Source organism: Nicotiana tomentosiformis, chromosome 1 (assembly GCF_000390325.3).
Source record: "Nicotiana tomentosiformis chromosome 1, ASM39032v3, whole genome shotgun sequence".
In the NCBI taxonomy this organism is placed as follows: Eukaryota; Viridiplantae; Streptophyta; class Magnoliopsida; order Solanales; family Solanaceae; genus Nicotiana; species Nicotiana tomentosiformis.
This window is the reverse complement of record NC_090812.1, coordinates 90,690,804-90,834,982: the sequence shown is the minus strand read 5'-3', so window position 1 is coordinate 90,834,982 and position 144,179 is coordinate 90,690,804. Positions and strand designations below refer to the sequence as shown.

Below are 144,179 nucleotides of genomic sequence, written 5' to 3'. Positions count from 1 at the left end.
GACCATTCTTTTATTGAGAATGCAATACCGCCAGATCATGAATTTGTTTGTGTTATGCAAATAAGGATTCCCTAAGTCCTCGGAGCTTTAACAAAGGAATTCGGGAGTCCATGATATGTCTAAGAAATTCTATGTTGGCAAAAGAAGAAGCTAACGGTGTTCAATTGATTCTACGGACATCCCAGGTTTTAGTAAATAAAACAAATTAAAGTACCTTCCCTTGGCGGGTATAAGAACTGTATGCATTAAAACAATGCAATATCAACAACTATACCTTTTCCAAACTAATTGGGACGGTTGTGTGAATCCTCTATATCAATTCCACTCTTTAAGCATTAAAACAGTTCCTTGTTTTTTCATCAAAATGAGAGTAGTAACTCCAAAATATTTCATTTATTTTCTGGCAGTGTAATTTATCCTATTATTACTTTGCCTACTCTAATTTTAAAATGTTGTTCAATAATATCTTAGATAAACAAGTCTAATCTCAATGGCACAAATGAGATGTGTGAGTTAGGAAGATTTGGTCACTCATACAAATAGAAATCCAACACTTATTCAAGATAACAACAAACTTTTCCCTTATATCGAGAAAGCTAGAAGTAGACATAGCACTTTAAGATGTTCTTACACAAAAATATAAATATTGCTGAAACTGGATCTTATGGATTTTAAGGATTTAAAAGCAAAGTTAAAACTGATTATATTATTTAGTATATTATAAAACTTATTTGCAATTAAACTAGACAAATTAATATTAGAATGACTAAAGTTAACACAAAAATTACTCGACTGTTGCTAATCCTAGACTGAAGAAACACAATGAGTTTACCGGTATTTCTCTAAATGAATTGTATGGGGGATATATCGAGGAGGGGGGAAAACATTATGAGGATAATGGGGACATTTCATACTAGCAAGATGATAGTAAGCAGTGTTTGCAGTATAAAGTAGCCCGAAGCGCAACTAAGAAACAAGAGAACAAAATGGTGGTTTAGTTGAAACTAGATCACCTGTCCAATACTTGCTGCTGCCATCGGCTCATAATCGAAACTCTTCAACTTCGATGACCAATCTTGACCTAATTCACTGCCCAACACTTGATTAAGCTGACTCCTCGGCATAACATCTGCACCTTGACGGACAACGTCCAAAGCAGCTAAGATCTACAAGCATATGAGATAATTCATACCAAAAGCAAACAAAGTTGATAAAAATTAATGGGTGGAAATCCACAACCTCGTCAAAAGTGGATAGGTCCCTTGCATAGGGTAAGTAAAACAGAAAAAGAAAGACAAAGGGTCTTTCTCACACTTTACACTAAATTGTAACTCTAACAGCATTAAACTTTATATTCTCTTTTACTTTTGAGAGGATAATGTTAAAATTCTCCCTCCCAACCATGACCACTACCCTCCCCCCCCCCCCCCACAAACCCAAAAAGAAAAGGAAAGATAAAGAGGACATTTTGAAAGAAAATTAAACTCACATCAAACTGACTCAAATTGTACCACTTTGGTAACCACTGGCATCTTATTTTTTCTCAACAGTTCACAAAATAATGATTATGAGTTAACATAGTAGGATAGGTAAATGTAATTTTAATAAACTACAGGGGAAGGCTCTCTGATAATTATAATAAAAACAAAGTAGCTTTACTGTTTCCTATTGTGTGTCTGTTTGCAGACCAGGAGACACCAAAAATCTTTTTGACCTAAATGGCATTACGTGCAAGACATATTCTGGAAGGCTTGCCATTTGATGAAGTATCACCTAATAGTCCATACTCTCCTATACACAAGATCAAATCAAATCAAATTGTTAGCTAAATTTTACTTTTTGGTGTAAAGAAGTTCATGAAAATGATACTGAATCCATTTTAGATCTCATAGGTGCCCTACTGGAATAGGCTAGGGCCATTTTTTGGGCATCTATCTTTGCTTATGATATCCGGTATCCCTTTGTACATTCTTCTCTGCACTATCGTATTGCTATGTTATAATATAGTAGCTTCTCTCAAAGAAGGTTAGTCCATACTCTCCTTTAGCCAATAACTGCAATTCCTAAACACCAGTTGTCTATTAAAATGAAATTGGCACAACTAGCCTATAAACACATGGCCCATTCAAAAGAACTGTAGACAAGTTACAAGGCAAGCAAACAAATGGTATGTTCAAAGCTAAATCCTTCTACCAGGTCTTTCTGAAAAGGACACGTTAAGCTTTAACATAAAATGATTTGGATTATGAGCGTACCAATGGAAATTCTTTCTTTCTTTAAGGACATGAAATCTAATTTACTATATGAAAAGCTTGTGCAAAAGACGATGAGTCCATAAAAGTTGGTGCTATATGTGCAATTGAAGCCTCAGGGGGTTCCCTAATGAGGAGGATAGACTGAAATGGAAGGAACAAAGTGGATGCCTATACACTGTCAAGTGTCAAGTCATAATACAGTTTTTTTTTGTGATAAGGAGATTTATCAAATCATATTACAGAGGCTACGAGAAAAAAGCAACAGATCAGGTCATGGCCATGGAAACAAATATAGAAATCCAAAACTCCATGTAAAGTATCTTGTTTTACACGGTTAATTGCTAAAGAGGCAGCCTTGACCCAGGATAATTTGAAAAAAAAGAGGATTCATACTTTGCAGTAGGTGTTACCTGGGTGGAACAAAGGCAGAAACCATAAGTCATCTTTTATTTTTCACTGTCCAGTTACTGATCAGATTTGGCAGCTTTTTGGAACTTTTTTGGTATTAAATGGACCGTGCCTGGTAATACGGCTGTTTTTTCTTAAGTTGGAGCAGTGTTGGTACAAACAGGACCAGGAAAAAGAGTTGGAACGCAATACCAGCCTGCATCTGGTGGACTGTTTGGAAAGAGAGGAATAAGAGGTGTTATGAGGTAGCTACAATTCCACTCCGAAGATCAAAGCTAAATTATATTTTTGTTTTACTTTTGGTGTAGATTGGAACTTGTAAATGAAGGTGAATATGTTTTAAAGCTTTTAGAATCCTTACATGTTAGGAAGGGCCGATTTTTGCTTTATACTTTTGCTATGTTGTGTAGATTTCCAGTATAATTTTTGTGCTGCTTTTAGTAAACTTTACCATTTCCAGAGGAAAAGAAAAAAAGAAGCTGGAATTTCATATACGGGCGAAGGAAGAGCAGAGCAAGCATAATCATTTGTGCTGCAGCACTTTGGACAATCAGGTGTCACCATAGGAGACCAATACTTGAGCTCTTCAGGGCAAAGAGAATAAATTCATTCAATATTCAGAATATCTAGCTTTTTTTTCTTTGTATATATTTGGAGGAGATTAAGATGTTCAACTCTATAGATAATTGGACTAGTCTCTTGGAAATTAACAGTCTTGTACATATTGTATATAGAACTGGTGACCTTTTGTCAATAAAAATTTACTTATCAAAAAGAACTACTCCCTCCAAATAAACATGTTCATATAATTTTCACATCTTCCAAGAATTTAAATTAAAATATATTTAACAATTACCTAATTGATTATGTGCATGCCAATCCTAGTTAATCAACCAAGTCAAAAATATATTTGACATCCTAAGTGTACATACAAATATCACGAATTATCTAATGCACAACATTGTAAGTTAACCGGATTATTAACTAAATGCAATTCACCCTAAGTGTTCGGCAAATAGATAAAGTGATAAACATCAAAGCAAGCAAGCAAATGAATATTTTGATGTGATGTTTACACTATCAGATCAACTCTTTAACTATTACTTTAGTAATTTCTTCTAAAATACAAGTATAATATACAAATCAGATTAAAACTTCAAAATCCATCTGCATTTAAAACTATGACATGCCAAAATGCGATGGAGGGAGTACAAGGGAAAATAACTCCAAGGCGTATTTTGGAACTCAAAATATTTACCGGAGCTGGAATCACAGATTCATCTTGGATGCTTAACATCTGCCCCAATTTTAAAGCTGCTCCACGCATTCTACATAATGCAAGAGCCAGACGTTCTGCATTTTTCTCAGATAGATAGGGGGATAGAGCAGATTGTTTCCCTTGCAAGTTTGGTGTACCAAAAACAAGCCTCTTGGCAGATTCTTGAAGTGTACCCCAAGCAAGACCAGCTCCAAGGCCCGCAAACCTTCAAAATTAAAGTTAAAGTTCAAGTGAAGAGTCCAAGTCATGTGAACAGAGAAAGTGATGTTCATGATATGAGCAACTTCTGGTGCATCTTGGTTCTTTACATGCAAAAGGTTAATTAAAACAGATAATTGCTAGCAAAAACAAAAAAGCCTGAAATACCCAGCTTAGTTGAAAATTTTGATATACAAGAGAGAGTGGTCATTCAACCTAGCTCTGCGGATGCATATTTTTCCAGTCCATTAAGAATTAGGGATTGAGGCATAGTTGTTAATTCTTCCTTTAAGAAACAAACCTTCAATAACTTAATATGATAACAATGCATGAGACTCACATAACGCACCAACAAGAGTACAACCTCTTAGGTCCTCAAATCTATACCAGGTCATTAGCATAAGTCTCCAATGAAGCAAATATCTCTAAAAGCCTTAACTTTGGAATGGGACCTCAAGTTTCCAGCTCAAGAAAGGAAAGAGGAAACCAGTGGAGTAATATATTGAATAAATAAGAGACAGATCTTTTTAAGCGTATGATCTATATTTTTCCAAAAATCTAGCATTAGAAAGACCTGGAAAGCCTAAAAATATTAATGCAGTAGCAGCAAGCAAAATCTTCAGACTCCATGATTTAGTTCACAAGAAATAAAAAGGGCTACACCTATGATGAAACATTCTTGCATGTACTCTGACAAGTTACACATGCAATTGTCTGAAAATCCTGGCCAATATAGTATACCTTAATTCTAGCTAATAAATTAGTCTGGAATCGACAACAAACAACAACATAAACCTCCAAGTACACCAACACAATGGAAACTAGTAACAAGCATCATGTAAATGTATTAAGAAATCTACTAAATATTGTGTTAAGAAATCTTCTAAATATTTTTTTTTTGATAAGGTAAATTGTATTAATCAAAAGGGAGAGAACTCCCGTATACACGAAGTATACCAAAAAACGTAGAGAATTTACATTAGATTAAGAAATCTTCTAAATATGTATGAAAACTATATTCAACACCCAATTACTGGCACTTGAGGTCTCTGTCCTATAATTCAGAACCCATTAAGTTCAAATCCTGAATCCGCCCCTACTCATGGAACTTCAAATTCCACTAAACAGAACATAATAAACGGCAAGAGATTGTACAAAATATAATTACCCAAGCGCTCTAGAGAAAGAAGTGGACGGCACTTTCCTCTCCCGGGGCTTCCTCTGCCTCTTAATGACCGGCTGTGGAGTAGTAGGGCTCACTGCCTCGGCAGCATTACTTTCAGAAGAGAATGATAAATCTTTCTGAGGATCAACCTCGCAGGATGTCCCAGCAGCAGCTTGAGGCGGAGACTCTACATATTCACAAAATTCAGCTGCAGAAACTTCGGTCGGCGCTAAATCGCGTTCAATTTGGGGCACAATCTCGGACTCGGAAGTGAACGTACTAGAACTAGAGGCGCTAGGTTTCTCATCAGGTTGAGGAGGTCGAGGGCGAGAATCATCAGTAAAGTAAACGACACTTTGTTTATTCGAATTAGCAGAATTTGAATTGATCTCCTTGTCGATTTGCCGAACTTTGCCCTTGGTGAGACCTGTTAAGTCGGTGGCGGAGAGAAGGGTCTTCTTAAGTAACGATTGCAAGTTGTTACCGCCGTCACTTCGCAGTTGCCGGTTAACAGCCTCTTTGGCAACCAAAGACAAACCATCTGCTACCTTCGCTATGTCTTTCAGGTATGCCATATATGAACGTAAATGTGTTCAATTCGGTTAACGCTTTGCGAAATGCAGCAAAAATCAAAGGGATAAAGGGATCGGAAAAGTATTATGTGCAGTATGTACATGGGCGATAGGAGAAAGGAAAAGAGAATAGAATTTCAGTCGTGCGGCCATATAACGGTTAACGATTGTGCAGGGAATGCCACAAATCAGGCCATACCTAAGCCGCCGCCAGCGCAAACTGAAAATAAAAAGGTCGTTTGGACACAAAACGCAAAAGTGTAGTGATTTTAGCATACATTATTTTCTTGTTTGGACATATTTTCTTTTGTTCCATCCTTGAAGTAGCTCAATTTTAAGATTAAATAAAAAATATTAAGCTTAAATTATCTAAAAAACAATAATTAGTAGCTCAATTTTGTTTGCATCCAACTAAAATAATTAGTATCATATCCGCAAAATAAGGTATTTATTGATGAAACACCTCCTAAATGTTAGCATCAATGGTATCTGAGGTCATGATTTTTAAGATACCACAATTTGTGGTAATTAACATCAACGACAACAAACTCAGTATAATTACACAAGTGAGTAAGATAGTGAGTATGCAGATCTCATCCCTACTTTATGAAGATAGAGAAGTTATTTCTGATATATCCTCGACTCAAAGAAAGCATAAAAAAGAAGTACGGTAGTGGAGAAGCGATGAAAAAGAAGCTAGTGAATTTCAAAAATTGTCATATAACTATAATATTTTTTACCAAAGTCATATAACTATGTTTTTTCGCACAAAAATCATAAAATTTTTACTAACTCACACAAAAATCATAGTAACAGAAAATACAACTTTTCAGTAGTATTTTCTTATTTCATAATTTTCTTATTTTTTTAGTTTCAATGTAATAAATAATAATCCAATTAAAATATGACCCAACCCGACCTGACCCCCTCTCTCCTGACCCAAAAGCCATATATCTAAATTAAAATAATACTAAAAGTAAATCCTTCAAAACACGATATTATTATCTTTTATTTTTCTTTTCAAGATATATATTCATTCAAAATTGATACCATTTTTGTTTTAAGTGCTCTCTAAATATACCTTTATTTTTGGGGGTCAGAATCTCATGCATTCCAAATGTGAAGGGAGAATTCACTTTTAGTATTATTTTAATTTATGTAAATGGGTACCGGGTCAGCTTGGGTTGGATCATTCCTATCTTAAGGGGAAAATACAAAATTAACTCGTTGACTGATTCGCTAGCCAAAAATATATAGAATATATATATTATATGTGTATTATACATATAATATACTATCTGCTAAGTATTAGTTTTTTTAGAGCGTCTAAAAATATATATTTTTCCTATTTTAATTGATTTATTATACAATAAACTGAAAAAAAAATGAAAAAAAAACTGGAATAAGAAATACTATCTGAAAATTGTGTTTTTCGGTCACTATGATTTTTGTGTGAGTTAGTGAAAGTTTAATGATTTTGTGTGAGAAAACAAAATTATATGATTTTCGTGAAAAGCATTTATAGTTATATAACTATTTATGAAATTTATCCAAAAAAATTGTAGTAACCAAATGGTATATATTGTGGTAATTAGCATCAATTGTATATATTGTGTTAATTAGTCGGCGATATTATATGTAGAAATGGCACGGTTTGGCCAGGAAAGCTTCGGTGGCAAAGGTGAGCATCCACGAGGACTGGTGCAAATAAAGATATGGGATTGCTATCATACTTTACGAGCTCCATCAGTCAACTATACCGAAATTTCTTTTAACCTCATTTTGGGAAGATCTCTTGGATAGCGGAAGGGGAAATAATACACAGCAGACTGAATAGTTGCATCTGCACTTTATGAAAATAAACTTTGTTCTTTGCGTCTTTTGGACATGTTTCATGGCAATGCATGGAGTCAAAGACTGTTGGGTTTAAGCTTGTAATAGCTTAAAATAGAGTGAGTGGGAAATTGAGAGAAAAATAAAATATTTAAATTTTTCTCTTTGACAAAGGAACATTGTACTATATTGGAAGAGAAAAAGAGTTTTGATGGGTATATATACAATTGCTCGAGGCAAGCCCTCGCGCCGTCATCGTTGCTCGACTTTAGATTTAGTCAAATGATTTGATTGATTAATTTTTTAGACCAAATTTATTTGTCTAAGATTAATCTAATATTATTTTAATCCAAAATTTGTAACGGTAAATTAATTTTCCTCCGTATTTGATTTTTCAGTTTTATTTTGCGTAAATAGCTATTTACGTAATAGCCGTTTTACGTGAACAGTCATGTTGAAGAGTTGCACTTCTTCGTTTAAACCCAGCTTGTTGGCTATAAATAGCAGGTCATTCCCTCAGATTTTCCTTACGAAAATTCTGAATTCTCCTTCTTTCTTCTGCATTGTTTTAACTAAAAGAAAGCTACCGATCATTTGTGTTTGCTGAAACACTGGCCTTTGAAGTACCGTTATACCAATGTGTAATTTGTTCTATTTTGAGAGGAAATAATCCATAACCTCTGGTACTAGGAGGGGATTAAGTTCCTTAAGAAAATACTATGAATTCGGTGGACTCGGATTAATATATGCTTCTTCTACATTTCTGTTTTTATGTTATTCCGAAATTACTTTGCAAATACAGATTAATAACAAAGACATTGCATATGCATCCTAAAGTTCGGAATTCCATAGTTCAAACTTAAGGATGCGATGTCCAAAAATTCAAACTCCACAGTTTTAACTTAAGGACACTGCAAGCTGAAGTTCGAATTTCACAGTTCTAACTTAAGGACGCTGCAACCTGAAATTCAAATCCCAAACTTCTAACTTAACTAGTCTTAGGGTACGCGCGTTGCGCGTGTACCCAATCTCAATAAGTATAAGTATAAAAAAAAATTTAAATTGAGTTATAAAATAAAGAGTAAAATCCTAAAAATAAAAAGTATTTACCTTATATAGCTAATTCAATAAAGAAAAACTGCAAAAAAGGAAGTCCTCGGTCATTAGTCATTGTACTCAACTTAAGAAAAATTATAGTACTCAACACCAAATCAATTTCATAAGGATTCATGTTTCTTTTTCAGTTACCAAAACTTGTACTCACTACAAATAATGCTTATTTAAATTCTACGAACTTTATTGATCAATTAAATTAATATTAGGCGTATTGTACGTACTTAATTTGCTTGTACTCACATGATTTATATAACTAATTCTCAAAATTACAACGAATAAGAAAATAATTTATATAACAATTGAATAACTAAGAGTCAAAATTTTTAATTATGTCAAAAATTTAACCATTAATTTAATTATTGTCAAAATTTCAAATATTAGAAAAATAATTAAATAATAATAATAATCAAGAGTACCTCCTAAGGATGTCATTAGATCTTGTAGAATAAAACTTGTTCGACAACCATCATTATGATTTTTGTGATTCCTTTTTTGTATCAAACAGTCTACTCATATTTAAGCTTTTAGTTATCTCATAAAAATGCTAAATTATACTGTTTGAACACTAACATTAATTGTGAAATATTAAGATATTATGCACGAAAAATAGAAATCTTAATAGCACAATGCTTCAACATAACCCCGATTTAGGTCAACTAATTTTCCACATAAAAAGTAATATTAAGATGTCTCTTTTATTTTTTTATTTATATTGATAATCTTGAATGAATATTCATACTTATTAAACAAAAATGTTATGATAAACATAACATAACATAACATAACATTTTCCGAGTTTTTACTTTGTTAAAGATCAATGAACCTAATTTTGGAATGATAACTGCGAGGTTTTCCTATTAAAGAAAAACTAATTATTTTTTGACTCTTTAACTAAAGAAAACCCTAATTCGAAAAGGACAAAATATAAAGAATCCTAAATATAGATGAAGTTGAAAGTGAAAGAAAAGAAACTTTCTTTGTACTAATTGAAAGCGATTTGAAATTCTAGAATTGAAAATCAATATTATAAATATTAGAGGAATAATAAAATAATGACTATTCTTAAATAATAGGGAGTTAATTAAATCACTATTACTAAATATTAAAAAAATAATAAAATAACTATTTTGTCTAATATGAATTTTAATTTAAAAAGGTAAAAAAGACGAACGATATTTCGCTATATTTTTAATATATTATTATATTATATATTATATATATTAGGAGCCTGCGTTCTGAAGTACAAACTTCAATGTTCAAACTTAAGTATTAAGGCTGATATGTTAGAGAATCAGGACCATCTTTGATATTGAACAGATTTTTCTTCAAAAAAGTGAACTTGCAAATATAGGCAGCACATGCAGACCCAGAATGAAAATTGTATTAGAGCTTGCACTTTTAATTAAGAGAAAGGAAGGCATAAAGACCAAAATATAAATTGCTAAGAGCACTATTATAAGGTACTGGATGTCCAGTTATTCCCTTTAAATCCGAAGTGAAAAACTTGCGACAAGGTAGAACAGATTTACGGAGCTTTAGGACATCGTCCTAAAATTCAATTATTGTATTTCGAATTTCAGGATATAATGTCCTAAAGTTCAATTGTAGCAATTCGAATTTTAGGATACAATGTAATGCAGTTTAGTTGCAGCTGTGTCCAGAAGTTCACTTGTAGCGATTTGCAACTTCATACAATGTCCTTAATTATTATACTTTAAATTTCAGGACACTATATCCTTACTTGTAGTGAATCAAACTTCACGTTGCGTCCTAAAGTCTTCTTTTGTAGTAAAAACCTTTGTTGTGTTCCTTCTTGGACGACGGATGCAGGCTTGAATTGTGCTAAACGGGTGTTGAACGTAGTTGACCCACCGTTTTTGCAAAATCAGTTTATTTTAAGTCGACGGTGGAAGCAAATTCTTGCACAGTAAATTCAAGGGAAAATACATAAGATGCCCCTTAACTTGTCCCCACAAGTTTTCAACTTAACGTTTACTAGAGTTCATTTTCCACCTTATACTTATTCAAAATGAATTTAATACCTCCCTGAGACATATACAATCAGTTACACAGTGGAAGGTGTTGCACGTTCTCCCTATGTCTTTGCCACATATTACCACACCAGATTCAATTTGATTTTAACTTCTTCTTTTTTTATAAATTTTACTCCTTTTCCTTATTTTTTTATTTATAAATTTGCATCTCTTTCCTTATATGATACGGAGGTGTGAGCGGTTGGTTGTGGAGGGCACGAGAAGAGGTAGATGGCGGCCTAAGAAGTATTGGGGAGAGGTGATCATGCAGGATATGACGAGGCTTCATATTTCCGAGGACATGACACTTAATAGGAAGATGTGGAGGTCGAGTATTAGGGTTATAGGTTAGGAGGTAGTTGAGTCGTGCCTTACTTCGTACCATTATGGGACTAGCCATGTAGGATTTTTGTCTAAGATAGCTAGTAGCAATGTTGTGTCTTACTATTTCGCTTTTCAGTGCATGTCCTATTTACTAGCTATCGCTTTTGTTTTGCATCTTTCTTCTAGATTTCATGGTGTTCCTATTTTTCTTATGATTATTGTGGTGATACTAATATTGTCTTCATTTGCTTTGCATCTTTCTTCTGGATTTCACGATGTTCCTATTATTCCTATGATTGCTGTTGTGATACTAATATTGTCTCATTTTTGTCCTTTTATCTTTTTATTTTTTTTTAGCCGAGGGTCTTCGAAAACAGCCTCTCTACTCCTTCGGGGTAGGGGTAAGATCTGCGTACACACTACCCTCCCCACACCCCATTACTGGGATTTTACTGGGTTGTTGTTGTTGTTGCATCTCTTTCCTTATATTTATTTGTTCTGAAAATCTCTTCACCCCAATTAAATTTTTTTAATTTAGATAAATAATTTTCAGGTTAATTAAGATTTTTGGCATTGTAATACCAAGAGGAAAGGGTTGAGAAGAGAGATATGAACGTGATTGGAGTTTGACCGGAGAAAATGGAAGCTCGCCAGCGTCGAAGGAATTTTCCGGCCAACATCGGATTTTATAGTTTAATTGAGTTTTTCCATGTTAAATCCTTTTCATGGATTTTCATTAAACAAATGTGAAAATACAGCCGATGATTATTGCATTCTTTGATTAATTTTCCATCTTAATTTTATGTAAGGAAGAGGAAGGGGAATCGACATCAATGGAGGTTTGCTGATAAAAAATAAAAGGAGGAGGAGAGACAAGAAGGGAAAGAAAAGGAAAAGGAAAAAGAAAAAGAAAGAAAAAAGTAAAGAAAAGAGGGTCAAGACTAATTATGTGTATTAGATACATAATGTCCAATAAATATTTGATATATGTACAATTTAATGAGTTTTAAACTTTTTTTAGCTTTTCACTCGCATTTAAGAAGATTCTTTTTTTTTCTTTGCCACGTCATCTTTCAGGATGATATTAAATTCATTTCGGACATGTATAAGGTGAAAAAGGAACACCCGTAAAGGTTGAGTTAAAAACTTACAAGTTTGGTGCATTTTTCCCTAAATTCAATCATAAGAATTATATCTTACTTTTAATTAAACTTGCTATATATGTTCAGTCTTGGTACGAAAATTAACACGTTTTGGCTTATGGAAGCGGCAAACATTGAGGTAGATTGGTGTTGACCCACTGTGCTTATAAATCGCTTTGTTGATTGGAAACGTTCTGCAAATGCCGAGGAGGAGGAAGCGGATGTGTTGCTATTTTACTGGAGGGCTATTATTGTCCAAATTTTATTAACTTATTAAAAAGTGGCTTAACTTTAAATACTCTTTAAACAATGGCTTAACTTTAAATAGCAGCGATTAAAGTGGCTCTCTCTGCCCTTCTCCCGTATTATATTTCGGCAACAATATAATATGAACCAAATTGACATTCATATGCACATCTCGTGAAACCTAGTTGGCACACCTGGAGCAAATTGCGCACACAACAAAATGTCGCCTCTTTAGCATCCGTAGTCACAGTACACAGTGGGGTGGCAAATGGGTGGGTCGGGTCGGATATTGGCGGGTCAAAAACAGATGATACAAAAATGGATAAATTATTCGACCCGACCCATATTTAATACGGATAAAAAACGGGTTAACCGGAGGATAATATAGATACTCATATCATCCATGACTTCTTGATATGATCACTTTTGGGAGAATTAGTCTACCAAACTTGAGTAACCCCTAATTTGAGACTTTACAAATGCAAAAATTAAACTCATTGGTTATTCATTTTCTAAATAGATAATATGGTTCTTATCCATATTTGACCCATTTTAAAGAGTTGATTATCAACCCATTTTTTAACGAATAATATGGGTGGATAACTGTTTTCTTTTAACCATTTTGCCATTATTAGTACATAGTATATGGAGTAACATTGCTTAACGTTCAACAGATTTTTTTGAAGACAAATGTTAAGCTAACAAATGATAAAACTCAACCGCTTGAAATTGAAATAGATGAAACACAAAAAATAGATTTTTTTTCGTTCCTATACAATATTTGAAACTTATTTACCAAAATTGTTCTAGATTTGTATATTACCTGCCCTAACTGAAGTTTGCTTACAATTTATATACAATCTATTATTGGTGCCTTAAATTAGGGGATTCATTTATACCATTTTTCTTTTTTTCTCTTCTATTCTCTTTCCCTATTCTCTGCCACCTACTCAGTTACATCTCCTTATCATTGGCAGCCCCGAACTACTCTTGCCCGTAATTAGCTGTAGAAAAACTAAAATGGACATTTAGATGCAAAGGAAAACTCCACGTAGAAACTTCAGAAACAATAACTCTACTCTCTATCTCTACTGGGAATAATATTGTGTGACACAACAATCCAGCCTTCCTTACTACTTGTCTTCATACCTTTGCCCAGTTCATCCCCATTCAACCTGGTCTCATAAGAATTCAAAATCCCAACAGTTTCCTCGTTGCAACTGAAATTTGCAGCGTAATTCATGCCCAACTTATTTTTCCTTTGGCCCAATTTTATTAGGAGAAGTAGACCTAGGTTTCCTATCTTCCCAGTAGACCTAGGAATTTCAATAACATCACCTTGATCTGTACTCCGAGCTGTAGTATCATGAGTACTACAGGAGGGCTTCGATCAGATCAATAATTGTAACGACCCGACTTGTCATTTTAAGAATTAACGCCACATTCTGTGACTTAAGGTCTCGATCAGTTTCGGTCGAGTTTGATTTTCGGAAGACTCGAAAATAAATTGAAAGAACAATATTTATTTAGAAGCTTAAATGGAAAGAGTTGACCGGAGAGTTGACTTTTGAGCAAACAACCCCGAAATGGAATTTTGATGATGTCAATAGTTTCGTATGGTGATTTCGGACTTAGGCGTATGTCCGGATTTGGATTTGGAAGTCCGTAGGACAATTCGACGTATTTTGGCGAAAGTTGAAAAATAGACGATTTTCGGAAAGTTCGATCGAAGGTTGAATTTTTGATAACGAGGTCGGAATCTGATTCTGGAATTGGAATAGGTCTGTTATGTCATTTATGACTTGTGTGCAAAATTTGAGGTCAATCAGACTTGATTCGATAGGTTTCGGCATCGAATGTAGAAGTTGGAAATTTCATAATAGACTAAAGTTTCAAGTGAGTTCGCACAAGACCTAAATTCAAATGAGCATAACTCTCATGATACGAAGTGTTATATGATGTATTGCCTATCAAATGAAATATCTTGAATCTAGTTTCTAACGCTTCAAACCGTTCGTCATTTGGACATTCCTACAAGTGTTATATACTAAGAGATGTTAGTGTTGATACTCCTACCGTAGAGTCAGTTCCTGTAGTAAGAGATTTTCCTGATGTATTTCCAGCAGATCTTCCGGGTATGCCATCAAATAGAGATATTGACTTTGGCATTAATTTATTACCGGGTACTTAGCCCATTTCTATTCCACCATATCGCATGGCCCCAACAGAGTTGAAAGAATTAAAAGAACAGTTACAGGAATTATTTGATAAAGGCTTCATTCGGCCCAGTGTATTGCCTTGGGGTGCTCATGTCTTATTTGTGAAGAAGAAGGATGGTTCTATGCGGATGTGTAATGATTACCGCCAGCTGAACAAGGTTACAGTGAAGAACATGTATTCTTTGCCATGTATTGATGACGTATTTGATCAACTTCAGGGTGCCAGAGTGTTTTCTAAGATCGACTTGCGTGAAGGCTATCATTAGTTGAAGATTCGGGAGCCAGATATCCCGAAGATTGCTTTTAGGACTCGGTATGGTCACTATGAGTTCCTTGTAATGTCATTTGGGCTAACCAATGCCCCAGCAACATTTATGCACTTAATGAATAGTGTATTTTAGCCCTATCTTGATTCTTTCGTCATTGTATTTATTGACGACATGCTGGTGTATTCCCGGAGTCGGGAAGATCATGAACAACACCTGAGGACCGTGCTTCAGACTTTGAGAGAAAAGAAGTTATATGCAAAATTTTCAAAGTGTAAATTCTGGCTTGATTTAGTGGGATTTTTGGGTCATATATTTTCATACGAGGGAATCAAGGTAGATCCGAAGAAGATTGAAGCAATGCAGAGTTGGTCCAGACCGTCCTCAACTACAGAGATCCAGAATTTTCTTGGTTTGGCGGGGTATTACCATCGCTTTGTAGAGGGATTCTCATCTATTGCAACACCTATGACCAGGCTGACCCAGAAGGGTGCTCTATTCAGGTGGACAGAGGAATGTGAGGAGAGCTTTCAGAAGCTCAAGACAGCTTTGACTATGACCCAAGTATTGGTATTACCTACAGGTTCAAGGTCTTATACTGTGTATTGTGACGCATTGCGTATTGGTCTCGGGGCAGTGTTGATGCACGACGGTAGGATGATTGCCTATGAGTCCAGACAGTTAAAGGTACATGAGAAGAAGAGTTAGCAGCTATTGTTCATGCCTTGAAGATTTGGCGGCATTATTTGTACGGTGTCCATTGTGAGGTCTACACCTATCACCGGAGTCTACAACATCTGTTTAAACAGAAGGATCTTAATTTGCGACAGAGGAGATGGTTGAAGTTGCTTAAGGATTATGATATCACCATTCTCTATCATCCTGGGAAGGACAATGTAGTAGTCGATGCCTTGAGTCGTAAGGCAGAGAGTTTGGACAGCTTAGCATATTTACCGGTAGCAGAGAAGCCTTTAGCCTTGGATGTTCAGGCCTTGGCCAACCAGTTTTTTAGACTGGATGTTTCCGAGACGAGTCGAGTTTTGGCTTGCGTGGTTTCTCAGTCTTCTCATTATGATCGTATCAGGGAGCGTCAGTGTGATGACCCCCATTTGCTTGTCCTTAAGGATACAATTTAACACGGCGATGCCAAGGAAGTCACTATTGGAGATGACGGTGTATTACGGATGCAAGGCAGGCTATGTGTACCCAATATAGATGGCTTGCATGAGTTGATTCTCCAGGAGGCTCACAGTTCGCGGTACTCTATTCATCCGGGTGCTACAAAAATATATCAGGACTTGAGACATCACTATTGGTAGAGGCGGATGAAGAAAGACATAGTAGAGTATGTAGCTCGGTGTCTAAATTGTCAACAAGTGAAATATGAGCATCAACGACCAGGTGGATTGCTTCAGAAGTTAGAGATTCCAGAATAGAAATGGGAGAGGATCACTATGGATTTCGTTGTTAGGCTCCCACGGACTCAGAGGAAGTTTGATGCAGCTTGGGTGATTGTGGATAGATTGACCAAGTCAGCTCATTTCATTCATGTGGTTACTACTTACTCTTTGGAGCAGCTGGCTCAGGTTTATATTTGCGAGATTGTCAGACTCCATGGCGTACCGATATCTATCATCTCTGACCGGGGTACACAGTTTATATCATGGTTTTGGAGGGCTATACAACAAGAGTTGGGTACTCGGGTAGAGTTGAGTACAATATTTCACCCTCAGATAGACGGGCAGTCCGAATGCACTATTCAGATACTAGGTGATAGATTTTGGGGGTGCTTGGGATCAGTTCTTACCACTTGCGGAGTTTGCTTACAACAACAGTTACCAGTCGAGCATTCATTCTCCGTATGAGGCCTTGTATGGTAGGCGATGCCAGTCTCCAGTAGGTTGGTTCGAACCCGGCGAGGCTAGACTATTGAGTACAGACTTGGTTCAGGATGCCTTGGAAAAGGTTAAGTTGATTCAGGATCGACTTCATACAGCCCAGTCTAGACAGAAGAGTTATGCAGATCGGAAGGTTCATGATGTTGCATTTATGGTTGGTGAGCGGGTATTGCTCCGTGTTTTGCCTATGAAGGGTGTGATGAGGTTTGGGAAAAAGGGCAAGTTGAGCCCTAGGTATATTGGGCCTTTTGAGATTCTTGAGAGAGTTGGAGAGGTGGCTTACAGACTTGTACTACCACCTAGTCTCTTTGCAGTTCATCCGATATTCCATGTTTCTATGCTTCAGAAATATCACGGCGATCCGTCTCATGTGTTAGACTTCAGTTCGGTTCAGTTGGACAAGGATCTATCTTATGTTGAGGAACCAGTGGCTATTTTAGATAGGCAAGTTCGAAAGTTGAGGTCAAAGAACATTGCTTCCGTGAAGGTTCAGTGGAGGGGTCATCCGGTCGAAGAGACAACTTGGGAGACCGAGCATGATATGCGCAAAAGTTATCCACACTTATTCACCAGCTCAGGTACTTTTTCTAACTCCGTTCGAGGACGAACATTTGTTTTAGAGGTGGAGAATGTGATAACCCAAAATGTCATCTTTAAATTTAATAATTAATTCTGTGTTCTAAGACCTCGAAAAGCACTATTTATCATTCCTCGACTTGCTTGCGCAGTCTGTAAAATTTTTCGAAAAGTTTTTATGTGAAAAATGGATTAAAATGTGAATTAGAGCTTTAAAACTCAACTGAGTTGACTTTGGTCAACATTTTGAGCAAACGGACTCGGATTAGTGTTTTGATAGTTTCGGTAGATCCGTATCGTGATTTGGAACTTGGGCGTATGCTCGGAATCAAATTCCGAGGTCCCTAGCCCGAGATATGGAATTTTAATGAAAAATTAAAAGTTTAAGTTCAAATAGTGACCAGATGTTGAGTTATGTGCAAACGACCCCGGAATAGAATTTTAATGATTCCAACAGCTCCGTATGGTGATTTTGGACTTAGGTGATCGGAATTTTATTTGGAAGTCCGTAGTGAAATTAGGCTTGAAATGGCTAAAATAGGAATTTAAAGTTTGGAAGTTTGACCGGGGAGTTGACTTTTTGATATCGGGGTCGGAATCCAGTTCCGAAAATTTTCATAGCTCTGTTATGTCATTTATGACTTGTGTGCAAAATTTGAGGTCAATTGGACTTGATTTGATAGGTTTCGACATCGAATGTAGAAGTTGAAAATTCTAAGTTTCATTAAGCTTGAATTGGTGCATGATTCGTGATTTTAGCATTGTTTGATGTGATTTGAGGTTTCAAATAAGTTCGTATGATGTTTCAGGACTTGTTGGTGTATTTGGTTGAGGTCCCGAGGGCCTCAGGTGAGTTTCGGATGATTAACGGATCAAAAATGAGACTTAAACAGTTGCTGCAAAAGCTACTGCAAATTTTCTTCTGCTGAGCAATCAAGCCCAGAAGTCGAGCCCAAAAATCGAAGGCCAGAAGTCGAGCCCAAAAATCAAGCCCAGAAATCAAGCCGATGATCAAAGGCAAGGCTCGAGAGCCATAATCGAAGGCAGGCTCGAGAGCCATGATAGAAGGCAAGTAATCGAAGGCCACTGATTGAAGGCTCAGGATCGATGCCATGACCGAAGGCCCAGGATCGAGCTTGTGATCGAAACCGCGATCGAGGCCCAGTTCCGAAGGCTTCCTGCGCAGATTTATAAAAGAGGGGATTTCGTCCCATTCGCCATTTTTAACAAACTGGAGCTTGAGGAGAGGCGATTTTTGATAGATTTTCAAGGAAAGACATTGGGGTAAGTGATTCTAACTCGGATTTGGTCAATATACACGAATATATCATTATTTTAACCATTTAATTAGTGATTTGAGATTGAAATTTGGAAAAATTTAGAAATCTCATAGAAACGAATTTATGAGATTTCGGTCGATCTTGGGTCTTGATCCTGGCCCTCGAGCTGGACCTTCGATCGTGGCTTCGATACACAAGATCGAGCTTGAGCCTCGTCAACCCTAGGCTCGATACCTGGGCTCGATATCTGGGCTTGATATCTAGCTCGATCACAGCCCAGAATGTCCAACAGAAGAGGAAAAATTGTAGCAGATTTTTAAGTCCAACTTTTGATCCGTTAACCATCCGAAACTCACCCGAGGCCCTCGAGACCTACCCAAATATACAAACAAGTCCTAAAACATCATACTAACTTATTTGAAATCTAAAATCACATCAAACGACGCTAAAATCACGAATCATGCTCCAATTCAAGCTTAATGAAACTTAGAATTTCCAACTTCTACATTCGATGTCGAAACCTATCAAATTAACTCCGATTGACCTCAAATTTTGCACACAAGTAATAAATGTCATAATGGAGCTATGAAAATTTTCAGAACTGTATTCCGACTCCGATATCAAAAAGTCAACTCCCTGGTCAAACTTCCAAACTTAAATTTCAATTTTAGCCATTTCAAGCCTAATTTAACTACGGACTTCCAAATAAAATTCCGAACACGCTCCTAAGTCTAAAATCACCATACGGAGCTGTTGGAATCGTCAAAATTCTATTCCGGGGTCATTTTCTCAAAATGTTGACCGAAGTCAAACTTGGCCTTTTAAGGCCAACTTAAGGAACCGAGTATTCCGATTTCAACCTAAACACTTCCAAATCCCGAACCAACCATCCCCGCAAGTCATAAATCATAAAAAGCACATATAAAAAGTTTTATTTTAGGGAACGGGGTTCTAAAAGTTAAAATGACCGGTTAGGTCATTACACAAGAAGTCCCTTTTTTGGGAAGGTGTCTTTGGTCATTATTGACACTATTTTAACTATGCCATACTTGTTATGAGTCATACTATGTTTACCAAAAACTTGACTGATTTACATTCACTTATCAATTAGATCCATATCACCTCTCTATATCTTGTCATGATAATTTAAGATGCAACATCTTCATTTACAATATTCTTTTTTTTGTACCTTTGCTAAACTCGTTAATGGTGATTACCATAGTAAACAGTTGCTCCAACATCTTGACCAACAATCTAGAATTGAAATCTAGGGTCTAACATAGGTTCCCTTATTCTTATCCTTTAGTAAAATACTTTATTAGTCAGGACACAATCCTGGCAATACTAGCTGACATCATCACCTTATTTTCTTCCATGATTTCTTTGTATTCGACTGATAATTCTTATTAACCAAAGTCATACGTGTTGACTGTATCAGTCCCAATCTATTCTCAATGTATCTTTCCATTTTGAACACATCTTACACTTTCTGGTTATTAGCCCAAAGATCTTGTATTATAACTTGAACCTTGAGCTTTATTCTCGTCACTTCTATATCTTCCATAACAGGTAATCAATACGATCGAGAATCCGTACTCTCACTTCAGGCACAAATGCACGATATAGAGTATGAAGAAAGTGAAACTCCCTAGATGTCATTGTAGCCTCCCTGATATAAGTGTGGCCGGCAACACACCGATAAGAGAGACTCTACTTGACACGGCTACATAGACTTCCTAGGACTCGACTTAGAACCTAGTGCTCTGATATCATGGGACGGCTAGTGCACGCATAGGGTACGGTATAGAATCAACTAGTGCGCTTTAGATAAAACTTAAAAATAGTAATCGGTTAGAAGGAGATGATAGTCTGTGCCTGCTGAATAATACGAGTAACACCCCACCTCAAGGGAGTTACGAAGTATTATTTATGTTGCATGGGGTGATCCTTTAGGCTAAAACACTTAGGACCCCCATCTTGTCTTTAAACCAATTATTTGTGTTTTCTCAAGGACTTTCTAATAATGATTTTTTTAAACTTCTTGTTTTTCTCTCTGATTATTTGACTAATTCATATAATTCAAGTTCGGTCGGGACCCACAATTGTGGAACTCGAAGAGTGCCCGAAACCTTCTCTTCGAGGTAATTTGAGCCCTTACCCAATCTTTGGTGATGCAAACTGGTTAAACCAGAATTATTTACAAATAGGTGACCTAACGCACCTCAAACTCGTTAGGTGGCGACTCTCTCTTTTAACACCCTTCCTTTAAAAGAGTTGTAATGTGTCTAAACCCGATTTCGTGAGAAAGAAGGGGCGCGACAGCATGGCAACTCTACTGGGGATATTTTCAGGCTCTTACCATGGCGAACTTGGTTTATATGAATTAGTCTTCTTTGATGAATGTGTTTCCATGTTCTTTATCGTTATATGAATATCCCGCTTCCATTTTCCCTTTTTATGGCTACATGCACACTCTTTCCCCTATCTCCCTCTATTTTGAATTTGTATTAATATGCAATTCTTTGCTTAATTTGGTTACAATGTGTGTTTTCCTTTATTTTCTAGTCATGTTCACTTGCTCCGAATTTTTTTTAAATTTTCTACATCATGTCTCTCCCTACCCCTACCCCTTGCTTGTTTTATTGCAATTCTTTCAAATTGCGCGAACTAACTTTTTCCTTGTTTTCCTTTCTTTTTATGTATTTATGCTCCATTTAATACTGCGTTTATTGTCTTCATCATGCAAAATACTTGCAACGTATTGTTTTATCTTTACATAAAGTATGCTCCACATCATATTCCACTCGTGCGTAATTAATACCATAGCGGTGCTTGATGAGTGTCCGCACTCTTCCTAAATCACCTTTTAAAATTTGGAAAGGCTTATTTACGGTAAAACTAGTCGATCAGCGGTGCAATCAACGGTTCTGTGCCTTCCCCTCTCAAGTTGTCCATTTGAGGGTACCGGTCTAGACTCTTCTAGAAACCCCCACTCTAATATTAACTATGCATGCATCATGTCTAAACCTAGTATGGGTTAGAATGCTGTCCGCGTAATAACTCTCTAAGGCAAGCCTTGTCCAAAGTCTGCCGGGATTTCCTTAAATCCCAATGGGTACAATCATGATATGTGCATTATTTGGAGAAAACATGCCGATATGCTAATCATTAATGTGTAAATAGTCAAATCCGGAGGGGGAAATGGCTAACTTTATTTGTTTTGCAGAAATGAGGCACGAAGTCCCCAGGTTCGGCATGGTTCGAAGTATTCCACCTTTGTTGCTAGATTGGTGGGAAAATCTCTCGCTAAGTGACAAAAACCATGTGAAAAGAGTTCTCGAAAATTTACCTTCTTTGTTAGATATTCACCTGAATAATGTGTTAATTGAGGCTGCCACCATGTTCTGGGATGAGAAGAGGGCCGTCTTCCGTTTTGGTGATATAGAAATGACTCCCCTTCTAGAGAAAATAGGAGGCTTCGCTGGGCTCCCATGGGATAACCCTGGTTTGTTGGTACCGGAAAACCGTACTTCTCGAGGTTTCCTAAAAATGATGGGTTTCAGGAAAAATGATGAGTTAGTCTGTCTGAAGAAATGTTACATACCATTCGACTTCCTTTACGAGTGTTATGGTCATGGCGAGTCATATCGTCTTTACTATGATGAATTTGCCATCACTTCTTTGGGTTGGACTCACCGTCGGGTTTCTGTATTCATTGTCTGTTTTCTAGGGATGCTGATATTCCCGATACAAGGAGAAAGGATCCACACTCGCCTAGCTATGGTCACTAAGACCCTAATGGAAGGAATTGAGGGGCAAGCTTACACTATTGTCCCGATGATCGTGGATGAGATGTACCGAGCCTTAGACCGTTGCAAAAGGGGATATAGGAATTTCGAGGGTTGCAATCTGTTGCTGCAAATATGGTTGTTGGAACACCTTCAGAGAGGACAATACCGTCAAGAATTTCCGCGACGACTATGGAATGACCACATAGCTTATCACCGTCCGAAGAGAATGACTTTTATCCCAGACAGGTTTGTACAATCGGGAAATGCTGTGAGCTGGGTACCTTTCTTTAACAATTTGACTGATGACAAGGTACATTGGATATTCGAGTGGTTCCCTAGCAGTGAATTTATCATCAGGTCGAGAGATGGTCCTCATCTAGTGCGAATCGGATTAAGGGGAATCTATCCTTATACTCCTATCAGAGCCATGAGGCAAGCTGGGAGAAAACAGGTTATACCACGAGTTTCCAAAATGGTTCATTACAAAGAAGGTTTCCAAGGGAATGCCATTCCATTCAAGTTCGAGGTACAACACATGTGGCATCAAAAGATTATTGTGGAGAACTCCAGAAAACTGTGGATATCGGCCGATTCCTTAATGCCCTCATAGGACCGATCCTCTAACATGCTGGCCTCTCGAATCTTGGCATCCGAAATCTGAGGGGATCCGCTAATATCAAATATCCCGAATTCATCCCTTGAAATATCTTCTACTGCCTGAGAAGTCCCGCCCTCGATCATATTAGCTCGAGAAGGGATAATCTCGGCTTCTTCTTGTTCTGGGATTATGGCCAAGTTTCCCTGATTTGCTTCCGCCAAATCGGAAAACTGTTGAATCATAATATTAGCCTGTACATAGGCTAAATTCTCCTCTCCTTCTTCGGGCTCATCCCTTAATTGGCGGACCACTTCTGAAGGCACAACACCAGAGCCCCCCTTCAGCTTTCGAGATCTCTTAGCTAGTTTCTTCTTTTCCAAGCTCGGGGAGCTCGGTACGTCTTTTCTCTTCCTTTATTTTACCTGCTTCAGGGCAGGAACTTCTTCATCACCAGATAGGGGCCTCATTACTACATCTTTCCCAAGTCCTACAAAGGGGAAAAGTGTAGCAAGTAAATAAAGAGAAAAAAGCAGACAAATCGATAAAGAGATTTACCATGACTACGGGCCTCCCATCGACCCTTTGATAATTCGATCCAAGCACGCTCGGAGTACGATCTCTGCAATACCAGATCTTCGACCCATTGTTTAAGATCCGAGATCAGTTCCGGCATCCGAGCTACGGCTGTGATAAGAAAAGAAAAATGGATCAATAAAATGAAAGGCAATCACAAAATCAAAACAGGCAAAGAGAAACGTTTACTCACGACTCATATTCCATTTCTCGAGAAATGGCAAGTCATCGACAGGGATCAGGTCTGAGGTTTTGATTCGAACAAAACGGCCCATCTAACCCCGATCCCGAGTCTCATCTATGCTCGAGAACGGTGCTTTGGTTGTTTGGCGAGCAAGCTTGATCAACCCTCTTCGATAAAGTCGGGGACTATAAAGGCGCATAAGATGATCGAGGGTGAAGATACGCCCCTCGATCTTGCTCGAGAAAAATCAAAGAAGTATCACTATCCTCCAAAAGGAAGGGTGGATCTGGCCGAGGGTCACGTCATACCTCTTACAGAAGGCAACGATGACGGGGTCTAGAGAGCCCAACGTGAAAGGATAAGTGTAAACACTTAAGAACCCTTCGACGTAGTTAGTAATTTATTCATCAGACGATGGGATTACTACGAGTTTATTATGCCAGTTGCATTCTTGTATGACTTTCTCGAGAACTTTCTCGGTAATCGAACACTGGTACCTCAACATCGGCTCATACCGACCCGGTATCGGAGAAGGTTTTTCAATTTTAAAATCACCTACAGTCGAACACCCTACCGGAATGAATTCCTCAGGGTGGGGCTCCTCCACATCCTCGCCGCTGGCAGGTCGAGATGAAGAAGCGATCTCTTTTTGCGGAACAGTTTTAGATGTTTTTTCCATCTAACATTCTGTGAACGAAGAACGGGAGTATTTGGTGTTTTGAGAAGGAATTTGCAGTAAAAATCACAAATTTGCAGACGGAAAACTCAGAAGATGCGAAAAGGAACTTAGGATATTTGGAGATCTGAAAGTAAAAAATAGTGAAAAGAGGGATTATTTATAGATTAAGCAGCGACAGTTCAATATCAACAGTGGCCGACCACCGTTTGATATGCATTTAATGCCTTGATAAACTAAACCGATGGGACAGCTATCACGTACGCCATGGTCTAGCTCGATGCAAACATCAGCGTATATCTGATCGAGCCATTGGGAAATCATATCGTTTCTCGCCACATCCTTCCCGAGAAACGAGAGGACTATCTGTATACGGTCAAAACCTTTTTCAACCTTCGTACGAACCGGTCGAAATAGTAATGCATTGGATCGAAGAGAGTCTTCATAATATCAGGTTGAGATCCGAAGTTAGGTCATCAAGCTTCGAGCCCTAGGGAGCGACCAATGTCGAGCTCGATCTCGAATCCAAATCGAACTATGATGCGAAGTGAAGTTATCGAGCTTATGAGGCAGAGACCGACCAACACTGACCCTGAATCAATACAAGATTCCGAATCAGAATCGAACTCGAGTCAAGATCGAGAGCTCGAGTCAATATCGAGCTCGTAGACAAGAGCCGTTGCAATCCCACTAGAGGAGAGAATCTTGGCAGAAATTATGAAAAAACTGATTTATCATGGGTCTACCACTATGTATTTTTAATTATATCTAAAGTAGGATCCATCCACTATAAATGGCATGATTATTATTTCTGTAAGGGAGTTTTTTTGCTTATATTGTAATTCAAGCACCATATTCTCCTATATTCAAGAGTTATTCTTTTAAACTTCATAAATTGATTTATCTTGCTTAGTCCTAAAAATCATCTTCTTTCCAACCTTGTTTATTTTGCATTCTTTGCAATCCATATTTGATATTTCTATTTATCCTGCGGTTTGTATTAAGCTATACCACGTAACCTTAGAACTACGTGCAAATTCAACTCTATCCGTTTTTCGGGTAAATAGTTACTTAATCTAACTACAACTATTAGTGCTTAATCATAGTTAACTGGACAATGCTAGCTATTCCGATGGTAGTTAAGTGGAAAAGCATTGCCCAGTTAAAGAACAAAGAAACACCATCGGAATAGCTAGCTGGACTATTAAATATACCTAATAGTCCAGCTAGCTATTCCGATGGTATTTCTTTGTTCTTTAACTGGACAATGCTTTTAAAATTCTAGATTAGTAAACGATAAAAGTTATTTGCATAGACACTTAAATTGATTATCTCTTTTTTATTTCTTCCCGCCGAGCTTAAACAATTAGCTAAAGTTTTAAACAAATATACTCCTGACCTTACATTGGCCGGCCAACCGGTGTTTTATGTGTAATAATGGTTAGTCAATATTAATAAAAGCTCTATTTCTAAGGATTAAAAACTTTCAAGTTTATAGTTTTCGCAATCTTGTATTTATTCCTATAATTATTGTAGAAGAAGACAAGATTTTGCCCGGGTATTTCACAAAGAAACAAGATTAGAACTAAGATTAAGTTAGGGGGAGGATGAGGACTATGAAACTCTAGAGTCACTTCGGTACATAATACAAGATGCAGCAAGAATGCAAAGAGGATGATTGCGGGAAAATAAATCAAAGAAAATGACGACAACCATAGAAGTATGTATCGTTAGTTATGGAGTAGTATATAATTCGACTAGTCTCTTTTTAAATTTTTTTATTTATTAAAAAGTAAAATTCCTAGAAGACCTGAGTTTATCTCCTATAGTTAATTTAACTATATTTGGTGTAAAAACCCAGTGCGGATAAGTTTTCTTCCACTTCCAGGGGTGGTACAAGGAGAGGTTAATAAAGTATTTGGTTTAGCCCCAAAAATTATTAATAATGGAATACATAATAATATTTTGACTTAAACAATATTGGAGTTTACAGAAAAAATGTATAAATATAAATTCTTTAGAAAAAATCAAAGAAAGAAAGATTGCCTGCTTGTTAATAATAAAAATATTTAAAAACGTTAAACTAAACTACTTAAATCTCCATCTTATCAAATAGAAGTTTTTACAACAAGATTCAAGGTAATGTATTGCAAACACGTGGCAAACATTTTATTAACTTGAATGTAAAGTTAAAAGCTTTATGCCTTGTAAGAATGCTACACTATAAAAATGTACGGAAGAAAGAGGGGAAAAAAAAGACAAAATAATTTTTTTTGCATGTGTGTGTATAAAATCTTGATCTCTTATTAAAATTTAGCTTTAGGCCATTAGTTTTGCCATTTTTTTAATTTTGTCAAATCAGCAGTCGGATCTTTCACCTCTGCGTTGAGGTTCTTGACTTCCTTAGTCAAATAAGTGACACCACCGGTGTGTTTCACTAAAGTTTTAAGTACGGTTGTCATTTTGAGATACACGCCTTACCAATTTCAACACACCAAAGTTTTAAGTACGGTTGTCATTTTGAGATACATGCCTTACCAATTTCTTACTCTTTTGTTCATCCATAATATAATCAATTAGAAGCTTAGACATACATATACATAAATATAGCATCAAGGAAAAATATAAACTTAATAAAAGCAGAAAGGATGTCAATAGGCTGATAAGTAGGTTGATCCCACCGTGTGCGATAAAACTTGTGAAGTAAAGTAAACCATTTCAGATTAGTGGTCGTAGCCTTTCGTCGCCGCATCCTTTTGCTCTTCCTTTCTGTCACCGGCCCCTGGAAGCTTAGACTGGTCTTTCTGATTTTATAGTGAATAAGAGCATATTTGGATCAAATTTGTAACGGTAGGGACATATTGTACCCCAACTATTAACGAATGACGTACTTAAGATATTTTCTAAAGTTCAATATAGCATATTCAATTTGAACCTTTTTTCTTTTATTATACTATTGGTATTTTGTTAACACTTAACAAGCCACCAATAATGACTTAAGCTATATGCCCCACAATGTTACCAATTGTGATTTAAGTTATATGCCCGACGATGCAAGTATATTTTGGCCTTTTATAGAAGATTGCTTCCCTTTTTTAACGACTACAAATTAATACTTATATACAAATTACCTGCATTTGCCTTTCAAATGACATGATCATGTAAATTTATTCTACACAGGCAGTGCATAGAACTTATATTCTACTTAAATTTATCAAGAGATTTACCTATAAATTATAATTATTTTATAATCGACATGATTGTTTAAATATATTATTAATGCTTAGAATATAAACTCATATAAATATATTCTACTCATATGCTCTATTGTCCTTGAAGACAATAGGATCTCCTCAAAATGTACATGACCTACAATTTGATGAATAGACACACTTGAATGCATTGAATTAGATCTTAAGCCATATGAAAGTCATGTATATTCTCAACTGGAGAATCAAAATGTTTATAAAGGGCAAGATACAAAAAGGAAAAAAGCTAGATGATCATATGATCTGCAAAGGACTAGTGCATGTCATGTTCCTTCACAATGCATGCCGTATGTTATCAAAAGCACACATCTAACTCAGCAGCCAAACTGTTAACAGCAAAAAGATATATTATTAGTTTTCTCTGTCTTCTCAAAATAGAAAGAGATATGAGGGAAAATTAATGTGCTAGCTTGCTGGGGACACTGATACGTGAAATAATTAAGGACATACAACAACGTAAAGCATACTTATATATTAAGTTTACAGTTAATATATTGCAAGACTAAAACAGCAGATAGATCTAGCTAGACGCTCGTTGGATTGATTTTGTGCTCTTACAATGATAACCCGATCGGTGTGTTCATATAGTACTTTAGAATGATCTTATTAGCCAACAATTGCAGATAAACATCGACTCTCGTTCAAATTAACTTCCACCATTATCGTTGGCAGAAACACCTCATCAGAGATGGCCAAGGCTAAAATTAGCCGACTGGACTGTAGTGAAATCAGGAATTCTAAAATAGAGAGATTTGAAAAATGCAGGAACGCAATACTTGAGTTTCAAGCTTGTTTACCCTCAAAATCGGATAACAATTGAATTTGTTAGTGGTTATAAGGACACGTGGATTAATTTGATACAAAGAGATAAATTAGATTGCAATTGAAATAAATAACGACAGATTAACCGTAAACCTCGTAAATTGGATGATTTCGGCTTAGGAAAGCAGGCCACCCTTGAATTGAATGCACTTTATTTGACACCAAAATATCAAATAGTAAGAATGTAGAGAATGTATTGCTTATAAGTATATGTTACAATCTGTCTAATGAATTGTCAAGTCCCCTTTATATATTATGGGAGATCTACCTTTTAAGGTATTATTTTATTGTTCTATAGAAGATAAAAGTCCTTGATCTATTGACCGTTAGTCCCCTTTTTGAGCCGTTCCGTGATTTCTGCCATAATAATTGGTCATGGCGAGAATTACGGACCCTTGTCGGATGAGTTGATAAAGCTTTTTCCGAGAACGCTAGAAACGGGACCGGTTATGCCTTTGGTTAACTCGAGGGCAAATCTGATAATCTGGATGGCTAGTTTTGATGATGCTTTGGGTCCGATCTCGAATATTATATTCCGCCCTTGTCTGACCATGATGTATGTCATATCGAACCTCGGACTTCGATTTCTACCTAATTACAGATGTACCGATCTTGGTCCTCTGTTCCGCAAGCTCGATCGAACACCGAGCTCGGCTTTATCCGTACACAAAGCTTATGACCTAAGATTTTCAATCACATTTGCATTGCACTAAAACTTCCCTATGTCAAGGGAGTTCACCTTTACTCTATTTGCACTGTATAATTTTGGACTAAGGATCTTCAATACATCCCCCCATGATTTCATGGTCAATATTGTCCAACTGCAGTAGCAGATGCAGCTATCAAGCCACGGGACTATGTGAGCCTAGTATTTTTTATGTGGCATAAATATATATATGAAACTCTATCCACTAAAATTTTAACATATATTATATTTGCATCAGTTTAGTAGTAAGAACCTTAAAGGTCAATCCATCAAGATTAAATCCTAGATCCGTCTCTATGTCCAAATCTAGAAAAACCCATATCATCTAGATCCCGTCTCCATGCAAGCTAACAAGATGTCATAGACGCGCAACAAGAGAACAAATCCGAGTTGCATGCATGCACAAACATAAGAATTTTCAAAAATGATCAGTGGTTTTGTAACGACCCAACCAATTGTTTTGAGCATTTACACTTCGTTCGGTTGTTTAGGGGCATGGGTAGCTCCGTATGATGTAATATGACTTATGTGAATTGTCGGTTTTGGTTTTCAGGTTATTCGAAATTGATTTGAAAGAATGGTTCTCAGATAGAAGCTTTAAATTTGAAAGAGTCAATCAAGTTCGACTTTATGTGAATTTGAACTCGGAACGGAGTTTTGATTGTTCCATTAGCTCCGTTGGGTGATTTCGGACTTAGGAGCATGTCCAGATTGTGATTCGGAGGTCCGTAGTTGAATTTGGCTCGAAATGGCAAGTTTGACCGGGAGTGAACTTTTTGATATCGGGGTCGGATTCTGATGCTGGAAGTTAGAGCAGGTCCGTAATGTCGAATGTGACTTGTGTGCAAAATTTGAGGTCAATCGGACGTGATTTGATATGTTTCGGCATCGGTTGTGGAAGTTTGATGTTTCAAGGTTCATTGTTTTCGAGTTGAGGTGTGATTCATCGTGTTGATGTTGTTATGTGTGTTTTGAGGCCTCGAGTAGGTCCGTATTGTGTTATGGAACTTGTTGGCATGTTCGGACGGGGTCCCGAGTTGCTCGGATGAATTTTGGACGAGGTTCAAATCATTTTCACTTCATGTTGCTATTGCTGATTCTGGTGTGACCGCACATGCGGCTGCTTTGCGTAGGTACGATGGCCACAAAACCAACAAAGGCTTCGTAGAGGCGAGGTGAGTGCTAGGTGAGGAAGACCGCAGAAGCGAAAATTTGGGCGCATATGCGGAAGCGCAGGTGCGAAGTGATGAAGCGCGGGAGCGAGGTATTCCACAGGTGCGGATGGTGGCTCGCACCTGCGATGGCGCAGAAGTGGATATTTTGTCCGTAGGTGCGAGGGTCGAGTTCTCAGCTGATTCCTCAGAAGCGGAGGTTATGTCGCAGAAGCGGCTAATGTGTCGCAGGTGCGAAAGTGCTGGGCAGAATGATAAATACAAGGGTTCGCGATTTTGGCTTCATTTTAACATTTCCAAGCTCGGATTGAGGCGATTTTTCAAGCAAATATCACCATATGAATTTACCTTCATTTTTGGTTATATTTCATGAATCTACCTTCATTTTTGGTAATTGTATTGTGAATTTTAAGGAGGAAATTGAAGGTTCTGGCCTAAAGTTTCATAATATGAATTTTTGAGTTTTGAACATCGAATTAGAGTCGGATCTGAGTGAAACCAGTATGGTTGGACTCGTAATTGAATTTTATAAATTTTGTCAGATTCCGAGGTGCGGGCCCGGGTTGGGCTTTTGGCCGATTTTGGGCTTTTGATTCAAGATTTGATCTTTTTTGATCGGGATTGGTTCCTTTAGCATTTATTTGATGTATTTGAATTGCTTTTAGGTAGTTTTGAGCCGTTCGGAGGTCGGAACGCGCGGGATGAAATTTTGGAGCATGCTTGCCATGCTCGATATTAGAATTGGCTTGTTCGAGGTAAGTAACTCTTCTAATCTTGGAGCTGAGGATATGAAACGCCGAAATACGTGTTATGTGATTAGTGTTGATGTGACACACATGCTAGGTAACGGGCGTATGGGCGTGCACCATGTGAATTGAGACTTTGTTGTTCCCACGATATTGTATAGTGGTCCTACTTTGTTAATATCCGTGTTCTCACCATGTGATAAAGTAGTTAAGCTGTCAATCATACTAGATATCATATTTAGGCATTATGCCGATACTGTTTGGACCCATAGTGGTCATTTCTTACTGTTATCTCACTAATTTCATTGATATTTCATACTCAGTCATATCCATGCATTCGTACCATATCTCAGTCTCAGTTATTATTTATTGATACATCATATCCTTATTGTCGGGCTAGATTCATGACATTGTGAGCCCGTGAGTGAGACTGGAGAGATTGATGACTGAGTGAGGCCGAAGGCTTGAGTGAGAATGATATTTTGGGATCGGGTTACGCGCCACAGCATGTTATATTGATATTTTGGGATCGGGCTGCGCACCGCAACATGTTATATTGATATTTTTGGATCGGGCTGCGCGCAACATCATGTTATATTGATATTTTGGGATCGGACTGCACGCCGCAACATGTTATATTGATATTTTGGGATAGGGCTGCACGCCGCAGTATGTTATGGGATCGGGCTGCACGCCGCAGAGATATACGGGTTGCACGCCGCAACAGGCCTTATGGTCATATATGAATCGGGCTGCACGCCGCAACAGGTATTGTACAACGCTGAGTGATTGAGTGTGCTGAGCACTGAGCATAGTGAGAGAGAATGCGAGACAATGAGATTGAGTACTCTGAGAGTGTGAGTACATAAGCTGATCATTAAGATGCATTGCATTTGACATGCGCACTTGAGATACATGCATAAAGATGCATTTTCTTCTGCTACCCGGTGTTGGCGACATTTATGGTTTTACCTGTATCTTGACATGTAGGCATAGAGACGTACTTTTCTCATGCTATCTGAAAATGAAACATCTTACTTATTATTGAAAGAAATTTTGGGAAAAATCACAGTTTTCAAACTTAATCGTATTTTGGCATTTTCGATAAAAGATTTGGGTTTTCACTGAGATACTTGAAAAGAAATGCCTATTTTTATGGAACTGTGAACGAACTAAGCATTTTATTTCCGAGATACCTCTTTTATTACTTGTACTATGCTGTTATGAACTGTTGTGGGATATTGGTGTTGGACCCGACCTTCGTGTTAGCTCGTCACTACTTTCAACCTAAGGTAAGGTTTGTTACTTATTGAGTACATGGGGTCGGTTGTACTCATACTATACTTCTGTACCTTGCGTGCGGATGTTGGTTGCTGATGTTGCTGTATTCGATGGTAGCTGGATTAAAGATGTACCTGCGTCCCGATTGTACATGCCCTTTATTCGTGGTAACTTTAGGTCTATGAAACTCTGTTTATGTACTTTTCAAACAGACGATGTATTTATTTCATTTCATCTTTGTAAATTCTATTCTTAAAAGCTCATGATTTGTACTACTAGTTCTTAAGAAACGTATCAGATTCAGATATTTCCTTACTTAGTTTCTTTATTAATTGTTATTGGAATTGGTTAGTGGTTAATTGGCTTACCTAGCGAGTTGGGTTAGGTGCCATCACAACTAGTGGATTTGGGGTTGTGACAAGGTGGTATCAGAGCTCTAGGTTCATAGGTTCTACAAGTCATGATCAAGTGTTTAGTAGAGTCTTGCGGATCGGTATGATGACGTCCATACCTATCTTCGAGAGGCTACAGGACATTTAGGATATACTTCCCATGTTTCATTCCTTATCGTGCGGCATTGATTCAGCTTGAAGCGTAACTCTTTGAATTCCTTCCACGCATTCGTATGCTCATATGAGTGCTCGGTATCGGATGTGCGCCGGCGGCTTGTGGTTTCACGGTTGAGGTGCGAGATGTGATTTTGGCATGCTGATGATGGGCCAGTTTGGAGGATTTGAGGCCGGGTTTTGTCGGTAGCTTAAGCACAGAGATTTTGATTTTGTGAGCACGTGCTTTTGGGACTTATATGTCCAGTAATGTCCCTACGAGTGGAATTTGTGGCTCGATGAGCGGTAGAATGGCTTTTGTGATGAGTATGATGTGACTGCGAGATGTGTTCTGATTTTACGAATGTGACGAGAAGAGTTTACTTGAGATGTAGCAAGGACTATGGGGTTTTTGATTTCTTTCTTGATTTGGCGTATAGTCTTGAGTTATGGGTGCATTGAGGGATCTCTCATGTTGTTTAGTCGTGGGGTGAAGTAGATTCTCATATCTTGTTGATGAGTTCAGAATCAAGAAGATTAAGTGATTACGAAGTAGTCGTTACTGTGGAAGGGTATGGGGAGTTATCAGTTTGAGGCAAAGCAGTGGGTTATCTCTTGCAATGTGTCCTAAGGTTGTGTGACCCCTATGATGTTTTATAGAGGGTTCTCTTGTACCAGTGAATGATATATGTTGCAATTTGAGTTTGGATCGCGTGTGGAAGTTGGCTTAACTATCACGAGGATGAATGCGAGATTTGCAGACGATTTGAGGTATTATATGGTTTGTGTTACATAAGCTTACGAAGGATTGAGTTGAATTTCAGTGCAGGATTTTGGCAGCAATAGAGTATGGGTATCGTGATGTTATCGACTGTTTGGTTCTATGGATTTGAGCCAAGTGGGGGACTCTGCTATCGACAAGTGGATTGTACGGTTATGTGTTATATTGGTTTCAGTTCGGGGTACACAGGTGAATAAGTTATGACTTCCAGAGGTCGAGATCGAGGATGACTCGGGTAGAGGAATTTTTGGATACAGGTTGTATTACACTCTATGGGTATATGGGAATCACAAAATAATTGAGTGGTTATTCGCGAAGGATGTAGTATACATGGAATAGGAATTTGCTCGGTTGATTAGGAGTGTGGGTTACTCCCTGGAGGGGGAGGGGGGGTGGTGTGCTAATGAGGCACATGTCGTTCGGTCCATTTGGTTGGTTTAATTAAGATTTGAGTAGAGTGGATGACTCTCGAGAATAGTTATAATGGATTCAAGATTTATATGTAGTTGTTTACCCGAAAAATGGATAGAGTTGAATTTATACGTAGTTCTAAGGGTACGTGGTATAACTTGGCACAAATCAGAAAAGTAAGTAGAAATATATCGAGTATTGACTTGTAAAGATTGAAATACGAACCAATATTGAATTAGAAAGTGATTTTATGAACTAGCAAGATGGATCAATGTATAAAGCTCACAAGAGGATAATCTCTACTGTATTTCTCTGTTAATAGTAATATCTGAATATAAGAGTGTATGTATGCCTTGATGTTGGATTTTTACAGAAATAATAGCCATACCTCTTATAGTGGAGGGATCCTACTTTGGATATAATTAAAAATACATAGTGAGGAACCTATGATAAAATAGCTTTTCCCAAATTTCCGCCGAGATTCTCTCTCTTGAGTGCGTCTGTAACGACTCTTATCCCTTGGCTCGATCTTGATCGGACTTGGTATTGGCTGGTTTCCAGATTTAGAGCTCGATAATGCCGCTTCACATCATAGTTCGATTTGGAATCGAGCTCAGTATTGACTTCGAGCTCGGTACTTAATTGGTCCCCGAAACTTGAGCTTGGTAACCTGGCTTCGGATCTCATACCCGATATTATGAAGATGACCTTCGATCCATTATGTTCCAATCTTGACTAATCATACGAAGGTCAAAACCGGTTTTGACCGTATACGGATAGTCCCCTCGTTTCTCGGTAAGAATGTGGCGAGAAACGACATAATTTTCAAGCGGTATGACTTGATATACACTAACGTTTGCATCGAGCCCGACCATGACATACGTGATAGTTGTCCCGTCGGTCCAGTTACCAAGGCATTAAATGTGTGTCAGAAGATGGTCGGCCACTGCTTATATTGAACCATCATTACCAATTCTATAAATAGCTCATGTCTTCACCATTTTTTACTTTCAGATCCCCAATCACCAAATCTACTAAGTTCTTATTGTAACTTCTGAGTTCTCTATCTGTAAATTTGTTATTTTCACTGCAAAATCCCTTTTTAGAACTTCAAATCTTGTTATCTTCCTCTATCTTCAATCTTCAAATCCCAATGGCGAAAATGTCAAAAACTGTTCCTCAAAAAGAACAAGCTTCTTCTTCACGGCCCGCCAACGACAAAAACACCGGTGGAGCCACGACCTGAGGAGTGTGTTCCTGGAGGGTGTGTCCTTACCTATGATTTTAAGTTCGACAAAGCTTCGCTGGTTCCCAGTCGATGCGAGCCAGTATTGAGGTATATGTGCTCGATAACCGAGAGCCATCTTAAACAGTTGAGGAAAGATTGCAATTGGGAGGACAAAGAAGTGATAATCCTGACTCCCGAAGAAGATATTACTACTCATGTGAAAGGGTTTTTAAATGTGTATACTTACCTTTTCACATTGGACCGGCTCGACCCTGTTGTCATCTATTTTTGCCGCTAATACCGAACAACCCAAGGTCAAATCTATCCTTCTTTTTGGCGGATCGTTATTTTGATCCACTTCTTCGTGAACAAAATCGAGGGGATGCCTTTCACCCTCTACCACCTCATCAGATTGTACAGCCCTCGCCTCTATCGAGGTGGGTTAATAAAACTCCAGCACCGGGCTAACAAAGTGCTATTTTCGAGCATAGACGAGGACAAGGACCGAGGCTGGATGGGCAGGTTCGTTTGTGTGAAGAACTTCGATCTAATCTCGGCTGAGAAGATGCCGTTTCCCGAGGAATTGAACATGAAGCGTAAGTATCATTCTACTGTTAGCTCCTATTATTTCTTTCCCCTTAGTTTCTTTCTCACTGATATCTTTTTCCGGGATGTAGCGGTTGTTTGGATGCCCGGTGCTATTCCTAACTTTAAGAGCTGGGTACAGGACCTGGATTCGACCTCCACCTATGCCGAGCGCTCATAGCGCAACTTATCAAAGGGCCGATGGGAGGCTAAAACTCATGGTAAGCCTCTTTCCCATGACTTCGACGATTCGAACAAAATGCCTTTTTTATACTTAAACCAATTTTCTTGTGTATAGGCCTGGGTAAAGATGCGGTCATAAGGCCCCCGTCTGGCGAGGAAGAGACTTTGACCCCGGTTCCGAAACTGGTAAAGGATAACAAGAGAAAAAGGGCCTCTACTTCCGAGGATCCAAAACTTAAGATAAGGATGGCTTGTAAGCCGAGGAAGAATACCATCCTTTTGACCGAAGAATCAGTTCGGCATCTAAGGGATAAAGACGAAGAAGAAGAAAATGATGGGCCCATTCTGGTGGCCCGAGTGAAGAAGAACGTCGAGGCTCCCAAGGCTACTGAATCGATGAAGGCCGCAATATTCTATTTTGTGATGAGGGAGTCTCGGGAAGAGAATTGGTCGAAGTCCCAGAGTAGAGTCATCGAGGATCAAGACTACCTCCCACCATAATGAGCCAATGCTAGATATGGCTGCAAGGGCTGGTCTCGAGGCCCCCTCGATATGGAGAGAACTCCCCAAGTGATTCACTTGGGGTAATAGAAATTGGAGGCTCCCCACTGCTCTCCTTGTTTTTCAAGGAAATGATTCAAGAGGCTCGGGCCTTGAAGACCCTTTCTGTCGAAGGAAGCCACGGAAGGGAAGATCCCTTTTGTGATTATTTTACTAGGGTCGAAGATGCTGCCGGCTTGAGCGATTCAGAAGTCTCGAGGAAGGACTTGGGTGAGGCATCGGGCCTTTTTAGGGAAGTGCAATGAGCTCTGAATCGGGTAAGCCTTAACTCTCTTGGTTGGTATTATCTGTGTTTGTTTTCCTCTTCTAACTTGTTTTCTATCTGTGTAGGCCTCAGCGCTTTATCGGGAAGCATGTTCTTAGTCCCGAGCTTAGCTGAGTCGGTACGAGGCCGACCTCCGAAGGCTCACGGGGGAGAGAAATGCCCTCAGACTTCTTTGTGAGCAAAGAGAAGAGGAGACCAAGGACCTCCGAGCCGAGTTGACTAAGGCTCACCAATATCAGACCGATCTGACCGAGCAGGTAATGAAAATCTTAAAAACTCATGGGTTCGATTCGGGATCGGAGGATAATATTTTGATCTTGCAGCTATAGCAGAAGCTCGAGATAATCGGGCAGCTCTGTGAGGAGGTCGATATAATAAAGGCAGAGACCTTAGGGTAGAAAGAAGGTATGGACCGCTTTGCTGCAAAGAAAGAGGCTGCTCGAGCCCAACTATCATCGGCCGAAAGTCAACTTCAAGGCATGAAGGAGAGGAGCTCAGTTCAAGCAAGAAAAATAGAGGAACTCAAGGCTCGGTTGGCTTCCGAACTTTCCAAGGCCAAATCTGAAGCTGAAAAAGCAAAGGCCGAGGTGGATGCATTCGTGGACATCTATCAGGCCGATGCCGAAGCCTCTCAAGTACAAGAGAGAGAGGTAGCCGAGACCGCTCAAACTCGAGCATATTGGGTTGCTGAACTCGCCAAATACCAATCTCGTAAGGAAACCCTCGAGGAAATCCATGCTCGAGGTTTCAATCTTACTGAAGGGATAAAAAAGGCTAAAGAGCTTGAAGCCGATGCTGGAGCCCTGGCTTCCGATGATGATGATGATGACGAGAGTAAGAGCGGGTCTAAAAGCGGGGAGGAGCTCGATGGAGAAGAGACTACTCCCGGAGATAATCAGGAAACTTAGTGTTTTTTCCATTTTGATTTTCTGTGTAGGGTCCTAATCGGATGTTGTAAATACTCTTATATATATAAAAAGATCTTTTCCTTTCCTGACTTGTCTCTGTTTTATTCTCTTCCTTGCTAAGATTTTGTTTCATTAATGCCTTATGAAAGTTTTCATAAGTTCGAGGCTGTAGGCAATTTGATCGAAATCGGACCTTGTGGTCTTTATAACTGAGTGGGTATTTGCTCGAACTTGAATTAAAAATAGCCTTTAGGCTTAATAGTCGAGTGTGTTTTCTCAAACTCGAAGCAAGAGTAGCCCTTAGGTTTTAATAATCAAGTGAGTGATTTCTCGAACTCGAAGTAATGTAGCCCGTAGGCTTAGTAGTCGAGTGCTTGCTCGAACTCGAAGTAATGTAGCCCGTAGGCTTAGTAGTCGAGTGAGTGTTTTGCTCGACCTCAAAGTAAGAGTAACCCTTAGGCTTTAATAATCGAGTGAGTGATTGTTCGAACTTGAAGTAATGTAGCCCGTAGGCTTAGTAGTCGAGTGAGTGATTGCTCGAACTCGAATTAATGTAGCCCGTAGGCATAGTAGTCGAGTGAGTGCTTGCTCGATCTCAAAGTAATGTATCCTGTAGGCTTAGTAGTCGAGTGAGAGTTTTTCTCGAACTCAAAGTAATATATCCCGTAGGCTTACTAGTCGAGTGAGTGATTGCTCGAACTCGAAGTAATGTAGCTCGTAGGCTTATTAGTCGAGTGAGTGATTGCTCGAACTCGAAGTAATGTAGCTCGTAGGCTTAGTAGTCGAGTGAGTGCTTGCTCGAACTCGAAGTAATGTAGCCCGTAGGCTTAGTAGTCGAGTGAGTGATTGCTCGAACTCGAAGTAATGTAGCCCATAGGCTTAGTAGTCGAGTGAGTGATTGCTCGAACTCGAAGTAATGTAGCCCGTAGGCTTAGTAGTCGAGTGAGTCTCGAGTGTAGACCGAGTTCTACCATGAATGTTATTTTCAGGGTCGGAACGTTGGTTCGCCTCGATGGCCACATATGAATTAACGTCTATTGGTTCTTCGACCCGGGCTCCAACGGGATCGACAAGTGGCCTTCCACTCCCGGGGGTTAAGTTGTTGTTCTCATCTTGAAGTCCATCTTTGTTGTCGATAGGTAGGGACATTAATTGATAATTCGTTATTTTCAACCTGAAATCAAAGATACTTCCAAGAGCAAGTGTAAAATGGTGTGTTTTGTAGAGATTCGTACCAAATAACCACTGTTATCCTTAGCCCCACGGTGGGCGCCAAACTGTTTACCCGAAAAACGGATAGAGTTGAATTTATACGTAGTTCTAAGGGTACGTGGTATAATTTGGCACAAATCATAAAAGTAAGTAGAAATATATCGAATATGGACTTGTAAAGAATGAAATACGAATAAATATTGAATTAGAAAGTGATTTTATGAACTAGCAAGATGGATCAATGTATAAAGCTCACAAAAGGATAATCTCTACTGCATTTCTCTGTTAATAGTAATATTTGAATATAAGAGTGTATGTATGCCTTGATGTTGGATCTTTACAGTAATAATAGCCATCCCTCTTATAGTGGAGGGATCCTACTTTGGATATAATTAAAAATACATAGTGAGGAACCTATGATAGAATAGTATTTCCCAAATTCTTGCCGAGATTCTCTCTCCTGAGTGCGTCTGTAATGACTCTTGTCCCTTGGCTTGATCTTGATCGGACTTGGTATTGGTTGGTTTCCAGATTTAGAGCTAGATAATGCCGCTTCGCATCATAGTTCGATTTGGAATCGAGCTCGATATTGACTTCGAGCTCGGTACTTAATTGGTCCCCGAAAATTGATCTTGGTAATCTGGCTTCGGATCTCATACCCGATATTATGAAGATGACCTTCGATCCATTATATTCCAATATTGACTAATCATACGAAGGTCGAAACTGGTTTTGACCGTATATAGTAGCGATTTGGAATTTTCAAGATTTGTATATGGCTAGAAACTGAGAGTTACATTGGATGGTGTCGAGACTTGTGGCATTTTATACCGTTGTGGATTATGCATTTCAGCATCAAGAAGGTGAAAAAAATAGTTTTAGGTTCACATAAGGTCTCCTTAGAGTGGGTGTCGTGGTTGTGGTGCTTTGGGTTGCTTAAGAGGGAAGTTAGCAGCTTATGGGCCTTATAGCGTTGTGGTTTTATACTAGGGTATCTTGTGTGGTGAATTTTGGTTAAGGATCGTGGTGTTCCAGCAAGGAGAAGTATCAATTTGAAGGCAATTTGGAAGGGACTTGGAGAAATAGGATAGCGTGGTAGTAGGTTGGATCAACACAGTAATGGATATAATCGGTTCTTTAGGTACCTATGATATGGCTGGTCTCCACAGGTGTTTCGTGGCAATGCTCTTGGGTTCTGGCGACCTGCGTGGCTAAGTTGAGTTAGAGAGATTCAGTTCTGATAGCTTGATTATGTGCAAATGGGTTTCAAAGAGTTCTCAATGGTTTTTACCACAGTTCGAGGAGTATATTTCCTACCGGTGTGAGGGATATGTTGCGTATTGAGATTTTCTCCGGGATGATATCAAATGGAAGGTTTCTGACTGATCGAGTATGTATTCTGCTTGGGACTCAGAGTTGATTATGAGATTCTTATACTCTTCACAGGATGGCATGGTAGATGCGGTGTTGTGTGGCATTGAGATTTGCATGTGCAAGGTCACATGCCAGCTTGGAAGGGAAGGGCATAGATTCGTAGGCAGCATGGACAGTTTCAGATGACTAGGTAACTGGCACTACTAATCAGTGTGGCTTGATGAGAATATACATTTCAGAAGGGGCAATGTGTTTTGATTTATGGATACTTCATTAGTATTGCGGCACTATCCCGGTTGATCGACTGCTGATATTCAAATTTTTCTTTGTGGCACGAAAGAATTATAGAAGTATTCCTCGTGGGATGATCGTGTATGGGAGATATGTAAGACATTTGGGCGGTGGAGTTGGGATCAAATATGGTAATTCGTGTGTTCTATGGATTTGGAGATTGGGAGTTCTCAGGAGCAGATTATTTTATGGTTGTGGACTATGAAGTTGTGGCTGAAGCTAGCCAGATGATAGTATGTGTTATGATTCAGTCATTGTGGACTTTCGAAAGTTATTTATCTATCTGTGGGTGGCTAGAGCTGATTTGGGAGTCTATTGGTAGGCCCAATTAGGATGTGTATTCTACACCGAGCCGGATTGGTTGGCTCCATACTGCTATTGTTGAGGGATATGCCATTCACTTGTTGTTGAGCTTATTCGTGTTCTGAGATGATCCGTGAGTTACTCTTCTATGCTACGAGGAGTTGTGATTCGTTGGTTATATGCACATATGGTGCGGTTCTATTGGGGCCTTATAGCGGAATTTAAGCTAGAAGAGTATTGGGTATTGCTTGGTTGATGGAGTATTGGTTATGTTCTTTCGGGTTTTGTATGACATTGTGTCATTTGCTTCTCCGTGGTTATGGTAATGCACTTTGAGTACCTGATGTCGAATTGCGCATTGTTATTGATTTTTAGTAGGGTGGCTTGAGGTATTTCATATGGACCAGTATTTGGATAGGGTCGCACATTGCAGCGGATTTATGTTGAGATATGATCCCTCGTGTTAGATTCGTGTGTTTTGGTTCTACGGTGTGTGATATGTTCTTAGCATTGTGTTGTGGTGGTACTTGTGGAGCTTGTGGGACAGTTCTCCCGTCTGAATCAGTTTTTCATAATTTGAGTATATTTGGAAGGTTGCTTATTGGTGCACGGATTACACGGGTTATGACGTCATATTGTATTGATGTGGCATGTCACTAGAGTGGTCGTGTTGGATGAGATGGGATCATTGGACCTAGGATGGATACTATCGGGATTGATTACAATATGTTTGGAAGGATAATATCGAAAGTCGGCTGAGAATTTTCTATAGTTCTTGTCGAATGAGAGGGAATTCCATGACTGGTTGATCTGATGAATGGTTATGAGTTCTGCATGTTTCTTTCATCATCGGCAGTGTACGAAGGTTTTAGAATGAGGTTTTGTTTGATATGAGGTTTATTACCGGCATTGGGTTGATTTGAGCAGCTACTGTGATTAGAAATCATTGCTTCGAGCATTTAAGCTATGTGGTATTTGAATTTGAGTATTTGAGTTATGGTTACGGCTTTTGGCGCTTGTTCAGACTTATACAGTATGTAGATGCGAAATTCTGATCTTATAAGAAATTTCGGATGTTGGAAATTTGATTCGAAGGCTTGTGGGCTAGGTTGAATTGAGAAATTTCAGTTATGTTGTGTTATCGGACCTGTATGGGATAGGGTGATGTGAGATCACCCCCGGGTATGTGCATGGTCATGTTATACGGCGATTTGTTGGCTTTGAGAACAACTCTATACACGTTCGAGGAGGTATGTTTAAGTGGGGGAGAATGTAATGATCTGACCGGTCGTACACGTCGATCGGTTGTTTGAGGGCATGCGTAGCTCCGTATGATGTAATATGACTTATGTGAATCATCGGTTTTGGTTTTCAGGTTATTTGGAATTGATTTGAAAGAATGATTCTCAGCTAAAAGCTTTAAATTTAAAAGAGTCGACCAAGTTTGACTTTTTGTGAATTTGAACCCGGAACGGAGTTTTGATTGTTCCATTAGCTCCGTTGGGTGATTTCGGACTTAGGAGCGCGTCCAGATTGCGATTCGGAGGTCTGTAGTTGAATTTGGCTCGAAATGGCGAAAGTTAAAAATTTGGAAAGTTTGACTGGGAGTGGACTTTTTGATATCAGGGTCAAATTTCGATTCCGGAAGTTGGAGTAGGTCCATAATGTCGAATGTGACTTATGTGCAAAATTTGAGGTTAATCGAACATGATTTGAAAGGTTTAGGCATCGGTTGTGGAAGTTTGAAGTTTCAAGGCTCATTGATTTCGAGTTGAGTTGTGATTCATCGTGTTGATGTTGTTATGTGTGTTTGAGGCCTCGAGTAGGTCCGTATTGTGTTATGGAACTTTTTGGCATGTTCGGACGGGGTCCCGAGTGGCTCGGATGAGTTTTGGACGAGGTTCGGATCATTTTCACTTCATGTTGCTATTGCTGGTTCTGGTGTGACCGCACCTGCGGCTGCTTTGCGCAGGTGCGATGGTCACATAAGTGACAAAGGCGTCGCAGAGGCGAGGTGAGTGCTGGGGGAGGAAGACTGCAGAAGCGGAGATTTGGGCGCATATGCGGAAGCGCATGTGCGAAGTGATGAAGCGCGGGAGCGAGGTATTCCGCAGGTGCGGATGGTGGCTCGCACCTGCGATGGCCCAGAAGCGGATATTTTGTCCGCAGGTGCGAGGGTCGAGTTCTCAGCTGATTCCGCAGAAGCGCAGGTTATGTCGCAGAAGCGGCTAATGTGTCGCAGGTGTGAAAGTGCTGGGCAGAATGATAAATACAAGGGTTCGCGATTTTGGCTTCATTTTAACTTTTCCAAGCTCGGATTGAGGAAATATTTCAAGAAAATGTCACCATATGAATTGGGGTAAGTGTTCTCTACTCGGTTTTGGTTATATTTCATGAATCTACCTTCGTTTTTGATAATTGGATTGTGAATTAAAGGAGGAAATTTGAGGGTTTTGGCCTAAAGTTTTATAATATGAATTTTTGAGTTTTGAACATCGAATTGGAGTCGGATCTGAGTAAAACTAGTATAGTTGGACTCGTAATTGAATGTGTTATTGAATTTTGTAAATTTTGTCGTGTTCCGAGGTGCGGGCCCAGGTTGGGTTTTTGGCCGATTTTGGGCTTTTGATTTAAGATTTGATCTTTTTCGATCGGGATTGGTTCTTTTAGCATTTAGTTGATGTATTTGAATTGCTTTTGGCTAGTTTTGAGCCGTTCGGAGGTCAAAACACGCAGGATGGCATGTTGGAGCATCGCTTGACTTGCTCGGTGCTAGAATTGGCTTGTTCGAGGTAAGTAACTCTTCTAATCTTGGAGTTGAGGGTATGAAACCCCGAAATACATTTTATGTGATTAGTGTTGAGGTGACGCACATGCTAGGTGACGAGCGTATGGGCGTGCACTATATAAATTGAGACTCTGTTGTTCCCACGACACTATATAGTGGTCCTACTTTGTTGATATAAATTGAGACTTTGTTGTTCCCATGACTCGTATTTTGGCATTTTCGGTAAAAGATTTGGGTTTTCACTGAGATACTTGAAAAAAAATGCCTATTTTTCTGAAATTGTGAACGAACTAAGCATTATATTTCTGAGATACCTCTTTTATTAAATGTACTATGTTGTTATGAAATATTGTGAAATATTGGTGTTGGACCCGACCTTCGTGTTAGCTCGACACTACTTTCAACCTAAGGTTAGGTTTGTTACTTATTGAGTACATGGGGTCAGCTGTACTCATACTACACTTCTGCACCTTGCGTGCACATGTTGGTTACTGATGTTGCTGTGTTCGATGGGAGCTGGATTGAAGATTTACCTGCGTCCCGGTTGTAGCTGCCCCTTGTTCGTGGGTCTATGAAACTCTGTTTATGTACTTTTCAAACAAAGGATGCATTTATTTCATTTCAGCTTTGTAAATTCTATTCTTAGAAGCTCATGATTTGTACTACCAGTTCTTGGGAAACGTATCAGATTCAGATATTTCTTTACTTAATTGCTTTATTAATTATTATTAGAATTGGTTAGTGGTTAATTAGCTTACCTAGCGGGTTGGATTAGGTGCCATCACGACTAGTGGATTTGGGGTCGTGACAGGTTTGCATATATATACCAAACAGTCATGACGCCGGTGGTGGCAGATGAGTTCTTGATGCCAGGGTTAATACATCTCCAGAATACTAGTAGTGAAAATGGAAAGAAATAAGGATATGAACCAAATGCTAGCAAGGTTACTATAGTATGGCCATTAATTTGGCTTCTTCGCAAGTGGGCCAAATTTTCATGACATTTGCCATGACATAATATCTACTATAACAAAATTTGTGGATCATGACATTTGCCATGACATAATATCCATTATTAGGCCAAGGATTTCTTACTATAAATAGAGGAGTTTCTCCCCATTTGTAAACATACCAATTCAAGAGCTTTTCACTCTTGTCTTTCTTTCTCCTCATTTATTTCATTATAGAGTATTTTGTAAGAGAGTGAATGTTGGGAAACACTTGTGTGAACCCTTTTTTTGGAGTGATCTTGTGAGGTTATTCTCTTGGGGTATTTGGGACTAATTAGAGTATTTACTCTAATTTTGTACTTTCTTTTGTATTCTTGTTAGTATAGTAAAATTGCTGCTCTCCGCTTGTGAATGTAGGTCACCTTGACCGAACCACGTTAAATTTGTGTCTTCTTTATCTTCTTTAATTGCCGTTATTATCAACTTACATTGTCTTTGTTATTGTCATTATAAAATTATTTTGCTAAATTACGCACTACCTGGTTTACCGATCCTAACAAATTGGTATCAGAGACAGATCTAACCGGGTTAGTTTAAATAGCCAAAATGACTCTAACAAAGTCTTATGTTGAGAAATTTGACCGAAGCACAAACTTCAGAATGTGGCAATTAAAGATGTAAGCTATCCTAATTCAGAATGGCTTAGATTTGGCACTGCAAGGAAAGGAGAAGATGCCAGATAAAATGACGGACGAGGAGTTTGCCGTCATAGACAAAAAGGCAAAAGCAGGTATTATTTTAAATCTTTCAAATGAGGTTTTGCATGAAGTTGCATCAGAAAGCTCAGCCAAAGGCATATGGAAAAAGCTTAAAACCCTATATATGAAAAGAATAGTAGAAAACAGGCTTTACCTAAAGAAAAAACTCTACACTTTTCGTATGGTTGAAGGTACCTCTATACTTGCACATCTTGATACTTTTGATTCTCTTCTTACGGATTTAAGTAACATAGATGCTGAAATCAAATATGAGGATCAAGTTGTGTTATTGCTTGTTTCCTTACCCCTGTCGTTTATACATATAAGAGATAGTATGCTTTGTGGAAAGGATAATATCTCTTATAAAGATATCAAATCTATTTTGAAATTAAAAGAACAAATAGATTGAGATATTACTGGGGAAACTAGTGGGAACCAAGGGGAAGGCTTATTCATAAGAGGTAGATCCAATAAGAAAGATTCAAGCAGTGAAAAAACTAAATCAAGGTCAAAATTCAGATACAGAAATGTCATGTGCAAATATTGTCATAAGAAAGGTCACATTAGTTCTGAATGCTTTAAATTAAAAAACAAAGAAAAGCATACATAAAAAAAAATGAGCACAAAAATACTGACACTACCAAAGCAAGTGTAGCTGCTGATGAGACTGAGGGAACTATTTTTTTAGCAACTAATAATAGTTTCAAATCTAACAATGAGTGGATTTTAGATTCGGGTTGTTCTTATCATATGTGTCCCAATCGGAATTTATTTACCACATATGAATCTATTGAAGGTGGAGTTGTCTTGATGGGCAACAATGCTGCCTGCAAAGTTATTGGAAAAGGTACAGTCCGAATCAAAATACACGATGGTGTGGTGAGAACTCTCACAGATGTTAGACATGTTCCTGACTTGAAGAAAAATCTCATCTCTCTGGGCACTCTAGAATCTCTTGGGTGCAAGTACACAGGTGAAGGTGGAGTTCTGAAAATTTCTCATGGTGCTCTTTTGATCATGAAAGCACGCAGATTTGGTATGTTGTATACTCTTTTGGGATCTATTGCTACATGTGCTTCTGCAGTTTCAATATCAGATAACTCAGATTCTGACATCACCAAATTGTGGCATATGCGATTGGGGCATATGAGTGAAAAAGGTCTTTCCATCCTCAGCAAAAGAGGTCTCTTATGTGGCCAAAGTACCGAAAATATAGAGTTCTGTGAACATTGTGTGTTCGAGAAGCAGAAAAAAGTCAGCTTCAAATCTCCAGCGATTCATAGAACAAAAGGTACTTTGGATTACATTCATTCAGATCTTTGGGGTCCTTCACGTACCCCATCAAAAGGTGGTGCCAGGTATATGTTAACTTTCATTGATGATTATTCAAGGAAAGTTTGGGTTTATTTCCTGAAAAATAAAAGTGATGTTTTCTTAAATTTCAAACAATGGAAAATTTTGATTGAGAAGCAAATAGGAAAACAGGTTAAGCGGCTTAAAACAGATAATGACTTGGAATTTTGTAATGATGAATTCAACAAATTTTGCAAGAATGAAGGAATTGCCCGACATCGTACTGTGAGAATGACACCTCAGCAAAATGGTGTGGCAAAAAGGATGAATAGAACTCTTTTGGAAAAGGGCTCGTTGCATGATTTCAAATGCTGGGTTGACAAATGCCTTTTGGGCAGAAGCTATCTCTACAGCTTGTTATATTGTCAACCGAGCTCCTTCTGCACCTTTGAACTTTAAGACTCCAGAGAAAATGTGGTCAGGTACTCCTGCTAATTATTCTGATTTAAAGATATTTGGTTGCCCTGCATACATACATGTAAATGATGGAAAATTAGAGCCAAGGGATAAAAAGTGCATTTTCCTTGGGTATGCATCTGGGGTGAAAGGATATCGACTATGGTATTCTGATGCCACGACAGCAAAATTTATAATTACCAGAGATATAACCTTTGATGAATCCTCTATGTTACATTCTAGAAAAGAGTCTTCTAGTTCTTGTAATACAGATAAAGAAAAGAGTACACAGAAGCATGTGGAGGTTGAGATTGGCATTCTTTCTGAGCCAAGCTCATCAACTTTGGAGCAAAATACAGTTGAAACTCCTGAAGTTGAGCCAGAAGCTGAAATTCCTGAAGTTGAGACTCCTGAAGTTGAATCAGAAGAAGAGGAGTATTTTATAGCCAAACATAGACCAAGAAGAGAAGGTAAATAACCATTAAAGTTTGGAGATTATGTTGTATTTGCTTTTTCAGTTGCACAGGAAACTGAAGAAATTGGGGAACCATCTAAATATTCAGAAGCAGTTTCTGGTGCTGACTCAGCCAAATAGTTGATTGCAATGAATGAAAAAATTGAGTCTCTCCACAAGAATGATACTTGGTCTCTTGTGAAGCCGCCATCAGGAAAAAGAATTGTTGGTTGCAAATGGGTCTTCAAGAAAAAGGATGGCATTCCAGGGGTTGAATATGCGAGGTATAAGGCACGATTAGTTGCAAAGGGCTATAGTCAGGTACAAGGAGTTGATTTTAATGATATTTTCTCACCTGTTGTTAAACATAGCTCTATTCATGTCTTGCTTGCCTTCGTTGCCATGTATGATTTGGAATTACAACAACTTGATGTTAAGATATCTTTCTTGCATGGCAAACTTGAGGAACAAATATACATGCATCAACCCGAAGGATTTGAAATTTAAGGAAAAGAAGATCATGTTGAAGAAATCCTTGTACGGATTAAAGCAGTCTCCAAGACAATGGTATAAAAGATTTGATTCTTTTATGTTGGGTCATGGTTATTCGAGGAGCATATATGATAGTTGTTTTTACTTCCGGAAGTTAAATGATGGTTCATTTGTGTACCTATTATTATATGTTGATGACATGCTCATTGCTGCTAAGGATTTAACAGAAATTCATAATTTAAAAAGTCAGCTGAAAAGTGAATTTGAGATGAAAGATTTGGGAGCAGCTAAGAAAATTCTTGGCATGGAGATCAAAAGAGATCGAAAAGCCAACATGTTATTTCTGACCCAGAAGAAGTACTTGGAGAAAGTCTTGGAGAGGTTTGGCATGACAGATGATAAACCAGTTAGTACCCCTCCTGCTGCTCATTTTAAGTTATCAGCTGCTCAGTCCCCGCAGACAGAGGAAGAAGAGAGGTACATGGTACATGTTCTTTATTCCAGTGCTGTCGGCAGTATTATGTATACAATGGTTTGTACACGTCCAGACATTTCACAAGCAGTGAGCGTGGTAAGCCGGTATATGGCTTGCCCTAGTAAAGCATATTGGCATATTGTGAAATGGATTCTCAGATACTTGCGAGGTACTTCAAACACATGTTTGGAGTTTGGGTGAAATACTAACACTTTGGTTGGTTTTGTAGACTCAGATTATGCAGGTGATCTTGACAAAAGAAGATCACTGGCAGGCTATGTATTTTGCATCGATGGTTGCGCTATTAGTTGGAAAGCTACATTACAACATGTAGTAGTTTTATCTACTACCGAAGCAGAATATATGGCAGTGACCGAGGCGATCAAAGAAGCTTTATGGTTAAAGGGTCTATTTGCGGAACTCAGTTCACACCAAGGTGGTATTACCATTTTCTGTGATAGCCAAAGTTCCATTCACTTGATTAAAGATAAAATGTATCATGAGAGGACGAAACACATTGATATAAAGTATCATTTCATCTGAGAAACCATTGCTGAAGGAAAAGTCTCTGTTAAGAAGATCAACACTAGAGACAATCCTGCTGACAAATTCACAAAACCTCTTCCAGTGTCCAAGTTCAAGCTTTGCCTCAACTTGATTGGCATTTATGAAGAATGATTTTGCCCATTGGGGTTTTTTGCGGAGAAGGTTGAGCAAATTTACTATATATAAGCCGAAATTAGGCCTAGGTAGAGATTTGTAATATGGCCATTAATTTGGCTTCTTCTCAAGTGGGACAAATTTTCATGATATTTGCCATGACATAATATCCACTATAACAAACTTTGTGGATCATGACATTTGCCATGACATAATATCCACTATTAGGCCAAGATTTTTTTACTATAAATAGAAGAGTTTCTCCCCATTTGTAAACACACCAATTCAAGAGCTTTTCACTCTTGTCTTTCTTTCTCCTCTTTTATTTCATTATAGAGTATTTTGTAAGAGAGTGAGTGTTGGGAAACACTTGTGTGAACCCTTTCTCTGGAGTGATCTTGTGAGGTTATTCTCTTGGGGTATTTGGGACTAATTAGAGTATTTACTCTAATTTTGTACTTTCTTTTGTACTCTTGTTGGTATAGTCAAATTGCTGCTCCTCGCTTGTGGACGTAGGTCACCTTGACCGAACCACGTTAAATTTATATCTTCTTTAATTGCCGTTATTATCAACTTGTATTGTCTTTGTTATTGTCATTATAATATTATTTTGCTAAATTACGCACTACCCGATTTACCGATTCTAACAAATTAGTATCTGCAAGGCAAGAATGAAAGAGATTCCATAAACCCTGTTAAATGGCATCTTGGCAAGCGTATGCTAAATGTGATATGATGAAATGCTATTCAGTTAATTATGTTCTTATTCGGATTGTGATATGACGCTATTCAGTTAATTATGTTCTTATTCAAATTCGTTTCCATGTTTAGAAACTAATACACTGTTTAAGGCCAACTGACAGTTTACAGGTCAAACACTATGTAATAAGTCATCTCAAGTTCAGTTATTACAGTTCCCCTGGCAATGAAATTAACCATCTACAATTCTCTACCCAATATCTATCCTCGAACTTCTTTTTAATGGTGGTTTTTAAGGCCCGTTAGTGCACACCTCGGCTAATCAACTGAGTATGAGCTCATATTGAGTGTCCTAGCTAGGATTCGAACTTGGGATCTCCAATTTTTGTACTCATATACCTCAACCACTCAGCCATCCTTTGGAAACCTACCAATCCTAGACTTTATGGTAAAATCCAGAACACAGCATGCCTCACTTCTATCCACATCTCCTCTTCTCTACCTGTCTGAACTTAAGGTCCATTTTAAAAAGTTGAGGAGAAATTTCCAAGCTTAGCTATACTTGTGTTTGCAAGGGAAAGTCCAACACAATCCAGACTTAAAGATGACAATTTAATCCATATGTGATGGTTCAACTTTTTGACATGCGTGATTGGACAAAGGCAAACCTGATTCCAGTAGGCAGAAGAACACAGACTATTCATTCTTAAAGACAGCAAAAGAATATAAGGACAAAGTTCTCATTGTTGAAAAACCATTACTTGGTGTGTTCCGAGTACTCTACCAGTACTACTGACATAATCAAACACAAAGGCATAGTGTTTCATATGTTGAAATATCTAGTTGTACAGCTTGTAATTATGGCAGTACCCTTCTAGAAGAAATATTAGTTAGGGAAGTTAGTTATCTGTTAATACTGTAGGAGTGATGTCGGTTAGTGGTTAGATTAGAGTGTGTTTATATATAGACAATTGTACTACTCATTTCTTAGATTTAGAAAGAATGAAATTGTGAAATCTCTCTCTCTCTTCATTTGCTACTCTTTCTCTCTTAGCTGTCATTCTCTTCTTCTTCACCTTCGAGCTTCTAAGTCATCAATGGCTGCCGAAATCCTTATTTTAACATGGTATCAGATCTTCACAACGATCGTTGGCAACAATCTCATAGAAAGTTCAGATCTGTTATCCTTTTTCTCAATTTCGTTAATTTCCCCAATCTCATCTTACTTTTCTCTGTAATCAAAATTCGTACTAAATCTCAGCTAATACCTAGAAATGGTAGTAGATACATCTCAGAGTACAACAAGAACTTCACATGCAAGCTCGCAACAGCTTGATTGTAATGATCCTCTCTATGTGCACCCGTCTGATACACCAGGTGTTGCGCTTGTACCGCAATTGTTGATTGGAACAGAAAATTATTCGGAGTGGAGTAGATCGATGAAGATGTCACTTCTGGTAAAGAAAATAATTCGTTTCATCGACAGATTGTGTGTTTAGAAAACCTATGCAGCTGATAACTTTCGACTGCATCAATGGGAAAGGTGCAACGCCATTGTTTAATCATAGATAATGAGCTCTATAGCACAGGAATTGAGGAAAGAAATTGTTTATTCCTCTAATGCATAAAAAGTGTGGGAAGCCTTCAAGGAGCATCTTAACAAGGTAAATGCAACAAAAGTCTATCGTATGAACAAAAAAACTAGTTGCCTAACACAGGAAATTTCTAGTGTATTGATATATATATTACTCGGAGTTGAATGATTTGTGGGCTGAATTCGAGTCAATCAACCATTTCCTGGTTGTGACTTTGTGAGGTCTAGGCTGTTTTTGTTGACTTCCTGCGCCAACAGAAGCTGATGAAGTTTCTAATGGGATTAAATGACACATACGCACCTCAAAGGAGTCAAATTTCAATGATGAATCCAACTCCCACACTTGATCAAGCCTATTCTATGATTATACAGGAAGAGAGCCAAAGGATGACTGGGACTTCAATGTCACAAAGTGGAATTCAGGGGAGTGGACCTATGGAAGGTGCCAACAGTGCTCTAGTTGCAGCTAATGCATCTTACATGAGGCCTATGAGAAATACTAATTTGTATTGTGACCCCTCCAATTCTAAGTTTGACAACAGAAGAAGATTTGAGAACCATTCACATGCAACCCACAATGTGAATATGAATGACAAAAGGGAGATGCATCTTGACAACCTGAGCAATACAATAGCTCCAACAGTTGCAGTATTTACTTCAGAGCAATACCAACAGATTCTCAAATTATTTAGCAAAGAGAATGAACCAACTTAAATGGCAAACATGCCAGGTATATCTAACACCACTCAAGGTGTCTGGATTGTAGACTCTGGAGCCTCTAATCACATGGCCTCATCTTTGAACTTCTTGTTAAATCCCATGGTTGTGCCAGATAATAAACCTAATCGTGTTCAGTTGCTTAATGGAAACAACACTAAAATCACTCACACTGGATCTTGTTCTATACTCCCTACACAAACTCTGCACAATGTGCTTTATGTGCCTGGTTTTAAGTATATTCTTCTCTCTATTTCTAAATACACAAGGAAATTGCAATGCTCAGTTAATTTCTATCCTGATTTTTGCCTGTTTCAAGACCTCTTCAGTGGCATGGTGAAGGGGATTGGTAGACTCAGGGATGGCTTGTGTATACTCAATCCATTCACACATGTGTATCTTGTACTCGGGTGGATCTTTTTTTCTCTTCCAAGTGTATGTCTTCTTCAGTTCAATGTCTTCCTGATGATTTATGGCACCAGAGACTTGGCCATGCTCCCATTTCTGATCTACAAAAAATTTCTGCAATAAAGAGTCATATGTCTAAGTCGCCAAATAATGTCTGTCCTGTCTGTCCATTAGCCAAAGGTATTGTTTACCAAAGTAGTTGTATTCACACCCTACAGCAAAATGGGATGGTGAAAAGAAAACGCAGACACATTCTTGAAATAGGAAGAATATTAAGGTTTCAAACTCATATACCATTAAAGTTCTAAGGTGATTGCATTTTTACAGATACATACATCATTAATCAACTACCCAGTCTAACCTTAAAGGGAAAATCACCTTATGAAATATTTCATGGTCAGCCTCCCAAACTTGACCATATGAGAACTCTTGGTTGCCTTTGTTATGCCACAAAGCCTAACTTTAGTGATAAGTTTACCCCTAAATCTACTCTTACAATTGTTATAGGGTATTCATCTACACAAAAAAGCTATAGATTGTATGACATTGATTCTAGCAAGTTCTTTGTCAGCAGGGATGTTGTTTTTAAAGAACATGTCTTTCCCTTCAAGTATCCTAAACGTCAATTCCTTATAGCTCCATACTTGACTTCCTCACCATCCACATATTTTCTATCCACTGTGTCATCTAGCCCCTCAACTCAACCTACTTCCTCACCTACTAGTCCTTCTGAAATCTCTCATGAATCCTCCTCTTCTAACTACTCTGCTGATCCATCTGTGAACATTCCTCAAAATCCTACTGATCCTGCTATTTCTTCAACATCTGTTCGTGTCAACATCAATCATTCTAGTCCATCTCCACTTAGAAGATCAGGAAAGACTACCAAACCTTATGTTTGGTTGACAGATTATGTCCATTTACCTCTGCCTTCAACTTCCAATTGCACCAACTATCTTATTCCGTATTTTGTATCCTATGCTCATCTACCTCCACATTTTTAGTCTATTCTTGCATCCTTCTCTACTGGTTCTGACCTTCTACCTTTTCTCAAGCCACCAAAGATGATACATGGGTCCAAGTAATGAAACTTGAGATTAAAGCTCTAGAGGACAATCATATTTGGGAAGTGATAGATTTACCTACTGGTAAAGTTCCCATTAGATGTAAATGAATATATAAGATTAAATACAATGCAGATGGCTTTGTGGAAAGATTTAAAGCCTGACTATAGTTGGCAAAAGGTACACTCAGCAGGAAGGACTAGACTTCAATGATACTTTTTCTCCTGTGGCCAAGTACTCTACTGTCAGGGTTGTTGTGGCTACTGCTGCACTAAAATATTGTCCCATCATCCAAATAGATATGCACAATGCCTTCCTCAATGGAGATCTTGATGAAGAGGTCTACATGACCTTACCTCAAGGATTTGGTATCCAGGGGGATTCCAAAGTATGTAGACTACTCAAATCCCTCTATGAGTTGAAACAAGCATCTAGACAGTGAAATCTCAAACTCGCACAAGCTCTTTTAACAACCGGTTTTCAACAAAGCAAACATGACTATTTCTTATTCACCAGACTTGTCAAGATAGTATTTTGTCGAGATCACCTGTATAAAATACTATTGTATACAATAGTATTTTAGCTTCAGTAGAGTTATAAAATGACTCGGATGGGGCATACAAACAAAATAAAAATTTTCTAGTATAGATTATTTTAGTATAGAATAATTATGAATGTGCATTATGTAACAGAAAAGGCAAAACTTTGTAGTATAAGATAATCATTTTAAACTAATATGAAACTTAATATATTTTTTTTAGCGAAACTCATTTGGATTATGGGTCAAATCACATTAAAGGATAAATGGATCTAAAATGGGTATGACCCATATTAGCTTATGTGGCATTTGTTTTGGATTTTTATCATAAAATTTAATGCCATGTCATATTTATAGTAGGGGTTTGAGGCAAAATGGCTTTTAAGTGACAATGATAAAGTTTAGTTTTTTAAGTGATAAAAAATAGTTAAATGACTTTAGTAAAATTAAAAGATAGTTCAATGACCATCAGCAAATTGAGTGGTTAAATGTGACGTCGAAGTCGATACAGGAGACTAAAATATAGGGAATAAAGGAAATATAGAAAAAGAAAAGTTACTAAATAAGCTCGTGTGTGTTATGTTTCAAAACCAATTGTTTTGTGAAGAAAAAAAAAAGACGACAATAATTTTTCTTTGTATTAAAAGTCTAAAGTTCGTCAAAAAATGTTATTCCAGGTTATTATCGTCTCCATTCAAAAGGTGGAAAGTTGTATATTTTATAGTTAAAATGTTGGGGGAGTTAAACTCGAAAGTTATTCATGTGCAACGGCCAACGATTTTACTTTTCTCTTAGTCTAAAGATTATGATCCTTTATACGTTAATTTGTAATTTGATTGTTTCACATCGTATTGAAATACTCACTAAAAAGAGCTGCAAATAATGTTTGTAAGAAACTCAAACTCGTTGTAGATTAGAGTAACTGTTTATACAGTTCTATATATCACACTGGATATATAATGGCTTATTTAATTTCACGCAAATATATCTTTCTAGAAATTCATACATGGAGTACGTTATGCTTGTACAACAGTTAATTCTGCGGCATTGGATTGGATAACTTGAACCTGATCTGGATATTCTCCATCTTCTTCCCATATATGAGGAATGGCTTCTTTTATGTTGTGTATGCTCCTCAATGCGTGATCTGCTCCTGGCACTAAAGTTGAGGTTCCCACCTGCACCAAAATAATTGTAATCATGCTAAGAAATAGATGGAATATTTTTAATTTAATTTTTTGTTATTACATCTGAAAGTAGGGGATTCTATATCTAACGGGGTTTGAACTCTCCACCTTAATTGTGGAAGGCAGGAAGCTCACCTGAGCTATCCCGCTAACATATATAAGTTCAATTGGCCCGTGATTGTTTTTTCTTTTGAAATTAGTTATTTCTGAATTCTCTTATTCCATTTTCGAATGAAAAAAATAGCATACAATTCTATATTTAAAAATAATTAACTTTAAACTACTCATTATATTCTTAATGGCATATTGCTAGCTTTTATACCTACAACAAGCTTAGTTGTAAAATAATACGTCATTTTGCGCCTTACTTAATATTCAATGGAAAAACACAATGATCAACGGAAATAAAAAGGAAGTGGGAGCTTACAATAACGGTATGCAGTCCAGCTTGTTTGCCACTTGCTATGTTCCGAGCGCTGTCATCGAAAAAAATCTAAAAGGAGGAAAGAAGAAATTTAAGTTTACGTTCAATCGCAATCATACATCTGTGACGAAATCAGAAATTTCGCTAGTTAAGGATGTACCGTATATATTGACCTATATACACAATATAGTTAAGTTATAACTAGAGAGATGAGTAGATTACAGTTTTCATTGGATCAACATTTGCAATCCTAATAGCAGCCTCCATTGCTTCCAGCGAAGGCTTACATAAAATACGAGGTTTAACAACTTCACCCTGGCTTTTTTCTGGTGTTGTCATTGGAACTTCATCCTCATAATTATGATCAGTATCTTCTTGAGGAGGATTCAGAGTTTCGAAGCATATAATACCTTCAAAACAATCTGCCAACCCCATCTTACTGAGGACTCGAATAGCATGCGCTTTATCCCCGTTTGTGAAAATCTGTATCCACCAAATCAATTCACAAATTACAATCACCTTTATAAATATAGATCCTAGTATAGCTAGTAGTACACAAACTCAAGAATTTCATCAAAAATATTCAAGATTTAATATAATGTATAAATAAAAAGGTAGTAATATGTGTGACCTATAAACATAGTATTTCCTTCGTTTCGATTTGTTTGTCCTAGTTTGACTTGATACAAAATTTAATAAAGAGAGCAAGATTTTTGAAACTTGTGATATTAAATATGTCATACCATTTGTGTGACTATAAAAAAATTGAAACTTGTGATCTTAAACGAGTCATAACATTTATGTGACTATAAATGCTTCTCGTTAAGGAAAAATATATAAATGTGTCAATCTTGTTGAAATGGAGCAATAAGAGAAAACAGTGCCTATCTTTTTAGAACGGAGGAGTATACAACAACAACAACCCAGTATAATCTCACTAGTGGGGTCTGGGGAGGTTAGTGTGTACACAGACATTACCCCTACCCTGGGGTAGAGAGGCTGTTTCCGATAGAAACTCGGCTTCTTCCCTCCAAGAACTCCCCACCTTACTCTTGGGGTGACTCGAACTCACAACCTCTTGGTTGGAAGTGGAGGGTGCTTACCACTAGAGCAACCCACTCTTGTTGAACGGAGGAGTATACAAGAGTATACAGTTTCTGGCAAATGGTGTTCAAGCTCCGTCGTTAATAGGTAGTAGGTAAATTAAAGCATCAAAACTGTTGGTTGATCAGGGGATAGAATTATTGCGAAGGATTAATTACTTACTATTTTGCGCTGTGGCATGGAAAGGAGGAGGTTCCTCAGAAGTGGATCAGGTTTTAGCACTTCATCGTACGGCAATCTTCCATGCACAAAACCATGAAATTTATCGTTGTCAAATTCGTATCCTAGCTCCTGTAAATACCATGTGGTATGTTTGGAAGTTAGTACATATTTGATTATAACTAGGTGAAAAGAATCATAAGTTAGATGGTTAATAATTCAAAATACTTAAAAGTGTTTAAAAAATTGCAGTCATCGGAAAAATTTAATCATTTTACTTCCTAAATATTAATAGTTTCATATAAAATAGGACAGAGAGAGTAATATATACATAGTATATAACTAACCTTTAAGCCTGCCATTGTTGTCCCGTACTCCCTATATAGTTCCAAGCACATCTTTGGCACTTCGGTTTCTTCAATATCCAGGAAATGCAACATAAACTCTAGAATGAAATGTTAATGTATTAGCCAACAATTACTACATATACTGGTTTTATTGACTTATTTGCACATGACAAAGTAAACTATACCTTCTATATTTTTGCGACAAGCTAAGTTGAGACCTGAGCTCAGCGGATACAAAGTGTCATCCATATCTGGGGAAAATATATACATTTTAAAGAAGAAAAATATCTTTAGCGATAATGTATTTTGTATAATAAATGAATAAATGAAATCTACAGGTGTTTGACAGTCTACTAATTAGTCGAGTTACAGTAGTCATGGCATACCAAACAGCAGGCATTCGTACTTAAGACTGTTGGACCTTGTAATGGATTCCATTTTCAATAGTAGCTAGCTCGCTGTTACCTGCAAAAATATTTTCAAATGTCAGTGTGCTCACATATTGGATTAACTGAAATCGTAGAAGTCTCTTAATTAAGAAACAAACTTACACTTTGGTTGAAACCTTTTCCTAGTTGGAATAGGCTTTCACAGGTAATTTGATAAAGAAACATTAGTTAAAAGAAACACAGAGAATAATAACATATTACTCCTATTTGGCAATGCATTATTGTGAATCCAGAAAGTGATGGTACGTAGGTAAAAAACAAGAGTTTGAGGAAGCAGTTTCTATCACTAAGGAATGTCAAAGAAAACCTTCACTAGAATCATTACCGGAAAATATACTTGCTGAGCTAAAAAAGAACAAAGGATAATAGTTTAGTTTTTTTTTTTTGGTTTCTCGGTATTCTTTTTTGGGTCTCGATTAATTCGGATTCTTGTTGCTTAAGGTCCATTAAAGGGAAAAGTGCTCCCTACCAACTCAAAATCTCTAATTAAACATGGAGGGATCCTATCGATCTCACCATAACGCTGGGTGACTGAAATTTTAGTTTCCACTATAAGTATACATCTAGTCCACTTAAAATAACTAATTAAATACTCCTAAGAAATCGTAGAACCTACTATGTGCGCATAAATTTTTAAATAATTTTTTATAGGTTCACCTTTTTAAAAAATTTTATAAACCAAGTGAATATTTTCTATAGATTCTTCAAGCAAAATTAAGGAAAAAAAGAGAAACAAAATATGTTCGATAATACAACTATACAAAGTGGAGAGATCAAAATATATTACCCTACACTCTTGCCATAAGTATAATACACTAGTAGCAAATCAGGTAAAAGCAAACTCCATTACTAAATTAAAGTCCATGTAAACGAACAGTAAACATCTCATGTTAATTGTTGCTATGCTGGAAATTAAGTTAAGGGACTAAGAATCAGAGACGACCAAAGGCATATTAACCAGCAGGCTTAAATAACTCTCAACGCACACATAGGAGTACCGGATAAAACATTTGGAGTTCCAGCGAAGATAGGACAGCGGCCTTAATTTATATCATATTCTTTCCTTTTTAGTCTGGAACAGTGACGTGACGAAGTCATGCTGCCTTAATTTATATGTTATCCTTTTCTTTTTAGTCTGTTCAAGGAGAGTCAAGATTATATATATATATATAGTATAGTTATGTTTTCCAACGAAGAGTGTTCAACTAACTACCCTTTGTCCAGTTGTAGCTTCACCCTTACGGTTTGCATGACCTATTGCAACGGCTTACATCGTCTTCTGAAACATATTATAGCCTATTGCAACGGTTTCAAGAAATGTCACCTTTCTATATCTTAAAATATGTCAACTTTAAACTTTATGCTAGCTTTTATAGTCATAAATGTCTTAAAAGTTACAAAAGTAGTAGTATATTTTTTCAAAAGTCCGTACTCAATCAAATGAAAGGGAGGAGTGTTTGCCACAGAAAAAGCTAGCTAAAACTCAAGCAGTACTGTGCTTTAATTTAATTACCTGGCAGATGAAAATCTTGAAGGAAAGAACCAAGCTCGACAGCTTCCAGCACCTACAGGATACAAATAACGTGTGATTCAAGAATATGAATTGAAGCTAATTTATAGAACCTCTACTTTGTGAAGATGGCCCTGGGTACCTAACCTTTGTATGTAGGAATAGGAATTGGAATATTAGGTAAACGCCCACTGTTGTGCCACTCGAACTTCTTTTGAGCCCTTTTTTCCCCACTCCAACAAAGAGACCACTAAGGGGGCACTAATTGCCAATTTGTCATACGTAAATAAAGAAGAGAGCAATATTGAAAGAATCGTATACATGAATGAGTTTTAATTTATATAGAATATTTGAAAGGGACTCGGAGAGCATTTGTGCTCTGCCATGATCCTGTTTTATACCGAATTTCTTGCACTGTTGCTTCGTTATTCGTCTTCTCCTTGTGTATGGTATTATGCTTGTAAAATTAGTATCGGCAGCTAATTTTATTCTCTTTACTCTAAGCTAATAGCTAAGCTAAAAAAGTTGGTTTTGTTTGGAAATTAAGAGTTGGGATGTTCTTTTTTTTTTAAATCATCCGGTATTAACCTACTAGTTTGACTATCCCGCTTAAAGAAGTAAATCGCCCCCTATCAATATGTTCTTCATTCTGAAACCTCAAATTAAGAATATATATATATATATATATATATATATATATATCACAATCATATCACCACCCCTGAGCAGGTAAGAGGGCATTTCTCCGTCGGTCCTAACGCTGTACTTTAGCATTAAATTAGTATATACTTTTGACCATACGCGTGCTGAAGAATAATTGTAATTGATGGATATATCATTTTGCAGATCACAAGTACATATTCCTTATTCTCGGCGAGGGTGAATATATAATGGCAGTCCTGAGCACATGGAATAAATTAAATGCTCATATTCCCTTCCAAACGTATATTGCGTTATTAAAGTCAGCAAATAGTAGGGCACTATGCTATGGTAAATAATTAGAGACGCCCGTTATTTAAACCAAACCAAGAAATTAAACCATAGCAATTAAAAAATATGTGAAAATATATCACTTAACCATGTTTATATGATAAATGTATATTGGGTCGACGTAAACACTGGCTACAAGAAATTTAGAAATTATCTTGCCAATGTGTGGAGTGTGGACTATTCCATTGAGAAATTGCACCTTTCACATTTTCGGCAATTACGATGCCCATCCCTTCCAGATTGAGATTCACAAGGAGAATGTTCGTAATGCAACTAATGAATGAGCAAACCTTGGAATTAAAGAAATAACCCCCCCCCCCCCCCAACACACACACACACCCCAAACAACATTTCTACCACATGTATTTTTTTTTCTCATTATACATAGGGGTAGGGGTAGGGAAAATAGGGGAGGATTACAAGGTAGGAAAATCGAACTCCCAGGGGAAAGCTAATGTAGCCCAATTGAGCTATTAATATTCCCCTACAACATGTATTGAATCATAATACATCTGCTCATCTAATACTTGCAAAGTTTGAGTCTCAATGCAACATGTTCTTTCAATAGTTTCAATAATATGGGAGAGAAAACACTTCCCACGGGATGTGGAGCAAAAAGAAAATGATACGTGATATGGTACTAGCATTTGAGAGATTACTTTCAGCGAAAAATCTAAGGTGAATAATGGAAATCAAGGCAAGATAACAGTTTTTCACATACCAAAAAGAGATCAGAATTTTAAGGTAGCAAGAACACCACTGTACAGCAGAAATTGCTCGCTCACTAGATACATTAGAATGCAATCAGTAGGATGGAAATTCCTAAGAATTTATGACAATAACTAGGAGACCAGGCAAAATGACAAGAGGGGAAGGGAGAAATGTAAACAGGCCAGACTGAGAAATTTTCCTGGCAACAAAGTCTTTATTTTTAGATCTTATACTCATATTGACCCAATTAATTGAACTACTATGAACCTATAGCAGTTAATCCACATAATCAAAATGAGTGCAACCAAAACAGACGTTGCTTTGGTAAAAATTGTATTATGTGGATGGTAATATATACATTTCTTCAACAATAAATGGTAGTAATTAGTTAACAGTTAATAAGATGATGATGAAGTAAGATATACTTTTTGTGCCTCTTCCCTAACAGACTGCAGGTTGGTTTTTATCTCCTTACAGAGTCTGCCTTCAATAACTCGCACAGGCAACCAAAGCTTAGGTTCGACATCAACAATGTAGAAGAGAGTTGTATGAAATGGTTGGCCCACAGAAGAATCATGCTTGTTAACACTACCTGTGTTGCACTGCATGTTTCCACAATACAAAGAAATGTAAGGGTTCTCAAGAAAACTGGAAAAACAATTGTAAGATGCAATGAAAACTCATGACTACATTTCAAAAGGAGAATCAGCTCATAGTTGTAGAATTATTGCAAATGAACTTTAACTCATAGATTCAAAGAGTTGATTTTTCAAGCTTTACTTTTTCTGATCTTTGTAGAGGTTAGTAAAATTATCAGTATGACTTTTATCACTAATTTATCATGCATACCTTGAAGACATTCTAGAAAAAAACATATGGGATCTTCGAGTGTTGTTTCAATTTCTATAACCTCGCGTTGCACGTTTTCCACTGAGTTCCTAATAACAACTGAATGGCAGAGGAAGGAATAGAAAAAGGGAAGGAAGAATCCACCACCTGTTCGATAGACCATTTCCCTTCAAAAAGATAGAAGTCACCCTCCATCATCTTAAACTCAATATCACGCCTCTGACCAATGGGGAGATCTTCAAGATCTTTCTCATAACAATCAACAATACCTTTAGCATTAAATTTGAGTCCAAATGCTAAGTCTTGCTCCCCAATCTGTTCAATATTATACAATGTCATTAATATCATACTAATGACATATTACTGATATGTCATGGAAATTCACAAACCAGAGAAAATATAGGCATGTTGTCTTTTGACTGTAAATTAATAGATCCAAAATATCAGATAGACCATTGTTAAAATGTGCACAACTCATAATTAAACCTCAGTGAGTGGCAAAGTCAATAAATTCCCATAAGGAGCAGCATGTTGCTATTTGTCAAAAGAAGAAACATTTGGTTCACATTCAATTGAATGTAAAGAGCTTTCTTTCTCTCTGTTTGAGTAATGAGTTTCATATATGTGTGTGTGCGCATGTGTGTGTGACCGATTGGAATCGAGCAGTGTGATTCATAACTTAGCCCGATGATAGTGATGAGATGTTAAGTTGTTTCGGAGTTTTTCATGTCTTGATCTTGCCAAGAAAAGAGCACCTTTGTACAATTTGACTTTTGACATATCGGTGGTAAAAAGTCAAGTTGCTTAGATTTTCATCAGGCAGTAAGGATTGCAAAGCAACATACACAATTGTCTAAAGGATTTAAGCTATATACACCAACATTGTAATGAATTTTTTATATCATTAGCGTAATTTAACTGTAGTAGGTTACTTAACATTTATTCTAGCCTCTAGGAGGTTACTTTTTAAGCGACCTGATTGAGTAAATTATTTTGTACCATTAGTACGGAGAACTTAAACTCTTGTCTAAAACAGACTTAATGTATGGCGATTTGCAAGCTCAATAGTAATGGTAGCAGCAGCAGCTGTTGTTATTTTTCTTATAAGTCAATAGTTTGAATAATTCTAGAAACTAGTACATCTCTAATTGGAGTAGTTTCTATATCAATAAATAAAAGGTTAGCAAGAATTAAAAGGCAAAGACCTGAAGAAGCCGGGCGAAATTAGGTTCCTTTTGAAGCAACTGGCTGACGGCAAGACCGGGAATGAAATCAGCTAACCTTTCATAATCAGTGAGGACTTCCCACACGTTTTGCAAGCTGGCGTTCACGGCTATCTTAGATCGAATTCTCCGACGACGTTTCCCCAATTTTTCAATCTCAATCTCAACGCCGTCATCGTCGTCGCCTTGGTCTCCCTTATCATTGACATTATCATTCCGAGTATCGCCATCGTCAAATGTAGCGTTTGACGTGAAAGTAGCAAGACGGAATCTTCGAGACTTTTGGTTAGGGTTTCGGTTAAACCTGAGGCTGAGGGCGGCGGCGGGTAAGGCAGTGTTGTTGTGGAGGTGCCACGTAGCACCAGCTGCTATGGCTTCTTCACGGTACAAAATTGAAGATAGGGGCAGTGAAGAAGAGGTATGACTATGCCACCACAACTGGACTTGCATTTTGTTTGTATTGGCCGGTTGTCATCATTCTGTTCTATCAATCTTTTCCTATTTCATCTTCATTTTGTGAATACTCTATTTTGCTTTGCAAAATGAAGCATGAATTTATCTTCAACCAAAAAAGAAAAGGCCAACGTGTCTCAAAATGGTGCCCTTTAACCAAAATATTCATCAACTGCCACAATTTACTAAAATAAGTTTAGGGCAAAATACATAAAAGACCTCGTTAAACTTGTCCAAAAAATAGGTTTGAACACTTTTTAACTAAATGGATATTCTTTTACCCCTAAACACATTGTAAGTGAATTTTGTTTCACTCTCCATGACCCCAGACCCAGCGCGTGGAAACATTTGATTTGTGAGCGCGTTTTACACTAAAATTAATGGATAAAATTAATTTAAAAAAGAAAAGAAAAATCATTATAAAATAAAGAGACCCAAAGGTAAAAGAGACTCTTTACTTAATAAGGATACCCAACGGTAAAATCTCCAATTATCCGATCCAATTCTTCTTCTCTTCTTCAATAACCCTAAATCTCCTCTCCTTCAATTACTTATAAATTCTGGCCAAGACCTACAATTTCGAATCCTTTTATCTGAATCAAAGCCTTATTCTTCTCTATAATCTTTTGGTTCATCTAATTTTAGGGCTTATTGAGTGTTTCGAATTTCTTCTTATTTGAGGGGTTCATCTTATTTTAGGGCTTAGTCGACAATGCGGTCAACTACCTTGGCTAGGCTTTGCATGGAAGATGATGATCAAGATTGAATGAAGAAGTGCGCTGCAACCATGGTTATGTGTTCCCGATAATGACTGCTTGGACCTCTCGAAACCCCGGTAGAAGATATTGGGTGTGTCCATACTATGGGGTAAGTTTAATTTTTGTAAATTAGTTGAAGATTTCACTGATTGACCTTTACTTAATTCTTTGCGTTTCATCATTGTAGGGTCCAAGATCTTGTGATTTTTGGCGTTGGAGAGATGCAGAAATTGATTCAAGATCGAAATTTGTTATTCCTAAACTGGTGGAGAAAATTGGTGAACTTGAAAGTGCATTGGAAGTGTATGAAAGTGTTGAGAAGCCTAGAAAAAAAAACAAGTGGAAAGGAAGATAGAGATGCAATTAGAGAAGTTGGAGAGAGAGAGAAGATAAAAGGAAGGGAGAAGAAGTGGAGGATCAGTTTGGTTAAGTCCAAGATTAGGGAGAAAGTACTTTGATTTTTTATATTGTGTGGATGTGTTATAGCTATAAGTTATTGGTTTCATCTAGTATATATGAAAAATCATTCAATGAAGTTGCCTTAGGTTAGTTGTAGCAGTAGTATCTTTAGTATTGCTTAACAAAATTCCAGCATATTTTGTAAAAATTTGGTGTAACTTTTGTTGTAATATAATGCACCTTGTTGATATAGTTTGTGTTGTGAAAATTGGCAATATCTCTATTACAAATGTAGGCTTTATATTGACTTAGAAATCTGCAGTCACTGCTGCATATTAGCAGCATAATTATACAGAAAAATAGATCAACAACTTTGCAGTCATTGTTGTATATTAGCAGCATATTTATGCAGAAAACATATTAACAACTTTGCAACAGACTTAAATAGAAAAACTGAAAAACTGACTTAACAAAATTGTAATCATTACTGCATATCATTTCCAGTAAACAAACCTACAAATCTGCAGTAACTATTGCATATTGCAGAAAAACAGACTTAAACAGAAGAACACAGAAACTGACTTAACAAAATTGCAGTCATTGCTGCTTATCATTTTCAGTAATAGACCTACAAATCAACAGTCATTGCTGCACATAATACCATAGACTTAAAAACTTGCAGTCATTGATGAATATAGTTATATACCAAAATAGAAATTCATTTGTCTTTACATATACCAACTGCCAAAAGGCAAACAAAAACACTAAAGTTCTAATATCTACTGGCAGTTGATTGTGGTGCTGATGAACTTGTTTGGCTCAAACGAACTCTTTCAGATGCCTTTGACCTTGTCTCTATTCTTTTCTTAGCTTGAATATGTTGAAGATTTCTTGAGGTGATAACTTCTTTACCTTTTTATTTCACCCATGTTCTTGGTTTGTGTCCAATATTTCCAGTCACTACTGCAGAGTTCCTAGGCACAACTGACATTCCAGGCTATATTCACAGAAACAAACTTAGTTAGTTTACATCTAAGTTTCATCAAAATGAGTTCATAGTCACAGTTGACATTATATGCTTACATTATAGATGGAAGCTCCACTTTCTGTTTGTAGAATTCCCATACCAATCATTCTTGGCCTTTTATAGGGTGTCTCTCTTCCTATACCAGTAGCAATATCCTATAAAAAGTGTAAATTATTAAGAGGTTAAACATAAAATAGACCTACAAATATGCAGTCTATAGAAGTAACTTCAGAATAATTACATATTTTGTTGAACCTCTTGGTCTTCCTGTTCCTGTTCCTGTTCCTGTTTTGGTATACTTTGAACTGAAGGTATTGATGAAGAACCAACACTTGATGACTTTGCACCACCAGTTGATCTTGCAGTACCTTGTGTAGCCTTGTGACAACCTTTCTTGTTATGGCATTTAGCATGATAGTTGTTGCAGGTCATCTGGGTACCTCTTTTGGAAAGCTTTCCTATTTTGTTTTCAGTTGGTTCCTTCCTTCTCACTTTCTTAAGCCTGCCAGGCATTACTCTTACTTCTGGTGGTATAACTGAAGGGTTTTGTAATTGTGGCCACATCTTCATATTTTGTACAGGCTGAAGGAAGTAACTGTAGGTTTTCATATAAGTCTCCCTATGGTACCAATGTGCAATGTAGTTAACTGGCTCCAATTTTTTGAAATGGATAGCAGCTACAGCATGAGCACATGGTATACCCTTCAGCATCCAAGCTCTACAAGTGCAGGTTAGCATGTTCAGATTCACTATATGCTTACTGGTGTGTCCTTCCTTCACTTCATAACCATATTGACCATTCCAGTGCACCACACATTTTATTGATTTTGCTGTGTTCTCCTGTAACACCTTCAGTGCCATTGGAGAAATATCACTGATCCAAGTATCACAGAAATCCCTCATTTGTGCTATTCTTATCATCATCTTCACCCTAATCTATTTAAGAATTGTGACGATTGTCTTGTGCCTTGGTCCCAATATCCAAGAATTAAAAATTTCAGCCATATTGTTGTCAACACTGTCACGATTGCTGAAATACTTGAAATATACCTTGCACCACCTCTCTTTGTTATAGTATTGCAGGTCTTCAACTATTTTATCTCCTAGTTTCTCCATGTGATCAAGATTGTTTTTTAACTCTTGTTCATAAGTTGACCTAGCACATCTCCAAAAACAGTTCCTTCTCTCAATGCCTCTCCATTTTTTTTGACCAGTTTGCTAGGATGTGCATGGCACACATCCTATGTTCTGCCTGTGGGAGGATCTCACTGATTGTTTTGTCAAGTCCCTACAACATATAAAAGATAAATAGTTAAAATATAAATAGTTAAAAGAATAAATAGAATTAACAGATTTGAACAACACATTTAACATAATATAAGTTACCTTCTGCATGTCTGTAATAACAGTCAACTCTGTCCCATCTCCAAGCTCAAGATCATTCTTTAAAAGGTTCACAAACCATCTCCAATTAAATGTGTTTTCAACTTCAACTACTGCCCAAGCCAATGGCAACATGTAATTATTCTCATCCTTACAAATAGCCACAAGTAATTGCCCTTTACATACACCTTTCAAAAAATAACCATCAAACCCAATATACCTCCTACAACTATCAAGGAAGGCCTTCTTCAATGCATCAAATCAGATATAAAATGCTACAAATATTTTCCTTCCATCTTCATGTGTTTCTTTACTAAGTCTCACAATACATGTGCTGCCTGGATTAGTCCTTAGCAGCCCATCTCTATAGTCCAGAATTCTACCAAACTCCTTAACATGGTCTCCCATAATCTGTGTTAATGCAATATTCTTGGTTTTCCTTGCAACAGTCCTTCCAATATACACTTCTAACTCCTTTTGAACTAACTCCTGGAACTTAAAGATTCTAATATTTGGTTCGGAAATTACTTTGTCCTTGTATCTTTCTGCCAAGTACTTTGAGTTGCACAGTTTGTTCTTGATAGTCCCATTGCACTTGTGAAGTGGATTATAGTTCTTCACTATAAAATCGTTTGTCCTAGAATCATAACTAGCAAACAAGAGCCATGGACAGCCAGCACAACACTTTACCCTCACCCTTGTTGGTGCATTAACATACTAATCTAATTCTACATGTTCATCAACTGCATACTTAGTAAGTGCTTCTCTAAACTGTCTAACACTCTCAAAAGAAAGTCTAGTTTCCCAAACAATTAACTTACAATTAGGATCAAAGATAACCCTATTTTGTTGTTTTCTTCTTGCTCTTACTGGCTGTTGGACTTCATCTTCACCTTCATCATAAGTAGTTTTATCAGGATCTGTTTCAAAACTACCAGCTTTATCTGAGGAATAGTATGGCTCATATCCAGCAATCTTACCCTCTAAAGATATAGCTGCATACTCATCATATCCTACATCTGGACCTTTTTACCTTACTTGGCATGTATGGTTTGAACCTATTTCTCTTTTCTCTTCCTTCTATGCACATTTTTCTGCTCTTCTATTAAATTCCTATACTCCTCATCAATATCACTACCATATTCTTCTTCCCCTTCCTCAAACAGCTCTTCAATTTCTGAATATGTACTATGGTCACTGCTTTTTACATCGGTTTCAACTAATGGAGTATCATCAAGATTAGAAGGACCACCCTCATCCCCACCAGGCACATTATCAGTAGCAGGGATACTATTTTGTGGTTCTTCAAACCCTACACCTTCGCTGCCCCCAACACTTTGATCTATCCCTTTATCAAAAGACACACTAGATTCCCCACACACATGGCTTACATATTCAATAGCTGGAGGGACCACTAATGCTTCATCAACAGAGTGGGACACATACACTTCAAATATATCCCTATTTTTTAATAGAGGCACAATACCCATAATATCCCTATCAGTTAAAATTTTTACCAAAGTGCTAGAATTAGGTGGTCTCACATAAATGTCACATGTTTCACAATTATACATATTTTCTTTCACATAGTTTACAAACTTAAAATACGAAAATCTATCAATATCAAAGTACTCTGTCATAATACCACCTTCGTAGTTGATAGGATATTGTTGTAACTGACCTCCATGGAACATCCTCAGTATAACGAGCTCAAAAGCCATTTCTTCGAACTGAAATCAGTAAATAAGAAAAATGTCCGTAAATATTTTTTTACACTTCAAATTCGACAAGAGATTGAAGAAAACAAGAAGAACCTACAAGAGAAGCCAACGATCTTCAGTATCTACACTCTAATCGACGAGATTTGTGGAAAAATCAACACTAGGTTTTGACTTCATCAGCCCTTTTCTCGTTTTGTTTAGAGATAAATGAGGTTGGGTAATTTAGCCTAGGGTAAAAAATAAAAGGTAGCGGGTCGGGTATTTTAATTGGGCGGGTTTTTAAGTAATGGACCGAATCATTAAAAGATTTGAGTTCATTTATGACGTGGCATCACCAGAAAGAGTGTGGCTCACACTCGTTAGTCTTTAACTGGTCTGGGGCCATGCAGGGTGGAATAAAATTTACTTGCAATGTGTTTAGGGGGGGTAAAAGAACACCCGTTTAGCTAAAGTATTCAAAACTATTTTTTGGTCAAGTTTAATGGGGTCTTTATGTATTTTGCCTAAGTTTAATAAAAAGTTATTTTACATTAACTAACAAATACTTATAAGATATATGTCTTTTATAAGCATATATGTATTTGCTATAAAATACTTGATTATGGTGGATGTCCATAACTCCTAAGGAAGTAACACCCACTACTCTTCTCCATTAACCCCCCACTACTTCTTACCATTATGTTTGTAACTCCAACACCTCCATGATCTTTTCCCATGATCTTAATAGTTAATACCATGTTCATGATATCCTTTTGTATTACCTAAATATCATCCTATAAATAGAGGGTTTGGGCATGACATTGTATACACTTGAATAGATGGAAGAAATAAAAATCTCCCATCTCTTTCTCTCTACATTCTTACCTATTTTCTTGTATTATATTATTACTTTGAGCTAAGTTTCTTAATACGTTATCAGCACGAAGTTGAGCTCTTTTCACTGTTCAGGTATATTTGTTCGTTCTATTTTCTTCGTTGTATATTTTAATTTCATGGTTAGTGTCTTTAATATGCAGCTTTATAATTTCTCACATCTCTGGATATGTGTAAAAATAAAGAATTCTTTGTTTCTTTATTTTAAGTTATTTACATGATTGTCATGTGAAAGTTGCTAATTTTCATGTTAATAGAATTAATTGAGAGAAGAATACTTGTTTTATGTTGTTCGACATTTGAAATTGTGTTAAAGTTAGAAGACATTTTTGTTCTAGTTAAAATCAAAGATATACTAATAATTTGAAGAAAAAAATAGTATTCTTTTCTATGGAATTATCACTTTAGTGTATATCGATCACAAATTTGATATTATGTCAATTTTTAAGATTCTTTACGCTATTATTCTAATGATTTCTAATTATTTATCTTTTTTGATAGTTTTTATTATGTCGAATTTGTCAAAGCTTGAGTTTGTGACACTTGACATTTCTGGAAAGAATTACCTATTATGGGTTCTCGATGTTGAGATTCACTTAGTCGCTAAAGGCCTTGGTGACACCATTACTCAGGGTAATGAGGCATCAAGACAAAGCAAAGGCCATGATTTTCCTTCGCCATCATTTGGATGAAGGTTTGAAGGTTGAATATTTGATAATGAAAGATCCACTTGAATTGTGGACTGGACTAAAGGAAAGGTATGATCACCCTAATGTTACGGTATTTCCAAGGGCTTGATATGAGTGGATGCACTTACGGTTGCAAGATTTTAAGACCATAAGTGAGTACAACTCTGCTGTATTTCGAATAACTTCCCAATTAAAATTATGTGGGGATGTTATGACTGATGAGGATTTATTGGAAAAGACTCTTACGACTTTTCATGCCTCAAATATGGTATTACAGCAGCAATACCATGAAAGAGGTTTTAAAAAGTATTCTAAATTGATCTCATGCCTTCTGATGGCTGAGCAACATAATACCCTTTTGCTGAAAAATCATGAAGCCTGACCCATAGGGTCAGCTCCGCTTCCTGAAGTGAATATGGTAGCGAGACGTGATAAGTCTGAAAAAAGACAGAATAATTATCATAGCCATATGAATATACGTGGGCATGGCAATGGCAAGATACGATATAATAATCGTTATCGTGGTGGTCATGGCAAACGAGAGAACAATATGAGTTCTCAAAACAATCATTCGAGAGGCAAAAGCGGTAACTGCCACCGATGTGGCATGAAAGGTCATTGAAAAATTGAATGTCGTGCACCTGAGCATTTTGTCAAACTTTATCAAAACTCTATAAAAAGAAAGGCAAATAATGTTGGAGCATTTTCTGCTAATGCCCCAGTGGAGTCTCACTTGACCTTTAAAAATAATTTTGAGGTAGGGCCTTCAAACAAAATTCTGATAATGCCGAGGCAAATCTTGCTTTGAATGATGATGATTTTGAAGGCCTCGATGATCTTACTCATTTGGAAGTTGAAGACTTCTTTGGAGATCAAAACTAAAGTTTGATCATTTTACTGGGGAATGTAATTATGTTGTTATTTTTATTTTCAGTATTTTTTTCGTCTCGTTCTAAAGTTATTTTTATTTTCAAGTAGTACTTAAGTTGTCTTATGTTGTTATTGGTGTTGTTAGTTTTTCCGTATTTCTCATGGTGTACTTTTATTTTTTTATGAAGAAAATAAAATTCTCCAGTGTTCAATTGGATCCAAGATGAGTAATGAAGATTTATGCCTTTTGGATAGTGCTACAACTCACACAATATTAAGAGAAAAGAAATTTTTCTTTTATTTAGTTATGAAAAAGGCCTATGTTAATACAATATCTGGTAGTACAAAGTTAATTAAGGGCTCTGGAAGAGCGGCCTTATTACCACCTGAAAGAACGATATTAACTATTAATAATGTATTGTATTGTAGTAAGTCTTAAAGAAACTTGTTGAGTTTCAAAGCTATTTGCCAAAATGGCTACCATGTTGAGACCTCTAACGAAGGAAAGGTTGAATACCTTTATATTACTACAATAAAAGGGGTGGGAAAATGTGTGCACGAAAAATTACCCTCATTTTCTTCTCGATTGTACCACACAAACATTGGTGTGGTTGAATCACATGCCATAATAAACAAAAGATTTACTACTTCTAATGATTTTATCATTTGGCATGACCAGTTGGGTCATCCTGGTTCTAACATGATGCGCAAAATAATAGAGAATTCAAATGGGCACACATTGAAGAATAAGAAGATTCTTCAATTTAAGTAATTCCCTTGTTCTGCTTGTTCTCAAGGTAAATTGGTTATTAAACCATCAACAGCTAAGGTTGGGATTGAATCCCTTGATTTCTAGAACTAATAAAAGGTGATATATATATATTGGTCTCAATCACCTGCTATGTGGACCGTTTACTATTATATGATTTTCATAGATGCATTTATTGTATGGTCACATGTGCGTTTATTATCAACTTGCAGTTTGGCTTTTGCAAGGTTGCTTGCTCAAATTATTAGAGCACAGTTCTAAAATAATGATGATTTATCTTGATAATACTGGTTTAAATCCAAGTTGGTTTAGCAGAAATTGTATGCCTCCAATTATAGCTAAACCATTGGTTATGAGAACAAAACTACCAAAATAAAATTTGGTGTGAGGTATATTATTTAATATACAACAGCGTGTGTACGCATCTAGCCAACAAGTTAAAATAAATTCTTCCTATCACAATTGGTTCAGGGTTAGGAACCAAATAATTTTCATCTAGAGATACGGATGTGTTATATAGTTTATTTATTCCACCACAATGCACAAAGATGGGTCTTCAAATAAGGTTGAGATATGTGTTGGTGATCCCAACATAAGGGGAAGAAAATTGGCAGCTGAAAAAGCAATACATGAAATGAATTATTATGAGTACATCAAGATCCTCGTACAAGAAAATCTGAACTTGAAATTCAAGTGATAATTCATTTGCAGAATATTGCCAGGCGCATTTGCTAGCCTAAAGCTAAATCTCATATTTCATATGCTAATGTTCCAAATAAAATAAAGTCCATGATGGACAGAGTCTATGGAACGCATAAAGCGTAATAGACCAATCAGTTCCAAAGATAAAACTCCTTGAAGAAGGAGAGAAGCAAATTATCAAGATGGTCATAATAAGAAGGCAAGTGCTCTAGAAGAGCACCATGACATAATACTTCATAAGACCTCATAGGAGAGGCTCAAGTACCTGAAAATAATGAGATAAAAGGATCTCAATAAGTTATGTCTTTATTGAGTTATAGTGGAACCAATATAAAATGACTGTCGACGATATTGTTGATATAATGTAGCGCTCAATATTATTAATGTTGACGAGGATCTTGATCTCAAATCTGCCATGGAATTTGGACAAATAAATGATTGGCCAAATGAAAAAATACGCAATAAAAATTGACTTCATCTGAAAAATATGAAGTTGGACGGATAGTCCCAACACCTGAAAGTATAAAACCTATGTGGAGATACTGAAATACGATTAGTGTTATATTACAAAAAGAATCCTTGATATAAATTTGTTTATTCTAACAAATATTGCCAAGGTTTCGTTGGTTATATAAATGCAGGGCATAGTTTGTTGTTTATATAATCTATTTGTCTATGAGGGTATTGATGTTTGGCATATTTCGATATGTGTTGATGTTACTTTACCCATATTTTAACCGCTTCTTGATGTTATTTGATCTTTAAAATACCCAACATGGTTTAATTATTGGTTTTATGACTAATTGAGTTGTGTGTGGTGAATTAGGGTGTTTGGAGTGCAAAAATATGAAGAAAAGGTGCTCTAGGTAGAGGAAGAGAGATTGGATGCGTCGCATCCAATCTAGAAAAAGATCAGATTTCGCGCACCCTTAGCAGTGAAGTCGGCCCATAGCATTTGCATAGCATCCGCACCTGGGCAAAGCTGAGATGGAGGAACTAGGGGTGGATGCGTCGCATCCACCTTCGCATGCAAAGCTGAGAAATAGAGGACAAGGTGGATGCGTCGCATCCACCTTCGCAGGCAAAAATTGAAATGGAGGACGAGGTGGATGCGTCGCATCCACCTTAGCATCAATCCCTGAAGCCGATTTGGACTAGGAATAGGAGAGCTTTGGCCCACGACTTTTGTACGCAATATATAAGCCAAAAACGCCTCCTTTAGGTTATCGAACATATTGGGGAGAGGGAAAAAGCCACGAAAAAGCTGTGGAGGCTGGAATTCATCAAGTTTCATCTTTCTCCCACCAAACTTAGTAATTGTTATGTGTCTTTGTATGATTTGTTGTTTGGCTACCATGTCTATGTGGAGCTAAACTTCACGTTCTAGGGTTGTGGTTCTTTCATGACTATTGTTATTCGGATATTGATTTTGACTACTTGATTTATCATATTAGTTTATTTATTCAATCTTGCACTTAATTATTTAATTGCTTGATCACCAATTGAATATTATCTACGAATCTAGAATTGAACTCGAAAGTGGGAATTCTATATTGCATATAGGATTGAGTAGGGCAAGTTCTTGAACTCGGGCATCGGGGAACGGATTCGTGGTTAGGATAGACATATACCTAATTGCCTTGCTTGGTTGATTTACAGGAATTATAAATGCGTTCTTGTTGATTCTCACTCCATAGACATATAGGCGTTAAGTTAGCTGGAATAGGCGAGTAAGAATTCGACAGATTCTTATGAGCAATATTAACCCTGTCAACCAATAAGCTAGATAAATTAGTCGGTCAATTCAATTGAAGAATACAATAGGATTGTTAGATAGACCATAACCCTAGATCGTTTTCATTACATTGATATCATTAAACTCTGCTCTTTCTCTGTTCAAAGTTTATTATTTATATTTTTCTTATTTAATTAGTTGGAATAAAATATTTTTAGATTTAATTCTTGTTTAGATAATTAGGATAGTCTAATTTAGTTAATAGCTAATCATAAGTCCTCGTGGGTTCGACATCCGACTTTTAGTCACTTTATTACTCGACGACCGCGTATACTTGCGTGAGTGTGTTTGGTCGCAACAATATAATGTAGCGCTCAATATTATTAATGTTGACGAGGATCTTGATCTCAAATCTGCCATGGAATTTGGACAAATAAATGATTGGCCAAATAAAAAAATACGCAATAAAAATTGACTTCATCTGAAAATGTGAAGTTGGACGGATAGTCCCAACACCTGAAAGTATAAAACCTATGTGGAGATACTGAAATACGATTAGTGTTATATTGCAAAAAGAATCCTTGATATAAATTTGTTTATTCTAACAAATATTGCCAAGGTTTCGTTGGTTATATAAATGCAGGGCATAGTTTGTTGTTTATATAATCTATTTGTCTATGAGGGTATTGCCATATTAAGATATTCAACAAGATTCCAATTATATTGAAGACGATACTACATGCATAGCTCAATTGAAAGAAGGACTATCGAAGGAGACAAAATAAAGCATATTTCACCAAAGTTCTATTTCATAAATGATTGATGTTCAACAAATTTGTTCAAGTGATAATTTGGCAAACTTCTTCACAAGGCATTGCCAAACTCAGCAATTGAGAAATTGTTATACAAGATTGGAATTCATCGTCTCCAAGATATCAAGCGATATTTTTGTCAGGGGGAGTATAGCACGCACTGCACTCTTTTTCTCTTAGCTAAAGTTTTATCCCACTGGATTTTCCTGGCAAGGTTTTTAACGAGGCAACAAACAATGCGTATTACAAGATATGTGTACTCTTTTTCCTTCACTAGGATTTTTTTCACACTGGATTTTTTCCTAGTAAAGTTGTAACGAGGCACATTATCTTTGGACATCTAAGAGGGAATGTTATGAAGTACTTGATTATGGTGGATGTCCATAACTCCTAAGGAAGTAACACCCACTACTCTTCTCCATTAACCTCTCACTACTTCTTACCATTATGGTTGTAACTCCAACACCTCCATAATCTTCCCCCATGATCTCGATAGTTAATACCATGTTCACGGCATCCCTTTGTATTACCTAAATATTATCCTATAAATAGAGAGTTTGGGCATCACATTGTATACACTTGAATACATGGAAGAAATAAGAACCGCCCATCTCTTTCTCTCTATATCTCTTGTTTTTACTTATATTATATTAATACTTTGAGTTAAGTTTCTTAACAGTATTCACTTAGTTATAATTAAGTAATATGTGTATTTTCACATTGATTCTTAACTGTTCAGACTAAATTATTTGATTTAGTATAAAAAAACCCATATGAGTTGGTATTTACGATCAGCTTTAAATCGCTTTTAACAAACTACAATCATAATATAAAATTTTTGAGAATTCATTGGGTATCCATTGGACATTATTTAGGTGTGTTTGGTATGAAGAAAAATATTTTTCGTATGTTTTTTTAATTTTTTCATGTTTAGTTGGCTTAAATGTGTTGGAAAATATTTTTTTCATGAACTCATTTTCCTCCAATTGGAGGAAAATATTTTCCCTATCAAGAGAAGAAAAAATATTTTTCAAAACTCCTTTTCAACCTTCTTTACCCTATTCCCCATCTTCACCAACCCACATCCACACCCACACCTACCCACCCACACCCCACCCTCACCCTCACCCTCACCCTCACCCCCACTCCTCACACCCCGCCCTAAATAGAAATATTATTAATAATACCCTCTTTTCATGTAATAGATAGAGTATTTTTTTTATTTCAACAAATAAGTATTTTCCTTTTATGATATAAAAAAGTATTTTTTTTTATTTTAACAAAAAAAGTACTTTCTCTTCGTGACTTAACGAAATGATGTAGTAAAAAGTATTTTCTTTTATTTTAACAAAATGATGTAGCTAGTAAAAAGTATTTTCTTTCATTTCAACAAAATGATGTAGTAAAAAGTATTTTCTTGCATTTCAGCAAAAAGGGTATTTTCTTTTCAAGATATAGAAAAATTATTTTCTTTCATTTCAACAAATGAGTATTTTCTTTTCATAATGTAGAAAAAATATTTTCTTTTCATGATGTAGAAAAAGTATTTTCTTTTATTTCAACAAAATGAGTACTTTATTTTCATGTTGTAGAAAGAGTACTTTCTTTTTAAATCAAAAAAGAGCATTTGCTTTTCAGGTACGGAGCACAAATTTTAACATTATATTTGCGTAAAAAAATAAAACAGCACATTAGTTCCTTTGGGTTTGTATGAATTTTTAAAGAAAAAATTAAATTCTTGAAGAAATAGAGTCCTAAAAACGTTGGGTATTTGGGGGAGGGGGGAGGAGAGTAGCATAAAAAATTATTTTACTAAAAGTTATTTTCTACTCTCTAACCAAACACTATGAAATTATTTTTCGGAAAAAAAATTTCACTCACCAACCAAACAAGGAAAAATAAGTGATAAAACCAGTCATTTTTCATTAAAACATTTTCTAGAAAAATATTTTCCTTCCTACCAAACACACTCTTAGTGTTAATTAATTTTAAGAAAAAGAAAATAGTTGTCCCGTGACTGGCTATAACAATCTCGGCACATTAACTGCACAGCATACTACATTGATCATTTATGTCACTGTCAATTGTTGTGACTTGTGAAAGACTTATTCTTTATCCTGCTTGCTTGAGAAATTGATTTGCTTAATGTATCTATGAATTCTGATATTTTTCAATTCCTGTGTTTTAACCTGGAGAAAGCCTACGACAAAGTTCCGAGAGAGGTTCTATGGAGATGTTTGGAGGCTAAAGGAGTGCCTGTAGTGTATATTAGAGTGATTCAGGACATGTATGATGGGGCTAAGACACAAGTTAGGACAGCAGGAGGAGACTCTGACTACTTTCCGGTTGAGATGGGGTTGCATCAGGGATCAGCACTTAGCCCGTTTTTGTTTTCCCTGGCGATGGATTCTTTGACGCGTCACATTTAAGGGGAGGTGCCTTGGTGCTTGTTATTTGCGGATGACATAGTCCGAATTGATGAGACGCGAGGTGGCGTTAACGAAAGGCTGGAGGTCTGGAGACATACTCTAGAGTCTAAGGGTTTCAAGTTGAACAAGACCAAGACAGAATACTTTGAGTGCAAGTTCAGCGGTGTTACCCAAGAGGCGGACGGGGATGTGAGACTCGATACGCAAGTTATTCCCAGGAGAGAAAGTTTCAAGTATCTGGGATCCATAATTCAGAAGAATGAGAAAATAGATGAGGATGTCACACACCGTATCAGAGCAGGGTGGATGAAGTGGAGGCTCGCTTCCGGTGTCTTGTGTGATAAAAATGTGTCGTTGAGACTTAAGGGTAAGTTCTACAAGGTAGTGGTTAGACCGACTATGTTGTATGGGGCAGAGTGTTGGCCAGTCAAAAAGTCTCATGTCCAGCAGATGAAAGTAGCGGAAATGAGTATGTTGAGATGGATGTGTGGACATACTAGGTTGGATAGAATTATGAGTGAAGTTATTCGGGACAAGGTGGGAGTGGCCCCTGTGGAGGCAAATATGCGTGAGGCAAGGTTGAGATGGTTCGGGCATGTTAAGAGGAGAAGCACAGATGCCCCAGTCAGGCGATGTGAGAGGTTGGCATTGGGAGGTGAGAGGAGGGGTAGAGGTAGGCCAAAGAAATCTTGGGGAGAGGTGATCAGGCGGGACATGGAGCAGCTTGAGCTGACCGAGGACATGACCCTAGATAGAAGGGTGTGGAAGTTGAAGATTAGGGTAAAAGGTTAGTAGGTAGTCGTGCATTTTCCTTTGTCTTCTCTAGTTCGGTAGTATTAGTGCTAGTATGGTACCCTGTTTTTCCTTAGTTTGCTATATTCGCATGTCTTGTTCCATTACTACTTGCCATCGGTAATTCCGTAGTTTGCTAGCAGTACTTCATTCATATTCTCGTGTGCTGCCTTGGATTTATTTCTCTAATTATACTGTCGTGCTATTACTTGTTATTGGTACCGCTTTCATATTCTCGGTTGCTATCTTCGATTTAGTTTTCTAATTATTGGTCTTACTATTACTTGATATCAGGGCTTCCTTCACCGTCTTTAGCCGAGGGTCTATCGGAAACAGTCTCCTTGCCCCTCCAGGGTAGGGGTAAGGCTGCGTACATCCTACCCTCCCCAGACCCTACTTGTGGGATTATACTGGGTGGTTGTTTTTTTGTTGTTCAATTCCTGTTTACTTTCGCCTTGTCTACATACCTTTTCGCAATTAACCTTGAAAAATATTCGTATGTCTTTATTTCAAAAGTTTTATCCCTACGCATTATGAAAGCATGAATTTATTTCTTGAGAAATCAACAAATGTTTTATACTTTTTGTTTATTTAAAAAAATTATCATGGTACTCGTAATCCTCTTTTATAAGCATGGACTAGAGCTGAATGAGGGATGACAGAAGAATTTCAGTCTTAATATGCATCGTTCTATTTTATCACTCTACACATTAGGTTTTTGCCTTTTATTAGCACATAAACCATAGAGCAAAGAGAAAGACTCATATAAAAGATTTCTATACCAGATTCCAACTAATTGGAGACTGATGTGTAGTGGATTTGCAAGTCATAACAAGTATACAACCAACAGCAAGCCTGTAATTTGCATCATCTTTTTCCTCAAATTATTTTCATACCATCTTTTCCTTTCTTTGGCCATGAGGCAAAGTTATGTCTATGAATGCCAAGACAAATAAATCCATGTCCATATGAAGCAACTTCTATACATGTCAATAGTTAATAACACAAACATGTCATACATCTCAAGCTCGAATACTATTTTATATTTTTCTGCATTTCTACAGCAAAAGCTAGTTATACACGTACATTGGTTTGAAAGCAGCTTTACGATATGTTGACCATAGAGTACTGAAATATTCCTTAACTTGCAACTTTGAACCTCCCTTTAACCTACGAACTTTTGTTTCCTCATGTTATACATGGGAATAGTTCTGATTCATTGCAACTTCTGTCTGCCACAGTCTTGCAGTTTGCTTCCTCTTGCTTGGCTGCAGCACAGATGTCTACAATCTGAACGAATTAATTGTTAATAGCTATCAGCTCCCTTCAAAGAATGACAATAACTTGTCTTCCTCCACAAGTCATGAATCTAGTATCAGCAATTTCTCAATCTGATCAACTTTATTCCATGTCCCCCATGTTTATAGATATGCACAGAGAGCTTTGGAGTCTAATGTTGGATATGTGTTGACACTATCCTCATTATATGTCAATTCTGAGATTATTACATAGGTGGCCAAGTTCAGGTCTCGCATCCATCCATTTACTAAATGTTATCTCAGCTGGAGAACAGCAGTAGAGATAGGATCTAAATGTGATCAGGAAAAAATATCGCCTGCAAAAAGAAAAGAAATAAAACCATTATTTGAAATTGTTGTAAATTTTTGCCTGCTTTGCAGCAAAGCACCTTAAGATATATGTCTACTGGCCATCGCTCCGGGAAAAAGGATGCTTAGCCCCACCTACTGAAATCGGACCAAAGAGTAACTCAATTTCTCAACAGCACCTTTCCATTCCAAGGAAGAGGCTAATTGTATAAGAAATATATAGCCTATGAATGAAATATGGACCAAGGTGCAAGTTCAATTCTCAAAGACATATTATATTCAGTTATGTTATACTACTCCAGTCCCGATTATGTCTTCTGTTTTCTACTTTAGTTTGTCCCGTGCTCTGTCCACAATCTTTTGGAAAAACTTTTCCCCACTTTTTAACAAATCTTCAATATTTTATGCTCATTTCCACTGCAAAATAGAAGTTTCAGCTCTATCTTAATAATAAAGCATTCAAAAGAGGACCTCTAAGATGGTGCTGGGGCTGTATGTATGTTCCTTCTAAATGAGCATATTCTGTCCTCTGCTTCTACCGTTCATGTTTATCAACAAACTCTTCAGATTAAATATAGGCCAACTTGTTCTCTACTTATACCACAAACTGTAACACAAAACTCTGTGCTACTTCTTCTTTGGGGCCTATAACGCAGACTTGTCACACCCTCTGTTAGAGAAAATGACACCATTGTTTCTTTAAAGTGACAAGTAAGGAGTACCTTTTTTTCTTTAGAATAAAGGGTCAAATTTCTGAAAATTGTTTTTCTATGCTGAGTATGCTTCATTTAAAAAAGAGATGGATGACAACCAACCTTAAAGCTCTAATGCCCATATCCATGAGGTATGCTCGACGTTCTTCATCTTCATCTAAATTCTTTTCAAGCTCCTTTGCATATTCAACTATATCTTCTCGCAAATGACCTGCACCTGCACACCTATGGAAATATAAAAGAACTCAGACTGTCAGATAAAATATTCAGAGGTAAAAGAGTGGCTAGCTATTCACTTGATTCAAAGCTTCAGGATCAAACTAGCTAGATCAACTCCTACACTTCTACCATATCAAAGTAGAATTATGACGTGAGACATTAGTGCAAAATTCAGTATTTTCCATCAATTTCAAACTTAGAAAGCTGGCCAGCAATGATCTTCCCGCAAACCATCCTCTCTCTTCCTTTTTCTTTTTTGGAGACAAGGTAAATAATTCCATTAGTAATGAGAAAAGTAGTACACCAAAAAGTAGACAGTTTACTAACATAATATGATTCTCCACGAAAGACACCCAATCTTCTATACAAACTGGTACCTCATGGATGCACCAAGAAGAAACTAGAAATGAGAAACTATTCCTCAAATTCTCTATCCATCGGGAAACAAAAATCTCATCAAAAGCTCTCCTGTCCCTTCCCTTCCACAGGAAGCACATGTGGAGGAACATCCCAGGCTATTGGATTTCTTTTCCAAATTTCCCGCCGCAGACTGCCTCCTTCACTGTGTCCAACAATGCCCTTTGCAGCCCAAGCCATCTCAAATCTCACACCACAACCGAGTTGCCACCAGACTATGTAGGAGGAGGTGATCGACATCTACACTTTGAACAATTGCTCCCCTCGCTGCCATCCAAGTAAAAAAGAACTTTTCTTGGTGCTGAGAAATCCAGACCCATAAGTGCGGACCCATTTCTCTTATTTCTCATAATATTAAACGGTGCACTACTGCAATAAATTTTGAACAGTGCGCTCATGGACACTACTTTATCTGCTCTCTCTATTCCGGTATCTATAACGAAGGAGAAGAATTCAGACATAGATGAGTTTACAACCCTTTTTCATTTCCTTAACATCCTTCAACCTGCATTCGCTCTTAGAAGCTTTATGAACGATTAGATTATATTTTCTTTCACCAGAAACTGATAGACTAAGCACCAACTATACCAAACCCTCAAGACACATCTGCTGCCACAAAACTCATTTGTACAAGACTCTTAAATTACCATCGAACAAAGATAGGAGTTAAAAAACTGAAGGAGAATTGAATTGCAAATAGATGGTGAACACTGAACATGATTAAGTGAGGGTACAGGGGCATGTGTAGGGAGGAACGACGCGATAGCAGAGACCTGAATAGGTTATTCTTAAAGTACTAGATTTACCCAATTGCCCTAATATATACAGATCTAAGTTAATAAGACATGAAAGGATATAGTTGATGGACTAACTGACTTCACCAAGTAAAATCAGAAAAGTCTAATCACTAGTTCCTTTTACTGTTGCATAGAGAATCACTCTTTGAATCTATATATTCCGTGATTTTGTGGTATGAGTAGGTTTATGAAATTTATGTCCTTGAACCAATCTCCTGTGCATTACTTGAGGAAGCTGGACTGCCACAGGAAGCTAGAGAAGAAAACTCCTGCGTTTATGGATTAAATAGAGAATGCATACCTTTCTATTACAATATCAACATCTGTCTTGCTCTCAGGACCGTGCACAAGAACCCTAGTGAGGCTTAATATGTCCCTATAGTCACCCATTTTGCGTGCTTCTTCATTCGAATTTTGAACATTGAAATTCTCTAGAGGTGGACATGGAAGCACAGTGCCTTCAAATGGTCGATGAATATCTAATGACAGCTTAGCCTCAGCTTCAAGCCTTAAACAAATAATAGCCATTGCATAAGCAATCCCTCCAAATCCTGTGTGTGATACAAAAAGGTAAGATCCTGCAGCGCTGTTTAGAGGCAGGCAAAAGGAAGAAAAAAACAATTAGTTTAATTTTCCTTCTAATGAGAACATAGAAAAGGAAGTCACTGGTTAACAAACTTTCAAATACATTCTTCACGGACACAGGTAGAAAATCATCACTAGAAAGCCATATTATGCCCTTTGACAATCAAAGTCACATTGCACCTGACATAGAATATACTTTTTCTCTGGATTCGGAGAGATTACAACAAAAGAAGAAGCATGTTGTGACATTTATCTTATCAAAGAATGAAGATTAAAGGCTTCTCAAACACCAAACTGAGCCAGACTACTTCAGAAATGATAGATTTTGCGCACTAACTAGTATAAATTGGCAATGACAAGTTAATGTTAGATCAGATTCCTAAACTCACGATTGAAAAAGAAGTTTAGCAAGGCATATTTTTATATCTTATTTGCATTTGGAAATTCTCCGGGATATATTAGAGTTGCTACGACGAGCCATTTGATAGACATGATTTTACTTCTAGATCTAGGGCAGTCTGTCAATGTCATGGAGATGGCTGCAGCAGGACAAGAAGCTACACCAGCTTTAATATTCAATCAATGATTACACCTCAATCCCATTATACCAACTTTGCCCTCACAAAAACTGTTAACTGTCAATTTGAATGACCTGTCTCAGAAGTTGATGACATTGAAATGTTCTGCAGGTTAAGTGCTGCTACTTACCCGTCCTTACAGTATTGGATAGCATCAATATCCATAGACAAGGCTTCTCTCTCTCTAGTCAATGGTATCCTTCTATAGATTATGTCATACCCTTCGTACTTCAGACTTGCATATACCTCCGCAGGAGTCTTAACATCATCTACAAATATGTTCTCCCAATATCCAATGATACTAACTTGATTTAAAGATGGGCTATACTCTTCACGATGCAAAAGCATCCTACCACCAGATTGTCTAATCTCAGATAGTATGTCATCTTTTAACCGTGCCTCCAAGTGTTCCACCTGTGGGGAAAATGAAGTTTAAAGATAATAGAATTATCATAACTAATTATTTGAAGGGGTAAATTGATTGAAGACTGACCAATGAACCAGTGATTCCAACATGCTTCAAGGATTCAACAGGCTTGTCTAATTCCCTAAGAACAAAAGGTGTTCCGTTAATATAAACAACAGCCTCTTCCCTCAGATCAGTTAAAACCACTCTCTTAGCAACTCTTTCTTTTGATGTCTGCTCTGCACCAAGGTAAGTTAACATCTCCTTTGCACCTGCAATGGTAGGCGTTGCCATGCTATAAATGGGGTGTCCATCAACCTAAAAAACGATGAGAAATTCAGTAAAAATTTCAAGTTTTATCCATGAAACAAAAACTCAAATTCAAAAATTTGAAAATCTGCAAGTTCACTACAAAATTTATGTCCTTAGCTTCTATCTCTTTCCGGTCAGTGTAATCTACACTTCCATTACGAGGTCACGTACGTGTATTGCACGTGCATGGATTTGGCAAATGGCAAATGTGAAAATGGTACCCTATACAGTTAGATACTAAAATTGAATATTTTATCTCTTTAGTGTGTGACCTGAATTCTGCCTGACTAGATGGACAGGGTTCACACTGTGACAATTTGGATTATGGATTTTTCAATGAGATTTATCATGGTAGCAGAGGGATAAACCAGTGTTTAAAAAAGCGCTCGCTTCATCGCTTTAAGCGAGAAGCGAGGCGAAGCGTGAAAGGCAGCGCTTCAGCAAGGTGAAGCGACTCAGGTCAGTAAAAGTGACCGCTTCTCTGTAAAAAGCGAGAAGCGGGGAAAGCGAAGCGAAGAGAAGCGTCCGCTTCTCTGTATTAAAATACCCAACCCTATTTTATTAAAAACAAGTTTTTTGGATTAAACACTGATCTTCAACAACAGCGACTAGTATTCTTCAACTTCCAACAGCAGCGACTTCTTCTTCATCTACTTCTGATTTCTGAAAGAATCTCAAATCATCAACTAGGGTTGTTCTTCTTCTTCTTCAACTTCAAGTTCAAGACTTCAACAGGTATGTTCTGAACTTCTGATTTTCATTCTTCTTCTTCTTCTTCTTATTCTTTTTCTTTCTAAACGTCCAAAAAGCAGCGAAATGCTGGCGAATTTTTTCCAGAATTTTACTGCCCAATTTTTCCAGAATTTTACTGCCCAATTTTTTCAGTTATTAACAGAGAATTCCTATGATTTTTTACATCCTTTATTCTTAGTTCTTATTGCCTTTCTTATGTGTTATGTAGTTGTTCTTTTAATGGCGCCAAAAGAAGATAGGAAAGATCCGGCTTGGGCTTACTCTGAAAGAGTTTGCGAGACCAACAAGATGGCAATTAGATGTCTTTTTTGTGACAAGATTTCAAATGGAGGAATCTATCGTCAAAAAGCGCATCTAATCGGTGGTGATCCAAATGTCGCATCTTGTCCTAAAGTTCCGTCGCATGTGAAGGAAGATTTGAAAGCATTCCTTCATAAAAAGAGAGAGTTAAAGACTCAACTGATTCATGAACAAGAACTGTATAATCTTGATGACGATGATGAAACAGAAGAAGGTGACGATGCTTCGTCGCTTCCACCAAAATCACAAAAGCGGGGAAGGATGCAACCAATGTCTTCTAGTTGTGGATCTACTGGCAAGACCAAAGGTCCTATAGATTGTTACTTCTCGCAAAAATATGGAGATAAGGAAGGAAAAAGTAGTAATCCTCAAATTGATGCCAAAACGATTTTGAGGGATCGTGCAATTACAATGTTTGCACGGTGGATGTTTGCACGGTGGATGTATGATGCAGGTCTTCCTTTTAATTGTGTTAATTATACTGACACTTTTTCTGCTTTTATTGAGGCCGTAGGCCAATATGGTCCAGGAATGAAGCCTCCAACATATCATGAAGTTAGAGGACCATATCTAAAAAAAGAGGTGGTAGAGGTGAACAAAATCGTGGAGGAGCACAAAGTAGAATGGAACAAGTTTGGTTGTTCCATTATGATGGATAAGTGGACGGCGAGAAATGGAAAAATGATCATCAATATCTTGGTGAATTCTCCTAAGGGAAGCCTGTTTCTTGAGTCCGTTGATGCAAGCGACTCTTCGACTGATTCAACCAAAATGTACTCCTTGTTCAAGAGTACAATAGACTCTATTGGAGCAGAAAATGTTGTTCAAGTTGTCACGGACAACGCCAGTGAAAATGTTAAAGCTGGCGATTTGATGTCTGCTGGGTACCCGCATACTTATTGGACTCCGTGTGCAGCACGCACATTCCATTAATTTGATCTTCGGTGACATTTTCAAAGAAAGACCCTTTAGTTCAATCTTTAATCAGGCAATTAGAGTACATTCCTATATTGTTCAAAGGCCTTTGTTATTGAATATGATGAAGAGATTCACTAAACAAAGAAGCTTGGTGAAACCCGCAAAGACAAGATTTGCTACTGCTTTCTTGACTTTGCATAGGATGTATGAGCAAAAAAGCAATTTGAAGAAGTTGTTTGTTTCAGATGAGTACACTAGGCACTTACAGTGCCTATGGAAGGGAAGCTCGAGGGAGAGAATCTGCAGATATTATACTTTCTCCTTCATTCTGGAACAATGTGGTTCATGCATTGAAGATTGGTGGTCCTTTAGTTAAAGTGCTTCGTTTGGTGGATGGGGAGCAAAGGCCACCAATGGGCTACCTGTACGAAGCAATGGATAGGGCAAAGGAGGCTATTCAAGTCTCGTTTAGTGATCAAAGAAAATACAAAAGAGTCTTTGAGATCATAGATAAAAGGTGGGATAGTAAGCTTCATAGCCCTTTGCATGCAGCTGGACTTGTTTTGAACCCGGAACTGTTTTATGACAATGAAGAAAGGATTCTAGGAGATGAACCTTTGTGGAATGGATACTATGAATGTATTGAGAAGTTGATACCTGAAGAATCCGTGCAAGATAAAATAACAGAGCAATTTAGTATTTATAGGAATGCTGAGCAACTTTTTGGAAAAAACATGGCGATTAGACAAAGAAAGACGAAGTCACCAGGTGAGCGAGTGCTTATATGTTGTTTTATAGTTAATAAGTTATTTCTTTATCAATATTATGTTTTGAAAATTTGTTCTACTTCTACAGTTGAATGGTGGAAGCAATATGGCCATTTCACTCAGGATTTACAAAAGTTTTCCATCAAGGTTCTAAGTCTAACATGTAGCTCATCCGGGTGTGAAAGGAATTGGAGCGTGTTTGAACATGTAAGAACTAAGAAGAAAGATTTAGTATATTGAGATAATTAAATTATATCTCAATTGTCCTAATCTTACTAATTACTTATTATTTGCAGATTCATACCAAAAAAAGGAACAAACTAACCTTGAAGCGTCTCAATGATCTAGTATTCATTAAGTACAATAGAACATTGAGGCGTCGTTACAACGCTCGCAATGTAATTGATCCAATTAGTTTGGACAACATCGATGATGCTAATGAATGGCTAACTGGAGTCCCGGAAGATCATGCAGATGAAGAAGTATTTGAGGAAACTTCTGATTTCACTTGGGGTGATGTTGCGGAGGCGCGTGGAATTGGGGAGAGGATTTATGGTTTGAGGGGGAGTACCTCAACTTCAAGTTCACAGAGGAAGGGAAAAGAGGCAGCTACTTTGTCCCTAGTTGATGAAGAAGAAGAAGTTGAAAAAGATGACGAGCAATATAATAATGATAGTGGAATACAAGAATTTGACAATCTTGTAGAAGAATAGGATGCTCATTTTGTGCTTTAATTGATGCTACTATTTAGTTTTTACATTGAAGTATTGAACATTTGCTTACAATTACATGTGTTGTCTATGCAATATTTATTTATTTATTTTTTTTTATAAATTTCGCTTCACTTCAAAAACGAGCGTTGCGCTTCTCGCTTCTTGCTTTAAGCGAAATGGGGTTTGTCGCTTTTTCTCGCTTCACGCTCTTCACAACACTGGGATAAACCAACAATGTTCTGTGTGCTGATTGCTTGGGGTAGAATACTTTGAACTTCTTTGTTTGGCCTATTTTTTGTACACTGCTTTGTTTAGGTTTAACTAGCTGTTTTTATACTCTCCATTGTTGTTAACAGTCTCTTTTGCAATCTTCTTCGACATGGTAATTTTCTGCTTCCCTGATCTTGGTGTGACGTTGTTTTCATTACTGGTTTTACATTTAGATCTCTAATAGTAGCAGCGGATAGACACGCCCCATAATGCATAGCTGATTGGGTACAATACTTTGGACTTCTTTGTTTGACCCACTTTTATACACTGCTCTGGTTAGGCTTGTCTAGCAGCTTTTTATACTCTCCATTGTTGTTGACAGCCTCTTTGTACTCTTCTTCTACATAGTTGCTTCTCTGCTCTTGGTGTGCCATTGTTTTCCATTTATCGTTTACTTATTGCTTATTGCTTATTGCTTATTGCTTTCATTTCTAACATTCTATGATTCAAGTTGGGAAAAGATAGCAATCTTCTTTAACAAAACCAGGCATAATCAAGAATTATCTTCTCTCTTTCTTTTTCTTTTTCTTTTTGGTTTCTTGTGCGAGACCCCACTTGTGGGATTTCACTAGGTTTTTTGTTGTTGTTGTTGTTGTTGTTGTGTGTTTAAGGTTGTAGGTTGACATGTAGTCGAGAGTTTCCCTAGTCTTACCAATAGTATTAGTACTAGTCTTATATTTTCCTATTCCTAGTTCCTTGTTATTATATGGTGTGTCATTCTTACCAGTAGTATTGGCAGTATTCTTGTATTTTCGTATTCGTAGATCTTTGTTATTACATGTTGTGTCATTTGCTTCCGTTGTCCTATTACCTTGTTGGTGCTATTATTTGTTTATTGCTTCCTTTTCACTGTTCTTGAGCCGAGGGTCTGAAATAGCCTCTCTATCTTCACAGGATAGGGGTAAGGTCTGCATACACATTACCCTCTTCGGACCCCACTTATGGGATTTCACTGGGTTTGTGTTGTTGTTGTGTGTTGTTTTTTCTTTGTGGGTATATTAATTCTTCTCTCCCATCTCCTGTATGTATTTGCACTTCATCGGAGCATTCATACTCACATTTTTGCATTTGATCCTAATTTTCTCAATTCTATTTATGTATTGGTCTCACCCTGCCCTATATAGGCAACCAAAAAAATATGTTAAATAGTTAATATTAGTAACACATTTAAAGATGTAACATCATACTCTATGTATTTCGTGTACGCTAAATCTGTCTCAAATCATTCTTCCAAATTCTCCTCTTATTTCTCACACATGATCAAAAGCTGAAAAGCTTTAGTGCAAAATATATCCTAATTCCTCTATTTTGTACTTCTTGCATCTTATGGATGCCATCTATACAATTCCCCTTACTTCATCAAAAAGATATATCCTAATTCCTCTATCTAGTTGAAAATACTTCTTGGCCATATGATGTTTATTTTTGAAAAAGTTGGCCATATGATGTTTATGTCACTTGGCTTCAAATTTATGTGTTGAAGATTATGAAAGAATAACAAAAACATGACCTATCTCTATCACAAAGGTCTGTGGTGCGAAAGGTGCTCATACATCTATCTTGGAAACCCTAACACTAGTATAAATATCTCCCATTAGCCATATGAAATCAAAATTCAGCTTCTCTTAGCATCATGAAAATAATGGAAATTTAACATACCTTGTAAACATGAGGAGCACCATGAATTTGTATGTGACTGGAAATTCTTTGGCCAGGAAAGAAGTACATCTTGAGAATAGACCCTTTCCCAAGAACAGAGCCATTCCGATCTTTCACAATAGCTTCCATAACAGCATCCCCATGTTGTGACTCATGTGGAGCTCTTAGTTCCTCCTGCACTTACAATTATAACAGAATCAAATCGAGCTTAAAAAAGAATCCGCAACACAGACAGATAGATGTCAGAGGCATTACAGGGATGGTAAAGAATCTCCCAGGCCTTAATCTAATTGACCACTTCATTGCTTGAACCTCTGGCCTCTGGTGCAGCCAATCTTTGAAAGTCATCCTCGATTCTCCTTGTCCACAAAATCCATCAAATGCTTCGCTGCCAAGATATGCAGCAAAAGCGATCAAACGAAAATATCGTTCCAAGTACTCAGCCCCACGATTTAGTGCTACTCTTCTTTCTCTAGGCTCAATATGCTGCTGATTACACAACTTTCTGTATTGCAAGACCGCTTGGCGTATGTTCTGCAGAGCTGAACATCGATCAATAATAGCATCTAAGGCCTCTCGGCATTCCACCCCATTATCAAACAATCTTGTTATTTTCCAGAGCAGCAGGATGTCATTTATCCCAAATGCGTCATTTGAATCTATTTGAGGTCTATTTTTCGATACTAATAATGCAGGTGGATGGGCTTCGCCTTCACTTTCATCACCACTTGACATATCACCACCTACGTCTGGATTTGATGCATCATTTAATACTCTAATGGGTCTCCCATGATCAATACGTGATTTCAAAAGGCATGCAATTACAGTTCCAGTAGTAGTCCTCCCTATACCCATCTGTAATTGCAGAAATAAGTAAAACAGCATCTTCCTTTTGGAGCCAAAGGCCACAAGAAATACAAGTAAATCGAAGAAGAAGAATTCATAGTGGTTACCTGGCAATTAAAGACAAAAGCAGTATCTTTGGAAGCAGATGCTATATTAAAAGTCAATAAATCGAAGTCAGAACTTTTGGGAGCTTTGCCATCAGTGATAGGAACACGGGCATACTTTATAGGAAAACCATCAGCTTCCAAGCACTTAAAGACCTCCACGGGAGTTTGAACTGCATCAGAGCTCACATGTTCCCAAGCATCAAATATTTGACCATCATCAGTTTCGTGAATAACCATTATTGCACCTTGATAACGGTCAGCTTCTCGCATAATGTCATCCTTTAATCGAGCTTCCATTTTTTCCACTCTTTCACGATCGATACCCTAGATCCACATACTTGTAATTAGTCAGTTTAGTTATCATGTCTCGAAATACCAAGTAATAGAGGAGTCAAGACTCCAAAGCAAATCCACTTAAAAGAAGGAAGCATCTTGTATTTTCAACTAAAAAATTGCAATACAAAAAGCAACCTTGCATTAGAAATGCAAATATTGTATACTGAAGTAAACAAAATAAGGCTTTTAAGCTAGAGATCAGGAAATTTAACAATTACAAGCGAAAGATAAAATAGTTACAGCTACAGAAGGGTAATTCGAAAACAGAACTAACTGTACCATTTGAAATCTATCAAAATTAGCTTGGAACAAATTCCAATTTATGCAATCTGATTGTTCGGTACAAGGAAGTACTTATTAAATTGCTGTGTCTGATAAAATATATATCAGCCAAAGGTTCAAAAAAGGACTTAAAAGCAAAGATATTTGCACTACGTTCTATATTGAGATCTCATTGGAATTAAGAATATCTTCCAAAATCAATACATGCAACAGAAGAAATTGCAAGAACTTTTAAAGGTACAACAACAACAACAACAACAAACCCAGTATATTCCCACAGGTGGGGCCTGGGGAGGGTAGTGTGTACGCAGATCTTACCTCTACCTAGTGAATAGACCCTCGGCTCAGAAAGGGTGAGAAGAAGAAGAGCAAGAACTTTTAAAGGTAGTAAAACTAAAGTTATAATCAAACAAAAGTTCCATGATCTACCTTTCTTGATTTTTATGTGAAAAGCAAAAATGAAAAGAGAAATAAAGAAATTGCATTCTTCCAAACAGAGGTTGAAAAAAGTATTCTTCCAAACAGAGAAACCAAAAGGAAGTAGAATGGCTTCTGGCAGCACAAAATAAGTCTCAAATTTTGTCATGTAGTACCCATTTAAAGGATCCATTAATGATACCATACCATGTCACACACGTTTGACAAAGGTACGTTAATGCAAAATGAAGAGTGTATGTATCATCGGCAGCAATAAGGTCTGACAGAAGTTAGTTATCTAAAATTTTCATGAAATTGCATTCATACCGTGTATTCAAGCATATTTTTATACGGCCTTTCAACCTCACGGAGTACAAATGGTTTTCCGTTGATGTAGATAACAGGTTCTTCTCTCATATTGTGCCAGAAAACTGGATGCCCACCTTTGGAGCTACCAATCCTTTGAATTACAGATCGAATCCCATTGACGGTGGGATTCGCAACACCATAGACAGGAAAACCTGGAATTTCTCTAAAGTTAGGAGCACCTTCTAATATTTCTGGCAAACCAGGATGTTGACAGCCAGGACAGTGGTCACTTTTAAGAACAGTTTGAGGTCCAAGAACCTCTCCGTTCCTCAAAGCAGCAACTTGCCCCATCTCACAAGGGCGACTATCAGCAGTGTCAACCAATTTAGCAAGAGAAGGTTTCAGACTCGCGTAGCCAAGTGCTCCCATAGGGTCTCTCCTTAGCAACCTGCAGCCAAATCTAGCAAATAAGTTTCCAATAATGCAGGATTCCTTTGGGCTTTTCCAGTAAAGCAGCATCCCACTGGAGCCCATACAAGTGTGCTAAATCACAAGATGGTCCTTCAGTATCAGAGATCACAAAATTCTATTAACAGTGTCCAAGGTCAAGAAACTTTTACTAGTAAATACAGATATCTTGTTCGATACAAACCATCATCCACACAGATGAGATGTTATAAGGAATGCCTTCATTACATTAGAAAAATTTAAGCAAATCAAAACACCAGCATAGTTACACATCCACATTGGAAAGTAACTCGATTAATGTATGGTATAGTAGAGATGACTCAGTAATCTTGAGAGGCTTCTCAAAGTTCAGATCCACAAGTTCATAAAGATGTGTCTGCCTGCTCTCTCCAAATACCAACACCCAAGCCGAATAACTTAAAAGGGAACTAAGAGAGGAACAGTTGAACAAATTTAGTGATTGCATAGACTTTCTTGCAAGATATTAATGTTAATTTTCTCCACAAAATATCGAAACTTCAGAATACATAAATACTTAATGAACAAGTAAATTGCCTGGGAAGTGCAATTCAACAATTGAACTGAAAACCGGTGTAGTATAAAGTTAATTTTTGGGCCAAATTATGTTCTCATTCTGTGGGTATCTCTTTAATTTCTAAGATAAACATCAGATAAAATTGAAATTATGCAAGATTATAAAAGTTTCTCAGGTCTAACAACAGACATATGCACATGAATAAGTGACAAAATACTGACACAAAATAATGATGTCCGATAACCACCTGAAAGAGTCAGTTGCGGCAGTTATGTTTATGCATCAGAAAAGATGGAGTAAAAACAATAATAAGAATAACGATGATAAAAGCATCAATATAAAATACTGTAAGGCAAGCACTTTGAACAATAGCAGAAAATTTTATCCTTACCGACGGATTATACTATACAACTCTGGTCTTGCTTTCATCCAATCACTAAAGCTGCACTGTGCAGAGGACCTAGAAAATAGTGCATCTCGTTGTGTATGGAGATATACAGCAAAACATATAAGGAAGTAATATCTTTCTAGGTACTCCACAAAAAACGAAAGTGCAGCCTCTCTCTTCATCTCATCAGGTTGGCGCAAAATACTATTGCGGTAGATAGCAATAGCTTCACGTAAGTTCTGCAAGTAATCCATATAAACAATTTGAATGAAAATTTTGCATTATAAATTATTTTTATCTCAGAGCCACACGGAAAGCAACTGCATATTTTCAAGCTTTCTAAAATGAAATGAGGTAGAAGGATGATAGAGAAGATTGGTCATGGATTGTTTTCATCACAAGAAGCAGATCATGCAACAAGAAAACAGCATAGTAGATAGTGCGCAGAAAATAACCAAAGGCAAAACGTGGTAGAGCAAAAAATATTCCCAAACATAATACAACACTACCTGCATAGAGGAACATTTGTCAATGACTTTATCCACTTGTCTTTTGCCTTCAACACCACCCTTTAAGGCATAAATCCAGTCAATAACAAATCAAACAATATGTCCAATCTGCTAAAATTATTGAAATAGAAAGTTAGACTACTTTGCTACCTCTAATACCCGAATCAAGCTTCTAATTACAGCATATTCCCCTCTACGGATTGCCTCCTCTGAGTTTGGTAATGTATCATTCAGATTGGAGACACAGTCGGAAACTCTACCAATGGAATTGCTCCTTGGAATTCCTGTTAGATGAAGGCATCTCAAGTAATGTTTCCAGCATTCAAAGATTTGAACAGAGAAGTGATTAGAATTAAAAGTGTGATTCAAGCAGAAATGCAGGACATACAGGTCTACAGATTTAGCTTTTACATCAAGTCCTGGCAATCTGCCTTCACTTTTTTTTTTTTGGTGAGTGTGTGAGATAAAGTAATAAATATTTATTAACGACGGGCAAAAGACCTCCCGTAAACCAAAAAGTAGAAAACCTTACAATATATGATTTTTTTACAATCGACAGTATGGCACCCAATCATCTATATACATATAGGAACCTCATGAGTACACCAAAAAGAAATATAGTGTACAGAATTATTCTCTACAACTTCAAATTCTCCTATTTGTCTCCTCCATATGGTCCACATAGCTGCTAATGGAGCAAACATCTCATGCCCTTTGTCTTTTCTTCCGTCTTCTAAGGGTCAAACTAAACATCACTCCGTTTACAGTGCCTCGCATCACCACTGAATTCCAATTTCTAAACCATCTCAACACTTTCCACTACAAGCGAGACACTACCCAACAATATAAAACAAGATGGTCCACTTCTTCTGCCGAGATTTTACACATAAAACACCAACTGACATATATAATCTTCCTCTTCCTTAACTTCTCAGCAGTTAAGATCACCGCCCTCACAGCCATCCAAGTGAAAAACACACATTTGTCGGTTCACTGGGGATCCATACCGATAGATACTGGAAACAGTCTCCTCCCTTACCAAAAGCTTCTCATCATAGGAGTTAACAGGAAACATGCCAATTTCCCCCTCCCCCCAAACTCCATAAATCGTGCTTTTCTTGTGTAGTGCTTTGTTTGTGGAGACATTTGACTAGCCTTTAGAATTCTGCAATTCTCAGTCTGCAAGGCCTTTAAAACCTCAAATCCCAGTGAACTTCTCCACCTTGTAGCCTTTGTACCTGATGGACTGGTATCTCCTTTTGGCTTGAAAATTCATACATGTTTGGAAATGAAATCCTCATAGCACTATTCTTACACCACCTGTGACCCCCACAAACTTACCCTACTTCCATCCCCCACCCTGAACGATACATTCCCATTAAATTCTTCCCAATCCTTCAACATATTCCTCCATAAACCGTATCAATATAAAAGTGTAACATTTTTAGTGTTGCATCCCCCTTCCAAGACCCCGTATTTCTCCATGATCACCTCTCTCCAAAGAGCAAACCCCAAATCTCCATAAACGCTTTCCTAGTAAAGCATAAATACCTTAACTCTATAACCCCAAGTCAACCCCAATACTTTGGTGTCATGAGAATCTCCCAGTGTGTTTAGTTGAATTTCATAGAAAATTCCTTTGAAGTTTTTCCAAATTCACAATTTGCCTCTTACAGTTATATTGCAGTTAGTAGCTGAGACTTTAAGCATATTACCAGTTACTCCCTTTGTCCCAATTTATGTGTTATACTTTCCTTCTTAGGCTATCCCAAAAAGAGTGTCATACTTTCTTATTTGGAAACCATTTAACTTTAAACGCCCTACTTTACCCTTAATGAGATGATTTATAGCCACAACAATATCTATGGCTAGTTTTAGACCACAAGTTTCAAAAGTCTTCCTTTATTTCTTAAACTCCGTGTTGAGTCAAACACCGCCACATATATTCGGACGGAGGGGAGTACGTTTTTTACAGCATCACAATCTACAGCAGCCAAGGGTATTATAAAAGAAGAAATGTTATTCTCACAGGTAAATGTTTGTCACGGCTTAACTTACAATTCCGTATCCTCTTTCGTCCTCCGCTACGCCTTTCCCCATTTATTTTTAGCCACTTTCTATTTTCCCAGAGAAAAGTGCTTTTTTTGCAAGTAGAAATGGCTTCGACAACAATCAAAACGTACAGAGATGTATGATTTCTACATTATCCAATTAAGCGCTTCTACTAAGCGTGAGAATCAACTATTAGCAAGAAAGAGGGACTTAAGACTTTAAACTGATAAAGAGCTGATAAAGAGTAAACAGAAGCAAAAACCTACTATTTTCATGAGGTTACAAGTGATATCAATAATCCATATCATAATGAGGCTGGATTTCCTCACAAGCAGTGTAGAGATATCATTTCAACCCAGTCACCGTTAAAGAAAAGAGGTGACTAGAGCCTGCATATTTTTCTCTTTTTATGAACTCAAAAACTTTTTATATGATGGGAAAAACCCGCATGCAAGCTGTTGAAAGTCAAGAGAATTAATGTAATTATATGCTAGAATATTCTAGATTCATTCTATGTGTTTAAGTTAGAGTCAGAATATTCTTTCTCAGCATCATCTTACACTATTTCAGCATTTTTTCGGGTGACTATTTAAGTAAAATATTTTCTGAAACTTTTTCTCTTCTTTTTTTCATGAGACAAAATTTAGGTGTTGCGTCCCTTTGAAAATCGAATTTCCGGTTATGATTCCAGAAAGTCTTCTTCTCTTCTTTTTTCTTCATGGTATTAGAGTTTACGAATTGAGTCCATTGTATTTCATTATTCTGCAAGAGTCTTTTCTTCCTTTTTCTTCATAGTACCAGAATTTGGATATCGAGTACCTCAGCTAAGCATTAAATTTCCGGTCACTATTCCTTAAAAGTTTCTTTACCATCTTTTTCTTCATAGTATTAGAGTTTGGGTATTGAGTTTCTCCTCTTAGCATTGAAATTTTGGTGACTATTCTAGAAACGTCATTTTCACTTCTCTCTTCGTGATATCAAAGTAAAGCAATTGAATCCCTTCTCTGAACAATTGAATTTCAGGTCACTGTTCTCAAAAAAAAGGCCCTTTAACTAAAAGGGCTTAATAAAACAGAATTCAAGAACAAGAAGCAAGAGAATAAAACCTAAGGGCAGGAAATATTCCTAAATTGGACATTGAAGGAAAATGCCAGGTCTGACATGAGAGAAAGTAATTACCAGAGGCCCCTATACGATTGAGGTACACCAATGTGGAAATCACCATTCCTGTGGTTGTTCGCCCACGTCCCATTTGGCAATTAAAAATAATCTGTGTGTTCACATCAGCTTGAGAAACTCTAAGAACCTAAAGATCAGAAGGCAAACCAGAAAAACAAATGAGGAATGAGACAAAACTAAATGCTTAAATCTATCATAGAAACGATTTGGCACCACTACATTGACAAAGACATATTTATTAAACAAAAGCACTATTTTAAGAGCATAAATGTGTAGATAGTCATAAATACATGTCTCCATCCATCTTTAGACTACTCATTAGAAAAAGAAAGGAAAAACAAAGTTTAACACCCATGTCAATATACATAAAAGACGTCAGCTTGACGAGTTAAGACAGTCGTGATGCTCTAATAGAAATATATTCCTAACGTGTCAGATGCATGAAGTATTATGTTCCAATGTAACCGTTGACCAAAAACAATAAAAACCTAAGCAAAAAGAACCTCCCATGCCTTTCGTGATGACAAGAGATGTATCTTCGACATAAAAGTGGGATTCAAAGCCGAGTAGAAATATAAATACTCACAAGAATATCAAAATCCAGCTCTTTGGGTGATTTTTCGTCAGTAATAGGAACTCGCTCGTAGTCAACAAGGTACTCTTGTGCTTGCAGTTCCTCATACACCTAACTTAGAGGGAGATGTTCAAAATGAAAATGAGCAATCAGTACAATCTTTTCTGACGTCAACTTCAATAAAGCTTTCCTAAACTCATGAAACCTGTAAGGGTGTTTTCACAGAATCAGATGTTACTGGTTCCCATTGATCCACCATCTGACCATCAGGAAGCTCATCAGTTACAAGGATCTTATTTCCATATCTGTTTTTTTATCAAGTGATTCACATAAAATTTGCGATACATGAGCATCATCATGACATTTAGTGAAAACCTAGATATCCGTTCAGGAACAATAAAATTAGAGCAAACGATAACCTTGCAGCTTCTAGCAGAACATCTTCTTTCAAGCGATCCTCCATTTGCTCTACCCTTTTCCTGTTAATTCCCTATTTAATATAAAATCTAAGGTCATCAAGAAGAATATCAACAGATAGATTAGGAAAAGATATGCAGTTAGAAACTTGTATTAGAACCCAACAAATGCCAGATATAAAAAGTTGTAAGTATACACAAGAATAATTGTGAACCAATATGCATTGGCAGAAGAAAAGGTTTTACCCATAATAAGAAGCATTAGGATCCTGCTGTGATAAGGTCTCACAGTAGTCATGCAATCGGGCTTCCATCTATTCTTTTTTTTCTTTGGATCAAGTAATAAATTATTAAAAAGTTGGACTTAGAAACCTGTATACAAGGGGTATACCCAAAAAACGTAGAAAACCTACAAAAAGATATGGTTTTCTACGAATGACACTCAATCTTCTATACATAAAGGAACCTCATGGATGCACCCAGAGACGGATCTAGGATTTCTAGTACATGGGTGTGCTATTAAAAAAGGAGAAAAAAATGTATTAAGTGGGAATGGATCCCTATTCCTCTTGGTAATTAACTCAACCTTCAACCAAGTGCACCATTCAAACTTCTTAGAGCATGGTTGCCAACAGTTAATATTATACCAATTTTAGAAAATATATACATAAAATATCTATTTTATGGAGAGACCATGGGTTCACGTGCCCCATATTTTAGCCTATGAATCCGCCCCTGGATGCACCAAAAAGAACAGAGTTTCATGCACGTTAGCCGGCTTTGAATAAATGCATATTCAATGTTCAAAATGTGCATTTATTTTCTATTTTTGGGATCCTCCCATACTTTCACTATTTTAGAAACGTTATCTATTCAGGAATGGGCACTTTAAAACTTTAAGATACACATTTACTCAAAATATTATTCTAAATATTGAATACTTGGTTCATGAACCATTCTGCACGCACATATTTTAATCAGGTTATTTACTTGGTTACTCATCCTGCAAGCAAGCTATAAAAGGACAGATACAAATACCTAGGGGGTATCTGGAGTCACAAGGCGTGTCGGGAAGTAGGAAGATACCATTCTGCTGTTTTCTGGGAACATTCTTGCCGGCGTGTCGGGAAGTAGGAAGGTTAGCCTTTGGCATGATTTTTGGCCTCGGTCACCCAAGTATTAAGGGCTATATTATCCTTAAGAAGGTAAATACCTTGTCTGTACGTCCAGGATATTTTGTAATATGTTTATTATTATATTACTAACTTTTTGTAAACTTCTGAAAGGAAGATGCCCACCAAGTGCTAGACAAAAATCCTACAACCAATGCTGCATCCGAGAGCGAAAAGTAAAAGAAAATGTCCAGTACATGTATCTTATGATATCTCCTTGATGCCATGATCAGAAGTGTTTAAATTGTGAGTGTGGGTACGTGATGGCATATTATTTCAATATATCCTGGACAATATGTCAAAATGATCATGTCATTTGACAAATAAATCCCTAACCATGACGCACAGTCTTAATTCCAGGAGATTACAATATGATCATGTGATAATATAAAATAAAATCAGTGACAATATGTCAAAATGACAAATAAATCCCTAACCATGACGCACCGTATACTCGAGATTTGAGAAAGGCCTTTCTACTTCACGCAAGACAAACGGGCGTCCATTTATATATATCACCTGTTCCATGTTTAGAAAGGAAACAATCATGATAAAGTTTTCCAGAATTAAAATCTTGCAGCATCTTGATAGAAAAGTGCATGTCCAGAAAGAAACACAGATATCACTACACGTGTTTTATCTAGTTCCACCATTAGAGAGATCAGGAATACCAATGTATATATCAATTCTCAGCTTCACCAGTTAATTATAGCATCCTAGGTAATCAATCAAAGAACTTACCTTCAGTCATGACACAATCTTATCACAAACAAGTTTGCTATTATCTAACCAAGTCCAATAGAAACCGAAAATCCATGGGCTATCTAAAGAGAGGTAAAAGATTATCTTGTGTCCACCTTTCATAGCACTTATTTTATAATTCAACCTAATGCACGAAAGAGAAAAAAATGTAGAATAGAGAAGTACCTACACTCTTTTGAATGGAGCCTGTATACAAGGAAAGGCTCTTATCAACTTACCCCCCACCCACCCCCCACCCACCCCACACACACAAAAAAAAAAAAAAAGGAAAAGGATGCAGCAGAAGAAGCAAGAGAGAGAGAGAGAGAGAGAGAGAGAGAGAGAGAGAGAGAGAGAGAGAGAGACAGATGATGGTCTTTTGTTCAATCGAGAATGGTGCAATGAAATTCTGGAAGGGCTCAACGAGCAACAAAAATTTTGGAACATGGAACTATATGCTGTATGATGTGTTGAATGCAAATGATGAGATTTAAAGGTGCAACGCATCATAAAAAACAAGAAGAAAAAGGGTGCAACACATCATGCAAACAATGTCTACAAGATTACTCACTATGACTAATCCATCAAAAAGAATCCATTAGAAGCCCTAGAAATTTGTTTACAAAACTGCACTGCAGTTATTGATGAAATAATCAGCATTTATAGGAAAGCAATACAATAAAATTGAAGTGCAGAAGAAATTCAGTGAAATCCATATACCAAAGGTAATGAAGCACTATTACCGGTTCCTCACGGAGATTAATCCAGAGAAAGTGTGTTTTCTTCCCACTCAGTTGAGCTCCAATATGGTCAAGAACATTTTGGATACCTTCAACCGTTGGAATAGCAACACCATGAACATGCGAAGAGCCGGCCTAAAGAAAATAGTTTAGTCAGGGAGTGCAACACATTAAATGACCAACATAACCATCCAAGAGCTATACGATATAAACCATAGCAAATGCAAAGGAATCACTTTGATGCCCATGACCATGAGTATAACAGTTGCTTTGATCGCCCGCCAAAACAACAATGCTATATAATGTGGATTAATAATAGCTTAAACAAGTTGGAGATTAGTATGAAGTTCAAGAATATGGCCCCGATTAATCATCATTTTTTAGACCATATATTATATATTCTTCCTCTCTATTGCAACCATCAGTCATTCCACTGTAGCAATACAAGAGTATCGTTCTCAACAAGAGTCATCCAACTAGCTATACAAGTCAATATTCTATGTCTTCAAAAGTTAACCAAAAAATAATAATATATCTTCCGTTTGAGACAATATATTCTGAATTCTCCAGAAGCTCCTTTATTTCTTCCCGTTATAATGGTCTATATGATTTTCCTTATCCTTCTTTCTCTTAGCTTTTTCCGCTCCAACTGCACAAAAGTTTCTCGAAGAAATCATGCACAATGTAACTAAAACATCGTAGTCACAATCCTGAGGTCAATATGCATAGTAACAGCCATAGGCCAATTCACTTATATGACATGGTATATTTCATTGGTAAAGAATGTTTCCATTATGAACTTGTTGGCCATCAATATCTTTCGTTGCTTCCATAACATTCACCTAAAAAGAGTGGAATGCTAGACCTTCTGCTTCGTCATGAGAGGTATAAGGGACTTACAAGCTACTTAACACTTGCTCGCAGGGCACAAGTGATGATTCTAATATGGCTTTAAGTTAAATACACTGGCAATGATGAATCATTTTACACCATCAAGTCAATTTAATCGGTTATAACAGGTTACTCTTCTATTTTCCAGGTTACCATATCAGGCTTGCTATGACGATTTACCTATTGTTGTAAGTGAACTTAACCTAATGGTGTAAAAAATCTATACATTGACAGTGCAAATATTTAATGTTTACCTATCTAAAGAGAAAGAACTAAAAAAGAATCTAAAGAGGAGAAGTAAACATCTGGAATTATGCAACCCCTCAATTTCAACTTTCTTACATCCTTTAGTATTGGATGAATATGAGAATGAGGTACACTTCTTTCAACCAAACACCAGTCACGGAAAAAAAAGATAAAAGGAATAAATAAACAAGCTGAATAATTAGCTATTTACATGTAGTTATGTAATATTGCACTTTGCTTAATCTTATAATAATTCATCGACAGCTGTATGCAATATGGTCAAAGTGAAACCATTGTAAAAGTCAGAGGGATTTAGTGAATCAAGAGAGATGTGTTTAACTCATCCACAAATAGGTCCAACTAGCAGCGGCGGAATCAGGATTTGAACTTTATGGATTCGAGTAATGCGGGATTCCACCACAGCTCATTGATATATTGGGTTCAAAATCTATTATTTGTCCTTATTTAATGGTCTGAGCCAAAGTTATTGGATTCATAAGAACCCATACGAGACACACTGTATCTGCCCCAGCCAACTAGCATTATAATATTGGGTATGTTGTTGTTGTTGTTGTTGTTGTTGATCAATAAAATGCATCAAAAAAGGAATATCAAACTTAGGAAACTTAGTACAGTCAAAGAGATTAGGAAAAAAGTCATTTGGCTGGATAGAGAGTTTGACTTGGGCATTAAATAAGTAGTAATAAAAGAAAATATGATCATAATAATAGGAAAATTAATCTGATAGAAAAATTTAAGTCAAATAAATCCAAAATGGAAAAAGGTATCATACAATAAACAGTAAAGTGCATGTCGCACAGCAAGCAGTAAGAAAAATGAAAATTAGAACTGCTAATTAGGAAAAACCTTGCGATAATTAGGAGCACCGTCGATGTGAGGGGATAAGCGTCTGTTTTGGCAGCCAGGGAAATGGTCACTTTTGAGAATTGTCTTCTTTCCCAAAACGGATCCATCTCTCCGTTTCATCACTTGCTCTGGCTCCTTAGGTATCGACATGGATCGCATTTCACAATCCCCTTTGACCAAATGCACAAAGCGTGATCACAAATTATACTGAAAACGGAGCAATTGGATACGAAACTAACAACTAGTCGTATATAAACAGCGGGCAGTTATGGGTACTAGTAGTAAATTTGGAGTTGAGAGTGAGGTTTGAATCAGCAGTGTTAAGCCCAGAAGAAAGAAGACGTAAACAGGCAGATCTTGTGGAGGAGGAAGGATTGGTGGACCTATAGAAAAACGTTTCGAGTTTGAAGAAGTAATTCCAATTCCGACAACTTTATCCATTTTTTTTTACTAGCGTCTCAACAACCTAACTTATAAGGGTTAGTTGAGTCCCATCCTCTACCTCAGTTTTACGCGCAATGTGACTGAATATTCTATTTTTGGTTCCTTGGTTTTTTACCAAATTTCAATTTGGTCCCCAGCGTTTTTTTATTTTATTTTAACATCAAAAGGGTTTTCTATACTTTTATTTGTGCTAACAGTACCTACTAGGCTTGTGGTGGAGTGAGAATCAATCATTCATCCTTAACTAGATATCTCGGGTTCGAATCTTTGGGTATGAAGTCGTCTTTGTTAGGGAGCGTTTTATCCCCAATGTGGGATTTACCGGCGCGAATTCGGATTTAGTCGGGTCCAATGTGGGTACCAGACATCGGGTGAGAAACCAAAATAATTTATACTAACCGTGGGTATAAGTTAAATTCATATAAAAATATTAGAAGATTTTTTAGAGATGCCCTACATCTTTTTTATGAATTACCAGATGATTTTTTTTGTCGTGGTCTAAGGAAAGGAAAATATTTTACTCTAAATTAAGAAGACATATATCCTAAGCTTTATTTCTAACTTCATTAAAAATATAGTTCGAGAAACTAATTAAGAAATGGGTTCAAGCATCAGTTCATTAATAATGAAACTACAATTGATTATAATGATTACTTATATCATTTTAAGTAGTTGTTTAGTTGGTTCAACGTTAGATATAATAATCTGCAAATACTCATCTTAACTCCTCACTATAAGATTCGCGACAACTGTCCAATCACTTGATGCTTCTTCTAATTAGCCAAAAAATGAAGGGAAGAGCCTACTCCGTTTTAAATGAGCATAATTTTGTGCTCCTATTAAATTTAGACTTGCAATAAAGTATTTGTATTTGTTTTTATTACAATATTATCCATACTCTCAATTTATCTAGCCTTAGCGATTTCTTTTTTTTTTTTTAAATAGCCCTGATTAGGAAAGTAAGATCTATATTTTATGCCCTTTGGTTTTCTTTGCTTACCTATAAAATAATTATTAATTACTTGAGAATCAAAGTTCTTTTTTTTGTTGTTTTTGGAATTACGCGTTTGATCAGTAACTTCTAACACGCAGATGTCATAACTATGTTTCCTTTTAATTCATAACTCAAAAGGAGTGTCTGCAAAAGCCTTTCGAGGAACTCTATTTAGCAAATTTAAAATAGATTGAATGCATAAATCGATAGTAATGATTTAACAGATAACAACTACATTAAATTCTTAACTATATCGAGTAATATCCAGTTAAGCATTATGCCACCCCATTTTTATGAGGTGTGTCTGGTATTTTGTGCATGATTTTTAATGAAATTTGCAGATTGATACATTATCCTTTTTAGTTTCCACAATGTTCACTAATTCCATCACACTTTAATATTTTCACCTTTGTATCTAATCGCCTTTCAAACTTATTGATATAAAATCTAAGAGCACTTATTGTTTGTTCATTAAGCAAACTACCGTAAATAGAGGCAGATTCATGATTGAAATTTAATGGGTTCAGCTTTGCATTGAATTAATTATACCGTTAAACAGTAGCGAAGCTAGAAATTTCCTCAAGAGTGTTCAAATTTAAAAGAATTGAAAAAAATTTCTTACAAAGAGTGTTCAATACGTGTTATATACCTCTAAAACGTAATATTTTACCTATATACACAGTGTAATTTTTCGACAAAGGGTTGACCACCCTTATGACCATGTGGCTTCGCCACTAAAGTTATGGGTTCAAATCTAATATTTATTGAGATTTTAGTAGAATTTTACATACATATTTATACTATGTGTCGAAAGTTATAGGGTTAGATGAACGCGTAGTCAAAAGGCTATATGCAACCCTAATTGTAAAATGATAAGTCATCGATCAATTGAGCTTATAGATTCAGATGAACCCGTAACCTGAAAAACTACATCCGCCTCTTACCGTAAAATGAAAATTCATCGATCAAAGATAGCTCCCGCAAGGATGTGCAATTTATGTTTGTTTATTTTTGCAAAATGAGTTCAACATCGACTGATGTGTACCTTTCAGTTCATTTGCCTATCGAATTCTTTGATGGTTCATGCTCTCTTTTTGAGAAGGATGCTTCATGCTTTCTTGCATATCAGCAATGGAAGATTCCTTGAGATGCATCGTATGTATTCCTTGATTATTATATATTTTGCAAAGAGCATAATAAAACTTTCCATTTAAGAAAAACAGTAAAAAAAAAAATAATATAAAAAGTGGTCAAGAATTCTCCAATGGAAGTATTAGTCTATGATAACATGCTAAAACAGTTAGACATTTCCTGGACCAATGATCATTAGAATTTGGACAAAACACAAAATTGGCATGTCTATCAAACTAATTGCATTCACTAGCCAAAGTGTAATACATATACATACAAAAAATATATATATTATCGGTTATTATTTTTAGTATTGTTACTATTGCTTGCTACTTGTTGCTTTATCTCCACGGTTCCTTGAGCTGAGGGTCTATCAAAAATAGACTCTCTATTTCTATAAAGTAGGGTTGAGGTCTGCGTACACACTACCCTCCCCAGACCTATTTATGGGAATACACTGGATTTGTTATTGGTGGTGATTATTATTTTGAGAAATTTTCAGAAACCACTATGTTTTAGTGATTATTAGCTTGCTATAGCTACCATTTACTAAATTACTTCCTATAGCTATGTTTTCAGTTGTTATAAACTGTATTCAATATATTTTTGCTATTGTATTCATGAATACAGTAGCAAAACTCGACGGAAAATAGGGGAGTCCAGCTAAGCAGAGAATGTATTCGACTGTATTCGCGAGCTGTATTCGTGAGTACAATAATGAAAGTTGAGAAAAAAAAGATCTTCAGTTGTTTAAAAACGGTAAGTGAATCAATTAACGCGATAGACTCCTAATATAACTCAACAAACTCAATTATAACACACAAAAATTGTATTTTCAGTTATAGAAAAGATTCTCATCAACCGAAAAACATCCCAAAAACAGGGCAAATCTTCAGAGATTCAATCCATCCTTTCTTTTTTTAGTGATATCTTTACTAAAATATTTTTTAGTGGTATCTTTACAAATAGATTTATATATTGAAATTATATAATTACATTGAATACAGTTAAATACATAAAAATACATTGAATACATGAAGTATAGCAGGTCATCTATAGTGCAAAAATATATGAACACATACTGCAGATACATTTGAATACATATATACATATGAATACATAAATTATATTAATTAAAAAAATATATGAATACATTCATGGAATACATCGAGACAGTGAATACAATGAAATACATGAAATACATCGAGATACATTGAAATACAATGAAAAAAAGACAGTGAATACAATGAAATACAACGAGATACATTGAAATACAATGAAAAAAAAGGTAACAGACTCTTCAAGTTCCTCAGCCCCAAACTTCGTCCCCAAACCACCAATATCTAGGTCGCCACCATGTGGGGCGTCGCCGCCGGTTAAATGAAGACAGTTGTTGAAGAAGCACCAATTTAAAGGATCAAACGGAAACTAGAGACAGAATTTCTTCAGATCTCACAAAGGCAAACATGAACAATCAATGCAAAATTTAAGAATAATTTAGAATGTGTAACACAACTGTGTGAAAGAAATCGCAGGCCGGAGGGGGTTAGGGGTGACACAACAAGGAAGGGGGGGAAGTGGTCGCTGGCCGGATCTGTCGTTGGCGGAACACAACCCCTGCTAGGGTTTCTAAAAGCAAGGGAGGAAAAACCGAGGGAAAAAGAGAAGAAAGAGGAAAGAGAAAGGAGGAGAGAGGGAAGAGAGATGGAGAGAGAAAAATAATACACAACGTATTTAATGGCTTAAAGGTAGGAAGTGACCATAAATAGATATTTTGCTATAAAAATTAAAAGGTAGCTAAGATAATTTTTTAAAAGGGTATTTATTTATAATAAATAAGGTATCAACATTTGCTATATGAGGTAAAATTTCCTATTATTTTTAGGAGCAGCTAAAAATATACATTTCTTTTAGAATTTCTCTTTTTATATAAGACTACTAGTACTCGTGGGTCGTGATCACCACATTGGATATTTTCACCAATTCCATCACACTTTAATATTTTCGCCTTTGTATCTAATCGCCTTTCAAACTTATTTATATAAAATCTAAGAGCACTTATTGCTTGTTCATTAAGCAAACTATAAATAGAGGCGGATTCATGATTGAAATTTAATGGGTTCAGCTTTGCATTGAATTAATTATACCGTTAAAGTCATGGGTTCAAATCTAATATTTATTGAGATTTTAGTAGGATTTTACATATATATTCATACTATGTGTCGAAAGTTATAGGTTTAGATGAATGCGTAGTCGAAAGGCTATATGCACCCCTAACTGTAAAATGATAAGTTATCGATCAATTGAGCTTATAAATTCAAATGAACCCGTAGCCCGAAAAACTACATCCGCCTCTTACCGTAAAATGAAAAGTCATCGATCAAAGATAGCTCCCGCAAGGATGTGCAATTTATGTTTGTTTATTTTTGCAAACTGAGTTCAACATCGACTGATGTGTACCTTTCAGTTCATTTGCCTATCGAATTCTTTGATGGTTCATGCTCTCTTTTTGAGAAGGATGCTTCATGCTTTCTGGCATATCAGCAATGGAAGATTCCTTGAGATGCATCGTATGTATTCCTTGATTATTATATATTTTGCAAAGAGCATAATAAAACTTTCCATTTAAGAAAAACAGTAAAAAAAATAATATAAAAAGTGGTCAAGAATTCTCCAATGGAAGTATTAGTCTATGATAACATGCTAAAACAGTTAGACATTTCCTGGACCAATGGTCATTAGAATATGGGCAAAATACAAAATTGCATGTCAATCAAACTAATTGAATTCACTAGCCAAAGTGTATAAAATATATATATGTATATGTATATAATACATATACATATAAAAAATATATATTTTATCGGTTATTATTTTTAGTGTTGTTACTATTGCTTGCTACTTGCTGATTTATCTCCATTGTTCCTTGAGCTGAGGGTGTCTATCGGAAACCACCTCTCTGTCTCTATAAAGTAGGGGTAAAGTCTGCTTACACACTACCCTTCCCAGACTCATTTATGAGAATACATTAAATTTGTTATTGGTGGTGATTATTATTTTTAGGAGCGGCTAAAAATATACATTTCTCTTAGAATTTTCCTTTTTTATATATGGCAATTGTGAGTCGATCATCACGTTGGATTAAGAACCCATCTGGACATAAGAATTTTTTTACTTTTTCTTGAATTTTTTTTTTTTTTTTTCGAAATCAATGTTTGGCAATAAAATTTTCAATTTTCACTTGAAAATAATTTTGAAATTTTTCAAAATTTTAAAAAATTCCAAAAAACTGTTTTTCAAAATTTTCACTCATATCATTCACAAAAATTCAAAAACAACCCAAAATTTTATTCATGTCCAAACACAACTCTAATTTTCAAATATTATTTTCACTTAGAAAAAAAATTCACTCTGTTTTGAAATTTTACAATTCTTATGTCCAAACGCCCGCTAAATCAATTTTGTCATCTCTTAATAATCATTTTTTATTTTGTATTAAAACTATTTATACAAAATGAAAAACAACAGTAAACTGCCACTGCCAATTGCAAAGCATATTTTTGTCTTTAAGAGAAGTCATATTCTAGTTGTAGGGAAATCAATCTGCATAAAAAAAAAAATTAAAATGAGGTTGGTAAAGATGGAATAAGAGCTACTTCCATGTCAAACAAAGCTTATGCCTTCACAGACAGCAAAGGAAGCTGGACAGCTATACTTTTCACCGAGGAACGACTCCGTCATGTGGGAGAACCATGTTAATACACTATCTACGCATAACCCGATGACGGTCCCTTTTCCGAAAGCGTTCGAGCATGAATTGATCTGTTGCAGCTTGCCTTTTGACGCCTACATCTGAACTTGAATCAAGGGGTTTGGATTCTGGATTTCCAGTATCTTTAGTCTTATCCTTGTACAAATCAGGATGTTCTGTTAAAGACACATTTTGCATCATTAGTGATAAAGGAAACAATGAGGAACAAAAAACAAACATTTATAAAGTTGCAAGCAATTCCAAGGCTAACCTGTCCCAAAGGAAGAAATTAAACCCAATATACGAGCTTATAGTGCGAAGACCAGATACTCTTCAAATGATTTATTGGTCGATGGGTATCAAGATTTGAAAAGCTGACATAAATAGTGGGGAAGATGACAGAAAATATTAGATGTCCTCTTCTCCCCAGAAGCATGAGATTTGTAGGCTCTAACAACGGCATTGAGGTCAAATATGTCATCAACCCCAGTAGCATGAAGGTAAAATTCAACAGAAATGGGTATCATAGGGTGACGGTCGGTCTTGAATTAGATAACATTGATGGTATTTGTGGTATCCTGTAACAGGCGCCAACATATGTTACGGCATGCAGTGGTTCTCATAGACTGGAAGTCATGGAACTAGGACATGGAACAACAGTAAGGTTTTTACAATGAAGTCAGCTTATTCCTTACTATCAGGAAACAGTCAGGTGGGCAACAACTGACCTTGGAAACAGACCTGGAATCAAGGCTCCTTTCAAAATAGTTTGTTTTGTGTTGTTGATGGCTAGGTGTGCTTGCTTAACCCAGAAAAACATAAAGAATAGAGGAGTTCAGATGAGTTCCAGGCGCTACTTATGCCATGCAGAGTCAGAGAATAATAGCCATCTTCTTCTTCTTCTTCTTTTATTTTTTTTTTTTTTTTGTATTTTTGTATTTTGGAGTCTCTACACAGCTGCGGCTACTATTTCTCGGCAAGGTTGGACTCAGGTAGACTATGCCAAAGTTCACAGTTGAGCTTTTGAGGTGCTGGCATATTCTGGGAGACAATGTAAGACAGGAATTAGTGGAATTTGATCCCAGCTTGCATTTGATGGATAGTCTGGAAGAAATGAATGATATGTGCTTTGAAGATAGATGCAGTTCCATTCAGAGGATAAAGATGAATTGTACACTGCTTTTTCACTTTTGGTGCAAAGAAAATAATGTAAATAATGATGAATCTTGAATCCATACTAGACATCATAGACATCATGAAGATGTAAAGAAGAACAAGGACATGTTTTTGCACTCTTAAGGAATCTCTAAATTGGCTAAGAGCACAGCCTTTGTGCTGACGATTTGCACAACTGTTAAGGAAAAAAAAAGGCATGGAACTAGGAAGTGAAGATAACTGTGAATACAATTATTCTCCTAAATTATTCAAAGGTTGTCCAATCTAGGTTTGAAGTTTCATACAAAGGAACTTTTATCATCAGACAACTCAGTAAGCTAGTCGAGAGAAGCAATTGCAACCTACCTCTCCGGAGTTTTTCAGCATAATCCTTGCCACGTTGGAAATAGTCTGCAGAGTAACTTGAGGGGATGCTAGATTCAGTTCTGGCTCTTCCCACGAGCCTCTTCTCCTGTAGGAGCTTTTTAGCAGCCTCTGTCTCCTCGATATTCTTCAATTTGTACCTTAGAACAGTAAAATTGTGAAAAAGAAACATCAAAAAATTAGCTACAGAGCTCAACTTCCGTATTTGGCTGGTCCGTTCCATGCTCAAATGTTTCAAAATGAATAGTGTGATATATGAGAGGTTTTTCATCTTGAAAAAACCTCTCATTTCAAAATGAATAGAGTGAAATATGAGAGGTTTTTCATCTTGGGAAAACTTTTCTCCTGGCAAGCCTTTATCTAAATAAAGGTTAATAGACATTTGATCAGTAACCAAAAACTGTATAAATAAACCCCATGTTTTTCACCATAAGAATAAACGTGCATACTCTATAGGGAGCTGTATTTCAGCTATTCCAGTAGTCCACTGGGTGGAGCTCTCCTCTGAATTCCTCCTTTTCACCTGAGAGGGAGAAAAGGCCAGTTGATGAATACAGAATAAAATAATAAAAAGAAGAGCGCCGGATAGAACGAAAAAGCTATAGAGGATTCACAAAGCTGACCCCAACTAATTTGGGGCTGCAGCAAATTTCATTGATTGTTGATTGATTGAAAAGTGGCACAGACAAACAGGAACTGCCGGGATAAACATGAGATTTAGCCTAATTCTAAACAATCTAACACTCTTGATATAAAATTCCTTAAAAGGAAATAAAATACCAAAATGTGATGTGCTAAAACAACTGGAAAGCTAACGACGAAAATTAACTCTACAACAAAACAACAACAACCCAGTGGGATCCCACAAGTGGGGTCTGGGGAGAGGATGAGAATTAACTCTAATTAACAATAATTCTGAACCCCAAATCCAAAAGGACTGCTAGAGGAGGCGCTATATTCAGACTGAACTATGCTAACTAGCAGTAAATTGCTACATCACAGTAACTCATGTCTTCTGCCCCTTCGCTCCTGGATTTCCATAAATCTTCACATAGTTGTTATCAACAGTAACTGCTTTCACTTTTTATTTATATTCTAAAAAATTAAGGTTTTTTCCGCTTCATAGCAGCCCTCTATGTAGCTCTTCTGTATCCAAGAGATGAAAAAACAGCAAAAAGAACTTCTTGCTATTTGGATATCTCAATACATGCTGGTGGAGGTTTCCATGTCCGGAGAAAAGAAAGAAAGAGAGAGAAAAAAGAATATGAAAAAATAAGAAATTTAAAGTAAAAGAAAAGGAGGGCCCAAAACAAATTAAGTGTAATTAATTGAATAATCTCCTATTGGAAAATGCCATTTGTACAATTTAACTGGTTTTTAACTTTCTTTTTTTTTTGCTTGTCACGCACGTATAGGAGGGTGGAAACACTTTCTTTTACACATCACCTCTTAGGGGGTATTAGTTATACTCTGAACAAGAATTGAGGGGTAAAAGGGAAGCTCACAAAGTTAGAGTGTGCATGTAACTTTTCGGGACAAGTTCAGGGTGCAATTTATGTATTTTTCCCTTCTTTAAAATTGATCCTTAGTCACTAGACAACCTGGAAGAGTTGGAACCACATAATTACATATTTTAGATCTACTGCCTCTACATAAAAAACATGAGCATCGACAGCAAACAGAAGGTGTGATACTCTGGCAATGAGGGTTCTGCTCTTTGTAACCAATAAAACCATTACTATTATCAAAAATAAAAAAATTGGGTAATGGTCTGCCAAATATCAGCCATTTGTGTGTGCCAACTATGTGACTACAGCAAAAGCCAGATTATTAAATCCAGATGGTAACATTATTGTAAATTTGTAACGGAAAAAACACGAGGCATAAATGGAGTATATTAAAACTGCAATATTAAATATTCGGATCCAGATGAACACATGAACATAAATAGAGATAAAATGAACCTAAAAAAAATTAAAAGTGAAGCAAATATAGGTTCTATTGTAATTGTATAGATAAAAGCAAATATAGTTATCTTAGGCAGTAAAAAAGGGCAGCCCGGTGCACTAAGCTCCTGCTATGCGCGGGTCTGGGGAAGGGCCGGACCACAAGGGTCTATTGTACGCTACTTTACCCTGTATTTCTGCAAGAGGTTGTTTTCACGGCTTGAACCCGTGACCTCCTGGTCACATGACAGCAACTTTACCAGTAAGATAATATATTAGGCCAACAAAAAGGCAAGAGAAAATCTTTTTTTTTCTTTTTCTATTTCCTTTGCAATTTTGATGGGGCCAAGAATTATTAAAAATCTACTATACTCACTTTAAGATGCTCCGGAATTTTGTAAAGTTCATCCTCAGCACGTTTCACTTCATTTTCAACTTGATCGGCTGCATCAACGTTCTTGCCTCTTTTTTTGGCCAACTCTTGCTCAATGTATCTCACCCTGCCAAATTTTAATGCAAAAAAGGAAGAAAGCAGTAAACATATATTGCTAAAACATGTAGATGATCAAATTTTCAGGACCAATAAAATAGATTCCTCTAAAAACCTAGTTTAGATGAATAATCTCTAGTAGAAGTACAACATTCAAATACTCTTCTTGAACCTATTTTATTTTTGATAGATCTCCGCATACACATGTGATGCACATTACGTAAAAGAAACAGAAAACATAAAGATTGATATAATCAAGGGCGGTGGATCTAGAACGCTGGTCACTTAGTAATGTTTTGGTGCAACTTTCTCTTTGGCATGCCATCTCCAAGCAGCTGAGCAATCACCACTTCCTGTTGATATAACAACTTCCAAATGATTGCTGAACACAACAGCAAGAATGGGAAACCTTCTCCATTCCATAGGCCACACTTGGAACATATCTACTTTGTTCTGATTTAGATTGGTAGCAAACCCAAATGCATAACTAATTTACAGTAAGCTTCTACCAATCCAGTACATGAGATCCTAATGCATTAATATTTTTTGTCTTCCTTGCTTCGATTCTGACTGGTTTTAGAAGTCGAGTAATAGATTTCTTAATTGTTTATTGAAAATCCTCCTAACAATAGGGAAGCTAGAAGCTTATTAGGCGTATCTGTAGCTTCAATGCAAGCGAGAGGAGTGATGGTTTAACATCTAATTCTCTGCTCAAACCGGGTCTATACACCCCGTCGATCCCGACACCATATAGTTATTTGAACGTAATTCTAGGTAGTACTCCTACAGCTTCCTTTTTTCAAATGTGTCTGCCATTCTAAAATATGATTCCGCCATTTTCTTTAACATCCAATTCTCTGCTCAAACCGGGTCTATACACCCCAACACCATATAGTTATTTGAACGTTATTCTAGGTAGTATTCCTACAGCTTCCTTTTTCCAAATGTGTCTGCTATTCTAAAATATCATTCCGCCATTCCAAGTCTATTTCATAACCAAGTCCCACCATTAAAAACTCATAAGCAAGTCTCCAGCCTCCCCAACCCCACAAAGAACTTATAGTGAACAGGTTATGTTCACATTAAAGTCCGACATGGTCTGAAATTTGTACCGTAATTTGTTGAATATGTTCCTTCTTTTCACAAAATTTTAAGTGTTTTATCCAGCATATGAAAACCAAATTCCAGAACTTCAACCCCACTAAACCCAAGTGCTTTCCCATATTTCAGCTAGAAAATGAGTTATGGTGCATATGGACAGAAAGGAATCATTGATGCTTTCATGGCATTTCAACTGCCAGACACCTGTTGGTTAATCATACCCCTGTGTATAACCCTGATCACCTTTTGGATTTTATCAGCTCCATAATACAGTGATAGGTTTTTGTCTTCCCCTGGAGCTGATATCTCCTTTTTTTGTAATTCATGCATCTTCTGGATGCTTTTGTTATTGATACACCACTTCATAAAAAAACTAAGCACCATAACGGCCCAAAAACACCTAATTTGTCCGCTACCAATAGGATGATTGTAAGCTTTGTCTTGCCTTACAAGATACATTATGATTATGTATTCTTCAGACAAGTAAACCAAGGCATCAACTAGTAGTTTGTGTGACTAAGAAAGGCAATTGATAACGTTATTTTCTCCATTTTTGGAGAACCTGGAGCTTTTTAAGTAAAACCATGTTTTTGTACAAGACACTCTACCTATTGTTTTTTTTATAAGCAGACTCCGTACCTTTTGTATACATGTTATATGCCTCTGTACCTTTTGTATACATGTTACATGCAGATAATTCCCTTTTTCAATCAATAAAATAATTACTATATCAAAAAATTGATGAATATCACCACTAAAATAAGAGAAAATGTCCAATTTCGACTCCTTGTAAAACTTTCCTAACTTCAAGAGAATGGCAGCTAATAAGGTTGTTTTCAGCTCTATGCTGAGCAGTGTTATCATAGCAAGTAGCCAAGAAAAAATATCACTGATGTCTTCGAGGCATAAAGCGCAAAGCGCGAATAAAGCGTAGGCACGAATGAAAAAAGGCGCAGGTGAATTCTGAACACGACAACAATTATATGATAAAGCAACTGCAAAATTAAGTGACATAATAATTGTTAGTGTTTCCATCTTCAAGACAAAGCCCATGGGTTGAGACAAACTCCTTATCGCCTTGGTGCATGAACTGAACCGCACGCTAAGTAAGGCGAAGTGCTTAACCTGTTTTGCACCTAATTTCATGGCTTAATCGAGGCTTTGACAACACTGATGATGCGCCAACTCTCGAAAGAAAAATGTTGTATCAGCATTCCATGCATTTAACCTCCTTTTGCTGTTGTGTTAAAAGAAAAGTTGTTATGAATGAGAGGACTTAGTTCTGAATTACATATAATTGCTGCTTAAGTTGTAGGACTTGGTAGGCACATGACCAATATGTATCTTATTAGAACTTTTGAGATCTGCTTTCTGCTATTGCTGCTTTTGCCACAATTGCTGAGTGGATTACCAGTGACCACACGCTCCAAGCATTAATGAGTGTAGTGAAGAAGCTAGGATATCTCTCCCAAAATGTGATATTCTAAAAGGGTTTTGTCCACTAGCAAAAACAAAGGGAGTAAATAAAGGGGGTAAGCAAAGGGCAGTGATCTGAAACACAGGTAAACTAGGGAGTCAAGATTCTTCCACTGTTCTGAGCAAAGATACGGCCTTTGCAGGGTGTTTATCAACGTCACTGCATCGATCACCAAAGCACGTATTTACTAATGATAAAAACTCAAAAGTGGTACCTACTTTACCTTCAATTACACCTCTAATAATGTTGAACTCACCTGGTAGTAACCATGGCAAGTAAGGAATTTGAATAGCAAAAATATTAAAATATTTCCTGGCATCTCTAGCCTAATAGTATCATTGTAGGCTCCATATGCAAAGGAGATGACAGATTCCAATTGATAAGCAAGAATAGTTCACCGCACTACCATATACTGCTTACAGAGATAGTTACTGCTATTAAGTTGTATTAAGATGAAGGCAACAGAGTTACTGCTATTAAGTCGTATTAAGATGAAGGCAACAGTTGTTTGGAAGAAATAAAAAAACTACAAAGAGGAAACAATCAATCTAATGCATTACCATAGGCAGAGGTGGATCTAAGATTTTAACTTAATTGGTTTAACCTTTAAAATTCTTAGCCTGAACTCGCTATACTTTTAAAATTCGGGATATTTACACAAATAGCTGGGCAGATTCACCGTATACTTTTCTTAGCCGGTATACATAGATCATATACTAATTATACACATACTGATTATACAAGATTATACACATATTATACATGGATACATATATAAAAAAAAACATCCGCCAGTTATTTTTAGTTTAAACGGCAGCTATTTAGCTTAATTCTTCTAAAAATTCTTAGCAGCAACATCAGCCACTGACCACAGGCATTCAACAACATTAGGGTAATTGATTACAGGCGAAGGTTGAAAGATTCAGCAGACATTTCAATGATACATAATCTTTAGAGAGGGATGAGAATTACATGTTGGGGTCTTCTTCCAACACGGCAGTTTCCTGAGCAAAAGTATCTTGCAGCACCAACTCATCTTTCTCCACATCCCCTTCACCCTTATCGTTCACCTTCCTAACCAAACCACCTGCACTGTTATTACTAGCGCCGCCGCCACTGCCGCCTGCTGCAACTTGTGCTGTTGAGGAGGATACAGCTGGGATTCCTAGCTTCCTCTCTCTTTGTTTTTGAAGAAATTTCACCTCCTCTAAAGCCAACCTGCTTGGGCGCAACACCAAATTGAAAAACCCTAAACTATACTGAAGTGAAAACCTAATGAAGAGTGAACTCACCTCCTTTCTTGCTCGTCGTCGGACACGTCGTTATTCTTAGTTGCTGAATCTTCTTCCCCGTCGTCCGCTATACTTCTCTTTCGGAAATTCCTCCGCTTCATGTCGCTTTTCTTTCGATTCGCATCTTCAACTGAAAAACTAGTTAAGCTGAGGAACACAACTGCCCATGTGAGTACAGAGATTGGTGTTCTATTTTTTAAATTTACTTTTGATAATAAACCCTATAGATCTCACTTTTATTTGGGGTGAATTAGTTAAATGTAGGGCTGCTTATCGAGGCGGTTATTTATTTAAATGTATAAGATATCATATATTGGTATTGATTTAGCTATTATCGGACCATTTATCAGTCTAGTTCAATATATATTATAGAGGAATATTTTGGTCCTTTGTGTTACACGATTACTAGTAATTAGTAAATACCAGCAAAAAGCCAATATTGCTTCAGCTAACATAACAATTAACACTTCCTAACATGGCAATTACATCTGTCAAAATGAGTCTAGAATACAACTAGAGATAAAATAGAAATTTAGACATAAAATCTAGAACAATTGGAGACATCCAAAATACAACTGTTGTAGCTAACACCTAACAGTGCTTCAATTTCTGCAGCTTCAAAGAAATGAGATCTCGTTGTTGTTGCTTATGAGATCCGAGGGAAATTAGGAATTTTAGATATTAGGGTTTCTAAATTCTAATAGAGTAAATACCGGTCCAGTATTGGATAAGTGGAAGTGTGGAAGGGATTTTTATTATGTAATATATAATATATATATATATATATATATATATATATATATATATATATATATATATATATATATATATATATATATATATATATATATATATATATATAAGAAAATTGGATAATCCGCCCCCCAAACGGATAAGCCCTTAATAATAAAATTTCAATATGTTCCCCATCCGTTAAACCGATAATCCGTTACCAATAAGCCACTAAGCCACTTTTGCGATTCGATTTTCGGTTTCGATTCGATTTTGAACACCCCTAGTTAAATATCCCTGAACCCTTCGGGGTTGCCCATTTGGTTTGGAGATATGGATGACGGCTGGGATCATTCCCCCTCAATGACTTCTGGGTTGAGCCTGTCGCACATGGCTTGCTTAGTGCGGTTTACATATCCTGTGTGGTTTGTACAGGGGAAGTTTACCCAATACGCATAAAGTGCTCACCACAGAGGGCTCACCCGAAGGGCAGAGCCTGTAGCGTCTGCGGGTTTTCCATCTTACAAAAAAGATAGATATAGAAGTCCATGACATGTTAAACTAGAATATTTAGGCCAAATACATGGACATACCCTTAAAGTTGTTCACACTCTTCACTTCGACACTATCCTAACTATGTTCCATTTGAATACTTTAACCATGCCTTTAATGTGTCGTTTAGACACAAAATTCGTAAGCAGCCAGACACAAAAGATGTGTGTAATTCACATACCACAATAACGAATAAGCCAAGGACATGTGAATTTAACTTAATCAAATTATATAAAATAAAAAAAAAAACGAGAACCCCACCCGAGCGTCGTCATCTTCCCCGACGATTCCTCCTCGCCGGAAAAATCAATCTTTCTTCTTCTCCAAAAATTTAGTTTTTTTCTTCTTCTTTTTCTTCATTCTCCCTTTCTAGGTTAAAACTACTGAGAGTTTTGGAACCAAAATGACTGGAGAAAAAATTTCTGGTGATGAAAATCAGTTGTTGTAACAGCAAAAGTAGAAAAAGAAAGAGCATAATAGCTATTTTTATAGAGATAAAGGAGTGCTGCTGAGATGGTTCAATATTTTTATTTTATTGTTCTTCTTTTCTCAAAGCATTGTTGGTTTTAATAGTGGAGAAATCATGAATATGGCAGAGAGGGGTGACCATCCTTTATTGAAAATCATTGAGTCTCAGATCTGTGTAAAATGGGGCAAAGAGAAGACAACAATGCCATGGTCGCTGCCGCCGATCACCGTCTGTCGGGGTCGAATCATCACGCGAAACCCCGCCCATCACAACATAAGAGGAACCAAAAATACCTTCTTTTTAATAACCAATCAAACAAAAACAACCTTTGAGCATTCAAAAGTTTTCTTTTTAATTTGCTTTTTAATTTGCTGGAATAGGAATAAATTTCTGGGTGTTAGTTTATTTATGCAGTGCACCAAACAAGTTAAGCACATACTCGACATTGCCTCACTGGAATAAATTTGTGTCGACAAAATTCACCCGCGACCCATTTGGTCTCATCGCAAAGCTTTCAGATCTGAAGGGTTTTTGGAAGATCCACCGGGAAATGTTTTCGGCAAAAATATTCATTTTTCGGCAAGAAGTATGAAAGATTTGTTTTTCAGATCATTTTCACGCGGTTGAAAAATGTGAGAGTCACTTGCTTTGCCATGTCAGCATATTGTGTCTGAATGACACAGTAAAAGTCTGGTTAAAGTGTTTAAATTGAACATACTTAAGATGAAGTGTCTAAGTGAAAGGTGTGGACAACTTTAAGGGGATGTCGATGTATTTGGCCAAAAATTTAGTTGATGATAATATGGGTTCCACCTGCTTACATGTCAGCTCTAAATTTGTATCTTATTGGCGTTAATAAAAAAGGGTAGTGTTGCAAAAATCAAAAATTAATTTAACAAATTACATATTGTTGAAAAATGATAGATATGGATTCTCATGCTGAGTCCCATTACATTTACTGTATAGTAGCCATTCCTCTCACTATTTTACAATAGTGATTTTCACTTTTCATATCTATATAAAGGCTTTGTAACAGATGGGTAAGAGCACACAATTGAAGAAGAAAAGTTCTTCCTTCTTTCTATCTCCGCTTTTTATTTATATTTTACTGAATTGCTTTTATTTCATAAAATAATTATTAGCACGAAAATGTAATCTTCTTCAAGTAGATTTTGAATTTCTATTTGTTTACCCGTAAAACGGTACAGTTGAATTTATAGCTTGGTTTATAGATAAGTGAATCAATTTTATCCCAAAATAAAAAATAAATTAAATAAAATACAAGACTTAGCGTTGAAACCGAGAGAAAAAAGTAGATAGGTTGGTTCCGGGAGCATGGTTTCTGAAGGCAACAAATAAGAGTATCGTAAGACAGAAAATAAAGTATTATTTAGCTCTGAATAATGTGTAGCCTAAGTTTGTCAGAAAATTTATCCTTTACAATGGCTGTTGAAGTCACTGTTTATAGTTATACCTAGGGAACAAGTTCCTAGGATCAAGCCCCTCTTAAATGACAATAATGGGGGTCATTAAAGAATATATAACGTTAGGCTATGAATGCCAAAATTCTCTGTAACGAATTGTGTGTTTAATACTGAGGAATATTCTTCATTGAATGTCATCTGGTGGCAAATATTCATTTGCCCTCGTTAACAATGTTCTGGGGTCTGCCCGATGCCAATCGAAACTGTTGTACTCGGTCTCAGTTTCCACTCACTTTGTCTCCAGTATGTCTCCGGTTCCATGGGTCATTCTATCATTCGAGTATTTAATGTGAACCGATTTTACCTTATACAGATAGTCTCCTTGCTTTCCAGTGGCACATCTTCGTGTCATCGGGAAGTTGGTGAAGATTTCTTTCTTGGCGGAAAATTTTCGGAACCCTCCTGAAAAGTTTCTAACGCTTGATTAGACGCACGTCTTTCCACATTTAATACCCCGAACACGTGTTACTCCATGATTTAGTAATATTTTTGCCGGTTTTCGAGGTAATCATAGCCACGATTTTAATCATCTATTCCTTTACTTATACGCATCATTCTTCTTCTTTTACACTTCACAGTTCTACAAACTCTCTCAACTTATTTGCATTCAACTCTTTCATGCTTTTACTCTTCTTTAATCTTCTTCTTCAAAGAACTCTTATCACCTTCTGCTGATCATGACTTCTTTTTCCAAGAACTCAGGTTTCTCTTCGATGGGGGTCCGAAGGAGAACAAAGACAAAAAACTTACCGTTGATGCTGATCCCCTACGATGAACACTATCATTCCCAATAGACTTAACACAGCCAAGGACTTTGAAGAAAAGTTTCCTTCTTCAAGTTCTCGCACTTGGGCTGTTGGCATATACCCTTCTTCCATCCGTCCTTCCAGCATTCCTTCCGTGAAGAAGGATTGTGATTGCCATGATATGAACATCATTGCTCTCGAACTGGTGGAGCAAGTAATCTTTTCTAATAAGGGATTCATGTACGTTTATACGTACCCATTTACTTTGGGTGTGTTTTCTTTGAGCGGAGGAATTGACCCCGTGATTTTGGAGTTGTGGCACAAATACCAGGTTTGCTTGCATATGTGGGTCTTTCTGTTTAGCGAACGGTGGCATGTCTATGGCAGTTGTGCCAGAAGACGAAGGAGGAGCTCACCTTGGCTCGCATGATAAATCTCTACCTCCCCCCCCCCCCAAGATTTTCCGTGGGGGAGTAATAAATTTTAGCAAACGTGGCCATCAGGCTTTGCTCACCAGCATGGATGACGAAAACGACCGTGGATAGATGAAGAGGTTTGTCATTGTTGCCACCAGGGATATCATCCCAGCCACAACTCAATCTTTCCCTGAGTCTTGGACTCATACACGTAAGTTCAAAGTATGTTTTTTTTTTCTGAAAAATGGCTGTTTCATGTCATTACTGATCCTTCTCTTTTCATTATTTCAGCAACTCGGTGGACACCACCAAGGGTTGAAGGCTTGGACCAGTAGGTTCAAAAGATTCTAGACATTACCACGCCTGAGGCCCGTCGGTGGAAAGAACTGGCCCCAAAATACGGGTGGAAGGCCAAAAATCACGGTAAGTTGACTTGTGAAACTGATTTTGTCCTCATCTCATTTTTGTACATAAGAAAATTGGTTAACCTCTTTTTTCGTTGAATTCAGGTCTCCCGCAGGGCTCTATTACCATCCCTGAGGAGGATACTTTGGCTGATCCCGCGGAGACTGCGAGGTTGTTGAAGGAGGCTTTCACCCGAACTGGCGACATCGTATCGGCTTTCGGTGCAAGTGCTTCCTCTTGGAGTCCCCAGCCGGAGAACAAGCAACCAAAAATACGGCATCTTCCTCGGCCAAGGACAAGAATAAAAAGGTGAAGAAAGCCGCGCCCGAGCCAGCCGCAGTCACTGTGGTGATTGATGATGACGGAGAAGCCAGTGATAAAGGGACTTCCCTACAAAGGAGACAACGACCTTCATCAGCTCAACATAATGCTCAATCTGAAGAGCTTATAACCCTAACCAGGGACAATGCCCAAGTGCTCTAGGAAGATTTTGACTTGGTGGAGAATGCCAATTCTCCCTTTCCAGTCCCAGTTGCTGCTCCCGGTACCATGAGACTGAGTATCAGGCCTCTTCCGTCTTCGGTTGGTGAGCAACCAACAACCAGCACTGCCTTTGCCGCATCTGCTTCTCAACCCACAACACCATCAGCTTCATCTCCTTCCACGCCGACCATACCTTCGTCACCAACAACTGCTACGTCACCCCCACCGGCCGCAGACGCTCGAGACGAGGATGTCCCTCATCCCCAGTCCCCAAACCATGGGAATTTGGGGCACAATTATCTGCCCCTTCTGCAGATCCCCGGAGGAGGAAAAGTGTCTCCCTCTCAGTATCTACCGAGTGCCATCTGCTGTCTTAGCCAGTTGAACTTGCCAACTATCTGAAGTCGTTGGCTTCAGAAAAGGATAAGAAGAAAATACACTCTCTCTCGGGAGAGTGTTTGTTAAGTAATGCCATGCATAATGCAGCATCGATAACATACTTGTTCTTTTTACTGCTTGTTTCTTCTTGACTTGCTATGCCATAATTTCTAACTTAGGTTTTTGCTTCACAAGCCAACTTTCTTACTTCTGAGGGCCTTCAGAAGTTGATCCTCGATAAAGAAAAGATTTAAGTCCGAGCGGGATCAACTGTTGGCCGAGAGGGACCAAGTTGTTGCTCGCCTCCTGGTGTTGGAAGCACAAACTGCTAAAGCCGGTGAGTTGGAGGCTCGGTTACAGAATAGCGAGCAGGAAGTGATGGCCCTCAGCCAAGAAGCCTCTAAGTTAAATGTATAGTTTCAAGAAGCCAAGGCTAAATGGTCTGAGGTCCAAAATGTTATGCTTGTTTCTGCCGAGCGCGAGGCTGCCTCCACTGAGCGAGTAAATTACTTGGAGGCTGCCTTGAATTCCAAGACTGTAGAGGTCGTTGCTGCCGAGGAGAAGCGTGTCCATATGGATGATAGGTATAAGAGGCTCATGGAACATAATAAGGTTCATATAACCACTATCCGTGATCTTGATCTTAGCCTTAGCGCCGCGAAATCCAAGCGGGATGGCCTTTCGACTGAGGTTGAGTGGCATAAATCAGAACTTCAGTGCTGAGCGAATTCCCTAATTATTGAAAAAACACATTCAATGTATAGCATGAGGAGGAAACCCTTGGAAGAGGCCAAATCGGGCGTCATTGAGATTGATGCCAAAATCGCCAAGGCCTGAGAGCTGGAGTCAACCGCTCGAAGACGCCTCTTGACTCAACCTGATACAATAACTCTTCTAGCTCCGGTTCCGAGTTCTCAGGAACCGATGAGTAACTTGAAAAGGATAATGATGAAGTCCAAGATCCTGAGCCGACGGAAGATCCGCCTACTTCTCCTGGGGGCGCAAATGCTTCTCTTCCCCCTAGTTTTAGGGGTGATATAGTTTAGTTTTTTGCTTTCTTTTTCCTTTGTTGTTTTCTTTTCGTATTTTTGTACTTGTGATATTTGGCACGTTTGATATATAAAAGTGCTTTTCGTTTAAGCATTGCACAAAGTTTGTTTATTTTTGTCGAATTATACAAGGCTTCGAGTGCATTTTTCCCCGATAGCATTTGGGTTCCGGGCATAAACTCTTCCAGAACCAACCCTTTAGTGTAAGGGTTTCATAAGAGAGGTCCCTCTTATGTTTACGGTGCTCTTGAAGAGGACGTCTCATGTTTATTCTGGTGCTAGCATTTGAAGTACTTGATTAACTTTCAAATTATAAAATCGATTCATTGTTTGGACAAGAAACAAGATAAAAATAAAAGGACTTTATTTTATTCTTTCTATCTTCAAAAGTACATAAGCTTTCATTTTGTTGAAAGAAAAGTGATTGCCATTACATGTGGCCAATTTATACAACTTGTTTCTACGGGGCTGGCTGTGCGGTCCCCGATCCCGATGAGGCATATTTGTTCCCGATTTCTATGGCAATCGGGTTGTCGTATTCTCATATCATTACCTTCCCCCACCTCAATGTTCGAATGCGAAGAATGCGAATTGGAGTACTAGAAGTCTTGCTCCTTTGAGGATTCCAATAGTGAATGGTTGGATTATCTTTGGTCCGGTAGCAAGCTTTGTTTCCCGTTAAGAACTTTGCTACCGAGCTAAAGATTATCTAACCACCCCCAGTGGCTTTGTAGGGAAGGAGCACTCATGAAAGGTTGAATAGCCTTCGGTCCGATAGCAAGCTTCGTTTCCCATTAGGAACTTTGCTATCGAGCCAAAGACTATCTAACCATCCCATAGTGGCTTATCGTTTTTATGCCTTGTCATTTAAAGGTCTTATTTCTATCGATGACATGTCCTTCGTAGTATGCTTTTCGTTGCTGCCTCGTTAGAAACCTTGCCAGGAAAACCTAATTAGGTCAAAAACTAGATGAAAAGAAAAAAGTGCAGCACATACGTTCAGTATAAGCGATGCTCATCAACAATTATACCTTTTGAGGTGGGTCACATTCCAGTTGCTTGGCAAATTTACTCCGTGTTGGTTTTCCATTTCATATGATCCTTTCCCAGTGATAGCTAAAACCTAATAGGGTCCTTCTCACGTCAGACCCAGCTTCCCTGTGTTGAGCTCTCAGGTGTTTTGAGTCACTTTTCTAAAAACCAAGTTTCCTACTTTGAAATAATGGAGATTGGCTCTTCTATTATAGTATCTTTCCATTCTTTGTTTCTAGGCCGCCATCCTTATGTGCACCAAGTCCCTGCGTTCGTAAAGCAGCTCCAATTTGACTAGCAATGCTTCATTGTTTATTTCTTTGTCCGCCCGGAAGTACCTCAATGTAGGTTCTCCTACTTCCACCGGGATCAGAGCTTCTTCTCCGTATACAAGAGAGAAAGGTGTCTCTCCCATACTTGACTTGGTCGTTGTCCGGTATGCCCATAGCACCCCAGATAACTCTTCGGGCCATTTGCCTTTGGCTGCTTAAAACTCTTTTTGAGGTTTTGAATAATCACCTTGTTCGTCAACTCTGCTTGGTCATTTGCGCTCGGATGGTATGGCGAAAATGTGATTCTTTTGATTTTGAAGTCCTAAAGGAATTTTGTGAGCTTTGCGCCTATGAACTGTGGCCCGTTGTCATAGGATATCTCCTTCAATATTCCAAACCGGCAAATTATATTTTCCCATAGGAAATCGACCACTTCGCGCTCGCCGATTTTCTAGTATGGACCTACTTCAACCCACTTAGAGAAGTACTTAGTTAAAATCAAAAGAAACCTTACTTTAACGGGAGCCAGCGACAGCGGATAGACTATGTCCATCCCCCATTTCATGAATGTCCATGGTGATAATACTGAGTGCAATAGTTCTGCCGGCTGGTGTACCAACAGTGCATGGCATTGACACTTGTCGTATTTATGAACGAACGCCTTAGCGTCGTGTTCCATCCAGGGCCAGTAGTATCCCCCTAACTAATTTTAACACCAACGAGTCTGCACCTGAATGATTTACACAGATTCTTTTGTTAACCTCTCTCATGATGTAATTAGCCTCGGAGGTTCCTAAACATCGGACCAATGGGCCTTGAAATGACCTTGTGTACAACTGTCCTCCCCAAAAGCTGTAACGAGGTGCTTTGGTGCGAAGTGCCCGGGGTACCTTCGGGTCTTTGGGCAGTTTGTCGTGCTCAAGGTAGTCGATGATTTTATTTCTCTAGTCCCAGGCAAATTTGGTCGCATTTACTTCATAATAACTGTCCATATCCAATACCAAGTGCATGACCTGTACGACCGTACCAGAATCTGATCCCTTCATTTTTGTGGACGAACCCAGATTGGCCAATGCATCTGCTTTTGCATTTTCTTCTCTTAGGATATGAGTGATTGATGATCCACGCCCAATCCACACTCAATAGTGAGTGGAAATGGTTGTTAGAAGAATAGTACCCAACAAGAGTCGAGATCGATTTCTACAGAGAGTTAAATATGGGTGTTATGGTGTACACTTGATGAGCATAAATGAAATAGCTCAATTACTCTTCCAAATAAGGGGTTTTGTTATCTACTTCTAAAATTTAACACTAGCAATTATCAACTAAGAAAAAAGACTAGAAGACTAGTAATTATTTTTGTTGTTTTTATCAAATGGGTAAAAGGCCTAGTGATTATAACTCTCAAATCTAAATTACCCACTCAATACCTCTCGGTTATAGAGTGATTTTTCCCAAATTGGCTTTCTCAAGCCCAGTTGGGTTTCAATTCAAATAGTTGATATGAGCTCAAGTCAGGTTTTCTCTATCTCTAGTTCAAACCCTTTAATTAGGCTAGCCAAAATCTTAACTAGCCTAATTTTTTGTTAGCCAAGTTTTCCTAGACTAAATCCCTCTTTTTCAAGTAAGAACTAAGTCAAATAGGCATGAATCAATATTTTCAACCATTAATTCTAGAAATAATGCATGAACAAGGCTAAATAATAAATATCCAATCATAAACAAGAATTAGAATAATCACCCATAAGGTTTATACACTAGGGTTGGGTGACAACCCTATAGAAAGTCTAGCTACTCATAATAGAAATTGAAGAAAACAAAGAAGAAGAACTAATTAAAGCCATAATACAAAACTAAATTGATAAAACTAGTGTTTCTTCACCCAAAATGATCACAAATTACCCAAAGTAGTAAAGTATAACCACAACACAAAAAACTATCAAACTTGCCCTAAAACGTGTTTCCCGTCTATTTATAGTGGCCCAAAATTCGCTAACAAAAATACCCTTTAGGAGGTTCTGCGACTGCACAATTCCATGTGCGGTCCACACTTTTCCTCGTTCTACAGGTGGAGGATTTCTGCAGCCGCATAATTCAGTCTGCGACTACACTTCGGCTTCTGCAACCGCACTTTTCCATTTGCGGCTTTGCTTTTGGCAAGGCTTCTCACTTGGTCATTTTGCACACTTCTCTAAACTTTTTAAATTCTTGTCAGTGCGACCATGTTTTGCGGCCGCACAAATTGTGTGTGTTCCGTACTTTTCCAATCATCCTCTGAGCTTCAGGCACCAGATCTACGGCCGCAGAGGTAATTCTGCAGTCCTCAATTTCTTCTGCGGCCGTAGAATTTCTTGTACGGACCACACTTTTGGCCTGCTGCACTACTTCTTGCTTTATGAGACGGAACACTTCTTTTTGAGTTAGATTTCTTCGTTGGGGTCCAATTCTCCAACATTCCTATAATTTGCCCAATTTCATTAGTTTAGGGAACAAAAATCAATACTTTCGGACTAAAACTAAATCAAGAAGGTACTAATAAGTGGTTAAAATTTACACTTATCAACTCCCCCAAACTTAAGTCTTTGCTTGTCCTCAAGCAAATAGATTGGTTCACACCTCCTCGAAGTGAAAGGTCATTTCAAAGAGTCAATTATAAGTCATTCATACTCAGTTGGGGCCAACAATTACCCACAATACTCATGCATTTTCAATAAGGTAACAATTCACATATTATGCACATATAACTCTGATGTGACACTTGAACTTCAAGAATTGACTTCACTCATCAAGGACTCTTGTTCTATCATATAGATCATGGTGGACTCCAAACTCTTCCTCTTCTACCTTCCATTTTTCAAGCTCACTTCAAGAGTTAGCACTCAATTTTTAGATCAATGAAAGGTTCACTCTTCTCTCATAAAAGAATGTCACAAGTAAGGCTTCAAGTATCATAGGCTTTTCCCTCATGTAGGTCACCACTCATGTAAGCTTACCAGGTTCAAAATCAAGTAGGACTTCTTTCAGGTTGTAATGAAGGCTTTTGGATTGGGGTAGGATACCGTATGGGATAAGTGGTTACGCCCTTCCTTAAGCACTCCACATTTTAATTTCTTGGCTCACATTTGCCAACTCTTAGAGATATTTTCTTTTTCTTGGGGGCTAGAGAGACTTGACATCACTCTTTGTTGTTTATTTCATTCTTTTTCTCCTTTGATGATCATACTAGGGATAGTTGCCTCATTTTGATTTGATCAACCTTCCTTTTTATTCTCTTTTTGGCATTTTTTTGTTCTTTTCTTTTCTTGCATTCTCTTTTAATATAGATCATTTCTTTTCTCTTTTTGGTGCCTTGATACCTCTTTCAAATTCCTCAACTCTCCCCCCAAACTTATGCCTTAAGCCACTTATTTCATAAGAGTGTTAAGGAAGGTCCGGGTGCCAAGAGAGGATTACAACAAAACAGGTAAAGGCTTGTAGCATGGTTATCAATTAAGAAAGGCTAAAAGCTCAAAGTGATTGACTAGGGATAACAAGCATTGGGTGACAATAGAAAGCTCAAACGGACCAAGGAAAGTCTACAATCATTTTTCAAACCAAGCAAACTTAGAATTTTGCCTTGAAGCACATTTGGAGCAAGTTATAGACCATTCACAGAAATACTTGGACTAGCAACAACAATCACCTCACCCCTCATGCTACTAGACCATAAAAGAGGATAGAGTCTAAATCCTACATCAATTACAATCAAGTTAAAGATCATTATGGTCCAATTAACCACTCAATAATTATCAAAATCAACTCAAGAGTTTCAAAGTCACTAACTAGAGCTATTTTATTTCAAAAACCTTGTTTCAAACCACAAGCACACAGTTAAGTGTGTTGGTGCCAAATGAAGCATAAATAACTCTTTTTAGAGAATTCCTTGATTAGGGATTTCATTCATTACTATTACTATTATTATCACCTAAACACAAAAACAAACGCATTCCCTTAAGAAGGTTGTCACACCATCCATCCTCGGGAAGATTCACCCGGTTCACACAAAAGATTACCTTTGGAAAGAACCGTGGCATTAAGAAAACCAAAGGCTTATTATCCGTACTACTATGAAAAACAAGAAAACTACTAAACATAAAAAAAAAAAAAAAAAAAGCTACTAAAAAAATAAAAATCAAAGTAAACAATTAAAGAAGCTAATGAAAGCAATAACTAACTAAAGATAGATAAACTAAAAAGAAACAGAATCATCTAATTATTACAGTCCAAATGTATCCAAATGTGTCAAATGTGTCAAATAAACTCCACCCCCGAATAAAAGTAAGCATTGTCCCTAAGAAGAGTGAAAAGAGAGAGGGCGAAGAAACTCCCTAAGCATCCATGGACATATCATGTCCCCAGCAATATCAACTCTTGTTGGCTCAGCTAACTGTATATCATCATCATCATATTTGGGAGTGGCGGGAGTGGCAAACATCGCACGCACTGCGTCCGCAGTGTCGGTAGCTAGGCATGGCTCCTCAGACTGGCCAACTGGTGCAACATGTGTAGATAGATCTAGGGCAGACTGGTCTAGGTCAAGTAACATATCAAATGGTAAATCCCTAGCAGTAGCTAGCCGAGTCAACTCTTTCATAAGCTTATCCACTGATTTTGTGCTGGCTTGGGATTTTCTCATCTTCTTCACTTCTTTGGTCAAGTCCTCAATAGTTGAACCATGATGTACCAGAGTATCCATGATCAACTTCTGGTTGTCCAGAATCTTACGCAGCTTCTCACCAAGCTTAGTAAAATCCAGCGGTGCCTGTGTGGATAACTGCCCTACATCACTACTAGATATCTCAAATAGCTTTGAAGTAGTTGCCTGCATCCAGTTGTTGAGACTTGCCAATTTCTGGGAGACTCGCAAAGCAAAAAGTATGCATGTAGGCATGGGCACCGACCTCAGAACCGAAGTGGGGACTGCCCTAAGAACTATGGGATGAGCTATGGACGGAGCTGAAGATGGTGGTAGAGGCATATCTATTACACTGGCAGAGGGCTCAGCTAATATAGATGGAATATTAGCTGTGTCAGAACCTACCACTATCGGCTCATCAGTTTGGCATGTAGTAGTAGAAGGCTGAGCACTCCCCTTCGGGTTGGTCGGATCCTGCAAAGAGTAATACTCAAACAACTTCTTTGGCTTCACCTTCGTATCAAATAGCTTTGGCTCTACCTTTGAATCATGAGGTACTCTGTGATAGTGTTGGGGTAGGGGTAAGCCGTGTTAGTCTATTGCGCTACCAAAGAGATGTTGGCCGACATCGAGGCATCCATATTGATCGAGTACCCGTCCATGATAGAAATCACTAGAACTGCACGTGGAACAAGCAAGTTGTTCTCATTCTGCCAACCTTTTGCCTCAAATCTCAATGTACTCCGCTGAATGGGTACCCCAGTAGTGATCCATGGTGGAGGTAGTCCCGGTTCTAAGATCTCAACAAGCCACGACCGGGCCTCTTCTTTCAAGGCCAACTTCTCAAGGTACTCCTTTGGCTCCAAGTCCTGAGAATCCAAGTATGCATTCAGCGTGTGCTGATCAAACTTCACCTTAACGTTGCATACTTTGGTCACCTCTATCCCCATGTGAATGTGTGAAATGTTGGCATAGAACTTGTGAACAAGGTGCTCCTTGACATCTACGACCTTTTCAGTAAATAACATGCATCCATTTCTTTATCTGAATTGCCTCAACACTATAGGGTTTTATCTATCAAGATCCCTCAACAGAAACTGCCTCTCATGTGTCAATGATCTCACCGGCCACCACATTCGAAAATCAATGAAAGCAGGCAAACTTACAAATTTGTCTTCCCATGCTTCCTTCTTCTTTGTCCGCTCAACCCTAGTGTATGTACTTTCTCCCCCTTTTCCATCATCTGGAACATCCTGTGCACTGAACTCTGGAGCAGCTGGCTCAGAAGCCTGGCTAGTACTTTTTGAACCCTCGAAAGTGCTGTGAGATGATGAAGCCACATCTAAGGGCTCAGATCGCCCCTGTGGCCTGGACTGTGCAGCTGCCTGCTCCTTCGGAATAGACACGGAGTTGCCCTCAGAAGCCTCCCTAGATGGGGCATAAGAACTAAACTCGGAGAGGTCTGCACCCCTCCCTTTGCCTGCTTTGGCCTTCTTCCGAATAGTTTTGGGCACACTAAGGGGCAAGGCACCTTTGCCTCGACCTTTAGAAGAGTCTCCTTTACCCTTGGTAGTTTCAGCGTAGACTTATGATTGAACCACTATTTGTATCAAAACAAAGAGGATTGTTAGTCGCACGTCATCATTCAACACCGCTAGGACTTATGTAAGCAAGGGAAAATCCTTAAAAGAATACACCTCATTGCTATTTGGTTACCGCATAAAATTACACACATGGAATACCACTTGTTCCTAACCAACCCGAAAAGTGAGTTCTCCGGCTTCCACATCACAAAGAGCCTTACCCGTTGTAAGGAAAGGTTTCCCAAGAACTATAGGCACTTCATAATCAACCTCACAATCTAGAATAACAAAATCTGCTAGAAGAATGAACTTATCAACCCGGACCAAAACATCTTCAATCACACCCAACGGCCTCTTCATGGTACGATCGACTATTTGCAACCTCCTAAAAGTGGGTCTTGGTTGCTCAATTCCCAAAGTTTTGAAAACCAAATAGGGCATCAAATGGATACTTGCGCCAAGATCACAAAGAGCTTTAGCAAACTCGGCACTCCCAATTGTACAAGAAATCGTGAAAGCATTTGGATCCTCTAACTTAGGAGCCATGGAATGAACAATTACACTCACTTGATGAGTGACCTTGATAGTTTCAAAATTCATCGGCCGCTTCTTGGTCACAAGGTCTTTCATAAACTTTGTATAACCGGGCATTTGTTCCAAAGCTTCCACCAATGGCATATTAATCGAAAGACTCTTCATCATTTGAATGAATTTCTTATATTAATTCTCACCATTTTTCTTGGCAAGTCTTTGAGGGTAGGGAGGTAGAGGCTTAGGTAATATTGCCCTTGCCTTTTTTGCTATCGGTTTCGGTATGTCAATGATGTGTGATCCAATCCCAATCCATACTCAACAATGAGTGGAAGAGGTTGTTGGAAAAATAGTACCCAACTATGAGTCGGGGTCGATTTTCTCAAGGAGCTAAATGTGGGTGTTAGAGTGCACACTTGATGAGTGTAGAAGAAATAACTTAAATACCCTTCCAAACAAGATGGTTTTGCAAATTACTTCTACAAACTATACTAACAATGATTAACTAGAAAAATGAAACTAGAGATTGATTAACTATTTTTGGTTGTTTTCAAATAGGTAAAAGACCTAGGGATGTAACCTTCGCCTAGGTGTTACTCTAATGGGTTAATTACGTTAATACTTATTTTAGTGATTGAGGTGTGTTATAACTCTCAACCCTAAGTTACACACTCAATACCTCTCGGTCATAGAGTGATTTTGCCCAATTTGGCTTTCTCAAGCCCAAATGGGTATCAAGACAAATAGTTAATATGAGTTCAAGTCGGGTTTTTCCTATCTCTAGTTCAAGCCCTTTAATTAGACTAGTCAAAACCTTAAATAGCCCAATTTCTTCTTAGCCAAGTTTTCCTAGATTAGGTCCCTCTTTCTCAAGTAAAGACCAAGTCAAAAAGGCATGAATCAATGTTTGCAACCATTAATTCTAAAATTAAAGCATGAACAAGGCTAAATAACAAACACCCAATCATAAATAAGTATTATATTAATTACCCATCAGGTTTACACACTAGGGTTGGGTCACAACCCTAGTAAATATCTAGTTACTCATAGTAGAAATGGAAGAAAATAAAGAAGAAACACTAATTAAAGTCATAATACAAAATTAAAATGATAAACTAATGTGTTTTTAACCAAATTGGTCACATATTACCAAAAGTGGTAAACTATAACGGCTACAGCTAAAATAACTACCAAACTTGACCTAAAAATGATTCTCGTCTATTTATAGTGGCCCAAAATTTGCTGACAAAAATGTCCTCCGGGAGGTTCTACGGTCGCACAATTCCATGCGCGGTCCGCACTTTGCTCGAGTATGCAGGTTGAGGGATTCTGCAGTTGCACAATTTGATCTACGGCTGTACTTCAGCTTCTACGGCCGAATAATTCCATGTGCGGTCCGCACTTCTGGCAAGGCTTCAATCTTGGTTATTTTGCACACTCTCTAAACTTTTTGAATTTTTGCAGTGCAACCATGTCTTGCGGTCGCACAAATTGTGTGCAGTTCGCACTTTTCTTCAATCAACTTCTGAGCTTCAATACCAGATCTGTGGCCGTAGAGAGAATTCTGCAGTCCGCGCTTTCTTCTGCGGCCACTGAAATACTTCTGTGGGTCGTACTTTTGGCTTGCTACGCTCCTTCTTGCCTTATGAGCCGGGACACTCTCTTTTTAGTTAGATTTCTTCATTAGAGTCCAATTCTCCAACATTCCTGCAATTTGCATACTTTCATTAGTTTTGGGAACATAAATCAACACTTTCAGACTAAAACTAAAGCAAAAAGGTACTAATAAGTGGTTAAAATTCACACTTTTCAATGTGCTACTTAGACGGGTTCACCTCCTCTTGAGTCTCTTCAACACTATTATCAATATCAATCTGAACCTCATCAATTGCTTGGACAACATTGTTTGGGTTCTTTTCTTCTTGTGCCACTTAATCATCATCTACAAGTCGCCTTTCACTTGAGGTGGGTGCATTCCCGTCTCTTCCACTTCTTGTGATAACCGCCATAGCATGCCCCTTATTGTTCCCACCCTTTGGGTTCACCACCGTGTCACTTGGTAGTGCACCCTTAGGACGAGATCTTAAAGTTTGAGAGATTTGCCCCATTTGAACTTCTAGATTACAGATTGATATATTGTGTGAGGAAAGTTGGGCATTTGAATTGACATTCTTTTCCACCATTTGCTTAAACATATTCTCAATACGACCCATCTCATTGTTTGAAGAACTTGAACCATAGGAAGGATAAGGAGATGGGTTGCTCGGTTGTTGATACATTGGGGGCCTTTGAAAATTCGACCCCCGGTTGCCTTGATTGTTTCCCCAACCACTTTGATTGTTGCCTCCCCAATTTCCTTGGTTGTTACCACTCCAATTTCTTTTATTGTTGTTATTATGCCAATTTCTTTGATTTTTAGTACTCCAATTGCCTTGGTTATTTTGTGGTCGCCATTGTTGTTGATTTGAGCCTCGGAAGTTGTTTCTTTGCCCTTGAAAATTATTCACATATTGAACTTCCTCTTCTTGCTCATGATAAGAATCATCATACTCAAAACCACCATCATCTTGCACATAATTCTCCACCCGGGCTTGCATTTGTGGACCCTTAGTCCTCTTCTTGTTCACTAAAACATTAACTCCCTCCATAGCATGAACTTGCTTAGGAGCTTGCACTTGGTTAAGTTGGGCCTTTGCTAGTTGAGTCATGGTTGTTGTCAATTTGGCAATGGCTTGCCCATGGTCTTGAAACTCTTTGTGGAGGTGTATCATATTGGGATCATCTTGTGGAACATTAGCTCGAAATTTTCAAGCCGACGACGTTTCCTCTATCTCATCAAGAATCTCATGTGCCTCCGCGTAAAATGTTGTCATAAAGTTTCCACTGGCCAATTGGTTGACCACACATTGGTTCGTAGTATTAATACCATGGTAGAAAGTTTGTTAAATCATGTTGTCGGTCATATCATTGGTCGGGCACTCCTTCACCATTGTCCGATATCTCTCCCAAATCTCATACAAAGGTTTATTTGGCTCTTTCTTGAAAGCCAATATTTCATCCCTAAGAGTAGCCATGTACCCAAGAGAGAAAAACATAGCAATAAACTTCGCCGCCAACTCATCTCAAGTGTGTATTGAATGGTTCGGCAAACGGTCCAACCAATCTAAAGCTTTATACCTAGAGAGAAGGGAAAAAGACTTAGTTTCAAAACATCCTCGAAAACATTAGTTTGCTTGCTCCCCCAACATATATCCACAAAGTCCTTCAAATATTTATAGGCATTTTGACTTGGCGCACCAGTGAAAAAGGCTTGTTGCTCAAGAATAGTGAGCATCACATTGGTAATTTGAAAGTTGTCCGCCCTAATACGAGGAGTAACTATTACACTAGCATAATCTTCATTGGGCAATATTCAGTGTTGTGCCGCTTGTGGTTGAGGTGTTGGAGGTGGGGGTGGTATAAGAGCGTTATCTTGTGGCACCTGGCCTCGTCAATTAGGTTGTGGCACTTGAGGTACCTTATCGAGTTATTCCTCCTCACCGTCCATGTCCCCATATGGCATATTTTTGAGCTCATTGTTCGCCATGTTTGTGCCTATAATTTCTTCAACAAGTTAGTAACACTGAAGGGAAAGAAGATATTTCAAAAACACACTCATATATATTGCTAACACCGTTAAAACTCCCCGGTAACAGTGCAAAAAATTGATCCACGCCAAATCCACACTCAATAGTGAGTGAAAATGGTCGTTGGAAGAATAGTACCCAACAAGAATCGGGGTCGATTTCCACATGGAGTTGAATATGGGTGTTAGGGTGTACACTTGATGAGCGTAAATGAAATAGCTCAATTACTCTTCCAAATAAGGGGTTTTGTTATCTACTTCTAAAATTTAACACTAGCAATTATCAACTAAGGAAAGAAACTAGAAGACTAGTAATTATTTTTTGTTATTTTTATCAAATGGGTAAAAGGCCTAGGGATGCAACCTTTACCTAGGTGTTAGCCTAATGGGTAAATCACGTTAATGCTTGATTTAGTGATCGGAGTGTATTATAACTCTCAACTCTAAATTACCCACTCAATACCTCTCGGTTATGGAGTGAGTTTTCCCAAATTGGCTTTCTCAAGCCCAATTGGGTATCAATTCAAATAGTTAATATGAGCTCAAATCGGATTTTTTCTATCTCTAGTTCAAACACTTTAATTAGGCTAGCCCAAAACCTTAACTAACCTAATTTCTTGTTAGCCAAGTTTTCCTAGACTAAGTCCCTCTTTCTCAAGTAAGGATCAAGTCAAATAGGCATGAATCAATGTTTGCAACCATTAATTCTAGAAATAATGCATGAACAAGGCTAAATAATAAACACCAAATCATAAAACAAGCATTTGATTAATCACCCATAAGGTTTACACACTAGGGCTGGGTCACAACCCTAGAGAAAATCTAGCAAATAGAAATTGAAGAAAATAAAGAAGAAGAACTAATTAAAGCCATAATACAAAATTAAAATGATACAACTAGTGTTTCTTCACCCATTTATAGTGGCCCAAAATTCACTGACAAAAATTCCCTTCAAGAGGTTCTGCGGCTGCATAATTCCATATGCGGTCCGCACTATTCCTCGTTCTACAGGTGGAGTATTTTTGCATCCGCACAATTCAATCTGCGGCTACACTTCAGCTTCTGCGACTGCGCTTTTGGCAAGGCTTCACACTTGGTCATTTTGCACACTTCTCTGAACTTTTTGAATTCTTGTCAGTACGACCATGTTTTGCGGCAGCACAAATTATGTCCGGTTCCTATTTTTCCAATCATCCTCTGAGCTTCGGGCTCCAGATATACGGCCGCAGAGGTAATTCTATGGTCCGCACATTCTTCTGCAATCGCATAATTCTTTCTGTGGACCGCACTTTTGGCATGCTGCACTCCTTCTTGCTTTATGATCCGGATCACTTCTTTTTGAGTTAGATTTCTTCATTGATGTCCAATCCTCCAACATTCCTGCAATTTGCACAATTTTATTAGTTTTGAGAACAAAAATCAACACTCTCGGACTAAAACTAAAACAAGAAGGTACTAATAAGTATTTAAAATTCACACTTATCAATTGACCATTCCCTGAACCGTGCGAGCAGAGTTTGAACTTTCACCACATATTGCTGCATGCATTCCTCCTTGGTGTTGAAGATTCCATATACCTCATTTACCACCATTTGGGAATCGCATTTGATTTCAATGACCTCGGAGTCTAGTCCCCGGGCCAGTTCATGTCCTGCAATCAAAGCCTCATACTTGGCTTCATTGTTAGTCAAAGGAATAATTTATATGGCCTGCCTCAGGGTTTCTGCCGAGGGCGTAATTAATACTACCTCGAGCCCAGACCCTTTTACGTTGGAAACTCCATCTGTGAACAAGGTCCAAACTTCTGATGTTGTTTCTGACACCATTGGTGGCCAAAGGTAGCAACCCGGGACTGAAATCGGCCACGAAGTTGGCCAAAACTTGTGATTTGATCGTAGTCCTGGGTTTATACTCGATGTTAAATTCACTAATTTCAACTGTCCACTTGGCCAGTCGACCTGACAATTCAGGTTTGTGAAGGACATTCCGCAGGGGAAAAGTTGTCACCACGACTATCGAGTGACATTGAAAGTAAGGCCTAAGCTTTCGAGCGGCTACCACGAGAGATAAGGCCAATTTTTCGAGGTGCGGGTAATGCGTTTCCGCTCCCGTTAAAATTTTTCTAACATAATATATAGGAGATTGTGTACCTCTATCTTCTCGGACTAGAACGACACTTACCGTTGCCTCCAAAACCGCTAAGTAAATTAGCAAATATTCACCTTCCTCCGGTTTTGATAGTAACAGAGGGCTTGATAAATACCTTTTCATGTCTTTTAGGGCATGTTGGCATTCAGGAGTCTATTTGAAGTTCTTCTTCTTCTTCATATGTGAGAAGAAGTGATGGTATTTTTTTGAGGACCGGGAAATGAACCTGCTTAGAGTGGCCAGTCTTCCGGTTAGCCTTTGAACTTCTTTCACGTTTGTTAGCTGGTCTGGAATGTCTTTGATGGCTTTAATTTTGTCGAGATTGACTTTGATCCCCCTTTGTGACACCGGGAAACCTAAAAACTTACCAGAGCTAACTCCAAACGCACACTTTTCGGAGTTAAGTTTCATGTTGTGCTTCCTTTAGATATCAAAGGTTTCTTGGAGGTGTTTCAAATGGTCACCTACGTTCAAAGACTTAATCATCATATCATCTATGTAAACTTTCATTATTTTCCCTATTTGCTTTTCGAACATTTTATTCACGAGCCTTTGATAAGTGGCTCCGACATTCTTAAGCCCGAAGGGCATTATATTGTAGCAATATATGCCAAAGTTCATTATGAACGAAGTTTTTTCGTGATCCTTCGGGTTCATTTTGAACTGGTTGTACGCAGAATAGGCATCGAGAAAACTCATCAACTCGTGCCCGGCCATTGCGTCAATCATTTGATCAATGTTTGGCAATGGGAACGAGTCTTTTAGGCACGCCTTATTCAGATCCTTATAATCTACGCATATGCAAAATTTATTATTCTTTTTTGGAACTATTACAACGTTAGCTAGCCAGTCGGGATACTTTATCTCCCGGATTGAACCGATATCGAGCAATTGAGTTACCTCTTCTTTGACAAACCTATTTCTGACCTCGACGATCAGGTGCTTTTTTTGCCTTACCGGAGGGATACTGGGGTCGAGGCTTAACTTGTGTACGACCACCTCTAGCGGGATACCTGTCATATCCGCACGCGACCATGCAAAACAATAAAAATTAGTTTTAAGAAATTCTATAAATCTTGACCTGAGCTCGGGATTTAATCTTGTCCCCAAGTGGAACTTCCTCTCTAGGAATTTTTCGAACAATGCCACTTGTTCGAGTTTTTCCATCGTGGATTTGGTTGCGTTTGTTTCTTCCGGTACCTGGAAATACCTCGGTACCTAGTAGGATTCCGACGACTTCTCCCCTTTGTCTTCTTCATTTGGTTCGAGAGCGGGCGTCGATTCATGTAAATGTTATACCGCGTGTTTCTTCCCTTTATTGCTAGAAATCGATATTGCGTTCATCTCCTTTGTCGATGGTTGATCTTCTCTTACTTGTTTGATTCCCTCTGGAGTTGGGAATTTCAGAAGTTGGTGATATGTTAATGGCACGATCTTTATCTTGTGTAACCACAGTCTACCAAGAATTATGTTGTAGCCCATGTCGCAATATACTACTTCAAACAAGGTAGTCTTTATGACCCCATCAGCATTCGTGGGCAGCAGGATCTCCCCTCGAGTTATCACACTTGCTAAGTTAAACCCAGCGAGGAGCTTTGTGGACGAAATGATGCTTCCGGTTAGCTTGGCTTACTCCAGCACTCTCCATTGAATGATATTGGCTGAACTTCCTGGGTCCACCAAAACACGTTTAATCTTAAAATCTAAAACATTAAGGAAAATTACCAGGGCATCATTGTGCGGTAGTAGAAGTCCATCAGCATCCTCTTCTGTGAATGTGATGTCGTCCTCGGTGACTTCCCGAAGTCTCTTGCTATGAGTCACCGACACCTTTGTCTTTTTTGCTTTCGAGAAGGTCTCACCGTTGATCTCGTTTCCCCCGAAAATCATATTGATGGTTTGTTGGGGAGGTTCCTCACCTATCTTCGAGGGCTCTGTGTTATCCTTGTTGCAGTCGTAATTATTATTGGCCCGGTCTCTTAAGAACTCTCTCAGGTGGCTATTTTTCAACATCGGCACCTCCTCGCGCAGATGCAGGCAGTCTCCAGTCTGGTGGCTTTTAGTCCCATGATACTCACACCATAGATTAGTATCCCCTTGGTTGGGATCAGATCTCATCAGCCTCGGGAATCGTACTTCCTTAATATTCCACATCGTCGATACCAGCTCCACTATGCTGATATTGCAATTATACTCGAATAGTTTGGGATAGGTGGAATCCCGGGAACCTGATACCTCTTTGTCTTGCAATGACCTGTTATTCCGGCCGCGGTCAGTTCTTCTATCGAAAGCGAATCTGTCCACCGACCAAAAACCTCTATCGCGTCCTTCGGCCCTTTCGTAGGGCAGAAATCAACCCTTAGAAGATCGTCGACCTACGTAAAAATCATCCTTCGACTTATCCTTGTTCTTTTCTCGATCCCGACCCTTGGTTGATGCCGGAAAACTGAGCTGGTCGTCTTCTATTCTTATCTTTGATTCATGACAGTTGTGGACATCTACCCATGTAGTTTCTTGGAACTCAAGTGGGATTTCTTTTAGTTTTTGGGAGGCGTCGGAGCTCCTCGGGTATAACCCTTTAGTGAATGCCTCAGCCGCTCATTCATCCGGCACAGTCAGTAGTAACATCTTTTCTTTCTGAAACCTGGTCATGAACTCCCTTAGCAATTTAGACTCTCCTTGTGCAATACTAAATATGTCGGCCTTACGAGCACGTACCTTCTTGGCCCCGGCATGGGCCTTGATGAAAGAATCTACGAGCATCTTGAAGGAATCTATTGAGTGCTCGGGTAAAAGTAAATAGCAAGTCAAAGCCCCCTTCATGAGGGTTTCTCCGAACTTCTTCAGTAGTACCAACTCAATCTCGTGTGGAGCTAAGTCATTTCCTTTCAACGCTGTTGTATAAGTGGTAATATGCTCCTTAGGATCTGAAGTCCCATCATACTTTAGTACGTCTGGCATTTTTAACCGCTTCGCAATCAACTCTGGTGCTGCGCTCAGTTTGAACGTCAACTGGTGTATTTCATTGAGTCCGGGCCCTTCAGCACTGATGGTGCGCCCGAAATTTGGTCCATTCGGGCATTTATTTCCCTCATAAATCGCATGAGCTCGATTTTGAAAGGATCATTACTGCTATTGTTACCAGATCTGCTGCCGACCCCCCGGCCTTGTCAAAGCCGACCTCACCCCTCGGGGTGTTGTTATCTACCCTTTGCGCTATTTGATTTGCGGGAGCATCGGGAGGAACTGGACCTCTTCCATTTGCGTTGTTAGAAGCGCCCGACAACACTTGCCTCAATTCTGTCATGGCCGTGACTTGCCATAATAGATGGACCTTGATAGCCTTTTGTTGTTCCTTCAGGATCCTCACCGTTTCCACAACGTGCTCGTCTTCAGCATCATCAGGAGTCGCTTCCCGTACTTGTCAGGGATACTGCCCGCCATGAACCGACGTGGCTACGTCCTCCTCATTACGGGTGTTGTTGATTGAATCCTCGTGTTGAGGCAGATTTTCCTGTGCCTCAATGTTGTGTACGATGTTGACATCGTTATCTGCCATCTTAACGATTTTTGCTAAGAAACAAAGAATCAAATATATTAGTGATGGACGCGAGGATCAACTCAATTACGCAACTGTCTAACCAAGCTGTTTACCCGTAAAATAGTTCAGTTAAATTTATAGCATGGTTTATAGACAAGCGAATCGATTTGATCCCAAAATAATAAATAAAATAAATAAAATATAAGACTTAGCATTGAAAACGAGATAAATAGTATATAGCTTGGTTCCGAGGGAAGGCTTCCGAATGCAGCAAATAAGAGTATCATAAGTAGAAAATAAAGTATTATTTAGCTTGAAATAATGTGTAGCATAAAATTCGTCCCTTACAATGGCTGTTGAAGTCACTATTTATAGTTATACCTAGAGAACATGGTCTTAGAATCAAGGCCCTCTTAAATGACAGTAATGGGGCCATTGATAAATATATAATGGCAGGCTATGAATGCCAAAACTATCTGTAACGGATTGCGTATTTAATACTGAGGAATATTATTCATTGAATGTCATCTGGTGGCAAATATTCGTTTGCCCTCGTTAAAAATATTCCCTTCGGGGTCTGCCGGTGCCAACCGAAGCTATTGTCCTCGGTCTTGGTTTCCACTCACTTCGTCTTCCGTCTGTTTCTGGTTCCACATATAATTCTATCATTCGAGTGTTTAATGTGAACCAATTTTACCCTGTACACTACTTCAGGTATTGTTTAATTTAATGAAAACAAACATAATACATTTTAGTGTGCTAATTCTTACTTACCATTTCATTTTCGGTTAGGCCATTTGATAAGTCATTGCTAATATATTTGATGGTACAATCTCTTATTTGAGTATATTTAGCTTAGATATGCATTTGCAATTTTTAGTCTACCCATTACTTTATGAATATATTTAAGGCATATGAGGAAAAAGAGTTAACATACACATGTTAGATAATATGAAAGCACTGTGATATATCATTTCATGTTTCTCGAAAATTTTTGTCTTGGAATACTAACTAATTTTCTCAACGATTAAATTTTCGTTTATTCTGCTATCGTAACTAGTTTTGTAAGTCTTTGTACTTCACAACTAGAAAAGCAGAAGCATGAATTTTATCATTAAATTTTAGTGCCATACATATAAGTTAATCACAATGATATCTTATATATACAGAAACTTATATTTGCATGAATAGCAATAGCAAACGTGTATTTACATCAATATATCGTTCGGATATACTAAACTAATATGTTTCTGATTTATTGGCATTCAAAAAGTTATTTTTAGTTGCTCTTATTATTTCTAATTCATTTTTTTATGATAACTTTCACTATGTCAAATTTGTTAAAACTTGAATTTGTGGCACTTGACATCTCTGGAAAGAACTATTTATCATGGGTTCTCGATGCTGAAATTCATTTAGACGCAAAAGGTCTTGGTGATACCATTACTCAAGGTAATGAGGTATCAAGTCAGGACAAAGCGAAGGCTATGATTTTCCTTCGTTATCATCTAGATGAAGGATTGAAAGTTGAATATCTGACAGTGAAAGATCCACTTGAATTGTGGACTGGTTTGAAGGAAAGGTATGACCACCTTAAGGCAACGGTATTGCCAAGGGCTCGTTATAAGTGGATACACTTACGGTTGCAATATTTTAAGATCGTAAGCGAATATAACTCTGTTGTATTTATAATAAATTTCCAATTAAAATTATGTGGCGAAGCTATAAATGATGAGGACTTGTTGGAAAAGACTCTTACAACTTTTCATTCCTCAAATACGGTGTTACAGCAACAATATCGTGAAAGGGGTTTCAAAAAATATTCTGAATTGATCCCATACCTTCTAGTGGCTGAGCAACATAATATCCTTTGATGAAAAATTATGAGGCCTGTCCCGCTGGATCCGCTCCATCTGCTCAAGCGAATGTGCTACCAACACGTGATAAGTTTGAAAGAAAATAAAATAATTATCGGGGCCATATGAATGTACATGGGTGTGACAAAGGACAATATAATAATTGTCATCGTGGTGATCATTATTAACGGGAGAACAATATGGATTCTCAAAATAATCCATCAAAAGGCAAAGGCAATAGCTGCCATAGATGTGGTATGAAAGGTCACTGGAAATATGAATTTCGCGCGCTTGAATATTTTGTCAGGCTTTATCAAAACTCCACCAAAAGAAAGACCAATAATATTAGAGCCTCGTCTGCTAGTGCCCCAGTGGAGTCGCACTTGACTTTTCGAAATGATGCTGAGGCAGGGCCTTCAAACAAATATGATGATAATGCCGAGGCAAATCATGCTTCTGAAGGTGATAATTTTGAAGACCTCAATGATATTACTCATTTGTAAGTTGGAGACTTCTTTGGGGATCAAAACTGAAGTTTATTCATTTTCATGGGAGTACAATTATGTTGTTGCTTTTATATATGTGTTTTAATTGTCTTGTTCTTTCTTAAATTATTTTAATTTTCAATGTACCTTAAGTTATCTTATAGTGTTGTTAATTTTTTTTCGTATTTCTTATGATGTACTTTTATTTTATGAAGAAAAATAAAATTTTCCAGTTTTCAGTTGGATCCAAGATGAGTAATAAAGATATATACCTTCGGGATAGTGCTACAACACACTATACTAAGAGAAAATAAATATTTCTCTTATTTGGTTATGAAAAAGGCCTATGTGAATATAATATCAGGTAGTACAAAACTAATTAAGGGCTTTGGAAGAATGACTATATTACTATCTGGTGGAACAATATTAGGTATAAATAATGTCTTATATTGTAGTAAGTCTCAAAAAAACTTGTTG

General features: G+C 37.5%; 8 protein-coding genes and 1 long non-coding RNA gene across 17 annotated transcripts in view; 3 read left to right on the top strand and 6 right to left on the bottom strand.

The window, feature by feature from the left end:
* LOC104114062 (protein ABC transporter 1, mitochondrial) overlaps positions 1–6,158 on the bottom strand; it is a 9,842-nt gene extending 3,684 nt beyond the window's left edge. Inside the window, exons 1-4 of one of the 2 annotated variants that reach the window (XM_070187450.1) lie at positions 5,646–6,158; positions 5,309–5,615; positions 3,922–4,147; positions 1,014–1,166 (exon numbers count right to left, since the gene is read on the bottom strand). In XM_070187450.1, the coding sequence (XP_070043551.1) occupies positions 1,014–1,166; positions 3,922–4,147; positions 5,309–5,615; positions 5,646–5,880 (921 nt within the window). In that variant the 5' untranslated portion in view covers positions 5,881–6,158. Of the gene's footprint in view, positions 1–1,013; positions 1,167–3,921; positions 4,148–5,308 lie in introns of both variants that reach the window. The other variant, XM_009624410.4, reaches the window with a different exon arrangement.
* Positions 6,159–55,506: 49,348 nt separating this feature from the next.
* LOC104096325 (uncharacterized protein C24B11.05) lies at positions 55,507–60,032 on the bottom strand. 2 transcript variants are annotated; one of them, XM_009602683.4, is made up of 9 exons: positions 59,949–60,019; positions 59,805–59,856; positions 58,229–58,307; positions 58,028–58,093; positions 57,843–57,940; positions 57,499–57,627; positions 56,455–56,715; positions 56,236–56,301; positions 55,507–55,799 (listed from the first exon to the last, which is right to left on the bottom strand). In XM_009602683.4, the coding sequence occupies exons 3-9, from the start codon at positions 58,278–58,280 to the stop codon at positions 55,638–55,640; spliced, it is 834 nt and encodes a 277-aa protein (XP_009600978.1). In that variant the 5' UTR covers positions 58,281–58,307; positions 59,805–59,856; positions 59,949–60,019; the 3' UTR covers positions 55,507–55,637. The 2 variants fall into 2 exon arrangements, with proteins under 2 accessions (XP_009600978.1, XP_070043548.1); XM_070187447.1 differs by lacking the exon at positions 55,507–55,799 and adding an exon at positions 56,081–56,130 and having other exon boundaries at positions 56,199–56,301; positions 59,949–60,032.
* Positions 60,033–61,818: 1,786 nt separating this feature from the next.
* Positions 61,819–64,151, bottom strand: LOC104096326 (uncharacterized). 3 transcript variants are annotated; one of them, XR_011411582.1, is made up of 3 exons: positions 63,557–64,134; positions 62,352–62,666; positions 61,819–62,104 (listed from the first exon to the last, which is right to left on the bottom strand). XR_011411582.1 is itself a non-coding variant. In XM_009602684.4 (3 exons), exons 1-3 carry the CDS (start codon positions 64,022–64,024, stop codon positions 61,898–61,900), a joined length of 843 nt encoding a protein of 280 aa, XP_009600979.1. In that variant the 5' UTR covers positions 64,025–64,151; the 3' UTR covers positions 61,819–61,897. The 3 variants fall into 3 exon arrangements, 2 of the variants coding, with proteins under 2 accessions (XP_009600979.1, XP_018626405.1); XM_009602684.4 differs by having other exon boundaries at positions 62,499–62,666; positions 63,557–64,151; XM_018770889.3 differs by having other exon boundaries at positions 62,496–62,666; positions 63,557–64,132.
* A 6,546-nt stretch (positions 64,152–70,697) lies between these two features.
* LOC138907160 (uncharacterized) lies at positions 70,698–79,338 on the top strand. Its single transcript, XM_070197488.1, has 2 exons — positions 70,698–70,821; positions 78,196–79,338. The coding sequence occupies exons 1-2, from the start codon at positions 70,698–70,700 to the stop codon at positions 78,984–78,986; spliced, it is 915 nt and encodes a 304-aa protein (XP_070053589.1). The 3' UTR covers positions 78,987–79,338.
* Positions 79,339–79,824: 486 nt separating this feature from the next.
* On the bottom strand, positions 79,825–103,543 carry LOC104116326 (uncharacterized). Of its 2 annotated transcripts, XM_070187427.1 has the most exons (19): positions 103,076–103,540; positions 101,075–101,206; positions 100,038–100,109; positions 98,422–98,492; positions 98,208–98,307; positions 98,015–98,113; positions 97,429–97,555; positions 94,348–94,481; positions 94,198–94,257; positions 93,692–93,927; positions 92,316–92,745; positions 90,954–91,277; positions 90,256–90,855; positions 90,001–90,174; positions 84,396–84,626; positions 84,033–84,316; positions 83,041–83,325; positions 81,409–81,531; positions 79,825–80,601 (listed from the first exon to the last, which is right to left on the bottom strand). In XM_070187427.1, the coding sequence occupies exons 1-19, from the start codon at positions 103,232–103,234 to the stop codon at positions 80,469–80,471; spliced, it is 3,774 nt and encodes a 1,257-aa protein (XP_070043528.1). In that variant the 5' UTR covers positions 103,235–103,540; the 3' UTR covers positions 79,825–80,468. The 2 variants fall into 2 exon arrangements, 1 of the variants encoding a protein (XP_070043528.1); XR_011411576.1 differs by lacking the exon at positions 79,825–80,601 and having other exon boundaries at positions 81,459–81,531; positions 83,041–83,290; positions 103,076–103,543.
* On the top strand, positions 85,076–86,640 carry LOC138900512 (uncharacterized). The gene is made up of 2 exons (XM_070187431.1): positions 85,076–85,355; positions 85,582–86,640. Exon 2 carries the CDS (start codon positions 85,593–85,595, stop codon positions 86,604–86,606), a length of 1,014 nt encoding a protein of 337 aa, XP_070043532.1. The 5' UTR covers positions 85,076–85,355; positions 85,582–85,592; the 3' UTR covers positions 86,607–86,640.
* On the top strand, positions 87,482–88,176 carry LOC138900515 (uncharacterized). Its single transcript, XR_011411579.1, has 2 exons — positions 87,482–87,565; positions 87,655–88,176. It is a non-coding gene; the product is annotated as an uncharacterized lncRNA (long non-coding RNA).
* Positions 103,544–109,159: 5,616 nt separating the features above from the next.
* LOC104116327 (protein COP1 SUPPRESSOR 2) lies at positions 109,160–119,607 on the bottom strand. Of its 4 annotated transcripts, XR_011411575.1 has the most exons (9): positions 118,786–118,814; positions 117,241–117,387; positions 116,921–117,166; positions 113,257–113,380; positions 111,384–111,457; positions 110,917–111,074; positions 110,124–110,436; positions 109,667–109,973; positions 109,437–109,571 (listed from the first exon to the last, which is right to left on the bottom strand). XR_011411575.1 is itself a non-coding variant. In XM_009627154.4 (7 exons), exons 2-7 carry the CDS (start codon positions 117,339–117,341, stop codon positions 109,408–109,410), a joined length of 867 nt encoding a protein of 288 aa, XP_009625449.1. In that variant the 5' UTR covers positions 117,342–117,387; positions 119,433–119,607; the 3' UTR covers positions 109,160–109,407. The 4 variants fall into 4 exon arrangements, 2 of the variants coding, with proteins under 2 accessions (XP_009625449.1, XP_070043525.1); XR_011411574.1 differs by having other exon boundaries at positions 109,160–109,571; positions 109,667–110,436; XM_009627154.4 differs by lacking the exons at positions 109,667–109,973; positions 110,124–110,436; positions 118,786–118,814 and adding an exon at positions 119,433–119,607 and having other exon boundaries at positions 109,160–109,571.
* Positions 119,608–139,449: 19,842 nt separating this feature from the next.
* On the bottom strand, positions 139,450–139,974 carry LOC138907157 (uncharacterized). The gene has a single exon (XM_070197478.1). It carries the CDS (start codon positions 139,972–139,974, stop codon positions 139,450–139,452), a length of 525 nt encoding a protein of 174 aa, XP_070053579.1.
* Between the last annotated feature and the right edge of the window lie 4,205 nt (positions 139,975–144,179).

Bases quoted from the DNA above. Each gene is read 5' to 3' on its own strand.
- LOC104096325 (XM_009602683.4), bottom strand. From the start codon at position 58,280: ATGGAATCCATTACAAGGTCCAACAGTCTTAAGTACGAATGCCTGCTG. The intron at 58,094-58,228 runs GTATGCCATGAC...TATTTTCCCCAG, and splicing joins GTACGAATGCCTGCTGTTTG to ATATGGATGACACTTTGTAT. The intron at 57,941-58,027 runs GTATAGTTTACT...ATTTCATTCTAG, and splicing joins TTGTCGCAAAAATATAGAAG to AGTTTATGTTGCATTTCCTG.
- LOC104096326 (XM_018770889.3), bottom strand. From the start codon at position 64,024: ATGCAAGTCCAGTTGTGGTGGCATAGTCATACCTCTTCTTCACTGCCC. The intron at 62,667-63,556 runs GTCTTTGCCTTT...AATATTGAACAG, and splicing joins ATTTCGCCCGGCTTCTTCAG to ATTGGGGAGCAAGACTTAGC. The intron at 62,105-62,495 runs GTGGATTCTTCC...GGAAACATGCAG, and splicing joins AATGGTCTATCGAACAGGTG to TGCAACACAGGTAGTGTTAA.
- LOC138907160 (XM_070197488.1), top strand. From the start codon at position 70,698: ATGTCGAATTTGTCAAAGCTTGAGTTTGTGACACTTGACATTTCTGGA. The intron at 70,822-78,195 runs GTAATGAGGCAT...GTCACATTTAAG, and splicing joins TGGTGACACCATTACTCAGG to GGGAGGTGCCTTGGTGCTTG.
- LOC138900512 (XM_070187431.1), top strand. From the start codon at position 85,593: ATGGCGCCAAAAGAAGATAGGAAAGATCCGGCTTGGGCTTACTCTGAA.
- LOC104116326 (XM_070187427.1), bottom strand. From the start codon at position 103,234: ATGCGATCCATGTCGATACCTAAGGAGCCAGAGCAAGTGATGAAACGG. The intron at 97,556-98,014 runs GTGAGTATTTAT...TCTGATCTTTAG, and splicing joins AGCTGGATTTTGATATTCTT to GTTCTTAGAGTTTCTCAAGC. The intron at 93,928-94,197 runs GTAGTGTTGTAT...GATTACTTGCAG, and splicing joins ACAAATGTTCCTCTATGCAG to AACTTACGTGAAGCTATTGC.
- LOC104116327 (XM_070187424.1), bottom strand. The intron at 117,167-117,240 runs GTGAGTTCACTC...GCGCCCAAGCAG, and splicing joins GACGACGAGCAAGAAAGGAG to GTTGGCTTTAGAGGAGGTGA. The intron at 111,458-113,256 runs GTGAGTATAGTA...TCTCCCTCTCAG, and splicing joins AAATTCCGGAGCATCTTAAA to GTGAAAAGGAGGAATTCAGA.
- LOC138907157 (XM_070197478.1), bottom strand. From the start codon at position 139,974: ATGTGGAATATTAAGGAAGTACGATTCCCGAGGCTGATGAGATCTGAT.